The sequence below is a fragment of the Hibiscus syriacus genome, unplaced genomic scaffold, assembly GCF_006381635.1.
Source record: "Hibiscus syriacus cultivar Baekdansim isolate YM2019G1 unplaced genomic scaffold, ASM638163v2 tig00112758_pilon, whole genome shotgun sequence".
NCBI classification, from domain to species: domain Eukaryota; kingdom Viridiplantae; phylum Streptophyta; class Magnoliopsida; order Malvales; family Malvaceae; genus Hibiscus; species Hibiscus syriacus.
In genome coordinates this window covers 110,654-232,430 of record NW_024063396.1, presented here as the reverse complement: position 1 = coordinate 232,430, position 121,777 = coordinate 110,654, and the positions used below count along the sequence as shown (strand labels likewise).

General features: G+C 33.3%; 9 protein-coding genes and 5 pseudogenes across 13 annotated transcripts; 9 read left to right on the top strand and 5 right to left on the bottom strand.

The window, feature by feature from the left end:
• Nucleotides 1–1,477: 1,477 nt before the first annotated feature.
• On the top strand, nucleotides 1,478–3,820 carry LOC120183363 (annotated as a pseudogene).
• Nucleotides 2,969–8,627, bottom strand: LOC120183361 (uncharacterized membrane protein At1g16860-like). Of its 3 annotated transcripts, XM_039188078.1 has the most exons (6): nucleotides 8,479–8,627; nucleotides 5,887–6,845; nucleotides 5,374–5,529; nucleotides 5,003–5,214; nucleotides 4,611–4,826; nucleotides 2,969–3,810 (listed from the first exon to the last, which is right to left on the bottom strand). In XM_039188078.1, the coding sequence occupies exons 2-5, from the start codon at nucleotides 6,766–6,768 to the stop codon at nucleotides 4,634–4,636; spliced, it is 1,443 nt and encodes a 480-aa protein (XP_039044009.1). In that variant the 5' UTR covers nucleotides 6,769–6,845; nucleotides 8,479–8,627; the 3' UTR covers nucleotides 2,969–3,810; nucleotides 4,611–4,633. The 3 variants fall into 3 exon arrangements, with proteins under 3 accessions (XP_039044009.1, XP_039044007.1, XP_039044008.1); XM_039188076.1 differs by lacking the exon at nucleotides 2,969–3,810 and having other exon boundaries at nucleotides 4,165–4,826; XM_039188077.1 differs by lacking the exon at nucleotides 2,969–3,810 and having other exon boundaries at nucleotides 4,165–4,826; nucleotides 5,887–6,848; nucleotides 8,479–8,621.
• Nucleotides 8,628–10,530: 1,903 nt separating this feature from the next.
• Nucleotides 10,531–15,778, bottom strand: LOC120183364 (kelch repeat-containing protein At3g27220-like). Of its 2 annotated transcripts, none has more exons than XM_039188080.1 (8): nucleotides 15,461–15,778; nucleotides 15,186–15,368; nucleotides 13,985–14,214; nucleotides 13,033–13,203; nucleotides 12,177–12,282; nucleotides 11,368–11,574; nucleotides 10,695–10,869; nucleotides 10,531–10,599 (listed from the first exon to the last, which is right to left on the bottom strand). In XM_039188080.1, exons 1-7 carry the CDS (start codon nucleotides 15,701–15,703, stop codon nucleotides 10,699–10,701), a joined length of 1,311 nt encoding a protein of 436 aa, XP_039044011.1. In that variant the 5' UTR covers nucleotides 15,704–15,778; the 3' UTR covers nucleotides 10,531–10,599; nucleotides 10,695–10,698. The 2 variants fall into 2 exon arrangements, with proteins under 2 accessions (XP_039044011.1, XP_039044012.1); XM_039188081.1 differs by having other exon boundaries at nucleotides 15,186–15,353.
• A 6,328-nt stretch (nucleotides 15,779–22,106) lies between these two features.
• LOC120183315 (GPI mannosyltransferase 2-like) lies at nucleotides 22,107–26,339 on the top strand. The gene is made up of 8 exons (XM_039188039.1): nucleotides 22,107–22,481; nucleotides 22,559–22,664; nucleotides 22,796–22,888; nucleotides 22,980–23,175; nucleotides 24,545–24,723; nucleotides 24,957–25,204; nucleotides 25,349–25,518; nucleotides 26,053–26,339. The coding sequence occupies exons 1-8, from the start codon at nucleotides 22,142–22,144 to the stop codon at nucleotides 26,218–26,220; spliced, it is 1,500 nt and encodes a 499-aa protein (XP_039043970.1). The 5' UTR covers nucleotides 22,107–22,141; the 3' UTR covers nucleotides 26,221–26,339.
• Nucleotides 26,340–27,306: 967 nt separating this feature from the next.
• On the bottom strand, nucleotides 27,307–49,489 carry LOC120183314 (V-type proton ATPase catalytic subunit A-like). Of its 2 annotated transcripts, none has more exons than XM_039188038.1 (21): nucleotides 49,137–49,214; nucleotides 48,163–48,289; nucleotides 44,054–44,109; nucleotides 43,886–43,942; nucleotides 43,581–43,692; nucleotides 43,461–43,498; nucleotides 43,022–43,123; nucleotides 42,869–42,925; nucleotides 42,465–42,536; nucleotides 42,283–42,384; nucleotides 42,128–42,190; nucleotides 41,916–42,048; nucleotides 41,600–41,706; nucleotides 41,000–41,194; nucleotides 40,796–40,882; nucleotides 40,555–40,659; nucleotides 40,039–40,136; nucleotides 39,839–39,917; nucleotides 39,214–39,302; nucleotides 38,941–39,056; nucleotides 27,307–27,333 (listed from the first exon to the last, which is right to left on the bottom strand). In XM_039188038.1, the coding sequence occupies exons 1-20, from the start codon at nucleotides 49,212–49,214 to the stop codon at nucleotides 38,942–38,944; spliced, it is 1,872 nt and encodes a 623-aa protein (XP_039043969.1). In that variant the 3' UTR covers nucleotides 27,307–27,333; nucleotide 38,941. The 2 variants fall into 2 exon arrangements, with proteins under 2 accessions (XP_039043969.1, XP_039043968.1); XM_039188037.1 differs by lacking the exon at nucleotides 27,307–27,333 and adding an exon at nucleotides 49,378–49,489 and having other exon boundaries at nucleotides 38,942–39,056; nucleotides 49,137–49,253.
• LOC120183317 (glycine-rich RNA-binding protein 4, mitochondrial-like) lies at nucleotides 29,381–30,415 on the top strand. Its single transcript, XM_039188042.1, has 4 exons — nucleotides 29,381–29,553; nucleotides 29,623–29,691; nucleotides 30,096–30,202; nucleotides 30,271–30,415. Exons 1-4 carry the CDS (start codon nucleotides 29,412–29,414, stop codon nucleotides 30,358–30,360), a joined length of 408 nt encoding a protein of 135 aa, XP_039043973.1. The 5' UTR covers nucleotides 29,381–29,411; the 3' UTR covers nucleotides 30,361–30,415.
• On the top strand, nucleotides 31,790–37,699 carry LOC120183316 (7-dehydrocholesterol reductase-like). The gene is made up of 13 exons (XM_039188041.1): nucleotides 31,790–31,956; nucleotides 32,600–32,822; nucleotides 33,033–33,088; nucleotides 33,565–33,667; nucleotides 33,751–33,816; nucleotides 34,322–34,435; nucleotides 34,581–34,707; nucleotides 35,514–35,614; nucleotides 36,281–36,406; nucleotides 36,507–36,568; nucleotides 36,914–36,995; nucleotides 37,086–37,168; nucleotides 37,403–37,699. The coding sequence occupies exons 1-13, from the start codon at nucleotides 31,859–31,861 to the stop codon at nucleotides 37,467–37,469; spliced, it is 1,308 nt and encodes a 435-aa protein (XP_039043972.1). The 5' UTR covers nucleotides 31,790–31,858; the 3' UTR covers nucleotides 37,470–37,699.
• A 1,040-nt stretch (nucleotides 49,490–50,529) lies between the features above and the next one.
• LOC120183333 lies at nucleotides 50,530–56,517 on the top strand (annotated as a pseudogene).
• Nucleotides 56,518–62,535: 6,018 nt separating this feature from the next.
• Nucleotides 62,536–63,103, top strand: LOC120183332 (auxin-responsive protein SAUR72-like). Its single transcript, XM_039188056.1, has one exon. The coding sequence runs from the start codon at nucleotides 62,564–62,566 to the stop codon at nucleotides 63,101–63,103; it is 540 nt and encodes a 179-aa protein (XP_039043987.1). The 5' UTR covers nucleotides 62,536–62,563.
• Nucleotides 63,104–65,815: 2,712 nt separating this feature from the next.
• On the top strand, nucleotides 65,816–68,172 carry LOC120183331 (annotated as a pseudogene).
• Nucleotides 68,173–68,560: 388 nt separating this feature from the next.
• Nucleotides 68,561–69,770, top strand: LOC120183330 (annotated as a pseudogene).
• Nucleotides 69,771–71,132: 1,362 nt separating this feature from the next.
• Nucleotides 71,133–77,364, bottom strand: LOC120183365 (annotated as a pseudogene).
• A 17,646-nt stretch (nucleotides 77,365–95,010) lies between these two features.
• On the top strand, nucleotides 95,011–98,585 carry LOC120183356 (myb family transcription factor PHL6-like). Its single transcript, XM_039188069.1, is given in 8 exon segments — nucleotides 95,011–95,054; nucleotides 95,056–95,620; nucleotides 96,290–96,491; nucleotides 96,866–96,942; nucleotides 97,531–97,570; nucleotides 97,750–97,825; nucleotides 97,900–97,969; nucleotides 98,047–98,585. Coding segments are annotated over 8 exon segments (1,347 nt in total). The 5' UTR covers nucleotides 95,011–95,025; the 3' UTR covers nucleotides 98,335–98,585.
• Nucleotides 98,586–113,300: 14,715 nt separating this feature from the next.
• LOC120183357 (tyrosine-sulfated glycopeptide receptor 1-like) lies at nucleotides 113,301–116,818 on the bottom strand. The gene is given in 2 exon segments (XM_039188070.1): nucleotides 113,301–115,140; nucleotides 115,143–116,818. Coding segments are annotated over 2 exon segments (3,252 nt in total). The 5' UTR covers nucleotides 116,683–116,818; the 3' UTR covers nucleotides 113,301–113,428.
• Between the last annotated feature and the right edge of the window lie 4,959 nt (nucleotides 116,819–121,777).

The window sequence follows — 121,777 nt, the reverse complement described above, 5'->3', positions numbered from 1 at the left end:
TTGACAAATCTGTGAACACTCGAGAATCAATCGAATTTTGGGAAAAGATCCAAGTTAAACGATGGCATTTGAATTTTCACGTGTTCTCTATAATTTAATGGGTAAACTATATTTTTAGTACTTAAACCATTGCTTTTATCCTATTTTGATAACTAATTTTTTTAAAAAAATTATACATAATGTTTACTTTTTGTTTCGATTTGGTACCTCAAAAATTTAATGGTACTATTGTATGTTACACTTTTTATGGGCAAATTATTCATTCACCACTTAACTATCTTTACATTCCTCTTTTGGCCATTGAAGTTTAGTTTTTTAATTTAATTATTTAACTTTTAAATTACCCCTAATTTAATCACTTTAACTTTCATATTTTTTTATTTTACTTATGCACAAAAATTATTAATAAAATAATTAGAGTGATTAAAACATAAGCAATTTGAAAATTGAGTAGTTAAATTGGTAATATAATATAATATTTTTATTTTAATAAATAATTAATATAATTTATAATATTTTTATTTTAATAGAATATACTAATCTTTTTTATTTATAAAGTTATAAAAATAATATTTTAATAATAGTATTGACATAAATAATATTAAATAAATTATTTTAATATTGTAAAAATAATAATATTAAGTTATTATAATAAATAATATTATTTATTGTATTTGTTATTTATGATAACTAATTTCTAGAAAAAATTCCAACTAGTGGAAAATAGTTTACACAATATCTTCAAAACACCTTAAAATGTTTTCTAGAAAATGTTTTTCAGAATAAGTAATTTATTTTACGAAAAATATTTTTCGAAAAATATTTTTGGTGAAACAAAAAGACTTTGAGTTTTTGACGGGTACCAAAAAGAAACCTACATTAAATGTTAGGTATGACTTTTAAACAAAATGATGTTTAGGTACCAAGCGGAACAAAAGTAATAATTTAGGTATTAAACTTGTAGTTTACTATAATATAATTAATAATTGGGTAAACTATGCAAACAATCCCTTATATTTTCGGTTTGATTGACTTTGGTCACTAATTTAAAAATTAAGGGATGATCCCTAACGTTATCGATCTATTCGATCTTAATCTCTAACATTATTGATTCGTTCGATTTTAATCTTTCAGCTGTTAACTCTCGTTCGATTTTAGTCCCTCAGCCATGTTAGAGACTTAAACAAAAGGGACTTAAACAAAATGGGTTAATGAAAATTAATGGTCGGGGGACTAAAATCGAACAGATCGATAATATTATGGACCATTCCCTCTTAATTTTTAAATTGGTGACCAAAGTCGATCAAACCCAAAAAATAGGGGACTATCTGCAAAGTTTACCCTTAATAATTTGGCATCGCACTCGTGTACTAGTACATTGCAACAATACCAGACCCATCATAGAGCTTTCCACCTTCTGCTACCCTCTTTCTCTATCTCCATATCCATAAAAATCCAAGCAATATTTTCCAAAACAAACCCCCAAAATCCCTCTTTGTTTTTGTTCCATGGCGGAAACCAGCAGCAGCAGCAGTAGCTTCAAAAATGGATCCTCCATTGCTAGCTTAGCTCCAGACCATCTCTTCCCTATCTTGTTTTTACTTCCAGTAGATTCGATCCTGTCCTTCGCCATGACTTGCAAGAAATACAGGTACTTGGCCACTTCCGATAATCTATGGGAATCGGTTTGCGGGAGAGACTGGGGAAGTAGTGCTGTGGATGTTCTTAAATCGTCCTTTCGTGGCGGTGAACAACAGCTTCCATGGATTAGGCTTTACAAACAGGTGTCCAAGGTTGACTCCGTTTGCTGTTACAAACTCACCGAGCCAGATCCCGATTTGGTTTTGCCCACTCCTCGAGCTTCTCACTCTCTCAATTTTGTCTCTGGTTGCCTGGTTTTGTTCGGTGGCGGCTGTGAAGGAGGTCATTCATTCATTTGTACCTCAATTTTGTCTTTGGTTTTGTTTTGTGTTTGTTGCATGACTCTCTTTTGTGAAATCAGTGCCAGTAGCAGCACATGCTATTCAGATTTAGGATTAGTCTCGCTTAAATTTGGTACTTGCATATCCATATCTATGTTTGCATGGGTGTCAAACTCAACAACATTATAAATTACTTAATAAATCCCTGTAATGATGATACTCTATAATATAATATAATATAATATATATAATATAATATAATATAATATAATATAATATAATATAATATAATATAATATAATATAATATAATATAATATAATATAATATAATATAATATGTGTTTGGTCATTCGTGGAGATAATATATACTTATAAATATATAATACAAGTGTGTGTGCATTAATCTTTGACTTTTCTTGTTTTTTGGTGCATGTTTCCAGAGTTGGCTTTTCTCTAGCTGTCTAAGGAGGAGGCTAAATAATATAATATATATATTTGTATGTATAGTTCAAACTTTGATTTTACTTGTTTTTGTTTCATGTTTCCTGAGATGGCTTTTCTCTAGCTGTCTGTGAAGGAGGTTAAATATATATATATATATATATATATATTTTACATATTCGTGCATTCATATCATATTTGTGTAATTTTTTTGTGTTATGCCGCGTTTCTTATTATGTTTTGATAGTGTTGTTTTGTGTGATCAATATTATATAGATTTGAATGTTTGATACGTGTATGTTTAATTTAAAAAAAAAAAGTTATTTTATGTATTGGGACGATCATACTCATTTCTTTGTCCGAATACATATAAGACATAAATATAGGGGACGAATACATGTTCTACGTATCTTTGTCCCACACTTGAATTGAGTTGGAGTAACTTGCATATGGTAACTTTTTGAAGTTTTTATAATGGTAGGGCGCCATCTTGACGACACATGGGCAGCTTACATCGGCAACAGTTCTCAGAAGATGCTAAAATGGCAGAAGATTCAAACAGGTATCCCCAGTGGAAGATTCGGCCATACATGTGTTGTCATTGAAAATTATCTTGTTTTGTTTGGAGGAATCAACGACAGAGGCGACCGGCAGAGTGATACATGGTTGGGACAAGTTTCAATCCATGAAAACCTTGGCATCTCACTGTCATGGCGGCTGCTCGATGTCGGCTCCACGTCTCCGCCGCCTAGAGGAGCCCATGCTGCATGTTGTATAAGCTCCAGGAGGATGGTCGTCCACGGCGGAATTGGCTTGAATGGAGTCAGGTTAGATGATACATGGGTTATAGAATTGTCTGAAATTCAATGTTTCGGAACATGGCATCAGATCGTTAGCCATCCGTCGCCTCCAGCTCGTTCAGGACATTCATTGACATGCATTAGCGAAACACAGACAATTTTGTTCAGTGGGAGGGGATTGGGATACGAAGTTTTGAACGATATATGGGTGTTGCATGTGTCCGAAGGTTACTCTAAATGAGTTCAAGTCTTCTATGACTTGCAGAACGTACCAGCCGGAGTTTCACTCCCACGAGTCGGACATTCTGCTACATCAATAGTCGGGGGAAAGTTACTAATTCATGGAGGAGAGGATTCATTGAGGCATAGAAAATATGATTTCTGGGCGTTGGATATCAGCCGCATACATTAGAAAGAATGCATCCAACAGGATTGGGTTCGAAGAGATTGTTGGCAAACAAGTAGAGAAGACTTATTAAACCCAAGGTTATAAACCCGGATGCCGATCATTTCATCGAGCCTGCGTTGATGATTCAGGTCGGTATTTGTATGTGTTCGGCGGAATGGTCGACGGATTGCTTCAGCCTGCTGAACCAGCTGGGCTTAGTTTTGATGGTGAGCTATTTCTGGTGGAGTTGGTCATTCAGTTGTGAAAAAGAAAGAGAGTATACTGTTAACCGAAAAAGATAAGAGATTAGAGGCTTAGGTATGTACCATGTATGTACGTACAAATGAATGTACGCATTTATATCTAATAATTTTCAGGGTAAACTACTTTCTAGGTTGTTAAATTATGGTTATGATTTTATTTTGAACATCGAATCAAAAAAATCTATCAATTATATCACTAAATTTTTATATCAGAATACAGGCCACAATAATCTCTTATACAAACAAAATAAATACACAATTCTTGAGGCATTCTATTAATAAATAAATAAAATGAACTTCAACATTTTAATAAAATATAGAAATATGGGAAAAATAATTAAGGAGAATATTGAAGAAAATTCCAAGTATGTCATATGAATAAAACAATGCATATTGCATAACAAAGCTTCTATTTCTCTTTCCCTATTTTACATAAATTGCAATCCACTGGGCACACGTAAAACTCCCTAATAACATCAAACCAACAAAAGCCCCCGAGCCTGCCCTATTTTACTCGGATACATGGGATATGTTTTTAGTGTATTGGGAAGGTCCTTGAAAGGTCATATTCCGTATTCATGTCCGAATATGCGTCGGACAAAGACGTCAAATACGGGTACTAACAGAGAGGAAAAAAAAAGGGAACAGCATAGAAACCGAAGAGATATACAAAGAGTTAAAATGACAACAAGAAGACAATCACCTACCCCATCCTAAATCATCACACTATTGTCTCTTGTATGCGCCGTTGCCATTGAAATAAACAAAGAATAAATGTTTAACGATGTTACCTTGAAAAGTTCACGAGGCGCATACTACTAGACCGGAATAACATCGGTCTTTGATGTATCCTCACATCTCACTATAATGCCCTCGAGACCGGCCGGGAAAACGCACTTTGTACACTGGCATCCTGTTGTGATTGGCTCGGATGGGGGGACAATCATGAGCACGCTGTCGTTTCTTTGAACAACTCCCATTACACTAACTGTGCTTCCTTCTTTGATGTATCTACAAATACAAGAATACGTAAATTTTGAAGTCAAAAATACTTGATCGGAACTTTCCTGGAACCAGCTTACACCAACATGAAAACTGGAAAGATAATCCGGATGCTGGCCTTAGTTTGCCTGATTTGGTCAAATAAAGACTAGATCCAACAAACGACACTCGGAGAGAACATTTACCCTTCTTTAATCCGCATTACACGGTCATCACTTGAAAGGTTCCTTTCTCCAAGCCACCTAATGAAATCTGGAGGTAATGTTTCTTCGGCAGGGTTAACATCAACGACGATAGAGTCATCCACGTAAGGAGTCACCCTTGTTCCATAGCCCGTTTTTACCAAAGCTCTCAGACCCGACTGGAAATCGGAGATGTAGAAGTCAACCGCATGCCTCTATCAAAAAGATAGACACAAAACCTTTGAATGTGCATCATATCAAAATAGACTTCAACTGCTTCGACATGAGGGCAGGCCTTCTTTATTATAGATCTAAAGTCATTCAGTAAAAAAATGTATTTATCTAACTGATACATGAATACTCCAATAACTTACTTCTGACAATCGGAGCCCCCACGTAAACCGGCGATGTTTAGGATTGGCTGCTTTGGAATCCCATCCACGATACTCGTATAAACTAGTAGATGTATAGACACATCTAGGAACTTTCTGGAAGGATGATTCAAGAGGTACGTTTCCGCATGTTACAACCTTCAAGAAAAACAACCGAACATTTGAGGCACATAAATCTGGATTTTGATCGAACAGACTCCATCTCATGGTAATTAATTAGTTGAAATATTTGAACCAACAACATATAGCAGGACTAACATTAACATCATACTCCAAATAAAAATCAGCAAAATTAAAGTGCTAACACCGGAAAGCAGCCTGCAACCTTGGAATCAGTATCCTTAATATTCTCAGAAAGATATGAGCCCAAAAGTTGGAGACTTGAGATTTGGGGGCTAAAAATAAAAACTGAATGATTTAACACTTGAAGGAAACAGTATCGAAGCACCAGATGCTATGCAAGTTATGCTGCCACATTAAAACATTATCACATACCCCAGAGATCTTCACGAATTGCCCATTCTTTGCATTTCGGAGCTCGGCATCGGGATAATGAGCAATGAAACCCATAATCGCTCTTCTTCCCCAACATGAGTTCCAAGCAAATAATGCAGCAACAGTACCGAAAAGGATCACCACAACTATGAGGAGAATGGCATTGTGAACAGCTCCGAGAATAAAGCCACCAGCAATGAAGCCCATCACAAAAAGCAATACCAACGACCATAAGATTGGTTTCGGGAAGTTCCTCTTAAGATAAAATTCATCATCTTCGTGGTTAAGAATGTTCACAGCAGAGCCATGCACTTTCATTGATCCCATTGAATCCAAAGGACCAGATACTTTTCTAGGAGCCCCGGATGAATTTAGTGGACCTGATGAGATTGGCCCAGACGTGATGAGACCAGTTGCAGGAAGAACAGGGATAGGACCAGAATTTTGGCGTCCACTTGATGTTAGTCCACCAGATTGGGGGCCAGCTGTTCTCTTCACTGGATCCCCGTGTCTATTCAATGGTCCAGAATTCGACTTCTTTAACGAAGCTGAACCGGACATGCCTCCTGTAGGTCCAGGACCAGAGGTGGTATAGCCTGCCCGAGGCGCTGCAGTAGGCATGATGGGTCCAGAGTGTGAAGCAGCGCCTCCGAAAGATCCAGTCCTTGAAGGGGCACCACATATAGGTCCAGACTTCCGGGACTTAGAGCCATCCACATGTATATCGAACATTTTCCCCAACTCTCCCGACTTCTTAATATCACCACCAGTGTAAGGCATTGCTACTGAGCTCATGGTGGGAGTTCTTTCCTTAGGTTGCTCTGGCCTACCTGATACGTAGAGGCCATTGCTGAGCTGATGAGATGGGAATCTCGAACCCATCAAGCTTCCTGCGTACAATGCAGAAGGTATTTCGCGAGAAAGACTCCCAGTTGCCCGTTGATAAGTAAGTCAAAGTCCTCCTAACAAAAAGGGAAAAAAACACCTCAAATATCAGATGAATAGTTTAATTCTAATTATTACAGGGAGATATTACGATGTGATAGAGAACCAAGAAGATACGGACCTAACTGATCAGGTACTTACAGAAACACACATCTAGCAGCTGTAAAGGCACATATTTGGATTCCTCTTCTATATGATTAATACCATTCTAATGATATTCACATACATACACTAAAGCAATACCAAAAAACCAGTAACAGATAAATCAAATTTCAGTCAGATCTGTGAAATAGATGCATCATAAACTGATTACAACGATATTGAAATCATGAATCCTAATGAAGCAAATTCAGTGACAAGAAAAACAATGAAGAAGTACAATGAGATTGAGACCAACTTGATCATCCAGTGTACTGAAGTCGGCATATGAAAATCGAATTCCTCGGTAATAGTTTTGCAAACAAAAATCATATAATACAACCCAGAGTGTTCTGATTAAGAATGCAAGTTTGCAGTAACTGTAACCCATAGCACCCCATGCTAATAGTCACCCTTAATTTCCCCAAAACAATCCCTGGAAATGAACTAACGTACTTAAACCATATCTTCTGCTGCCTAAACTTTATCAACAACTAAGCTCAAGATAATTTTTTCAATGACTGGACTACATTGTTGTTCGCATATTCTCTTAAGAAATCTATTTAAACATACTAGCTTCTATAAACAAGACATCCCATATCTATGCTACCCGGACTCCAGCTTCAGCATCAGATATGGGTATGTGTCCGGCACTCGAATGGTCAAGTTTTCTTAGTTTTTCCATGTATTTGGAGAACTCTTAGAGGTCATATCTCATACCTATGTGTCAATCACGTACTTCAAGAAAGAAATGGAGAACCAAAGCATCGTAGTTCTGTATTACTATCTAGAATTCATCCACACAAGCATTTAGAACAGGAGTGAGGATCTAAAACCAAGGGAACAAAATCAGAAATTGAAGTCCATTTCCCTAAGATACCATTCACAAATTTATTCTCCTCTTGAATTGTTAGCTAAGTCAAACAGCTCACATATTGCACAAGAGATCGTGGAAAGTATCAAAAAGAGAAATTTCCAATTACTAGCCCAAATGGAAGAACTACATAAACCAAGATCACAAATTGAAACAAAAATCAATGTAAACCAAATAAATTGAGAACCCCAATTAGATATTTTCAAGCTTAGACAGTCCAGTTAAATATTAAAAATAGCTTCTTCTCACAAAAGAACCAAATTGAGGGTACAAATCAGACAGCAAAACAAGTAAATTCCCATTTTTTGGGTACTGAAACTAGATTAAAAACAAAAAATCTATAACAGCAAGTAGATATTTTCAAGCTTAAACAATCCAACTAGATGTAGGATAGAACACTCGTTAACTACATTTTTCCTTCAGCAAATTCAAATACAAGGAAGTGGGGAGAAGAACAGTACCCCAGAGGCAAAACAAAGAGAAAATGAAACCCTAATCGCAAAATGAGATCAAACCAGATCTTCGTTTTGAAAGGGAAGTCTAAGAAAATGGAAAAGATCGAAGATCTTGTTGGAAAATAACAAGTTTTAAAGACTGTGAGAAGGACAAATGGAAGATAGAAAGGAAAGAAATACCTGAAAATGAAGGATAGGAAAATATTATTGAAGTAGTTGAGGAAATCGAGAGATTTACAGACATCATACGAGGAAAACAAAGATCAAACATAAACAAATCAAGATAATATTACAAAAACCTGTCTCAGTCTGTTTTAGTTTGAGGCTTAGCTGCTCACTGTTTTTACTTTTATCTGTTAAAGTTCGATCCTTTTTTTTCCTTGTATTTTTTAAGCTAAAATTATAATCTCTCTATTTTGTTGGTTATATATCTAAATCGAATACATATATCTAAACGAACTTTTTATTTTGAAGAAAAAAAAAGCATTTTAAAAAGGAAAAATATTTTAAACTGAAATAAAAATAAAAATGTACCTAAATATTATATTATATATATATATCAATAATTTATACAAATAAAGTAAATCATTTCTATATTATAACGAAAATGAGATATTGTTTAATTTAAAATTATAATTCACTAAATATTTAATAAAATATTTTAGTAGTTTAATCGTAATCTAATTAAATAAGTGAAGTATATATATTAATAATAAAATCCTGATTGAATTGATATTCAAATTGATTAGTCATAAATTATTATAAATTTATATATTTTTTAAACATAATAAATAATTTTATAAATGTTTTTACCTTTTCATATTTCTATAAACATTTAAACAAAAAATATTAGAACTTGTTATTTATATTTGAAGACACCACTAAAAACTTATATACACAATTATTTTACATAAAACTTTTTTCTTTCAAAATATATATTTTTAAAACATCTGTTACAATTTTGAAAAATATTACTAAATGTCTATTATTGAAAATATTTTTATATTTAAATTATTTTTTAAAACTAACTATTTTTAATAAATAAATATATTTTAATTATTTTTAAATACAAAAATTGTATTATATTTATTTTACTAAGTAAATTATTAAATATAAAAATAAAAATTGTTCACGTCTATTTAAAAAACTGTATACTAATATATTTGTTGTATGGAGTGGTGGCATAAAAACGGGGTCAAATGTGAAAATGATGAGACCTACCCATTCCCTTAGCAATTTATTATCCAACTCCAACCACACGTTTCTTGATTTCATTTGTTACTTTTCTCCCCACTTTTTTCCTTCATTTTCCCAATAACTTGGAAATATGACATCAATTAATTTACCCCCATAATATCTCTCTCTCTCTCTCTCTCTCTCTCTCTCTCTCTCTCTATATATATATATATATATATATATATATATATATATATATATATATATATATAATTACAAGATATTATATATTCAGTGTTTTCTTAATCATTTGATAACACACACATAATGTAAATGCAATTTTTCGAATTCAAGACCTCTAAGAATAACAATACTTTCCTTTACCACTAAAGTTATTCGATGAGTTCAAATATAACACGTATTTAAACATGCTTAAATTTGTATCTTCATATATATTACAATCGCAAGATGTCAATCAAAGGAAAACCCAATTAGTTTTATTTAAATAGATCTCACAATATCAAATAAGATATGATCATATAGTATAAATATAATACCAAAATACATACTATAGGGTAAAATTTGTTCAAAATTTTCTTAATCAATTGAACGCGCACGCACCTTCCAGACAGTTATTCGAACACGACACCTCTATATTACCTCTATATTTGTTGGATTTGATATGGGCATACAATAAAATATCATTTAATGAAACGACCCTTGCTATATTATTTATCACCAATTTAATACTCTCTCGAATCACCTTATATGGGGGGGACTATTGAATATATCACGTGACATTAATTTCACGGTCATGGACCATAAGCCCTGTATATGCATAGTCTTCCTATCCATCTGCTTAAATTGCTAATGTCAAAAATCTATTAATCCAACATAAGTGTGTTTAAAGTAAGAAAGAATAATTTAATTTGCTTTATGTAATTAAAATTACAAGAGAATAACGTGCAAATCTAGATAGAAAACAAAGGAAACGTATCCTTCCATCGAGCAAGCAACAACGAAATCAAATCGGCTATGAACATGGACATCTATTGGTCTTTCCATGGCAATAACTATACCAGAAAGAGATGAAAATTGCCTAAAAAAACAGATTAATGAAACAATGATCCAACAAGAAAGATGAACAGATATTTGATTTCAATTCAGTATGAAACCGATCAGATGGGAAGTTGAATATCGTACCAGAAATTCATACGAGGCGTATTATGAGTTCAGTCTTAATCTGGTTCTCCACATTTCTCCGATAACTTTTCTAGGTGCTGGATCATCCGGACCTCTGTCTCGTTGCCCAGATGTAAAATACAACCACCCTTGCCAGAATCCAACGAGCGTGGTTTTCACTCGGTAAGGAAGTTTTCCAATCACGGACCACTCCTGCAAAAACAGAATCACAAACATCAGAGGGAATCAAAACACCTGTCAAAAATAACACCAAGTAATGATTTCTGCTAAATATGAAAACCTATATTTACTAGAATTCCACTGTAAGTGTCAGGTACGGTATGTGTCTGACATGAGTTTTGTCGGATTTTAAGTCTTTTCTATCTATTTGGAGGATCCTTGATGTCCATATACTCATATATGGGTGAAAAATGACTAGGTCAAAAAATTAGTATGCTCAACAATGAACAAGAAAAGCTGATAATGCGGCAGCTCCACTTGAGGCATGCCGGAGCATAAATTGGGGCGTTTCATGCATGATTACACAGAAATGTTCATTTGCACACGTATGCACATGCACATATATGCTTATACACTTTTGCGTGTGAATACAAAAACACAATACAAAATCTGCAAAGCTTGTGAGTACACATATACGTGCATAAATACAAAAATCTTATATTATAATGCCATAAAAAGATAAGAAAATACCAGTGTATCAAAATTAAACTGAAACACTTCTCCAACCAGAATCATCTTTTTTGTTATAGGATGTTTCTCAGTCGTGCCTCCGGCGATAACAATAGAATTGTTAACAATTGCCCAAGCAAATTCGATGTGTGAATCTGGTTTTGGCATGGGAGGCAATGTTTTCCACTTCATGTCGTCATCCAGCATGTATACATCACTATACACTACCTGAAGAAAGATTAGAAAACAAGTTAAATATATGGCTTGATTTATATTAATGGAAAAGATATTATACAAAACATATGAGCAAAAGATAGGTCGGACAACCAGTGGAGAACTCATTGCGCTTAGTAAATGAGAGATTAAATATTTAAATCATGCATCATGAAATCTCCAAGAAGACATGAAAACTTTTTTAAAAAGATAGAGATGAAATAATCAGGAATGGGTGTGCCCGAAATTCCAAGTAACATAGAATTTCATAATGCGTGAAGTTGTTGCATATTGTGCAGAGGACAAGAATTTTTGTATATAAAATTCTAAAAGACATATACCTGCTTAGTACAACTGAATAAATATCAAAACAGATACTTAAAATTGATCAATAGAACTGAACCAGGTTCGTTAACAGCATTAAGTTTACTAATTTAGTAAGGCTTCCAGTTACCCAGAAACCATTCAAATTCGGTTTATATAGATCTTAAGTCAATCTACCCACGATAAGATAATATGGAATGTTTTAAGAGAAAAAAGCCTATACAAATTGAAAAACTATTATACAAAAGCCACACGAAAAGAGCTATAAAGAAAAACACAAATAGCCCATTTACCTCCATCCTCCGAGAGCATTTGAAAATTGGTGATCCAGGTTTGGCCATAAAATCACCCTCTTGACCACCAATAATATAAAGACGATCTTTAAACACAACACAGGCCCTAAATTGATGACATTCAGATGATGAAGTTAATGTGAGAATATAGAAGGAATGCGCAGCTGAAATTAAGTTGCATTTTTCTTGACTATTCAAAACAAATAGATTCCCATAAGATATGACTAAAGCAATCTTTCTTGATTAAGGACAATACTTCCAGCTATTTAAATGTTTCAAACAGAATCTACAGTCTCTTCCTTTTCCAATATTGGGTAAGGGTTCCATTTTCATCCGATTAGTATAATTGCTTAAAGATATAAAGGAATAAACTAAGAGCAGCCTATGTTTCTCCGACTATTCATTTTTCTAGCAGTATAATGTCCAACAATTGTCTTCGAAACATATTCTTGGACATGGGTTAAAAAAGAAACATATCCATGTTAGACACATACATACACATTCAATGCTCAAACTAGAGTGTGAATAACATGCACGTCAGCAACTGAAGATTTAAACCAAAAATTCAAGCGCTAAAATGTGATAATATTGCATAATTGCTGTAATAGCACTGTCAAACCAACAATCGTCTCAATTAGCGCTATGTATCATTTGATTTAACCGCAAAAACTAAACATGCGGACACACATCCATTCAGGGGTTTTTTCCATACAAAAACATAAACAATAATCGACAAAAGATGCAATGAAGTCATAATCCAAATTTAATCAAACTGTAATCAAGAACAGCACAAAAAGCAAAATCTTTCAACGTATTGTCGAAGACAAGAAATATTAGAGAAAACAAGTAGACAAACCTATGAGGTCCTCCCCGTGGAATGGGTATTTCGCTCCTCCATTCCGTTTCTAATGCTTTCCCATCCTTTACAGCAAGACTCCAATGCTCTAATCCAGGTGTATGCCTGTTCTCCTTGCTTCCACCCATCACATGAAGTCTACCTCTCCAAAGCTGAGTGGCCGGTGCATACCTGAAAATACCCGAGGCCCGCCACTCAGTTTTGTCAAGTGTCTTTTCAGTTAAGCCAGAGAAACTAGTCAAATCCATAAATTATCCAGAACCAATATTTTTCCAGTTTACAGAAGAGCCCATAGATCTATTGTCTAGAATAAAAACTATGTTTCTAAAATAGATTTCTAAAAGAATTAGATTTAGTAGATGTGAAATGTTTGAATCGACAAGAAGAAGAAAATGCAAAAAGAAAATAGGGTTAAAAAGCCAACATGATCAAGATGAGGAAATTGAAAGGAAAAAAAAACTCAAAAGGGATTTGGGCATTTGTTTATAAAATCTCTCTACAGACTATAGAGGGAACCATTTTCGTTGTTCCCGTTCCAGAAATTAGGTCAGCCTGTCTAGGACTCATCTTGGTACATAAAGAAGCGGACATAAATTGGATCAAAGCTATAACTAGAACCTATGGCTGAATAATAATGAAGCTCAAACACGAACCCTGACAGTGCAATTAGTAAATTAAAATATGCTAGTTATTGTTCTAAAGAATTGATCTTGAAGAAACAGAAGGAAATGGCAGCACATTCTCTCTTTTTTCATTTGGTACTCAAAAATTCAAATAGACAAGTTCAGAACATGACAGAACCGAAAGCAAAGAGAAAAGGGAACTCATAAAACATTGGAAACAAGACCTAAATTAAACACAGAATGTAAACAATTACAGTTTATAGGGGGCAAAAACTTTTACTCTCCAAGAGTACTACCATACATCAGTAAGATTCAAGATATTCACATACCTAGGGACAGGCAAAGGGGGCATGTCACTCCATTTCTTTGTTTCAGTATCAAGAATAAATGTGTGAGCTGTAGGCCCTCTGCATTGAGGACCATATTGTCCAGTGACTATGTAAATGTATCTCCCATCAGTTACCATACCTAAATGTGAGTGAGCCATTTCTTTTGGCATATCAAATCTTCCTCCCCATGTATTATCCGTAAAATTGTAAATATCAACGTGTGAATGCACCTATAGTACAAATGTTGGAAGTAAAAATAGAAACAAGTTAGAATCATATCTCTATTTTAACATAAAAATATGCTTAAAAATCGCCCTATAATAACTTGAAAATGCAGCTTGGTTACTCAAAAGAAACACTACCGCAATAACATAGCAAATATTTAAAAATCAATATGAGAATGCACCTATGGTACAAACATTGGAAGTAAAATAGAAACAAGTTAGAACTGTAACTCTATTTCTACATAAAGATATGCTTAAAAATCACCCTATAAGGAACTTGAAAATACTGATAAGTTGCTCCAAGGAAATATCATTGCAATAGTATCGTGTGAAATCAAAGAATTTAGTAAACTTGTCACTGTTATGATACTTGGACTCTGAGTTTCAAATATGGGTACGTTCAATTTTTCTAAGTTTGACATATATTTGGAGGGTCTTTGAAGGATCATATTCTTAAACCCATTTCCAAATACATGTAGGGTATAGGTAATGAGAACGGATAATTCAAGCAAAATGAAGAGTTGCAGCAACAAAGATCACAATCTAATTTCAAAAACTCAATGAAAATACTAAATTCAAGAAACAAATAAAGTCTTGTTCTAATAGTTGCATTTGCTACTTGCGACCTCTTAAGAATGGCATCACCAACAAAGCTAAGCTCCAAATTCAGTAAATCATGAATTTCGCGCTCCAAAAATAATAATAATTTCAATGCTTATTACATTTGTATAAAAATGGACGAATTGCAAAGGGTAGTCGTATTGCAGTAAAGGTACATACACAAAGATGATTTAAGGGGAAAGGGGTGGCATTGCATATATTGCATATACTAAGGTTCAAACACAGACCTGCTATACACGGCCTCTTAAGAATGACTATAAACTTACTAAGCTAAGCACTGAATTCAGTAATAATATATATTGTTTTGCATTCCAAAATAATAACAATTTAAAAAGTTGTAGTCATATGTTACTAACATAATCGATGGTGCCATATCCAGCGAAGACATAAAGAAGATTCTTAATCTGAATAGCAGCTCCATCTAAACGAGGAACAGGCGCAGACGCCATCTTATCCCATTTGAGTTCAGGAGCCGGCAAATCAGCAAAAGTAGCCGATAAAACTCTTCCATCTTTACTCTTTTCTTTAACTTTCTTCTCCTACAAAAACCCCAGAAAGCAGTAAACGGAATCGATACACTATCCCATCTTTGATTCAAAGGAAGGGAAGCGAGAGAGGGAGATAGTTTTACCTTGGGTTTTGGGTTTGAAGAGGCATTAAAGGGCTCTTTGAGCTGGGCTGGAAATGTAACAGACAAATCTGATGACCGAGGGGACCAACTGGTGGAAATCGAAAGAGATGAAAGCTTGAAACGAGAAGATGAAGCCCATAATAAATCGGCAATGAGTCCGATCAACAAGAGACCGACGCCAATGCGGATCAATAGAGATCTTGTCGTTCCCGGTGCCTGCTGCTTCCCTGTTTGCCTTGCCATCGCATCTCTCTTCCTTGCTTTTACTTTGTTTCTTCTTTCGGTTCTACCAGTAGGCAAAGTCCCTAAAAATATAGAAACCCAGCCCCCTTCTCGCACCGACTGTCTTATGTTTCTATTGGCTCTTAACATTTACCCCAATTCAACCCGATCTTGACTTTGTTTGAAATTATATTTTCAAATAAAATATATAAATGATATCTTAACTATATGATATTATTTTATAGATAAATTATATATTTATTTATTGAATTTTTTATTTATTTTATTTATCATATTTTTAATTTTTTAATTTAGTCATTAAAATTTAAATATTAAACTTTTTTTTATCACTTACCGTTATTCAATAATGAAGTATTGACGTCACATAAGATTTATAATTAAAAAATAAAATAAAATTTTACATTTATTTAGGTCTTAGTATAGTCAAAATCTCTAACCTTAAAGCTTTACAAAAAGGGATGCTGCTGATGATTATGACGATGAACAGATTCTGCTGGGTAAAGGAGGTGGCGACACCGGGAAGCGATGGTACCACTGATCCAACATCCGTATCGAATAGAGAACAATAGATAGTCCAACAAAAGCTTGGGGAGAGTTCAACAACTTGAGAACAAAAGAGAACGAAATATGGCAGCAATTCGTCTGCATTCCCAATCTATTTCGAATTTTTATCAATTATATAATAACTGGATCTGTAACCCTGTTCACAAGCACAGGGAGCTTCGAGGACTAATGCCTGTTGGAAAAAAAAGGGGTCTCCACGGCAAGGGTCACCTGCACCACAAGAATCGGCCTTCTCGGAGGGCAACCTGGAAGAGGAACCACACCCTCTCCCTTCGTCGTTATCGCTGAGTTTAGTCGATTGCTTTTAGACAATATTAATGACTTTGTATTGTTGAATTCTAGACTAAATCTTCTTGAGTTTGAAATTTTTGCATGTTTTCAAAAAAAAAATTACTTTAAAACATAAATCTTACGGATAGAGCAATTTGGAAAACCCGATTTTCATGTAAACAAACAAAATGAATCGTTTTTCCGGTTGTGAAACTACCGTCGACCATCTAGCCATCGAGAGAGAAAGCCAATTAAACCCAACAAAGGTAAAGTGCAAAACATTTCTCTGTGTAAAACTGGAATTTTCATGACTTTTTATTTATTTGGGGTTAGATTTATGGGTGCGCGTAAACGATTGGGGAGGCATAGCTCGGTGGTCGGAGAATGGTGGAAATGAAGGAATGAGTCGGAGATGTCAGTGAAGGTGAGGATGAGGCGGGGTGAGAGTAAGGGTGAGGGTGGGGTGACATGGAAAATCATGATTTAAAAAATTATTTAGTTTTACCATTTCATAACGTCGTAACTTAATGGTTTGTGATAAAAAAAATTAAATTTTAAAGTTCAGTGATTAAATAAAAAAATTAAAACTATCATAAGTGAAATAAGAGAGTGAATGAAGTTCAATGAGTAAAAGTGTAATCTATCCTTATTTTATTAAATCTCTAATTATTAAAAATTATAAAATGATATTTGATTATAAGGTTTATTTTATTTAGTCTCTCTACTATTAAAAGTTATAGAATGATCATATGATTATTAATATGTTCTAATCTCATTTTTTAATTAAAAAATTGAATGTCGTTTGAGCTAGATATTAATATGTTAATTATGATATGATAATCGTTTGAGATTCTAGTATCTGATTTTATCATACACCATTCAATAAGTTAACGTTCAACTCAAATTGTCTTTAACTTTTTAACGAAAATATATGAATTTGAAAAATATTAATAATCGGATGATCATTTTATAATTTTTAATAATCAAGAGATTCAACAAAACAAGCCCTGTAATCAGATATCACTTTATAACTTTTAATAATTGACAGATTCAACAAGATAACATCTCATAATTTTATTGAAAATAAAATTTTATAATTATATCAAATTTGTACAGATCTTTGAGTATAAATTAAGCAGTCTCCATCTAATTGGCCTACCAAAAAATTATTGGAAATAAACAAAACGTGTATGAAGCTAAAATAGTGTGGTTCGCTAAAACATTTTTTTATTGAACATTTTTTTATTTAGTTAACACAACACTCTTAAATATTAAATTTATAAATAAATATTATTGTATTGTTTTAATAAATAAAATTGTCAAATTATTTTGTGAATCGCTGAAAATTGCAGTCAAAATCTATTTTTCTTATTACATAAGCTTGCATTAGCTGAACGACAGCTCCATTCATAAACATATATGAAATATTATATTTTTTTGTGTAAATATTTTATATTTTCCTTTAAATAAAAGGCTTCAAACATTTTTTTTAATGGAAAGGGAGCTCAACAAAGAGAGAGAGAACCTGATTATCGAAAGAAAATGCTCCACCGACAGCCAAAGGTGGGTCGTAATGAATCCGCAACTCAAAGGAATGCCTCCATGCCAACTTAGCCATGCAATCTGCAACGCGATTCCGCTCTCTCGGAGCAAACACAAATTGAACCTCCCAAACACGAAGTGTCACATTGACTTTTCATTAAAATAAAATACTTTAATTTACATAAAAGATATCATTTAATACAAAATCTATCAGAGTATTCGTAATTAACACTTATTACATGCCAACATTCTATACATAACCAAGTACATACTTTGCCAATTACTTCTGATCTGATCTTCTAGTAATGATATTGTCTTTGCCACTTCTATTCTTGTTCTTCTCGTTTCTTGGTACCTACGTGTAAATCACTTACACACTAAGTCATAGACTTAGTGAGGCATATAAAACATATAATATTTCATATAACATAAAGCATACATAAACATATATTATCATTATCATTAAGAAACACACATAACATCATATGGTTCATGTAACACATTTCAAACCACTTACCTTTGATAACCATTTATAAACTCATCGTATACATATCACATTCAGTATGTTTGTTTGATCTCTTTATTAGCCCATGTACACTATTGAGAACTTAAGGTATGTGAGTACATTGAGGTTGTGCACTAATGCTGTCACCACAGCTCGTATCAATTCCCTCATGGGGCACCGAACCTTAGTTCAGTATTCTTCCCGAAGGACCAGTCCATAGATCCAGAAGAACCTAGGTAAACAGTCCATATGTTCCGAAGAACATAGGTAAACCCTCGACCCTTGGCATGCCAACTATACCACTAGCTCTCTTATTACATAACATGGGCATTAACATTCATAACAGTTCAATTTACTTATTCATATCCTTTCTCTTATGAACATATATATTTTCTTTTCAGTCACGTACCAAATATACGTGTAATCATTGATCTTATAATCACATGTTCATTCTCTTCGGTCACATACCATATGTATGTGTAAACATATATCTAATATCATATAACACGCATCACAAATGCATGTATTCATATAAATCATTTCTTATAGCTTTATTCATATCACATATTCATATAAGCTCATATCTTATTTCACATATACTTTCCATATAACTTATATATCTCATAATCACACAAATCATAACATTGATCACCAATCAAATAACATTTTAGGAGTTACTTCTTACCATAGTAACTCCATCACTGGCTCATCGCAAGCCAAATGTTTATTCAATAATATAAGTACAAATTAAATTGCACTCACCTTAGCTTTGCTTTGATTCGATTCTAATCCTTCAGTTGATTCGGAACGGGATCACGTTCTATATCTACATAATCATACATAGATCTATATCAGTATCATAACTAATATACTCTAATGGTTCACTCTTTAGACCAAGAGAAAAGTCAATTTCATCTTTTAATGAAGGTATGCATCGATGCACTACTGATGCATCGGTGCATAAAATGTATTCGATGTTGTATTATTACTGGATGCATCGATGCACTACTTATGCATCGATGCACGAATTGCATTCGATGTTACATTATTAATGGGATGCATCGATGCACTACTTATGCATCGATGCACGAATTGCATTTGATGTATTTATTTTAAAAGAGTGCATCGATGCACTACCAATGCATCGATACACCTTCAAATAATTTATGGGTTTTAACCTTGATGCATCGATGCACTATGAATGTGCATCGATGCACTCTGTCCAGAATCCTCTTTTTGAACCCGAAAATTCATTCATTTTGGATTAAATCCTTCATGTTTAATCCTCTTTTTCATTCTTAACTATAGTACACATCCTTAAACCAATTTATACTCATTTATTTCATCTTAAACCTTCAAATCCTATCCTTCATATGTAATTCAAGAATTACATTAATAAATCAACATGTTTGAATTCCGCTTTTAACACTTCGTATATCTTAACTAGATTGATGACAAGTCAAATCCAACTTTCAATTATTGTTATGAACTCTATTCCAATGTTTTATTCAAGAACCTCTAATATTTAATCTTCTCTATCTCCTTTATCTTTTGATCTTAAGATAACTTAAGCTTTCCTTAAGCTTAGTTATCATCTAATGATCAAAACCCAATCTTAAACTTAACAAATAATTAACTAAGTAGAAGACTCACCTTTGAGCTTGGAGATACGGGAGGAGAGGAAGAAGAAGGAGAAGAAGTTCTGGAGAAATATCTCCCTACATGCTTATCTCTTAATAAAGAGATAAGATAATTATCTTTTAGATAAAAAAAACCATTTTGCCCTTTAATTCCTTTAATAATTACTAACAACTTTTAGGATTTATTTTCAGATAAATCATTAAACTAATTCATTCTTCTACTTTAATCACCAAATTCTGAAACTTTACAATTAAGTCACTAACCCATAGTTTGGGATGTTACAACTGCTTTGGAAGAAAAAGGTCTAAGGATCAATATTGAAAAGACATAGCATTTATGTTTAAACTTCAGTGGGAACCAAAACGACGAAGATGTAGAAGTATGCATAGAAGGACATGTTCTCCCATCAAATGATTGTTTCAAGTACCTAGGTATATGATAAATAAAGATGGGGGTGTAGATGATGACGTTACACACCGTATAAAGGCGGGATAGCTAAAGTAGAGGGCTGTTACTGGAGTTTTGTGTGACAAGAAGGTGCCTCTAAAACTTAAGGGAAAATTTTATAGAATGACAATAAGACCAGCACTGCTGTATGGATCAGAATGTTGGGCAATCAAGAAGGATCACGTAAGGAGGATGAAGGCCGCAGAAATGAGAATGCTTCGATGGGCATGTGGTAGGACTCTGTGGGACATGATATAAAACTCTGCTATTAGGATATCCTTGGTGGTGGTGCCTGTATCCGAAAAATTGAGGGAGGGAAGACTACGGTGGTTTGGGCATGTCTTTCGGCGACAACCGTCGGATGCGGTCAGGAGGGTAGAGTCTATTATTACAATCGACGGTGCCAGAAGGAGAGGGCGACCAAAGCGGAAGTGGGAAGACTGCTTGAGATCTGATTTGAATGATTTAGCCCTTACCGAAGACATGACCTCTGATAGGAAAGTATGGAGACTTAAGACCAGGGTAGCCGAGTAGTACGGGTCACATCCATAGGGTGTATCATCTCTGTCTTTTTTTAATGTCTTTGTAGTAATTTTCATGACTTATACTTTTTATATGTTTCTGTCATTTGAATTTATGAAGGCTTAGAACTAGGGTATCGGAGTAATGTTGCCGTAGTTTAGGTTTTAAACTCATTTGACTTTATTCCTTCTCGTAGCTTGCTATCGTTGACTTCTATGTATCATTCTCTTAATGTTTCCTCTTTTTAAATTTAGTCGGATCTTACGTTTCTGTCTATATGCAGAGATTTTTTACGCTTGGATTTATTTGCATGGATTACTTCCCATTACATATGCGCATATGAAAAATGCATATGAAGACAGTTCAACTATGTATTTATTTATTTATTTATTTATTTATTTATTTATTTATTTATACATGCATTGCATTTTATCTCCATTTTTAATTCTCTGACTGCCGGAGGTCTTCCACGGAAGCTGCTCTCAACTTGGCGTTGGGGACAGTCTACTACCCTACCTCCCCTTATCCCATTACATATGAGAATAGGATTTTGTTGTTATTGTTGTAATTGTATGGACTGATGTTTGTAAATTAGAAGGTGCTGGATTGGATGGTAATTTGGGTGTTGGATTGAATGCGCAATAGAATGAATTTTAAACATCATAAATACTCGTTAAATTATATGTTTAAGAGGAAATGAAATAAGGGACGACTGGATGTTGAAAAGTATAAAAATAATATTTTAATAAAATATTAACAAGTAATAAACTATAAAATTGGAGAATAAGTGGTAAATTGGTGAAAAAAGTTTAATGTTTAGAATTAAATATTTTTAAATTGAACTGAGTTAGGTGATTAATAGTTAAAAAAAAAAAGGAGCGAAGAATAACATTTTTCTTCGCCGCCGTTTACCGCACTTCACATATTTTTTCCCTTCGAGAGCCAAAATGGCAACAGAAATTTCAAAATCCCCATCGGATCCCCTCAATACATCCAAAGTGCTGAAAGCTGCAATTTTCTCAAGGCTTCTTCTTTTGGTCCTTTCTATCATATGGCGTTCCCTTCTCACCCCTTACGACACCTCCGCGCCCCTCAACCCGACCTGCCTACACAATCCTTCTTCCTTCCCTCCGCCTCTTCTCCCCTCCCTCGCTTCCGCCATCGAGAACGGCGTCGTTTGGGACAGCGTTTACTTCGTTCGGATCGCTCAGTGCGGATATGAATACGAGCAGTTCTACGCGTTTCTACCCTTATTGCCGGTCTGCATGTTTGCCTTTTCGCGCACAGGTTCGATTCGACTCAAGGATTAGGGTTCCAAATGTCTGCCCCTTTTTTAGTTTTTTTGTTCTCCTGCAAAATTGCAGTTTTTGCGCCGTTGGTTCCGCTGATTGGTTATAGGGCAGTGTTGGCGATGTCTGGTTATGTTGTTTGCAATGTTGCGTTTATTTTGGCGGCGATTTACTTTTATAAGTAAGCTTTCATTTCCAGCTACTTGAAACCCGAAATGTTCCGTTTCCCGTCACATTGTTGCTTTGAATTCTACACTTATATATATATATTAGAACTTATGATTGTTCTTCTCGTGCTTCGTGCTGTAACAGGCTTTCAGTTATTATTTTGAAGGACCCCAATGCAGCACTGCTGGCTTCCGTTTTGGTTTGCTTCAATCCAGCGTCCATATTCTATTCGTCCATGTAACGTTCTTCATTTCTTTCTTCTGTTGTTGATTTTTCAAAGGGTGAAGGTGATTGTGGATTATCTTTTTGTGTCTTCTTGTGATTGCAGATATTCTGAGAGCTTGTATGCCTTGTTGTCGGTTGGCGGATGCTACTATTTATTATCTGGTTCAAACAATACAGCTGTGCTTTGGCTTGCTCTTTCCAGTTTTGCAAGATCTAACGGAGTGCTCAATGCTGGTTATTTTGGATTTCAGACAATGCATCAGGCTTATGACGATTTTTCTCTGAAAAAGCGTGCTTTTGTAAGTTTAATGTTTTCTTAGATGCAATGCCCCATTTGCAGGCTGTTTTTATTTTCCCACAAGGCTTCTTCATTGAGGCAAAGCGTAAAGGGCTATAGTTGACTGTTTATTGATGATTATCTCCCATTGATGTTTGTTTAATGGGATTTGCATGTGAGCCCAAGTTTGGAAGAAAAGTGCATGCTGCAGAAGCATTGCACACAAAGTCCCTTTCTAGGTGAAGAAATTAATGAAAATGGGATTGACAGTTAAAGGAATCAAACTCAAAACCTTTGTCTGATACCATGTTAGTGAGATAGTTAAGTAATATATTATCTCAAAGGCTTTAGCTATTAGAATGGACCCAAATTTAATATTCAACTTGTATTTGTTTATTTTTTATGCTTCATCTCTTCCTTTCATGCATTTACCTTCTTCTTCTTCTTCTTTTAAATTGTAAAGTTGATCTTCTAACACAGCTGTCTCATTTCTTGGTAATTAGATGAATTTTCTTAATCTTAAATTCAATGTTCATATTGACTTTTATGCAGATTAAGAAATGAATTTTGCTTTAGTGTTAAGGTTTTACTTGAGAAAAGTACAAATCAGTATGGAAAATAAGATACAGAGAATCAACAGTTTTTTTTTATGTTTAAAGAAAGTAAACATTTTAGGGACATCCTCAAAAGGAAACATGAACATTTAATTTGGTATTAGAGGTTTAGTTCTTCAATTTTATTAATGCCTAGTTGCCAATTTTATATTTCACCATCCAGTCTTTAAAGAAATGAAATGGTAAAACAAGATCAACTTTTTTTACAATAAGTATCATTGGCTTCATGCTTCATTTGCGGTGCATGTTTTTTAATAATGTTTAGTAAGTGAGTTCAGTGAAACTGAGGATATTTTTGTGTTTCGAATATTTTTTTTGTTGGTCTTCATATATTTTCCCATTAAACATTTTCCCACAAGGGCATTTGCAGGTATCCGTTGTGCATGTCTAACATGCTTCTCTAATTGTCTTCAATGGGTGGGATAATTTTGCTTATGTCAAAGTTGTTATGTTAGTTAATTCGTCATTTGTTAATATTGAGAAAATGAATACCATTATTAGCTTTCTATATATGTTGTGTAATTTTGCATCAAATTTGTCATTGATTTTTGGGAAGGAAAATTGTATTATGCACTGCAGTTGGAGTTTTTAGATTCCATCAGGGCGGTTAGAGAGTTGTCATACACCCTTTTTAAGGTGTATTAAAAAAACTAAAGAACATACATATCATCTTTTATTTTATGTTGCAGATTTTAAAATTTTCACTTGAAGTGTATAGAGAATGAACTTTTTATGCAAATGAATGGTTTCATAAACAGCTTTCTGTTTCCGTGCTAGTCGGCATTGTGGGTCCTTATAAGGGGAGCACTGCGTTGTGCCTTCATTGTTGTTCCCTTTATTGCTTTTCAAGCATATGGCTACTACAATATGTGTCTATGGCGTTCTTCTGATGAAATGAGGCCTTGGTGTAAAGCAAGAATACCTTTCCTATACAATTACATTCAAAGTCATTATTGGTATGCTCTTTTGCAACTGGTCATGGTATAGCATTCATTTCATTTTCTTCATGCATGAGATGTTAATAATTTCTCAAGTTTTCTAGATGCTAGTTTAAGTAATCCTATTAACGGAAAATCGTTAATGTATCTTTGGAATCTACATTTTGGCTTTCAAAATTGAGACAGATTAGATTTAGTTGGGATTCATTTCTCTGATTCATGCTTTTATATTTTATTTTATTTTATCCTAGGGGAGTGGGATTCTTGAGATACTTCCAGTTTAAACAACTGCCAAACTTTCTTCTGGCATCTCCAATACTGTTTTTGGCAGTTTGCTCAATTATCTATTATGTGAAGTCAAGACCTGAAATAGTTCGATCATTGGGTTTTCAAGCTTCAGTTGAGGAGAGAAGTGCCATGGCCATAATTTTTTCTTTTCAGAAATCACTCGGATCAAACGACACCCAATTTTCAGAGGAACATTCTTCTAGGAAGCAGGGTATTACTTCCCCAAACAAAATGACTCGTGAATTGTGAATGCAGACACTTATTTCTCTGTAGGGTTGTTGGCTTGGTGGTTTTAGTACTATATTGTGTCCCTGTTTCTTTCTGTTTGTTAAAGTGATTATTATCATTGTGACAGAAAATCATAATCTTAAATTGAGGAAGAAAATTAGCCGAGGGGATCATACCAAGGGCAGAATAGTTCATGGATCATCAGAGAAGCTAGGATATACATCTGCTTTTATTCTTCCCTTTATCCTACATGTGGGCTTCATGGTAGCTACATCATTTTTTGTGATGCATGTTCAGGTTAGTTTCGTCTCTTTCTCTGTACATCCTTGAAATTTGTCAAGACCACGCTATATCAATATGGTTTAGAAAACTTGGTAACATTTGTAAACATTAGACCAACCTTTTTCTTTCTTTCCTTCTCCCTTCATCTCCCCTTCCGATTTAATTGAATTATTGTTCTGCCTTTTGATTTCTTTAGGGACTAAGATTGTTGTTGACACACTCGTATTATGTCCACTGGCCTGGTGGGTATTATGTCCACTGGCCTGGTGGGGCTTATGTCTGAAATTTCATAGTGAATCAACTTGAAACAAATCACCTATTATGTCATATCCATTTATGAACCATAATGTGTTCAAACTGGTCATGAGTTTACCATGTCTATGTTTTGGTTGTACCGTCTAAGGTGCTCCAATGAGACAGTTAATAGATCACACAATGTTCGGTCCTTATTAAATGGGTTCTCTTGCTTCCTGCATCATATTTTTAGCAATTGGTATTTAGTAAGTATGGTGTAACGTAGCTTTGTATTTAACATTTGGCAATTGACAGGTTGCAACACGGTTCTTGTCGGCCAGTCCTTCACTATATTGGTTTGCTTCATTAGTAATGACTTCGCCCAATATGAGTAAGAAATGGGGATATATGATTTGGACATACTGTGTTGCCTATATCCTTCTTGGTAGCTTACTCTTCTCAAATTTCTACCCTTTCACTTAATTATTGTAATCCAATCCTTGTGATGAGTTATCATTGCCTTATGTTCGGATCTGGTCGGAAGTTCGACTTTGGATGAACTTCGAATACGGGCATGGTTTAACTGAATGGGCAATGAAAAGTGTTTGATAGTTGGATGTTGGCTGAGTTGGATAGTTATGATCATTTGAGTTGTATTTGCATTTTCTTTGGGGCTCAAGTTCCTATCAACTCCATTGAGTTAAATTCTTGTAGTTTTATATATCTTTAATGAAATTGAACTTACTTATTTCAATCAAAAGTTTTGCAGCACATCTTTCTTAATATTGCAAGATAAAGGTTAAAATATTATACATTTTAATCCACGGTCCGGATTTAGATACTTTGCAGTTCAAAATGAGTTCGGATCAACTTATTGACGCTTTTTTAGTTGAAATGATTAAAAAGTTATTAATGGTTATAATTTTTAGGATGATTCTTCTACTCTTGATGAGTACCGATGTGCACTATTGATGATGTGTATCATTAATTTAATTTATAAAAATTTAAATTTTAAAGGATTCAATATATAATTATAAATTAGTTAAAATTTAAAAGAAATTATCTAAAATAAAAGGTAAACTATACCAATGATCATCTAAGTGTCCTTTTTCATTTTGACCATCATTTTTGAAATTTTGTTATTTAGATCACTCAATTATTTAAATGCATTCAATTAAGCCACTTGAATATTTGGTACAATTCCACATTTGGTCACTGTTACTTATATATTCTATCAATTTGGTCCTAATTTTAATAAATTAAAATGGACTTAACCCTCAAATCAAATGACATCTTCCGAAATTTGGTCGGTATCACATCATAAACTAAAAATGACCTCCACAATAATAACATCACTAAAAAAACCTCAATAAACCAAAATTATTATACATGTATTTAAAGTTTTTCGATAACAAAAATTTGCACTAGATTATTACTTCATTTATATCATTTTGATGTTTCATTTATTCGTTTAATTGATTTACACGTTTTAAACTTAATTTAGTATTTTAAAATTTACTTTAATTCAATTGAAATTACTGTAATGAATGTCCGAGATATACTCGTAAAGTTCCATGATTCCTACAAATATAACTAATTCAAGTTATAGTTCATATTAATTGTGTTTATAATATTTTGAATAAATTTATTGAAACAATTTTAGATTCTAAAATTAATATAAGTTACGTTTTCCAATTAGGCACACAAATGAAATCAAAGAAGTTTACACGCTGATGGTAAGTTACAGTGACATATGATATCATTTGATTTGAAGGTTAAGTTTATTTTAATTTATTAAAATTAGGACCGAATTGATAGAATATATAAGTAACAATGACCAAATATGTAATTAACAAATATTTTAAATGTCATATTAGCTTCTCCGTTAAATATTAACGACAAGTGGCTTAATTGAATGTATTTAAATAATTGAGTGACCTGATTGATAAAATTTCAAAAATGCTGTTCAAAATAAAAAGGAGCAATAGTTAGGTCTTGATATAGTTTACCCTTTATTTTAAATAATTTACCTTTAAAATTCTAACTAATTTATAATTATACGTTGATCACTTTAAAATTTTAAATTTTTATAAATTAAATTGATGGTGGTGCTTCTTAATTTTTATAATTAAATTAAACAAATATATTTCATTATTATTATTATTTAAATAATAATAAACAACGATACACATCATTCTTTACATTACTTACTATAATGTTTCTTATTTATTTCATTTAAAATGTGAAATCTTCGTAAATTAATTTATAGTTTTTTTTTATTTAATTTCCATCTGATAAAATTGATTTTAGCAACATCTAAGCAGTGTTTTGAAAATCGGACCGGACGGCCGATTCAATCGGGAATCGCTGTCTAGTCTGGTTCAAACTACACCGGTTGAACCGCTACTAGTAAACCGGTCGAAACCGCTGAATCGTTCAAATCGGACCGGCTGAAAACCGGAAAAAACCAGGAAAAACCGAATTTTTTTTTTTAAAAAAAAATTAAACCAAACGACGTCGTTTGTTAAACGAGCCAAGTCGAACTCGAGTATTGCTGAGCTCAACTCAAACTTTAAAAATAAGCTCAACTCGACTCAAACTCACGAACTAAAAATTATCAAGTTCAACTCGAACTCGAAATATAATATTGAAACTTGAACTCAAAAAGGCTTGAACTCAAAAAAAATTTAGAAGCTCGATTAAAGCCTAAAATTCGAGCTTGATTGAAGTGAAAGAATAGTTCACTCTATGCACACCAAAAGGCTCAATGATTTTGAATGCCAAATTACTTCTATTATTTATAGAAGTTAGTTGGGATGCTCTTCTATATTTCTTAGCCATGTAAGATTGTTTTGTTCTCATATTTTTACTCTTTAGACTTTTGGAATGTTCTTCTATGTTTCTTAGCCATGTGGGATTGTTTTAAAAAAAATTAAATTAAACAATATCATTTTGTTATGATTTTTTAGCCCCAAATTTATTTTTTAATTATAATTATATTTATTATTTAATATGTTTTACCTTAAATATTATGTTGTAGTTAATTTGAATCATTTTGTTTCAGTTGATTATATGGTTTTTAACTTATATATGTTACGACTTGCTTTGAATATGACTTGTGATATACAAAATTTTTTTATTAAATATTTTTGGTATTTTTATTTAATTTTTTAAATAATTATGACGTCGTCCGGTTCTTCTGACCGGTCGAACCGGTTCGATCGGTTGAACCAGTAAACCGATAGCATAACCGGTTCACTAATCGGTCCGGTTCTGAAAACCATGCATCTAAGTGATCTTAAGGGACTTGTTATTTCTTTATAGAGATTTTAGGTTCGAGCACCTAAAGGTGTATGAATGTTCATTGTCAATTAATTAAAAATTCCAGATTTAAACACTAATAGATATATAAATGTTTATCATCAACTACTTGAGAGTATGTTAACATGTACTATATTGTGTTCATCTTAGATTTATTAAAAAAAACTTCAATAATGTAAACTATTATTCATGATTAGTTTTTAAAATATATAATTATGTTTAATTTTAACTAATTTATATATATTAGTAAAAAAAAACTAATTTATGTATAGTATAAGTTCCGTTCTTAGAATCAATCTTTTTTGTATATTATTTCACGATTTTCTTTCCCTCCCCAAACACGAGCAGGAGAAATGAGGAGTCTCATCAGGTTCATTGCCAGAAGAAATTTAGCAACAACTAGTAACCCTGTTTCACCTTCATCCTTGCGATCCTATTGCTCACACTCACCGCCTTCATCTTCCACTCCTCCCAACACCAAACTCTTTGTTGCAGGTCCCGTATTTTCTCTCTTTCTCACTCTCTTTATGTTTCTCTTTCTGATTGGATGTTTGGTTTTTGAAGGATTATCTTGGTCGGTTGATGAGAAATCCTTGAAAGACGCCTTCTCTTCTTTTGGCCACGTTTCTGAAGGTTAGCCCAGTCTTTTAGGTGTTCGATAAATTGTCTCAACGATGACGATGCCGAGAGTCGATGTGTTTCGTTTATGCTGATGAAATGACTGAAATTCTCTTAGATCATTATCAAATACGTCTACTTTCATTTGCGTTGTTTGAATTCTAAGAATTATTTGATCGATAAGTGTCATCAATGTTGTGCGTTTGAGTTACCCCCGTCTTTGGACACTCTGTATTTACCAAACATTCTTGTTGATTCGCTTAATGCGTTGTTAGTGGTTATTACCATCCATTTTAAAAGATAACTTATTTTCTACTACACGCCATTTGAGGGGACAATAGTGCCATACGAAGCTTGCTTTGCAGAATGACTTGAACAAGTGATTGCTCTCTGATCCTTTTGATGTTTCTTTTTTCTAGTGAGGATAATGTATGATAAAGACAGTGGTAGGTCAAGAGGCTTTGGGTTTGTTCATTTTTCTAATGCAAATGAAGCCATGTCTGCGAAAGATGCAATGGATGGAAAGGTACGCAAAGTGTATAGTATTGCTTCCATGGGAGATGGATGACTTATTGGATATTTGTTTTGGTGCAGGCACTGTTAGGTCGACCATTAAGGATAAGTTTTGCTCTTGAAAAGGTTCGCGGTGCTCCTGTTGTAGTCCCTCGTCTGCCTAACACCTGAAATTTCCCCAACACCAATGCTTCAGCTCTGCTCTGCAATTTGCTTTCCTACGTTCTTACTTTAAAGTGATTAGGGTCTTTGATGAACTAAACTTGATAGCAACATATGGTAGAATTCAAAATGAAAACTAAATTAGGCAATCCAATAAGTTTATTCAGTGCCAATTGCATTATATTTCGTTTGATTCTTTCTTAAACGAAGAAGAAATGCAAGCTTTTGCCCTTTAATACATTAAATGAAGAAATCTAACATGGTACTGAAAGCATGCACAAACCACACATTGATTAAGGGATTGTTATTATTTTTCGAGGTCTTGAATTTGAGCACGACATAGACATATGCAGGGATGTATGAGTGTTTATTATCAAAATGGTTGAGATATTTTCGAACAATACTATATTGTATCCATGTTAGACCAATGAAAAATGTGATTTTTAAATATATTACATAAAATCTATTTTATGGTTTGATATTACTAAAATAATAAACAATTTTAGTTTTGAGAACAATAAAAATGGTTGTAATGTAGCTCTACTTGAATCACTTTTTCTTTATTTTCAATTTCGATATTAGATGATTTGATTTGTAAAAGAAACATTAAGTTTTGGTTTTGATTTGTAAGCAGTGATAAAAATAAATTAATTTGTAAAAAAAATAACTTATAATATATTATTGGATAAAGTACATCAAAGGTTGCTAAACTATACTCAAACGATTATTTTGACTACTGAACTTTCAAAAGATATAAAATGATCATTAAATATTCAAATGATTGCAAAATGGTCACCACAATGTTTCAAAATGGTTATTAAACTTTATCATACAGTCACAAAATGTAATCATGGTTTCGTTTGACCCAAAAAAAATACTATCACAAAATTGTTGATTAAATTTATCAAACTTTATTATTATTAGGGCAAAGTACACTAGAGGTCATTGATCTATGCTCAAATAATATTTTTGGTCATAAACTTTCAAAAGTTTTAAAATAATTAATAAATTTATTGAACTATTACAAAATGATCACTATGACTTATAATAAATGTAATGGTTTGATAAATTGAATGACCATCTTGTAACTCTTGAAACTTAATTGACCGAAATAGTCATTTAAGAATAGTTCAATGACCTCTAATGTACTTTACCCGTATTATTATAAAGTTCCGGTGACCATTTTATAATTGTTAAAAACGTTTAGTGACTATGTTATATCTTTTTAAAGTTTAGTTACCAAAATATTATTGTAGTATAATGAAGTGACCTATCATATAATTTATCCTGTCTTATTTTAGGCTATCCAACAGTGAAATCCAAAAGTCATTAAAAAAATATCTGTACATTCACATGGTAGGGGGAGTGGTTTATTAATCTATAAATCGTGGTCACACCTAAACTAAGTAAAGATATTCATTATCAGTATCGAAGACCAGCAAAGGCCGAAAACCAAAGAGAAGAAAGCGATCAATCTAAGAGATCAAAGAGAGACGCAAAAACAAAAATGGGAGCAGCAGAAGGAAAAACAGTTCATTCACCTGCACTCACGTATTTCTCGATGATATCGCTTCTCTCACTTTGTCCTCCTTTTGTTATCTTACTGTAAGCAAACTCAACACTTCATTTTACATTTTTGTATCATTAATGCAAAGTTTTAGATCTTAATTGTGCTTATGATTGTTGGTACTATGGTTGTCGTTCTTGTAAAATCGTTGAAAAGGTTTATGCTTGTATTGAAAAATTCGTGAAGTTAATAGATTTAATAGATTCTTATATATATTGGGGATATTTCCTTATCTATTAAAGTTTTGAATGATTTTTGTGGAATGGATTTTTTTATTTTTGGTCTGTTTGGTTATCGAGAAAATGAAGGAAAAAATGCTCAAAGCCTGAATATTTGTTTAGTTGCAAAATAAAATTGAATACTAATCAAGTAAAGTTTCAATTTTTATCTTCTTATGTTTCAGTTTGCTTCCTGATTTATGCAAGTGCAAATGATAGGCATGTAAAATCTACGTTATTATAGCTCTTTCTTTTTTGAAGTATCCATGTATGATGCATATCCAGATATAGATACGATGATATGTTTCTCCAAATCATGGAAGTAAGAAGTTGTAGATACCCATGTCTGAGTAATACTGTGTAAAATCCTTCTGTAGCTGCTTAACCGAGTTCTTGTTTTTATCAAACTGACAATAATTTGATTCTCGAGTTCATATTAAAATTGTGCCTTTCCTACACTCAGATGGTATACAATGGTACATGCTGATGGATCCATTGTTCAAACATGGAATTTTCTCAAGAAGCAGGGTTTGCAGGGTTTTCTAGAAATATGGCCAAGACCCAGTGCCATTGCTTGGAAAATAATTTTTGTTTACGGGACTTTTGAAGCAGCACTTCAATTGATTCTCCCTGGAAAGAGGGTCGAGGGCCCAATATCACCCACTGGGCACCGACCTGTTTACAAGGTTTGAGTCTATGTTACTCTTACTCTTTGTTTTTGTACAAATATCAGTGTCCGACACTAATACAGGTATATGAGTACGAGTCCCCTCCAATATTAGCACTAGTAGTATAGGTTTGATTTGCATAATGTTACTGTGTTTATAGCTTCTAATCATAATATATATAACTATTTTATTGTATAATTCATCAGTTTTGTTTTATCTATTTTGCAGGCTAATGGTATGGCAGCGTATTTTGTGACATTGGTTACCTATATTAGTCTTTGGTGGTAAGGACTTTACTTTTTAGCATATCAGATGCAATTGCAGAATTTCTTTTCTTTTATTGAAAAAATATATGACAGCTCCATACACTGGTCATTGAAGTGTGAGAGGAAAACTCTGAATGTAAATAAGGATCTTGTATCAGTTTGGAAATAATGTTTCCGGTTTTTGATTCAGTGTTCCGACTTCTTTTTCGATTTGGTAAGAGTGGTTTTGAACTGAGCTCTTTTAGCAGTGGGATTCATGCACCTACTCATTGAGCCAAATATTCAGATATCATGCTCCAACTTCTACTCTTACTTGGAAGTATGCCTATGATTGTCATTGTACTGAACTGTTTACACGTGCAGTGTTCTGGTCCTGAGTTCTTATTCATACCTCTGAGATGTAATAAATTATATTAGCTTCATTCCTTTGATCCTTTTCCTCCTTGACCTAACTTTCAAGCAACATTAATCCCTCTGCCGATTTTTGTTTCCAGGTTCGAGATTTTCAACCCCACTGTCGTTTATGATCATTTGGGAGAAATATATTCGGCGCTCATCTTTGGAAGTTTGATCTTTTGTGTTTTCTTGTACATTAAAGTGAGGAAATAAGTTTTCCTATTCTTTTTTTCACCAGTTAATGGTTTGATTATAACTCCCGAAACTATGCTTTATTTTTGTAGGGTCATGTGGCTCCTTCTTCTACTGATTCCGGGTCATCTGGGAACTTAATAATTGATTTCTACTGGGTATGAATCTGTTACATTAGCTGTTTTTACTTTTAAAGTTCCTTTCTGAGCTTGAAAGGTTTGGATCAAGTAGATTATGAAATACTACCACGGATAACACAGATTAATATTTTTAGTTGAAGTGTGTGTTGGCGTTGATTGAGGATTTCTATCTAAAATTCAAACCTTTGGTCCTATTTGTTTTAGAAGTCTGATTTTTACGATGAAAACGCATACATAGACATGCAAAAGATATGCCAGTATATATGTTTCACAGATATATAAGATTGCGAAAAGAAAAAAGTACTTTACAAAAACAAACATGAAAAGTAGAATCAACTATTAGTTTTGTCCTAAAATGAAGAAAGAGACCTAGGAAGTAATAAATGAGCTGCTGCAAATTCTTGAAAAAGTGTTCATAGGAGAATTATGCAGCGTAACTTTGAGAATGCATTCCTTTTGATGCATGTGGTGAGCCTAAAAGTGTTAATGTGGTGGTCATTTTTGAACGGTCTATTTGTTGCAGGGTATGGAGTTGTATCCACGAATTGGCAAAAGTTTCGACATCAAAGTCTTTACGAATTGCAGATTCGGGATGATGTCATGGGCTGTTCTCGCTGTCACTTATTGCATAAAGCAGGTAAGTCTCGCTGTTTAATTATTGCAGTGCGGGTTGCACTAACAAATTTTCTCTAAGATCGCATATTGCTAGGCCTCGTTAGCCTTAGATAATCATTTTGATGCTATCTTTGATATCATCCTTTTTTTCTTTTTCGGTGTATCAGTATGAAGCCAATGGTAAAGTTTCGGATTCGATGCTTGTGAATACAACATTGATGCTTGTGTATGTTACAAAGTTCTATTGGTGGGAAGCTGGTTATTGGAACACAATGGACATTGCACATGATCGAGGTTTACACTTGTTCTACTAACTCTTTGTAGAAGTGTCGTTTATTGTTCGTTTGTTGGTTATATTTCTAGAGAAAAGAAGCTATGATCTTCTATTTAAACCAAATATGGTCCTCTTTTACAATATTTACCCTAAGCTCTTCTGTTGGCAAAAAGATGTCACCTGGATGATGTGGATTTTGGAATGTGGAAAAAATTGGATTAATGGGACCTGAATTTTTTTCCAGTCCATCAATTTAGGCATGTCTGGAAAGCACAGTGGCATTAACGTCCATGGAAGATGGGAAAACATATAAAAGTTGAACACTTCCACTTTGGAAACAAATATATATCCAGTCCGAGTCTGAGTATAGAATATAAAAACATATATAAAAAGCTACCTGTGTATATGTACTGGTATTGTACTTGGTATTATATTAATAAAATTTTGAGGCACTCTTTTCCTCCTTCCAATGTCCGTTAAGCTACTTCTGTAGTTTGAAGGTTATGAAGGGGGTTTTTAACGAGGCCTCCTATTTTTATCAAAAAAGAAAAAGAAAAAGCTACCTGTGTATATACATATGAATCATTTATATGTGCCACATTAGCTGATTGTAGCCTATGGTGCTGATTTTCTACCCAATTAAGCATCATCTATATGCGTAATAGATATGACTGGTTTGATTTTTTTGGTTTCAGCTGAACCTGAAACTGAACTTTGAATTCTTAGCCATTGAAGTTTCTACTGTTCTTCAAATGTTTAGTGTTTTGAATACTGAAATATTTTTTCGATATCTATCACGTCTTAATTCATGTATGGGTTTCGGCAGCTGGATTCTATATCTGTTGGGGATGCTTGGTTTGGGTTCCATCCATATATACATCACCAGGGATGTACCTTGTCAACCATCCGGTGAACCTCGGAACACAGGTATGTTACTGTTTTGCTACAAAAATTAGGGAGAATATGTTAGCCATCTCTTTCCATTATCTGTATGTCAGCAGTGTTATGTGCTCTGTTTGAAGATCAATGATCCCTATGATTTTGGGTTGCAATTGTTTGAAGTAACGGAGAACTGAATAAAACTGAGAGAAGAAAAGATTCTTATTCACTCTATTATTCCAAGAACCAATGTTAACTCCTAGAAATTAGGGATTAGATTATACGAATAATTTACATTAGTGACAAGATTCTTTTACTAAATACATACGGAATTCCAACAAGAACATTATTTACTGTGTTACTATGACTGTTTCTTTTTCTATCCTGTGTCACAACGTGAATACAGGGTCATGATTCTCTGAAGACCCTCTATATGCATGCAAAGTTCGGAAAAAGATAATGAACATACCCTTATCCGCACAATAAAATAGATCTTTTTGTCTATTTAAAATTTTTATGAAAATTATCTACCAGATTTAGGTTTCAGTCTTAAGCTTCAAAACAGTTGAATGAAAAACAAACTCTTCTAAGACTCTTGTTCATTGGAAGTGAGACTTATGCTAATTTTAACATGCTTTTGAAGTTAAAAAGGTTACACTGTTGGCTATCGGTGTCTAAAAAATAGCTTCTAAAAGTTTTCTTTCTATTTTGCAGCTCGCACTTTATATTCTTGTCGCCGGCATTCTTTGCATATACATCAACTATGATTGTGATAAGCAAAGACAAGAATTTCGCAGAACAAATGGAAAATGCAAAATCTGGGGGAAAGCTCCATCAAAGGTGCTTGTCTCATGGCATTTTTCATCTCAGTTTTCTTGTTTATAAATCCGGATGTTGGTGTTCGAAATCGCTGTCTGAACTTGTCTGCTCTTTTCTACAGATTGAGGCCACCTACACAACATCTGGGGAAACCAAAACCAGCCTTCTTTTAACATCAGGATGGTGAGTTTTTCTGGTGTGAATTTGAAATTTTCTGTGCAAACCAGCATGTATACGACAGTCGGAGGTTGCATGGTTCATTTCAACGGATTGATATCATTCCTCATAAACCTCAATTTATCAATATGAGGTCTAAAATCTAGAAAGATAAATAGAATTTTATGAATTTTCAGTATCCTTCTGTCTTGAAGATATTTATAAGCCAAATCAACATGTACAAGCTTAACTGGAATTGAGTGGCTTTTCATAAGCAATGATGTTCTTCACATAGTTATCAGTACCGGACAATATACTTGAGCTGTGGCTTGGACCTTGTCGTAACAAATGCAATATTAATGGCTCTTGCAGGTGGGGTTTGGCTCGTCATTTCCATTATGTGCCGGAAATATTAGCTGCATTTTTTTGGACTGTTCCAGCTCTGTTCAACCATGTACGCTTAATCATAGTTGTTACTAGTATACTACTTGGTCCTACTCGTAACCATATCTGAAAATTTTATTGCTTTTGGTTTCTCCATCAGTTTCTGCCGTACTTCTATGTCGTGTTTCTTACCATTCTCTTATTCGATCGAGCCAAAAGGGATGATGACCGGTGCCGATCCAAGTAAGCAACTTTAACTTGTGTGTTTCACTTGGACTTATCTGTTCTGTGGTTTTATTACTTTTTCCTCTGTACCTCTACTTTTTCACTTGGTCTTCTTTATCTCGCATGAGTTCAATCTGGAAAGTGTTGTCTGTCAATTGGTTTTAGGTTGTGGATCCTAATATCAAGCACGGACCATTTTTAATGAGAGAACATTTACTTTTACTAAAGAGAACTCGTTTTTTTGTTTGTCAGGTATGGGAAGTACTGGAAACTATACTGCAACAAGGTTCCGTACAAGATCATCCCTGGAATTTACTGAGAGATGGATGTTTCGAATGAATTCACTCTCTAACGTGCTTGATCTTGAAAACTGTATTGTAACATCATCTCCTTTGCCTTTTGCTTTTCGGGAGGTTTATGAAATGTAGGACGCCTTGGTGCTCTATTGAATCCCTAGTTGGGTTTGGCTTTTGGACAATTGCGGAGTAAAAGTGTTAATGATTTGGTAATTGGAATAACGCTCTGCCTATGAACTCAGGCTCTTTGTCAGACTGATCCCAAAATTTAAAAATAAATTTGCTCGATAAATCCCAAAATTTTCCACCGGCAGGGAAATCGGTATCATCTTTGCCATCTCCCGGAGAATCAAATTGGAGGTCTTTGATTATAAAATCTTAAAATTCACATTCAAATTATTCATCGGGAAAAAAAATTAACTGGTTCATTCGACAAGGTGAGGGATGATTTGATTTCGGGTAATTCACAGGAGGAAAGAAACGGGAATGTCAGGCGGGGAGTTGAAGTTGAAGAGAAAACCCTAATCTTTCGTTCATTTTGGTTCTATGTAGATCTAATAGTTTTAGGTGGCACTCGATGCAGATGGGAAAGCACAAGTCTCCGTTGATCCAAGTGAAAGAGATGTCAACAAATCAAATGCGGCTGGCTACTCATTACGAAGACAGAGCAACTCGATGCCGCTCGCTTGTCTAATAAATCTCACCGCTATAGAGTTCAGGACTTCAATCAACATCGGGCCAATATGATTACCACATTCCTAAAGTTGGCCCTGCTTAACTCAGGTCGGATCGGAGCTTCTGTTTTACGTACTGAGCAAAGCTACTGATTTAGGTTTGTATTTTTTGACAAACCATTAATTTGTGTAATATGTGCTTTTTGATAATTTTCATATATTCATCTGGTGTTCAAGTTGGTTTGTATTTTCACATGTTCTCGTGTTGTTCATTTCCAGTTGTTGATATCATGGATTATGTATTTAATTAGTAGTTGACAGACAAATCAAGGAATATTTCATAAAAAACCCTCAAAAGCCTCATCGGATCTGGTCGATATTACGGTCTATTTTACCATCCATAAACTACTTTTGAAATCGGGCGATTCCCAGTAATATGCAGTTTGCCAACGAGTAGGATATAAAATGAAACGAAAATAACAAGGCAATGAACTCAATATATGGATTGTTGACGTTGAATGAATACGCAGGCAGCTTATTATGATGAAAATATTTTTCCCAACCAAATCCAAGGCGAAATACACACACATCTTATTGCAAACATACATGACAGAAAAACGGACTCCAGTTTCATGCTGCCAAAAAGCAAAGGCCATAAAAATAATAAAATAATGAATTTGCAGCTAATAGGGCTCTAGCATTCGTGCCAACAAAAGCTACAACGCCGGCAAGGCATGCATCTAGCGAGATACATGCTCCGAAAGATGGAGAGAAAGAAGAGAGAAACCTGGAGTAGGATAGGGGAAAAAGTCTAATCTTGTTCACCTAGTCTCATCCTCCAATGCGCGGAAACCAACTGTAAGATCCTCGTTAAGCTTTTTGAATTTTGCCACAAGAGCTTCTTCTCCTTCCGCTGGGTCTTCGAATTTTTGTGACCTGTGATGTAACAAAAATGGACAAGTTGAGCAACGTCATTATCCCTTCTTTTGAGCCAAAAACACGACATACTAGGAAAACAACTTTTTGCGTCTCATTTCGCTTTGATTCATCTTTGTATTCTTCGACAAATTCCAAGCAGAAAGCTCAAACTTACACTAATCGATAAAAGGGATCTCCCAGACGATGCTTGATAAGACTATATGTTATCTTCTGACCATCCATCCCGGCTGCTTTCTCCACTGCCTGCACATCACACCAAACTCAATCACAACCTTTGATTATCATATATATACATTTATAACACGGTGGTACTTTTCTTAGCATACACTTCGCATCTTTAGTGAAATAGATATTTTAGAATTTGGAATGCTAATTTCCATATGCAATTTCTCTTTCCCATAAAGAAGTTGCCATTTTCTTTCCCCTAGCATTTTCCAATATAGCTAAAACCGCGCTAATATGCCGAAGCAGTCCCATATGATTAAAAAATACAATTTAGTCCATGTACTGTGTAAAACCGAATAACTATTTCTAATCTTGGTACAAATAAATAGAATTAATTGACATCATAAAACGAAAACTGCCAAAATACTAACACTGACTTCTAAATCTGTTCAGTTCTACTTATTGTGCATCAGAAAAAAAAAGTTGACACTTCCCAACTCATTGTCAGATTATAGAAGTCCATGTCAGCACCGAAAAACAGCCACAATAGAAATATCGAAAAATATAATAGTACCGATAAGAAGTTTAAGTGGTGGAGAGCATGGTTGGATTACCTGGTTGGCCAAAGTATTGAAATGAACAATGTTGCGCATCATCCAAACAGACTTGTAAAATGGGCAGAACTTGTCATATCTGTCACAGGAAAAATCAAGAAACACGTGCATAGAAGGATTACAATATGAAAACGAAAACATTTATAATGATAGCTACTAAGATAATTTTCTGGTATCAAATGGTAGAGGATGAATCTTACGGAGTAAAAGCATTCTGAGCAAGATAATCTTCCCTTAAAAGTTTAGCAGTTTCTAGTGTGATCTTATCTGTTTCAGCTAGAGCATCCTTTCCTACAAGCTGTGACAATAAAAATACCAGTGAGTGCTAAAGTGAGATGAGACAAAAAGACGGTCCTAAAAAATTACACTAGCACACTACATGATAAAATGCGTCCAAAGACTCAGCTGCGGACTGATTTTTTACCAAGATCCTCAACCAAAGCCAGTGCTAGCGATGTTTTTATTATTAAGGAAACTAGTAATTTGGGTGGGAGACTAGCCAGAATTTTCCTGTACGGGCTGGGCCTATCAGGTCAAACAATGACCCCTGCCCTTAAGCAGGTCTAACATAACCAAGACCAACAGTAACATTACAACCTAAATATGGAAACGAAAGCAAAATGAAGGGACAAGAGGACGAAAGCAGCATTATGTTATGCATAGTGACAGACTCTATTCTAATTCATCAAGAAACATAGCATGACAAGGAAATATACCTGGACAATTTCATTCAGATCATCTTCCCTCTGAAGCACCTCTCGGGCCTTTGTCCTAATGCTAATAAAATCTGGGTCAAATTTCTCATAGAAAGATTCCAATGCCTGGGAACACAAGAAACAATCAATCCATATGGAAAAGTTGTACCACTTGGGGAAAGGCCAGATCAAGGAAAGAACAAAGAAACACTGTTTTTTTTGGGATAATTACAAACTAAGATGGATCAGATTATGAACATACCCCCGAGTACTTTGAGTATGAAATAAGCCAGTTGACAGAAGGGAAATGCTTCCTCTGAGCAAGTTTCTTGTCAAGACCCCAGAAAACCTAAAATCCAGACCAACAAGGAACAAGGAGATAGTTTTCTTTTCTTGCATGGATAAATATAACAATCATACACATCACTAACATAACCGGGGGAGTGTATAAAATCTTGATTCATACCTGCACAATACTGAGGGTTGCAGATGTCACAGGGTCAGAGAAATCTCCTCCAGGAGGAGAAACTGCACCAACAATTGTGACACTACCTGTACGTTCTGGCCCACCAAGGCATTTAACTTTACCGGCACGTTCATAAAAAGAGGCTAATCTTGCAGCCAGATAAGCAGGATATCCACTATCAGCAGGCATTTCAGCCTGCAAGAGAAATTAACATGGATGCCAAGATGAGCTTAATAGAAAGAAAGATGTGAAGACAAAAGGGTGAATATCGGAAGTATACCAGACAGAAAGAAGAAATAACAATTTCGTTAACGAACAAAACAAAACAAAACAAGCCACTTTTCCACCAAATCTTAATTTTGACAGTATTTATAAGCTGAAGGACCAGACAACTGGAAAAACGAAAAGAAATAGCAGTTCTACCCAAATCACTTAAACATTATTAATTTATTGTCCGTCATAAGGATTGTTATTGAACAGACTAAACTGAAGTATTCTCCATGCACTAGGTTAACATCCCTAAACTATATGAAGCATTAGGAAAAATTATAAGTAAAAGGGAAGACAGGTTTCATTATCAAAGTTTTGGCAGAGTTTTACCAGCCGTCCAGAAATTTCACGCAATGCTTCTGCCCAACGAGATGTGGAGTCTGCCATCATACTAACATTGTAGCCCATATCTCTGAAGTATTCAGCTATTGTGATCCCTGAATACCCATTAAAAGAAGTGTTATGGCAGCCCATGTCCTTTTCATAATACAGGAGGAAACAACGATAACAAGAATAGATCCCACAAATTGTCATGTAACTAAAGAATTTAGCCAAAAACAACAATTGGACACCCTTAGTCCCAAATGTTAAGCTTCAAGCAATAGTTCACTATCCAATTACTGTGATTTGCAGTTCAAAGTTGCACCCGTATAAATCGAGGCTTCACGAGCTGCCACAGGCATGTTAGAAGTATTTGCCACAAGCGTTGTGCGCTTCATGACCGATTCTTCACGACCATCAGGCAATGTCATTGTCAATTGAGGAAAATCCATAAGAACCTGAAATAAATAAAAACATGATCAGGGTACTAAAATCTAACAGATGGATAAAATTTCAAATTGAACGAGAAATACACACCTCAGCCATTTCATTTCCTCGCTCCCCACAACCAACATAAACAACAGCATCGGAATTTGAGTACTGCACATGGTCAGAAAAATAAACACAATGAATATCTACAACTGAATCACTGAAAGAAGTTAAAGTTCAATAGAAAAATGTAAAAAACTTACCTTAGAAAGAGCTTGACTAATCACAGTTTTACCACAGCCAAATGCACCAGGAATAGCACAAGTTCCACCAAGAACTGAGGGGAATAGAGCATCAAGAACACGCTGACCACAGAGTACAGACAAAGTCAATACCAAATTCCTTCAAAGGAAAAGTTGATTAAAACAACCGTAACAAGAGTTACCTGACCAGTAAGCAGAGGAGTATCTGCAGCAAGTTTCGAAGCAACAGGCCTAGGTGTACGTACAGGCCATGTCTGTAAACAGGTGTAACATAATCGAAATAAAATAATTGCAATTGTTAAAAAGAAAGAAAAAAAAGTTAATACAGATAGCGAAATATTGACCCAACACAAATGACCTGCCCACCATCAAATGTCAGTAAACAAATAAAAAGACAATGGTCCAAATCTAATTAACAAAAATTATCTTGAACAACACCAATTTCTAATACATGGGATGACCAGTGTCCATACATTACCTATCCCCACTCAATAGTTTGACTCAAAAAATAATCAATAAACTGAACAGAACATAGCCCACCTACTGTCACCTAAGCATGGAAAATGAAATGACTTGAAAACAAAACCTGGAGCATGGTTATTTGCTTTTTGACACCTTGAAACTCAAGTTCCAAAACAGTATCCTGCAATGAAGCAAAAAGGTCAGATACAGCAAAAAGGAAGTTTTGTATCACATTAAAGCATATAGATGCCATGATAAAAGAGTTAAACAGCCAAACCTTCAACGAATATTGACCAGGGGGAGCAATGTAAGTGATCTTTCCCATTGAATCAGGAGGCAAGGCAACATGATGTTGCATCAAAGTGTTTTCGAAGACAGCCTGTATTAAAGCTAAATTATTAATTTAAAGACCTTAGAAGATTTAAAAAGAAACAAAATTAAGTGATCCAAACACCATCCAATTGCGCTATAGGAACTCGTTTATACATTTTGCCGTAAGTAATGCAATGAATTGAAACATGTAGATTTTATTACTTCTTTTAATTATTCAGGGTTTTGGTTCCTAGTCCTCCAACAAATATTGTTTACATGCCGACTTTTGTAGAGAAAAATCAAAGCAAATTGCAATTATGGAATCTCCCTCCCTTCCAGTCATTTTCTGTTTCGGCTTGCTGTAACAAATATTATAAATGAGAGCACAGGGACATTAAACTTACAGCATACAGGTCTCCACCAGTTAGCAGGTCTCCCTCACCTGCGTAAGAATTGTATTGATCAGCAACATCAGAAGCCAAGTAGCCAACATCTAATTAAGTTACATTTTAATAGCTACATACCCATTTTTATGGGCTGAAACTCCCAGAGAGTATCTTTGTCAAGAGCCGGGACAGAAACTCCTCTAGGGATGTACACATCACCCGACCTTTTAGCAATAGTTTTCAAAGGCCTCTATGTTGATTTAAAATCGAAACAAAAATCGAAACAAAAAGGAAGATCAGATATCAAGTAGCACAGACTCATAATACTACTATTTAACAGCAGTACAGCACAGCAGGTAAAACACGTGATTTTCATAACAAATTTGACTAGAAAGAGCTATGGAAGTAGAGAAATTTAAACCACAGGAAAAATGGGGTTGAACCTGAATGCCATCAAAAATGTTTCCCAATATTCCGGGTCCCAACTCAACAGACAGTGGCTGTAATAATAACATATAATATAAGGTCAAAATCCTAATCAACTTATTGTCAGAAAACTGAAGTGTAACTAATACAGTTTTAAAGTTCAAAGAGAAGAAACAATAATACACCTTGTGTGTCCGCAGAACTGGATCATTAACCATCAGACCAGCTGTTTCCTCATAAACTGAAATGATAACACGATGAATGTAACACCCCCAACCCGTATCCGACCCGGATACGAGTCCGAAGTGTCACATTGACTTTTCAAACATTTATTCATATAAAATAGTGAGTAATTTAAAAACTTTGATAACATTTAACTTATTCAAAACGTTTACAAAATATATCAGAGTTCATACAATTTATATCTTTAGACTACATGCCAACTACACTCTATAACCAGTACATATATTTTCTGATCTGACATTTGGTAAGGAGAACTGACCTGTCTTGCTCCGCATTACTCTTTACTCTTCTTGAAACCTACGTGTGAAACAATCACACGCTAAGTCGAAGACTTAGTGAGGCATAACAACTTATAATGCACTTATAACATATATCAATACATGCATGTTCTGTTCTATCATGTTATACCAATTCCATGCTTTCTTCGTATCATATAAAATCATATCATTTCTATAACATTTATCATACCACTAACATATTTGTTCATATCTCTGGATTAGCCCATGTACATATGTGAGAACTATCGATATGTGAGTCTATAGAGGTTGTGCACTAATGCTGTCACCACAGCTCGTATAATTGCACCGAAGTGCCGCGTAGAATTGCACCGTAGTGCCATATAATAATGTCCATAAGGACCACATATTCCTTAAGAATCATATACATATACTAGGGATCAAGTATGTGTCTTTCAAGACTTCACACATGTTCCACAGAATATATATATATCCCGAAGGACCGCGTAGAATTGCACCGTAATGCCATATAATAATGTCCATAAGGACCACATATTATTCCTTAAGAATCATATACATATACTAGGGATCAAGTATGTGTCTTTCAAGACTTCACACATGTTCCACAGAATATATATATATCCCGAAGGACCGCGTAGAATTGCACCGTAATGCCATATAATAATGTCCATAAGGACCACATATTATTCCTTAAGAATCATATACATATACTAGGGATCAAGTATGTGTCTTTCAAGACTTCACACATGTTCCAAAGAATATACATATGTCCCGAAGGACCGCGTAGACCCTCGACTCTTGGCATGCCAACTATACCCCTAGCTCTCATAACACATAACATGGGCGTTATCATTTATTTCATTTCAAATATTCACATAAACTTGTAATTCACTTTCACATATCACGTATCACATAGCTTCTTTTCATATTATCACATAGTTCACTTACACGTAGATCATTTCCATATAATTCACATGTCACATATATCATGTTTTCATATAATTTCTATCATTTCTCACCCAATCACATTTATTCATGTAAACATACTTATCATATCTTGTTCACATAAGATCATATACTTCATATAACATATAGAAACACCTAGAACACTTTCACGTAGCTTATATCAATTTTCAGAGTCCTTTCATATTACCTGATGACATATATCATATAGATATATAATAACTGATATCATATTATCTACCTTATGCTCCATTTCTTTGTATTCCCTTTTTCATATCAGCATACATTTAAATATTCTTATATGTCCTATCAATATCCTATAAACTTACTCATATTCTCATATATCATATTTTAATATAATTTGTATAGTAATACTCTATAATTGTATCATATAATGATTTTACCCAAGTACTCCTTTATAAAGTTTATATTACATGTTCAATTAGTCTCATGCTATCTTATAAATAATTTCCATTTATTTTATATCATTTTCCTTTTCCACTCACATAAACCATCTATTTATTTAGTTCAATTTCTCATGACTTCCCCAATACTCTTTAATAAAACTTTGTAGCTCTTCACTATAATACATAAACCATAGTTTCCTTTAATTTATCAATCTTCCCTATATTACTTATGTATCCTTATTTATGCCCTCGAATTCATACTATTCTCTTGGAGTCTCCTAACATTTCTCGTATAATCACTTATACCATATCATATAACTTATACTTGATTATCTTATTCTCTCATGTTCATTTCATTTCTTATGACTCTATCATATAACTTATCTCATGTTCTTCCATTATTACATATTAAAGTCTTACATACATCATATAGCATATACAAAGCATATCATTATCTTTAGTCATGCATACATACAATCAATGTAATACAGATAATCACATATAATTATAACCACACATAATCATGTCCATGACTTCATGCATATTACTCTAGGAAATAGACTCATCGCAAGTCTTATTTTCATTAAACACTACATATCACTAGTATGCACTCACCTGACCTCACTAGTCCATTCCAATCTCTTATCTTCCCTTTTTATCGATCTTACTTGTCAATGATTCCGGAACTCGTTTAGGCTCGATATCTACATAGTAATTAATTGATACTTATCAGTATACTAATTAGTATATTATAAACTATCATTTCTTAGGCTAAAAGAAAAGCCATTTTCATCTTTTAATGGAGGCATGCATCGATGCACTCCTGATGCATCGATGCACTGAGGGCATTCGATGTTCATTTTATTAGAAATGCATCAATGCACTCCTTATGCATCGATGCACTGACGACATTCGATGTTTGTATTAAAATTAATGCATCGATGCACCTTCAACAAATTTATGGGATTTATCATTGATGCATCGGTGCATAATGAATGTGCATCGATGCACATTACCCAAAAATGTCATTTAAGCATGAAAATCTCTTCTTACCCTACTTGACACTTTATATTTCCCCTCTTTTAATATCCCTAACTTGCATACTCTTACTTAAACTAATTATCCATTAAATACTTCTAAAACTTATAAATCTAATTCTCCATGTAGAATTTAAGAATCTAACCCAAATTCCAACATGTTCTAATTTGAATTCTAACACCTCATACTTCTTAGTTAGCTTAGTGACAAGTCAAATTTCACTTCTAATTCTTATTAAGAACTTAGGCTAAAAGAAAAGCCATTTTCATCTTTTAATGGAGGCATGCATCGATGCACTCCTGATGCATCGATGCACTGAGGGCATTCGATGTTCATTTTATTAGAAATGCATCAATGCACTCCTTATGCATCGATGCACTGACGACATTCGATGTTTGTATTAAAATTAATGCATCGATGCACCTTCAACAAATTTATGGGATTTATCATTGATGCATCGGTGCATAATGAATGTGCATCGATGCACATTACCCAAAAATGTCATTTAAGCACGAAAATCTCTTCTTACCCTACTTGACACTTTATATTTCCCCTCTTTTAATATCCCTAACTTGCATACTCTTACTTAAACTAATTATTATCCATTAAATACTTCTAAAACTTATAAATCTAATTCTCCATGTAGAATTTAAGAATCTAACCCAAATTCCAACATGTTCTAATTTGAATTCTAACACCTCATACTTCTTAGTTAGCTTAGTGACAAGTCAAATTTCACTTCTAATTCTTATTAAGAACCCTATTCCAAAATTTCACTTTTCTACTTCCTTTATTTAATTCTTCATACACTCCTCATCTTGTGGTTTTAAGATAATCTAAGCTTTCCTTAAGCTTAGTTATCAACTAAAGATCAATAAGAAACCTTAAATTCATCAAGAATTTGATCACAAGAAAACTCACCTTTGCTTGGCTTCACACGTGAAGAAGAAGAAGAAAGAAATAAGAGAACTCTGGAAACCTCTAAACTTTCTTCCTTCCTTCCACGTGTATCTATATATACCATATATATTATTATTATATTTTTCTTTTCCTTGCAAATGACCATATTATCCTTTCATTCCTCATTCTTTTCAATTTGATCTTACACCTCATTTCTCATATAAGTCTTTAAACCACTCAATTATTTTAATTTAAAATTACCAAATTTTGAAACCTTACGATTTAGTCACTAACCCGGTATTGAGGATGTTACAATGAAAGTTTCTTATCAATTTTGGAACTCATTTCCGCTAGGGATCCACACTTAGCCACAGGTAATTCTTCTTCTCTTTACAAACTTTCTTTCCAAGAAAGCAAAGAGCATTAGGCAAAAGGAAACCTTTAACTGAAAAGCGTAATGCAGTAATGAATGTATTAAGAAGACACCTTGGATTGTAGCAGAGTCTCCTTCTAACCGAATGATTTCACCTATCAGATTATCATGTCCAACACGGACTAATTCATACATTGCAGCACCGTCCATCCCATCAGCAACAACGACTGGTCCAGACACCTGTGTGCCAGTTTAAGTGAAGAAACCAGAAAAAAAGAAGTAAGAATAAAATGCATTAATCCTAGTTAATTCTGAAGGGTGTAGCCAATCAGAAGAAGAAAAAAAGCATTTCAAGTTGGGACACGAACTTCAAAAGAAAGTCAAAATATGAATATCTAGCACTTCCTTCAAATACAAAATTATTAGTATATCCACATGACAAATAGAAAGGGAAAAGAAAGTAGCCTTCTCATTACTTCTCATTATCTATCCTCATGGAATCCGTAATTAACAAGTTCTTTAATCAAACCCATAATGACAAATTGTGACAAGAAAGTTAATCCTGAACCAGGCTTAGCATCTGAATAAAATACATATTTTTCAGCTGACATTGAGCTATGAAAGCAATTCAATGGAAATAAATTATAAGATAAACTACAACAATAATCAATAAACAAGAATGCATAAAATTAAACCTGTGAATACTCTTGTAAATTGACATCCAGGTCAATCCAAAAGTCGCTGATCATGCATTTTAAAAAAAAACGAGACAAAACCCTCAGAGATCATATCAAACAATTCAAATCACTAAACTTATAATAACCAAAGACAACGCAGATCAAGAATAAAAAATAAAAATAAAATAAACACTTAACCAGCTCACCCCAAGCTCTAGTTCAAAACCATATAATGAAATCATAAAACACAGAAAAACGTCTCAAATCAACCGAGTCAAAACAATTACAGTAAGAAAATGCAGATCAACCAATGAAAATCACCAAGCATATCAAGATAATCTCAATCCAACGTTAGAAAATCAAATTGAGGTTCGAGAAGGTACAAAATGATATAAAGAAAGAGGGCTCACCTTACGAACATAACCGAATTCGCTCTCCTTCTCAGAATCCTCGAATGTTGTCAATCTGGCTCCGTAAACTGCCGGCATTTCCCCCTCTTCTTTCTTAAATGAAATTAAACAACACTAAAAGGAAAATCCAATCAATTTTTTTATAAAATGAAAGAATAGCTTTTCTTTTAAAGATCTGATCTATCGAAAACGATTCCACTTATGTGAAGAAAATATAAATAAATTTATCGGTCAAACCCTAGTGTTTGAATCGAGAGAACAATTCAGTGAAGCAAAGGAGCCACTCTGAGAGAAGAAAGGCTAGAAATAGAGACGGGAACAGAACGGGATAATGAGATTTATTTATTGGAATAATTTCATCAATAGTCCGTAAAACTTATAAAATTATCAATATGAAGTTGATATCTTAAAAATAGGTGTAAGTATAAAAAAAAATCCTAAAAAATAATTGAAAAATCGATTGAGCCCCTGCTCAAAAAGTTGGATTAATTGGGTACTTGTTGATCCAAACACTTTTTTCGTTAAAGGGTAAAATATAAGACACCGTAACCCACGATCCAAACACTCTTTTTTGTTAAAGAGTAAAATACATAAATAATCCCCTTATTATAGGGAATTACTTTATTGAATCCTTCAATTATTAAAAATTACAAAATAATTCCTCTTGAGTAATTAATAAAAAAATATTTTTTTTAGAAAAATATTTTTGAAATGTATGATTTATCCGAGATGTCTTTATCGTTAGTCAATACAAAGTTGTCATTCAAATAATTAATTCTTTTTATATTATATTATTATTTAATTTTTTATAGTGTTATTTATGTAAATTACAACTTTTTAAATAATTGAAATGTACTTCTGCATTGGAGAAATATGGTGTTGGTTCTCGTGGATTCTATGGTACAATTGGTAAGCATCAGTGATGACCAGCTTTGAATGATGTAGTTTTGGAAATCTCTTTCTAAATCTTCTATTAGAACAATATTCAGATTGTGACAACTTTCTGTTGATCAGATGTCCACCTTGATTGTGAGGCCAGAATAGCAAAGTTTTTGGGAACACATGATTCCATCCTTTATTCTTACGGGCTTTCGACCATGTTCAGTGCAATCCCATGTTTTTGTAAAAAGGGCGACATAATTGTTGTGTAAGTGAAAAATGTCAGTTCTTTAATTGGATGCATATATGGTTATTAGCCTGAATTTTACATGCTCATCCGTGGAATGAATAGCTTGTGAATTTGTTAGTTTTTACTTTCGTTCTTCTCTCTCTCTCTCTCTCTCTCTCTCTCTCTCTCTCTCTCTCTCTCTCTCTCTCTCTCTCTCTCTCTCTCTCTCTCTCTCTCTCTCTCTCTCTCTCTCTCTCTCTCTCTCTATGTTGCCTCTACCTTTCTAGAAGCACCATTGTTTATTTCAAGCACAATGACATGGAATCTCTAAAAAAAACTTTAGAGAAAATTACTTCAGAGAATCAGCGGCTAAAAAATTACGGCGCTACATTGTGGTTGAAGTTGTATATCAGGTACGTTATGTCAAGTTTACTCTTAAACTTCAACAATTTGTATCCTTAGTGTGCTCATGTTGAACATAAATAGTCGTGTATGTAGGATTTGTCTAATAACTAGAATTGTTGCCTTGAATTATTGCTCACGGGTCATTGGTATGAATAAGTCTATGATAGTGCATAGCCTTCTAAAATGGTCTTTCTATGGTTTCGGCAGTGGACTATTTATAAAATTTGTCCGACAGGAACATGTATAGTGCAAGTTATAAAGTTGACGTGCATGTGTTGTGGCATTGCATTTAAATGCAGTGGTCTTTGTACGTTCCCATCTTTTGTTAGCGTCTCATAATTGGAACAAAATAGGATGTCTGAGTGCTATAGTAAATTAGTATTCATGCGAAGAAAATATGTTTTTTCTTAACAAAATTGGTTAGAAATACATCCTAGCAAAAAATGCAAATGTCACTCTTTGGGATCTTAGGGAATCATTCTTAACAAAAAAAAATATTTATTGTTTCCTGTTTGTTGTACTTTCATGATATACATTCGTAAAAAAATGGTACATACTAGGAGACATGGAAACAAATTTTGCGAGACTCCTTTTGAGTTAAAAACTGCATCGCAATGGGTCAATGTGTGTTAAAACTGAAAATTAGGGAGAATTATACTTCATTCCTCATACTTTCAATTACAACAAATAAGTCCTTTATATAAACAATTTCTTGTAACTAACTCAATAACTGATATCTAACAAACATAACAAACTAATAGAATGTATAACTATATTTAAAATCAGTTAACACTTTCTACACTCCCCCTCAAGTTGGTGGTTGTAAAGAGGTCTTTAAACCCCAACTTGAAAACTAGATAATCATGTTGATGCACACCCAAAACTTTAGTCATCAAATTTGCTTGCTGCTCCCCTGTCTGGATGTGTTCTGTTTGTATCAAGCCTTCTTGAATCTTCTCTCTGACAAAGTGACAGTCTATCTCAATATGTTTAGTTCTCTCATGGAAAACTGGATTTGCTGCTATTTGCAAGGCTGCTTTACTGTCACACATTAGCTTAGCTGGTGCTATATTTTTTAAGCCCAATTCTGCCAACAAACCTTTCAGCCATACTATTTCTGATGCCGTCCCTGCCATACTCCTATATTCTGCTTCTGCAGAGGAGCGTGCAACAGTGTTTTGCTTCTTGGACTTCCAAGAAATTAGAGACATTCCAAGCTTGATGCAGAAACCAATTATCGACCTTCTAGTCATAGGGTAAGCAGCCCAGTCAGAGTCACAATATGCAATCAACTTGCATTCACTCGTAGCACTTAATAAAATCCCCTGTCCTGGACTTTTCTTGATATACTTTACAACTCTGAAAGCAGCTTCAAGATGTGATTGTTTTGGTTTGTGCATAAACTGACTAAGAAAATGAACAACATAGACAATATCTAGCCTTGTGTGAAAAACAGATTTGTCTTGCAACAATTATTCATTGCTACAAACTGCTTCATCATACTCAGCTGTAGTAAACTTCTTATTCTGCTCAAGAGGTGTCAAAGCTGGTTTAGCTCCCCCTGCTCCAGTTTCTTCAATTAACTCTAGAGCATACTTTCTTTGATTTAGCACAATTCCTTCCTTTGATCTCAGAACCTATAATCCTAGAAAGTATTTCAACTCTCCAAGGTCTTTCATTTTGAAATTCTTATTCAAAATGTGCTTCAGTTCTGCTATCAGTTTCTCATTACTCCCAGTGATTAAAAGATCATCAACATATACTAACAAAACAACTATGTCATTCCCCTTGTTGCTTAGTGAACATCGAATAATCATATTTGCTCTGCATGTAACCAGCTGTAACTAATGCTTCTGATAGTTAATGGAAATGAAAAAGGAAAGATAGTCTCATGAAAGACTACATCACAATTGACCAAAAAAGATTTTGCATGAAGATAAAAAAGAAGATAACCCTTTTGAGTTGATGAATAACCCATAAAAACAGAAGGTAAGACCTTTAGAGATAATTTATCTTTATAGTTAACTTTGCTTGCATAGCAAAGACAACCAAATACTTTCATATGAGAAAGATTATGTGATTTCTTATAGAAAGCTTCAAATAGACTTTTTCAATTTAGAACAGCAATAGGGAGCCTGTTAATGATATAACAGGCTGTTAAGACACACTCACCCCAAAATTTAATAGGAACATGAGAATGGAGTCTAAGAGCACATGCTACCTCTAAAAGATGTTTGTGTTTTCATTCAGCAACCCTATTTTGTTGGGGTGTGTGAACACAAGAGCTTTGGTGAACAATACCAAGGGATGAAAATAGTTCAGAATAATTATCACTAAAAGAATTCACCACCATTATCACTACGAACATACTTAACCAAAGCAGAATGATGAGTTCGAACAAGAGTAAAGAATTGCTTAAGAAAAAGGATTGCATCACTCTTAAGTCTCAACAAGTATACCCAAGACAACCTAGTGTGATCATTTACAATAGTCAAAAAAGACCTATAACCACTGTGTGTTGAAATCCTATAGGGACCCCACAAGTCAATATGAATTAGATCAAAGGGTTTAGGTGATCTAGATGAACTAATAGGAAAGGGTAACCTAGATTATTTTGCAAGAGGGCAGACAAAACATTGCTTAACAGAATTCTCATTTAAAGGAACATAACATAAAAAGGAGTTTTATGCATTTTAACAGTAGTAGCATGCCCTAAACGTTCATACCAAAGCATTGTATTATTATCAGATGAAACAGACATACAACCAGAACCAACTTTGCATTTAGATGATGACAAATCAGAAGTAACAGTTGTAGATGACAAACCAGAAACAAGGTCTTGAGAGTTGAACAAATAGAGACCACGAGCTTCCCTACCAATCCCCCTCATCTTCCCAGTGAAGAGATCCTGCAAAATGTAGACATGAGGATAAAAAACAATACTGCAATTGAGGTCTTTAGTGAGTTTTACACTGACAACAAGTTATGATTAAAATGAGGAACATACAGGACATTTATAAGAACATCAATTGAGTTAAAATGAAAACTACCAGTATGGGTGATTGGAACAGTTTTACCAATGGGTAGATGGACATAACTAGGCTCACATGAAGTTAGAGATTGCAAACAATGACTTTCAGACACCATATGGTCAGTAGCCCCTGTATCAAGTATCCAACGAAAAGAATTAGAAGAAGCAATACGTGCCAGATTAACTGCTGCATCAACAAAATGAGTTTTATTCAAGAGCTCAAGAATTTGATGATATTGAGTTGTTGTGAAAACTGGAGCAGGAACAGGATTAGCCGTGTGTGATTCACCAGAACGGGACTCATGATCGAAATCAGCCAGTGAGGGACTAGAGACAAGAGCTGCCTGAGAATTCCTTTTTTTGGTGAATTTGAAGTCTGGAGGAAACCTGATTAGACGATAACAATTTTCTCATTTTTGGCTTTTTAGTTTGCAGTAATCACAAACGCCAGTGAACCGCTTTCGATCAGAATTTCCAGACGCATTAGAGTACATGACAGCAGCATCCAAAACACCAGATAACTGAGCTCTTTGTGCTTCTTCTTGCACAATCATTGAGTAGGCTTGATTTACGGTAGGTAGAGGTTGCATAAGTAAAACTTGACTACGAACAACTGAGTAAGTTTCATTAAGTCCCATAAGAAATTGCAACAGTCTGTTGTGCAATATGTTTAGAATTTTGCTGAGATGCCTCGCAAATACAAGATGAAAGAGGAACTAGGGCATTAAATTCATCCCACGGTAATTTCAATTTCAATTTGGTAAAGTAAGTGGAAATTGTTGAATCACCTTGATGTAGAGTAGCTATTTCATGATGGAGAAAATAAATTATGGATCCATCGACCTTGTCGAACCGCTCTTTCAAATCATTCCATACATGAGCGGCGCTTGAAGCGAAGACGATTCCAGCCGAGAGATCACTGCTCACGGTGTTGAGAATCCAAGACAAAACAAACGCATTGCAGCGCTCCCATTGAGAGTGCAAAATTTCATCATAATCTCCTTTGCAATAAGTACCATCAACAAGACCTAACTTGTTCTTAGCCAGCAACGCGATTCACATAGACCGACTCCAGATGTTGTAATTTTCGATGCCAACCAGACGATGTGAAACCAGAACGCCGCCCGACGTATCAGATGGGTGCAGAAATATAGGGTGCTTGAAGTCGAGCACGGCGGTAGCATCAACGGTGTTAGAGGTATTCATCTTGTCGAAGAGAATCGCACAAAGCAATACCTAATTGAGAAGAGAGGGTTAAGGATTGAAGGAAGACACGGGAAGAGTGAGGACGGCCCAAGAATAGCCTGGGCTAAACTGATACCATGTTAAAACTGAAAATTAGGGAGAATTATACTTCATTCCTCATACTTTTAATTACAACAAATAAGTCCTTTATATAAACAATTTCATGTAACTAACTCAATAACTGATATCTAACAAACATAACAAACTAACATAATGTATAACTATATTTAAAATCAGTTAACACTTTCTACAATGTGAAGGATACCTTGTTTTGGATTGTTGAGGTCGTTAGATGATTATTGTCCCTAATTCCAGTCTCACTTGAAACTTTTTGGTTAAATATGTAGAATTCGGGCCAAATAGCTCCTTTGGACAAGATCATCAAGTTGAAAGAGAAGTATCGCTTCCGTGTCTTATTGGATGAGACTAACTCATTTGGTGTACATGGCCGCACCGGAAGGGGTCTCACTGAATACTGCGGGGTTCCTGTGTGTTTATAAGGTTTTTTAGGTTACTTTATTAGAGTTGCTTTAGTTTTTTTTGGTGATTAACAGTTGAACATACTGCAGACAGAGAAGATAGACATTGTTACTGCTTCCATGGGACATGCATTGGCAACAGAAGAAGGATTCTGCACAGGAAGTGCTCGAGTAATTGATCATCAAGTATGTAGACTGTGACCTTTTTGTATTGTTGAATAGTGGAAGATCTAGTTAGTTTGACTCTTCATAACCATTACTTATAATAGATAGACTCAGAGTAATGAATACCGTACTAGTGGCTGGTACGAATCAATACCAAAACAAGTTGTGGTAGTGTTTCATTTTTACCTTGAAAATAGTGTATACTGGCTGGAGTGGTACCAACCGGACTGGATAGACTCTTAATACACTTAAAATGTTAATGTTAATTCTATGATCTGTGGCAGCGGTTGAGCAGTTCTGGCTATGTCTTTTCTGCATCATTACCTCCATGTTTGGCTAGTGCTGCAATTACTGCTATTGATGTCCTAGAGGAAAATCCTGATCTGACATTAAAGCTGAAGGAAAACATTGCCATTTTATGGAAAGGTTGGTTTTGAGCTTATTATTATTTTTAAATAAGGTCAAAAGGATATCCTTTGTTTTTGTGATGATGTTTATTTTCTCTAGCTTCAACTTATCAGTGGCATTGGTGTATTTTATAGCGCAAACCCGTTTACGGTGTCTCTGGTAGAAAATAAAATAATGCAGACAAACATCGTACAACGAAGCACACCATGTCTTTGTTCAGTAGTTGATGATATGCTTTGATGATTGTTCTCTAATTGATCAAACCATTTCCGGTTCTAAACATGGGATGGAAATCATTATATTTCTCATTAACCTTTTTTAAGTAGTCGATAATAGTTGCAAACAAAGTTTTGGTGATTTTTTATGTAATTGATTGACCATTTCCTGTTCCTGAACTTGTTGTGGAAACCAGTACTCTAAGATATCCAGGGGATTTCAATAGCAAGTAATCCAGAATCACCCATTGTCTTCCTTGTACTTGAAAAATCAACAGGTTCAGTGAAGAGTGACCTCCAGCTCCTGGAAGACATTGCTGATTAAGCATTTGTTTCCGATCTAGATATTTATATAAAAATTAGAAAAATATGTGGCCAACATGCGGAGCCCAGGTAACATAGAAAACTGAGACGTGGTTGACATGGATGCCTGATTTTAAAACATTTATAAATTACAGGCCTTGAAACAAGAGTCCATATTTGTAGTGGCTTCCAAAAGATCAACCCTTGATAAATGCCCCCTGCCTGTGGGAATTAGACTGTTTGTTTCAGCTGCTCATTCGGAGTCTGACCTGCTCAAGGCTGTGAATCATTCAAGCGAGTCGCAGCGGCTATGCTTAGGTGAGCAATACACATACATACATACACACACACATACACACACACATACACACATACATACATATATTTGTATGTGGATTCGTATTATATCTACTGTTGGTAGAGTTTTCAAACATAACAGACGGAGTTAAAAATTTGACATGTTCTTGTATGCCAATATTTTTCTTGTGTCATATTTAAAATTATCAAGTTAAGAGGTGTCATGGTGATCAAAATTCCTATATGTACGTCATATTATTGTGTTTTCACCAGCCACGGACATAGGATTCATTCAAGAATTTTGTAATTTATAAATAGTTATGAATAAATAAATAATGGAAAGGAATTGGACCGTATTACTATATTGTAATATGGAATAACATAATATGATAGGGTTAATTACATGATTGATTACTTATGTTTGTGTTTTGTCCACTTTTCTCATTTCAAAAACATAACATTAGTCACTTTTATTTTTATTTAATTAAAATGTGGTCACTACGGGTTAACTTCCATTAATAGTTAACAAATTAGGTGGTGATATGGCAGTTAAATATGGTATAGTTACACATTTGGTCCATGTTATTTACATATTCTCTCAATTTAATCATATTTTTAATAAATTAAAATAAATTTAATTTTTCAATTGAATGATGATATGTGTCACCCTCTAGTTGAAAGAAAATAGAGCAAAAGTAAATTGGGGTTAAATGGATTCAAGCTTGAGTCTCTTGGGAAACCAAACATGTATCCAACTATCAAACCAAGACTAATTTTGGTCTAAAATTGATAACATGACATATATTTTGTATTTTAGTGTATAAATACTTAACTAGTAAATTAAATTCATAATATTTTATATATTAACTTGTTAAATATATTTTATTATTAACTTAATTTGGAGATTTTTTATTTTTTATTTTATTTAAAAATATATATATTATTCTTATCTAAATTTTTAAAAATATATTTTATTCTTATTTTAACTTCAAAATATTTTAACATGAAATATACACTTTTAAATTAAAATAAAAATAAAATATTTTTAAATCAAGTTAATAATAAAATATATTTAATAAGTTAATATAAAAATAATTTTTAAAGTTAATATATAAAAAATATTATGAATTTAAGTTACGTTTTTATATAGTAAGATATAAAATATATACATCATGTTGTTTATTTTAGACCAAGTATTGTTTTTGGTTCAATAGTTGGATATATGTTTGGTTTTCAATTGACATAGGTTTGAATTGTTTTGACTGTAATTTGATTTGCTTTATTTTCTTTCAACCAGATGATGACACATGTCACCCTTCGAATGGTGGAAAATAAATTAAAATAAAGTTAGTCTTTCAACCGAATGGTGACACATGACATCATTCAATTAGAGGAATAAATTTATTTTAATTCATTAAAAGTATGATCAAATTAAGATAATATATAAATAATAGGAACTAAATGTGTGATTATACTAACATATTTAACTATCATGTCACCTAATATGTTAACTGTTAACGACGATTAATCTATGATGACAACACCTTAATTAAATAAAAGCGAAAATGATTATATGTTATGTTTTTTTTTTTGAAATCAACCAAAAAAATGAATAAAACACAAACAATAAGTAATCAATCATGTAATTAACTAGATATACTATTACCGAGAATTTTATGCTCCAAAGAAGGTGTCATGCCAAGAATCAATACGTATGGCGATTGAGATTTGCATCTGCCACAGTTGCTTCCATCCTCCTCCCCATACCTATCATAAAGATGATAAGGATTTGCATTTGATTTGGTTTAGGATGATTGTATTCACTTCACTGACATTTGCCTCCTCATTCATTAAATATGATACACTTATGAATTATTTCATATATGATTTCTTAAGGTAATTATTATTTCACATACGTTATGCCACTTGTCTTGTATATCTTGAATATATGAATACTACTTACGGGTTAGTTCAAGTGATAAGTAGTTTGATATTATTAAACAATGTCTCAGAGTCTTTGTGTACGCAGAAAATCTCCGTTAATAGACTCATTCATCAAAATCAGGTGTGCAACTCGATCGGCCAAATTAATCAATGTGAAATCTTAGAACTGGAAGTCAATAAAAAAATATGAACATTAAAAAATAAAAATAAAATCGAATATTATAATTAGCAATCATTTGGTTGGCCAACTAATCACGTCCAGTATCACATGTCTCAATCGTTCACGCTGGATACTGATATGGATCCCAATACTTGTTATAATATTTACATTCAGTTATTATTATTATTCATAATAAATTTGTATTTTTTTATATTTGTATATTATTATTTAAGTCCTATATCATTACTAAATCCGTTTACTTTTGATGAGTGATGAATTCAAGAACTCTAATATGTACACACTGTACATTTTATTTATTTAAATCAAATATGCAATAAGTATGAACCAACTTATTTCAGTGGTTAAAAGAATCATTGTTGTTCTTAAAGGTCATAAATTCGAGCACCAACGACTGTAATAAGGTGATTGAGCATTCATTGTTAAATGTTTGAGAGTATTTATAACATATACTACTTTATAATCACCTTAGCTAAATAAAAAAATCAGATATGCGTAAATAATGTTATTCAATTCAAATTTTTATCAAGACATTTATTAATATTTAACATGAATAGTAAACATATTTGAATTTTAAAATACTTATATAGATTTATACCGAAATATTATTAAAAATATATCAGTAATATTTTTCTCAGTGATCAAAATCTTATTACCAGCGTGGCATTACAACAATTTTGTCAGTAATATTTATGAAATCTAAACTGATAAATTATTTTATAATATCTTTAATTTAGTCAAATTATTGCTTTGTCAAACGAAAATTACGTGTATATATATATATATATATGTATATATCAAAGTTCACATGGATGATCATGTGACCAGTGACGGAGCTATGTAGGTCTTGGAGGCCACTCCTCACCCCCAAATTTTTTTTTACCATTAATAAAATAAGAATACTTATCAATTTAGACCTTTAAATCTTTGTTTATTTTAGTTTTACCCCTCATTTTCTATTGTTAATTATATTTTCCCCTAAACTAAAATCCTGATTCTGTCTCTGCATATGACCTTCCCGAACTAACCCAAAAAATAATTAAAAAATCACATGGGCTATACATCTTTTCGGCTACATTAGTGTCTATGTAATGCAACCGTCAATACACGGATCTCTTCTAGAAATTAACAGAGTGCAATAATTTCATAGTAATTTTAAATTGTAGATGTATGATGTGTGTACTTATTAGTGTTAAATACAATCATTAGTTGTTAAAATATAAATAATATAAAAGAATATATACAAGTGTAAAATTTAAAAAAAAAATTAAATTTACATTAATACAATTTTTTTGTTGTCATCCAGTTCCAAGACTTTGTCATGATTAATCTGGACCGACCCAGGTCGCACACCTGACTTTGATGGGTGAGTCTCCCAACGAAATTTTTTTACATACACAATATACTAATTTCACGATTAAACAAAAAGGATACTGTCATTATTGATCTCATTGGTTCATGATTAACTTAAAAAATGAAATGATCAAATTTTCTTTAATTAGAAAAAAGTACTTTGATATTGTACATAGTACATGTATAAAAAATTATTAATAATTGTTGTCAAGTTGCTTAATTAGTTAATGATGGAAGCCAAATGGAGTGGGATTCTCACATGGAATTTCTTGAGTTTGCCAGCCTCCCTTGCATCTCCCAATACATTAATTTTAAATCAGCTAATATCAGATTCCAATTCTAATAAATAAACACTCTTTTGCATGTGAATCTGGTACGGGATTAATCACTCAATCCAGCATTTCCTAACTTTGTGATTTAGGTTAGTAGAATTTAAATTACTATTTAGGGTCAAGTATACAAATAGTCCACTGACTATAAGATATTGTTTTATTGAGTCATTTTATTGTTAAATATTACAAAATGGTCCCTCAACTATCGGGAGTTGCTTTGTTGAGTCCCTCGACTATTAAATGTTGCAAATGGTCACTCGTCTATTCATTATGTTCCAAACTCATACTTTTTCGTTGAAAAATTAACAGTCATTTGAGTTGGACGTTAATATGTTGACTGATATATGATAGTAATTTGATATTATGAGATCATGTTTTATCATATTTCAATCAGTAGGTTAACATACAACTCAGACTGTCGTTAAAATTTTAATGAAAAATGACGAGTTTGAAACATAATGAATAGTCGAATGACCATTTTGTAGTTTTTAATAGTCGAGGGACTCAACAAAGCGACTCCTTATAGTTGAGGGACCATTTTGTAACATTTAATACTCAAGGGACTCAATAAAGCATTATCCTATAGTCGGGAGACCATTCGTGTACTCTACCCTATTATTTAATAGTTAAAGTTTTATTTTAATATTAACATTATACTAAATATTTTTTTAAGCTTTTAAACCGATCATAATGATTTTTTTAGCTGACCCTATTCCTATATGTAATGAGGTAAGGGGGAGGTAGGGTAGTAGGCTGCCCCCAACGCCAGGTTGAGAGCAACTTCCGTGGAAGACCTCCGTTATGAATTGCCCTCAGTGAGACTCGATCTCACGACCACAAGATTAAAAGCATTGCGCTTTACTAACTGAGTTAGATGGGCAATTCTATCATAATGATAAAATAACTAAATAAAAAAATATTTCATATCATGATTTGAATAAATGTAATTATAAAATACTCTTCAAGTTACATTAATTACATATATTAGTATTTTTATATGTGATTACTATAAATAATAGAGTAGCTAATTTGAAAGAATGTTCCAAAGCTATTCATTAACAAAACCTTTAATTTGATTAAAATAGTATGTTTTAACATAAAAAAAATTAAAGCTAAAGGCTTAAATTCATAAAATATTGAACCGTCCAAAAGTAAGAGAAAACTTAAGAGATGGGTTGAATTGGAGAAAGCATTTTGTTAAGTCTAACATGAAATGATTAGGGTAAAATACACAAATGATTCCTGTTTTGTTGAGTCCCTTAACTATTAAAAGTTACAAAGTAGTCCGTCGAATATAGAGTGTCGCTTTGTTAAGTCATTCCGGTAATTAAAAGTTACAAAATGGTCACTCGATTATTAATATGTTTCAAACTCATCATTTTCCGTTAAAAAACTATTTTCAGTCAAAGTTGGACGTTGATAAAATCGATATTACTGGCACCATCGTTACTTTTAAGCATTGGTTTGACGACATAATATTTCAAGTACTAGCTCGAAAATATATTGTATACAGAGTCTCGATCCACAAAATACAACTCAAACAATTATATGATTAGATTTTATGATATCTCAATGAGCAATTTAACGTTCAACTCAAAAACCATCATTTTAAGAAAAATGACGAGTTTGGAACATATTGATAGTCGAGTGATTATTTTGTAATTTTTAATAACCGAAAGACTCAACAAAACGACGCCTTATAGTTAGGAGATCATTTTGTAACTTTCCGTAATCAGGGGACTCAATTAAACATCACTCTATAATCGAGGATCATTTATATATTTTACTCAATATTTTTTATTCAAATAGTTTCCTACTTATATTTCATTATTTAAAAATGGTTGCTAAGCACCTTCCAATTCTATGGAGCGTTGGAGCTTGTTTATATTATATAAACAACCGAAGGCTTTCATCAAAAGTAGGTTGAACCGTTTTACTTTGGCAGCAAGTTCAAAGTGCGTTTAATGGATTCAAGTAGAAGAAAGTCCAACAAGATCAGAGAGGTGGTCAGGCTTCAACAGATCCTCAAGAAGTGGAAAAAGATAGCAAATGCATCCAACGACAACAACTCCGCCGCCAGCAGCGGCGGAAGTGGAAGTCGAACCATAAAGTTCCTGAAGAGGACGCTGTCGTTCACAGAGGTTTCGTCTTCGTCTTCGTCGTCGTCGTCGACGCCAAAGGGGTTCGTGGCGGTGATGGTGGGGGAAGAGAGGAAGCGGTTCGTGATACCGACGGAGTATCTGGGACACGAGGCGTTTAGGGTATTGCTAAGGAAAGCAGAAGAAGAGTTCGGGTTTCAACAGGAAGGGGTTTTGATCATCCCCTGTGAGGTTCCGGTGTTCGAGAAGATCCTGAGAATGGTGGAAATAAAAAAGGATGGCATGTTCTTGCATGACTTTGGGTTCACCACCCTTGATGCTTCTTCTTCTTCTTCTTCTTGCTGTGCTTCACCGGACGCCGCCGAGTTACCGACGCCGCCTCATTATCCCCAAATGTGTAGATGACCGGGATCATACTTCCAAATCCCAGTGCCTTCAACAACCAACAAAATTTTTAAGTGCTTTTTCTTTCTCTTTTTTGCAGAAAAAATATTATTAAAAATAAAAAATAACTTTTGAAATGCTATTGTCGTCTTATCTTATTTCATCTTATTATAATAGTTATTTTTTTTATCAAAATAGATAAAGTGTTATTTATATAAATTCTCTAAAGGTATATGTCGATTTTTTTGTCAAATTGGATATTATTGTTTATAAAAATAAATACTTTATAACATATATTTTAATTAAATAATTAATTATTTGATTTATTGAATTTTTTTATTTTATATTATTTTAATATTTAAATGTCAATATATATATATTGAAATAGTGCTTTAATATTAGTTATATTTTCATTAATATTATGCTTGTGGTATCTATGATACTATTTTTAAACACATTACCTATATTTAGCTCATATTATAAATTTAATTCAAAATATTTTATTCATATAATGTAAATAAGTAAATTTGATTCAATTTTTTTGATAGATTAGTTTTATTAAAAATAGAAATTATTCAGAATTATAATGAAGATTTACGAGTATAACCGTAAACGTAAACTAAAATATAATTAGGAAAATTTTCTATAACCATTAACACAAAAACTAACCACCTAGATCACACAAGGACCATAAAAAGAAAATGTTAAAAAATCTAACCAATGCTTGAATAAAATAAAGATACATATAAATATGTCTGTATCGGTAAACGAACCACAAAAGGGGATGAAACTACTAAAAGACCACTGACAAATCACAAATCAGAGTCAAACAACGTGAGAAAACTATCAACGAGCGCAAAACGTGTATCCAAATCAATTTGAGGTCCAAAGCAAGGAAGATCAACATGATAACAAATAAGTGATATCTTGATCAGTCATGACGATGTCAAATCCAATCTTGTGAAAAAATAAGAAACGGAAAAAATAAGGGCAAAAAACCGTAAGCTACCAAAAGGTAGAGAAAAACATGCCACAAAGACAGAGATAAATATGTCATAAAGGCAGAGAACATGTTACAAAGACATAATTATTCTTATTAAAAAACTATAAAAAAAAAATCGGCGGCGACAACTAACATCAAAATAGGTACCGCCGTCGGTTAAACAAAATTAAAGAAGAAAAAGATGGTTTGATCAATAAAATTGACACAAGTTGTAAAGAAGAAGAAGAAAAGGGAGAGAGATGAGGAGGAAGAAAGTGATTAGGTTTGTTACAATCCTTTAATTTTATTATTTTTGAAATTTGTAAATTTGATTCATTTTTTTATAGAAAGCCACTAGTTTTATTAAAAATAGAAAATATTCAGAATGACAATGAAGATTTACGAGCATAACCGTAAATGTAAACGAAATTATAATTAGGACATTTTTCTATAACCATTAACACAAAAACTAGTCACTAGATCATAAAAGGAAAATGTTAAAAACCTAACCAATGCTCGAATAAAATAAAGATACGAAAAAAATATGATTGTATCGGTAAACGAACCACAAAAGGGAATAAAACTATTAAAAGACCACCGACAAATCACAAATCAGAGTCAAGCGACGTGATAAAACATCTACTAGCGCAAAACGCATATCCAAACCAATCTGAGGGTCTAAAGCAGGGAAGATCAACACGACAACTAATAAACGTCATCTTAATCAGTCGTGGCGATGTCAAATCCAACCTGTGAAAAAAATATAAACGAAGAAAAAAATCGTAAGCTACCAAAAAGGCAGAAAAAAATTGTCACAAAGGCAAAGATAAACGTATATAATACAAAAAACATGTCACAAAGACATAATTATTTTTATTAAAAAACTAAAAAAGAAAAAGAAAAAAGATAACTGGCAAGCGACAACCAACATCAAAACCGATGCCGCTGTCGGTTAAACAAAATTAAAGAAGAAAAAGTTGGATTGATCAATAAAATTGTCACAATTTGTAAAGAAGAAAAAAAGAGAGAGGAGGAGGAAGAAAGTGGCTAGAGTTTTTTTTTTTAAATGGGAAGAAATTTTGATTCAATTTTAAATTTTATTTATTATACAAGAGTTCATTTTGCAAAGCTATGATAATGAATCTTCCCATAAGTTAATCAAATTTATTGGATAATAAATACATTAAAATTCGAAAAATTAAAATTATCTTGCTTTTCAATTCATCATAAGAGAAAAAAAACATTATTATGACACTTGTAAAAGATCTATCATCGAATCGAAAGAGGAATTTACAAGTATATAACAGTCAATTTGTTTAGAAACTTTACAAAGACGAGTATCATTATGTAGTTAAAACCAACACTTTGTTGGTTAAAATATTGAAAAGTTATGCAAAAGGCTGGAAGACATGAGTTGGTGTTTGAATAAGGCCTGCCATGAAGACCCTAGTCCCAGACCTAAATCCACATGATTCTTTGTGTGAAAAGAGCAATTTGTAAGTTTAACTCACCTGGAATTAACATGAATGACTCAGTAAAATAATAGTCGCTCACTCACTCACTACATTGTTGTTCAGTTTTGGGGTTTGCTATAACTAAAATTCAGTTCCTTGTGTAATAAGAAATATGATTAACTAAAATGTGAAAAAAAAATAGCATGCAAGAGCATTTGATTCTTTAGACTGCAGATTTATGTTGCAAGTGGTAAAAGTGGTGGGGTTCACCGAGCAACATTGTTCTCATTGTGCTGAATGCCTGTGGTGGCAAAGGTATTAAGCAAGGAGATCCATTGTGTTTCACAGTCTTTATGAATGTGTTTTAGATATGAGAGGAGAACATAAAATCACCCAAAATGCATCAGCTCACACATTTGGGCTTTACTGGTGGTCTTCCAAATCATTGATTTTGGGGTTGCTAAAATGTCTTAAAGAAGTTGATTGCAAAGCATTGGTGGAAAATATAATTGGCTAAGAACTTGGCTTGAAAAGTCGATGCTTACTTGTGGAAGTGGAGTTGCGTTTGTCATCCAAAACCAGAGGGGTTGGTTGGGTGTTAAAAAGTTTGGAATAAGCCTTTGAATGCTTCCACCAGTCCATGCAACGGGGACAAGGCAAACTCGATCGACGTCATCTGCTCCAGGGGTAAGATAGTTTGCAGTTAGAGAACATGGGCTTACAAGGTGATGTGAATGTTGAAATCCTTGAAGCATTGCCCACGTTACGCACTCTAAGCCTTATGAACAATGATTTTGAAGGTGCGATGTTTAACGTGAGGAAATTGGGTGCACTGAAGGCTTTGTATCTGTCGAATAATCGATTTACCGGGGAGATACCTGATGATGCGTTCGAAGGGATGAGATGGTTGAAGAAAGTGGTGTTGGCTAATAATGGTTTCGCCGGTAAAATACCATCATCGCTAACCATGCTGCCCAGGCTTTTGATGCTGAGACTGGAAAGGGAATCAATTTGGTGGCCGGATACCTGATTTTAAGCGGAGCCCAAAGGTGGCTAGCTTCGCAAACAATCGATTGGAAGGTCCCATCCCCGCAAGCTTAAGCCATTTGGGTGCAACCATGTTCTCAGGTACTACCAACCATTCATTTACGTTTACTCATCAATATCTCTGCTGCCATAAGCATTCCAAACTCTGGCATGCCATGTTCATAACCAACCATGAAAACTAAGTAGAATGGGATTTGAATTTCACGGCAATACTTGCCACATTTAATATGATGCAGGCAACAATAATTTATGTGGGAAACCATTACAAGAATTCAGGTGGAGCGGTCCAATGGAGAGTCACATTTCCACTTCCACCCGGGTCCAGGAAGACAAGGCACCAACACATGCTCTCACGCTAGCGCTAATTCTGACATGTATGGTACTACTACTGCTCATCGTCCCAGCACTTGTATTAATATATCTGTCTCGAAGGACCCAAAATCCTCAAACATCACAGGGGACAAATGCTGTCGAGTCAAAGAAAAAAAAGGCGGTGAGGAGTCTTGAGCACGGGAAACTCACTTTCTTGAAAGATAGTCCCAAAGGTTTGGTATGCAAGATTTGTTAAGAGCCTCGGCCGAGGTTCTTGGGAGCGGGAATTTTGCAGCTTCGTACAAGGTGGTGATGTACGATGGACCCATGGCGGTGAAGAGGCATAAGCAAATGAAAAATGAGGGGAAGCAAGTTTTTTATGAGCACATGAGGAGATTAGGGAGGTTGAATCATCAAAACTTGTTGCCCCTTGCCGTATATCACTACATGAAAGATGAAAAATTATTGGCTTCTAACTACATGCAAAATGGCAGCTTGGCTACTCACCTTCATGGTAATTTTTTTCAATGCCTCTTAAAAATAACACTTCCAACTCATCATACTCATACAAATTTATTCTGGTATAAAGAGAGTAAAACTTACTTTGAATATAGTAAAGGGACCAGAACCATAATTTGACCAAAAAGTTTTCAGCTGCTAACTCTGCTTCGTTTTGTCCAGGCAACGATAAACCTAGTCTTGATTGGGAAAGTCAATTGAAGATCATAAAAGGCGTGGCGAGGGGGTTGAGTTACCTATACAAAGAGCTCCCGACCCTAATGCTACCCCATGGCAATTTGAAATCATCCAACGTGCTTCTCGACGACGCCTTTAACCCATTGTTATGTGATTACGGATTAGCACCGATGGTCAACCAAGAGCAAGTCCATTTGGTTATGGCTGCTTACAAATCACCCGAGTTTGCTCTTAAAGGTCGCATCAGCAAGAAAACCGATGTGTGGTGCTTTGGGATATTGATACTGGAGCTCGTGACGGGTAAGTTCCCAGAGAACTACCTAAACCCTAATTACGATGCTCAAACGAGTCTAGTCACTTGGGTCGCTGACATGGTTATGGAGAAGAAGATGGACCAAGTGTTTGATAAAGGGATGAAGCTGGGAACCAGGGACAAAAGGATTGGAACGATGAACCTTTTGAAGATCGGATTGAGTTGTTGTGAAGAGTATCTGAGGGTTAGACCCCAGTTAAAGCAGGTGATGCAAGAGATTGAACAACTGGATGATCAGAATCACTTTCCTTCATCCGTATGTGAAATGGATTTGGAAATGTCATAATTGTCTCCATAAATCATGATTTAATGGTACAAGCAAATTTTCAAATTTACTTTAAAATCTCGACAATTTATTTCAGATTTGTTTTGACTTATCGATTTGAGATTAAAATTACACGTGTGATGATTATTTTTGTTAATGTTGACCTAAAAAATAGTCAAACATTCCTAAATTCAAGAAGACACAATAAAGTGGTATACAAGAAAAAGTTTCTTTTGATGTAAAATAATTTTTTAATAAAATTAACTCTTAATTAATTTAGGAGATTATGTATTAGATTCATTAAGAAAATGTTAAGGAGTTTAAATTCTAATTTTTTTACATTGATAGGATTTTAAAATACTGAATTTGAATTACTCGATTAAAAAAATAAATATATTATACTTAACCTAGTCTAGAACTCGGAATTTGTGAATCTTTCAAATTTGTACACAAAAGTTTACTTTACTGAAATATTTAAGTTAGGCAATGGAGCTGAATCGATACAAGTACAAAGAAGAAGAAAGACCGGAAGAGGCAAGACAAGCTGAGGAAGCAGCAATGTCGGCGGTAGAAGCAGAGAGGGCAAAGTGCATGGCCGCCGTTGAAGCAGCCAAAGCGGCAGAGAGACTTGCGGTATCACAAAAATCACCCAGTTTAGAAGGGGAGACTCTAAGAGAAGCAACGGATATGAAGAAAATGCTTGAGGCTTTATCCAATATCGAAGATATACAATAGACGAAATTGAACAAGAGACCCAGAACTTTGCTCCATCTCGAAAGATCGGAGAAGGGGGTTATGGACCTGGTTACAAGTGTTATCTTGATCATACGCAGGTTGCAGTCCAGATGCTGGTCAAGGGAGATTACAGTTTCTGCAAGAGGTAAGCAGCAACTAATATGTTGTTTATATGCTACAACGTTTGTCACCATGCATACAATCTGAAACATTTTTCAGCAACATGTTGATGTTTGATTTGTTGCGCAAGCTCGAAGTAATGAGCTGTATAGGCCATCCGAACATGGTGCTTCTTCTAGGTGCCTGTCCTGAGTATGGCATTCTAGTCTACGAATACATGAGCAATGGAAGCTCAGAAGATTGCATTTTTCGGAAAGGGAATAATACTCCGGCACTGTCTTGGGAAATCTGATTCCGAATAGCCACAGTTATTGCCACAGGCCTGCTTTTTCTCCATCAGACAAAGCCGGAGTCGATGGTGCATCGCGACCTATAGCCCACCAACATATTGCTAGATCACAACTACGTTAGCAAGATTGGCGATGTGGGATTAGCAAGGCTTGTGCCTGCTGTTGCTGAGAACAAGAGACAAGTACACATAACTTCAGAAGTGGGTACGTTCTGCTACATAGATCCGGAATATCAGCAAACGGGTGTGGTGGGGTTGAAATCGGACATATGTTCATTAGGGATATTGCTTCTTCAACTTACAACGGCCAAGCAATCAATGGGACTGGCACATTTTTAACAGATTGCAGTCAGCTCATGGTGGATTGGCAGGAAGAAGAAACGTTGGCATTGGCAAAGATGCTCTTCGATGTGCCCAACTTAGGCGTAAAGACAGATAGGATCTTGGGAAACAAATCTTATCATTGCTTTCTTAAACTCACCCGTATGGCTGACCAGAGGAGAAAATTTTCTTCTTTGCAGGCACTCCAGCACACTTCCCATATCCATCTATTTTCTCCCTTTCCCCCCACCCGCCAAATATTCTGTTTTGTTCTATTCCACTCACGTATTCATATGATCCATCTCTTCTCTTTCTCTTCTTACACAGTGAATGCGGTTGCAAATTCTGGCAGCCCAAGTAGCCAAGATTAAAGAAGAAGATGATAGGGTTAAAATGCAGTCGGAACATAAAAAAAATACTAGCTATTTCCCCCCTTTTTTTTAAGTGTTACTGTTTTTTAATTAATCATTGATATTCGATTTATTGACTTACTAATTCATATCAGATTTTATAAAGATTCATTATGAGAGCTACCATCCTAACGTAATTATTTTATTTAAAAACACTAAAGTTTAAACTATTAACTTTATTTAAAGAATCTAATGTCTCTATCTACTAAATTAACTCTGACTACTAAACTAACTTGTCGTCGAAACAAAGCTGGTTTCTGCCTGCGTAAGTTTTAGGGTTTTTTTTAATTATTTTATGAAAAATCGATTTAAATATGTTGGTAATTGTGCATATAACACCGATGTAATTTGACTGCATAATTTTGTTAATTTCTCTGTTCTTATGTTTCAATAAAAATATTATTTTGATGCCTGCACGATCCATATAAGGACACGACTTCAAAATTCTTCCTACATTTATTTAAAAAAAAGGTTATAATATACTATTATAATAAAATTATTTAAATGAATAATTCAAAATTCATCAATTACTTATTTTAATGAAATTTGCAATCGCAAAGTCATTTCAATGAAGAGAAAAGAGTATCCAGTTTTGATAAGAGATGACAACAGATTAAGCGAATTTGGACTTCTAAGCAATTATACGGTCCTAAATCCTTGATTTTAGGTTGATTTTCTTATGTACCAAAACTGGTAAGTTTCGGGTTTTCAGACCAATAAAAAGGTATATGAATGGGATGCATTATTTACTTCTCCATGCACGAATTGTACATTGCAAAAGACTCATAATAAACCAACAAATTTAAAACTTGGATTCATGGAAAAAGAACAGTTGTATGATGATGAAAAACACCGCAACAAAGAATTGTTGGCAACTGAAATTCCAATAGTCCTTTACTTCTGTAGTTCGAACTCTTTTAATTTTCTTCAAGTATCCGTATCTGATGACCTTACCAGGAGCACAAAACATGAGTTACTAGAATACTAACCTTTAAGCGTTTTTCCCCCTCGTATATTTGAAGAATCTTTAAAGAGTCGTATCCTTCGTACACATCGGGAACAGATCAAATGAAGAATATCAAGAGGGAAACGGAAAGAAAGGCAAAGACTCTACAACACCAATTGAAGTATTCTTTTATTAGACCTGACTGCCTGCAAGGATGGGGAACTTTACAAAAGGAAGATATCAGCCATTATGCAAAGCAATTGCTAGAACCCAAAGAAAAGACGAAAGGGAAAGAAACTAGTGACTACGGTTAAAGAAACGAAGAAAGAGAAAACTTATGATTACGGGCAAATATTACACATGAAGCAAACCAGCCCCATAAAACTTGACAGACCTTGTTCCAACTACGAATGCACTCCAAATGAATTTCACCAAATGAGAGATGTAGCATCTCACAAAATAAAAATGATAAACAAAAGGCGAAAAAGGAAGTTTGTGTCACATACAGTTAAGCAAGGCTGCCTGGAATGCTTATTCCTTACTTGCTTGGGCAGAAGGCAGAAGGGACGGCTGCCGTGACAGCATCTTCAAGTTTAACACTTGCAACTTTCAAACCATCAGAAGCAGAACTTGTTCTCTCAATAGCAGAGCCATCTTTATTACCATCATCCAAGCAGACAACTTGAGCAAAGCTCTTTGACATCTGTTTTATAAAGTCGTCGGATAATGCAACGGTATTTCTATGCTCAGTTTCTCCAACAACCCCAGCAGACACAAGGCTAGCTTGTTGTCTGGTCTTACGCTCCTGCATGGCTTTCTGCCTCTCCTCATAGAAGTCGAAATCATCCAGGATTGATGTATCAGTTTCATAACTTTTAAAGATGTTCAACATCTCAATTCCTTGCTCCAATTTCACCTGCAAAATTATTGTTCAACACAAAAACAAAATAAATATTACTATAAATAAGAACTATCCAATTAGTAAAACCATTTAAATCCTCAAAACTAAGAAGGCTAAAAACAAAAAGCACCTCAACCTTACCAATTTTTATAGTTATTCCCCTGAATTTTTATTAAAATCAAGCCTTTAACCTTTAATTTGTACCTTTGGGGGGGAAATCCAACTAGCTTTGACTATAAGGTAAGTCAACCATGCATTGGGACTAGGGGCTTTATTAAGGTACAATAAAATATAAGCATAGGGGTTTACCAAGAAAAAGTGAGAAGGTTCAAGGTTAATTTGGTTTTTTAGGGTTAGCCCTAAATAGAGTTACCCATGAATATTTAGCTGTCTTAACTAAAAGCAGTTCACCAATTTGAAAACCAGAACACTTTGAAATGAATGGTCATTTTTAATATATGATCATCTAAATATGTACCTCTTGAGTATCTCTACTGTTGGTTACAGGCTTATTATCATTATTTTCCAGTATAATGTGACGGAACTGACTGTTGGGAACATCTTTGATAAAATGCCATTTAACAGGGAACTGCCCACTCCATTTATCTCGCTGCCAGTAATCCACACTCTTATCAAAATCAACAGGTCCAACCATTTCAGCGACACCACAGAACTGAGCACTAGCATTCACCTGCAAAAGTTGTGACATACAAAATCCATGGAGATGAATGGGGTGAAAAGGAACATACCATTCCTAAGAACAAAAAGAAATAAAGCATATGAACAAATGCAACCACAAAATAAATGGGTTAAATGGCTGGATTCAAAGAAAATGACACCTTAAAACTATAGACCTGACACTACATGTATACATGTCATGTTCCTGTGTTTCACCATGTCATTAACATGTTTTAGTTATTTTATATTTATACAAATTTTGATACACTTGCTTAGATCTTGAGATATTCATGTACTCATTCTATGTTCGTGTTCTCTTACATGTCGCATTTTTGTTATTTATTCCCATGTCGTGTTTGTGCCGTGCAATCGTGTCTTGTCCAATACTGCTAGGTCTACTTAGAGCTTGATATGTTAAATAGCATATATTAAACTGGCATAAATCAAGTAAATAGAAAATTTGTCTAAAACTTATTTACCGAAAAGAAGAGAAACACCGGGCAAGGGTCCTGGTTCTCCTTGGCCTCACGATAAGCAGCATCCAATTTTTTGTTCCCATTAAGAGTGCTAGCCCAGACACCATATTTGATACTCTTGTGAACATTGTCTTCACTATATGACTTGATTATAAAGAACTTGGCATTCTTGTAATCAGCTGAGAAATCTGGCCTGTTGTATGAATCATCATGGATCTTGGATGGAGGTTTGTTGTTTTTATTATCATCAATGGAAGAACTATGTTCAGTTGTAATTTGATTCTTAGGTTTTGAGGCCCTAGGTCCTCGGTTTTGCTCGCTAAGGATATCAAGAGCACCATTACAACCACATAGAGGAACACCACTGCCCCTTCCACGCCGTCTGTCACTATCAAGTGATAGCCAGCCCCTGTTGCTAGCACCCGGACTAGGAAATGACCCACTTCCAAAACGAGGGTCGTGGTTGAGATCACTTTGCAAGTAGCCTCTGTTATAGGAGTTTACACCGGATCCCAATTGATAAAATAACCTTTGTTGCTGATATGCCTGACCAAGAAAAAAATCAAAATTAAGACAGTATACTAATTTAAAATGTATCAAATTCAGATACTAGCTTCACCAAATATATTGATATTACAATGAATGTAGTACCACTGCACAGACCTTATTCCTATATAAATTTAACAGCTAATGAAAGATATTAAATGGGAATAGATAACCATGAATATCTATTATGGAAACTAAGATGGCGTTTGGTTCGCTGGAATGTTTATGAGGGAATTGGAATCTGTGAAGGAATTGGAATCTGAAACTTATTTAGTTGGCAGGAAATTGAACTGGAATCCAATTTAATATTCTGTTTGGTTTGCATACATGTAAGATGAATTTGATTTCAGTAATGTAAAATGACAGAATTACTCTTCTTATTTTTTTGCTTAATTTTAATTTTTTTTATAACTTACATGTAGCAATATATTATTAAAATTTAAAAAATATTAAATTTTCATTTTATTGATTATTCATTTCAATAAATTATAAAAATCATACTAATAAACATCATAAGTTAAAATCATCCCAATTAGGGATTGCCATGGGTCGGGTTTTTGGTCCACCCGACCCGACCCCAGAACAAGGGAACCTCCCCCCGAGACCCAACCCGACCCGACCAAAATAAAGTTTCACCCAACCCGAATATATGAATTAGAAACTCGACCCGACCCGACCAGAAATAATAAAAATATTATTTTTATTCAATAAAAACATTGACTTAATTGAAAAAAAATTATATATAGAGGGGTATAATTGTAATTATTCCTAAATATATAAGATAAAATTATATATTTTTTCGGGTCGGGTCGGATATTTTTCACCCTAAACCCAAACCATAACCGAATATCACACTTAAAAAAACCCGACCCGAATATTAAACTTAAAAAAACCCGACCCAAACCCGAAATTTTAAAAAAAAATCCGACCCGAATACCAAAAGATTGATGAGAGTAGTATGGTCAAATTTCACATTCACTCCTCCAAAGGATTTCAATTCCATTATGTTATGGATAGAATTTACTTTCCCTCCCTTGATGGAATTGGATTCCAATTCCCCCTTTGAAAACTTGAACCAAACATGGAAAAATGGTAGAATTGGATTCCAATTCCCCCTAATTCCAAGGGATTCCAACGAACCAAACGCCACCTAAGAATGTTAAAAGAAATATAAATTTGGAAACCTTCCAAACTCAAAACATGAAGCTTAGTTATAAAAGAAAGATAAATGATATATAATAAAATCTCCAAAATTCAAAATACCAGTGGAACATTCTGCCCAATTGGTCCAAATGACTGGGGAGATACTGCCTGTGATATGGGAGCCAAAGATCTCTGTCGGTCAGAAGGCTTGGACCAATCTGACCAAAGTCCTTCAGACCTCAATCCATCAAAACCTTGATGTGAATCACTAAATCCTAGTGTACCAGGATTTCCGGGGAAACCGCCTCTACCAAAAGATCCCAATGGAGTGCTATAACCGGACCTTGGTCCAAAAAGCATGTTATCACCTTGTTGGTCAACACTAACTAAGGTGGTTAGCTCCGGTTGTGAAATTGTAGTAGGTGAACTCATATAAGGCATACTTGGAGGAACTAACTGCTGATAATATGGTGGCCCTGAGAATGGAAATTGCTGTGCAGAGTACAACTGTGCATCACACCGACAGAAGGCAAAGGGGTAGTAACTGGGGAATATGGTCCATATGGCATTTGCGGATTGTAGCCATATCCAGAGTGGAAGACAAGTGATGGATTGTCATTGTAGATGCCCTAATTAATATAAAAATGTCACAACAAAAGATATAAAGCTTAATCATTGAAAGAAAGTTTACATTAATGGAAGGAGAGGTTCTCACCATAGATCCAAGTTCTAGTCCATCATCATTTACATAAGGTGGATATTCAGCCCATTCACCAGCAGTATTGTTGTAGCCTGCTGTTCAATTAGGAAGAAGTCCCTCAGGTTAATTTCTACTTCAAATATCTAGTAATGATAAACTGAGAGAGAAACAAAATGTATTAGAAAATCAAAAGGTTTCTGCTACTCCTTGCACAAATAAATTACTCTTTTCCACATTTTTTCAAAATACAGAAAGTACTAAAAAAGTAACATGCACTATCACCTATACTATTACTAATATAAACAGGATATGTACAACATAGAATAAAGAAACGGATTGAGCATCTTAAAATGTTTACATTTACAACTATGACTAGTTTCAGCTCTCAAATTAACAACCTATATCTTTCTAACATAAATCCAAAAGAGGAAGACAAACTGAAATATGGGTTTCCTATTTCAAGTAGTAAACCCAATTAAGAACAAAACCAGAAAAAAAAAAGTTTGGTTTATGGTAGCTGAGGAATTCTTTTTTTCACATATATCATACAGTATATACTATTTCATATAAATTCCTTGCCCAAACTAGGTTTACATGGATCAGTGAATGATATATCAAGGAGCTACCACAATAATAGCTACTATGCATTGAAAGATAAAAAGAGTACTCTTTTTACCAATCTCCAATGCACAAGGAAATTAGATTTTCAACTGGAAGCAGTACATAGAAGACTCAGCCAGACTGGCCCAGCTTTAAAATATTTAAAATAGACCCCAGAAGACAGAAGATTAACCTCTGTAATAGAAAGACTGTGCCTGAGGGGCATATATTGTTGGTGTGTAGACGTTATGATCTCCAACTGAACTGAAAGATCCAGATTGACCAGTGCTATCCCTCGGATGACCTACTGGGGCAGTATCATGGGAGGAATTATGAGAAACCGTCGCCTCATTTTTTGTTGAAAGCGGCTGTGTAAGAGAATGATAAATTAAGGTCATTAGTAAGAATGTTCTTCTTCAAATGATCAAACAGAAATAAATAGGTTAAAGAAGCAATGCCATTAATTCAGAATTACCTGCTCCTCCATGTTTTCAGGATCAGCATGTAGCTCTTCTGCATCCACGATCAGTATGCTCAGTGACAAATTAGTCTTAGAAACACAGGCACTATAATTATTGACCAACCAAAGCTAAATTCGAGGATAGGTAGTCTTGAAGCTAAGCATGTGCCATCAAAATCCTCAAATCATCTAGCATCTACATCATGTTCAAGCTCGAAAGAAACTGATAGCATACAAGGAAATAAGTGAAAGGGATTTCCGGAATCAGCCTAAGATTTTCTGCAATTTGTTTGATGTTAAATATAGTTCAAGGAAGTTCACGTTGACACCAATGTCAACGTAGTTTTTTTTTTTCTCAATTTCGATTCACCTTCTTTTTCTAACTCGTAATCAATTGTTTAATTCCAAGTTTTTAAAGGGAAGAAAAATTGAATACAACAAAAGCAGAGCATAATTTATCAATAATTCCTTCCAACTAACAAGACCCAGATCCTAGATCTTAATAAAAAGATCAAATTCCATATAGATCAAATCAAACCAAACACAGCAAATCAAACAAAGATCCACAAAGTTGAAACACAGTAAATAAGTAAAAGAAATTGACCCATTAAATTCCAAATGACTTGGTACAAAAAAAAAACCCAATGAAATCAAAAGAGCCGGAGAAAAAAAAGGGAAAAGGAAGCCAGAAATAACAAACGATCAACAAGAAAGAGAAAGAGATAAAATACCAGGGGTACGATTTGACGTTGCCGCCATGAATCTCTGTAAAACAAACAAAAAGTAAAAAAGAAGATTGCCTTGAGAATCTAAACCTAACCTACGGATGCAGGCAGAATCTTTCTATTTCTATTTCTTTCTATTTCTATGTCATATCTTCGCATATTAGCATCACCCATACTCCATTGAATTACTTACTATTAATTAACTAATTTATTAATATCATATATTTCATCCCAAATCGAAGTGGATTTCATTCTAAATTATAAATACTAACCGTAAAAATATAATTTATTAAATATTTTATTAAAAATAGAAAATTGTTCAATTTCATTGTATTATTTCGAAAGATAAAATACATAATTCATCACTTTCATTTAAATTTTATACATCAATTCTTATTAAATTTAAAAATATAATATTCAATCACTTTTAACTATATTTAATTAAGACATGATTATTATCATGAAATCAGTCTGATTGCTTAATTGTGTATGAAAAATAATTAGTAATTTTAAGCAACAGAACTCATCTGCGTTATTTGCCACATTAAATGTACGTAAAACAAACCGTATAAACCCAAAATCTTGGATCGCAATGAATGAAGGATGTTTTCCATGAATTCAGCCTCTTCCAGCATTGTCATATGCCTGAGCCTGCAACCAACATCAGCTAGCTTTATGATGTTTAATTGATCCCACCCTCTTCTAAAATTGCAGTCTTGCCTTAAAAAATACTGCCTTATCAATCAATGTTTTAAAAAATATTATTTAATAAAATTCTCTACAAAAAGATGGAGATAGTGGTTCGTGAAGGGTTGGTGCGATCAACAAGCCGTTTCAGGTTTATGTTGCGTGAAGGGTGATTCACGTGAATATAGCAGATGTGGTGGGGTGTGTGGAAAATAAGTAGAAAGTAGGAAGCTTTTGATGTTTTAGTGACCAGTTTGTAATTGTTGAAACTGTAGTGAAAAAAATTACTTAAACATTAATGCTTATTTGTGTAATTTACATTTTTTAATTTTATGTATTTATTGTGTCACATTAATATTAAATGTTAATCGTAGTTAATCATTATTGATCACATTTTAATTAAATAAAAACTAAAATGATCAAATGTTATATTTTTTAATTTAGTTAGAAAAAATATACAAAACTCAAACAAAATCGATTAATCTTATAGTTTATTTTATTTTAAAAAACCATATATAAATTTTGCTGTGTAATTGACGAAAAACTGAGCTTTGAAAATAATAAATATAAAATTAATTTTTTTATTCTTCGAAGTACAATAAATATTTGTTGTTTGTAGGTGAATGGTGCACCGAGATGATTAACAGAGTCATGTAGGTTAAGGCTCTGTTGACACTTTCTTTTCTCTTTTTTTAGTTCTAAATATTTTTTTAATGATTATGATGTTATATATCCCACTCTTGATTATAATGTAGGTTAATGTATTTAGAGAATTGTATTATTTTATCTTATGGAATGAGTAATATTCCCTTTTATGTTTATTTTTATTATGTTATTTTATCTTTACGATGATCATATATTTATCTTTAATTTTATAATAATTATAGTTATATGATCCATTTTTAGGACCTTAGAAGATAAATTTAATTTTTAATCAATATAATAAATTATATGTTAATATAATGATTAAAATATAATGATATTAATAATTTGGGGATTGAATTGAACCTTTCGAGATAATGTTTAATTTTTACAACACCATCTTTTCATGGCTTAAATAGAAACCTCCCCTTGTTTTTTACAATGGCCAAAATAGAATCACTTTAGTTTTTTTTCAAGACAAAACCATAATCTCCCCTTTTACAAGGTGAGCGTTACAAAATTGAGCTCACAAAGAATGAATGAAAAATATATACAATAAAACTCAGTACTATACACAAGAGAAAATAAAAAATAAAGATTGAAGACTATTTTCGCATGATTTGTTAGCTTAAATATGTGTAATTATCCTATTGAAGTGTTCTTGAGGTCCTTGTACGATGAAAAATTAATTTGTAGTCGTTTATAGTCGTTGGAGATGAATTATAGCCTTTTCGAGATCTTTTCTCACGCATTAAAACCATTTGGGAAGTAAAGTTTAAAACTTTATGTTGAGTTAATCGATCGATGGAATCGGCCAAGAGGGGGTGAATTGGCAATTAAATTTCGGTGAAAGCTTTTTTTGCAGAAAATTGAAAAGATTTGCACAACGATTAACCAAAGTCTACGTCCACTACCTTAGTTATCACACTAAGGATTTTCCAACAAATTCACTAATTTGTTCTTTCTTTTGAGGCCAAAGAGATAACCTTACAACTCCCTCAAGAATATACCACAATTCTTTAGAACACTCTTTCTCAAAGAGAATATTACAAATTTGCAAACTTAATGAAAAACCTCACAAGGCAAATGTGTTTGCACAATTCTAGAACAAAGAAAAGAACACTCAAGAATAAATACAATTGAGTACAAGTAGTGTTCTTGAAAGCAAAATGAATATTGAATGAAAAATAGGCTTGAAATGCTCAAACTTGAGGTTTGATGCTTTCTCTTTGATTCTCTCTTAATTCTTGATTCTTGTTGTTTCTTGTTTTTGATCAATGGCTTCTAAGCTTGTTTAAATACTCCTTCAATTGATTCTGAACGTTGGGGATGATTAGTGGAGTCAATAGAGTTGTTTAAGTGTGAAAACAATTAATAAAACAATTGGGAGCGTCTGGTGCATCGATGCATAAGGCGAGTGCATCGCTACACTATGTGTAAAATTCAAATATTTCGACCGTTGGACCCTTAGTGCATCGGTGCACTAAGAGTGCATCGATGCATAAAGTGCATTCGATGTTTCAAACAAGCCCGAGTGCATCAAATGCATTTGATGTTTTCATAAAAACCTGAGTGCATCGATGCATGGTATGTGCATCGATGCATATAATGCATTCGATATTCATTTTATTTAATGGTGCATCGATGCATGGATTGGTGCATCGGTACACTCTTTTGAAAAATTGATTTTAGGCTCGTTTTTTGTTCGAAATACTTTGTGAAAATTGTTTCAAAAATATTTTAAGATTAAAACAAATTTTACACTTTAGTGAGGATTGAAATTGATCTTTGAAACACTTGGAGTAATATTTTGATATTCGATTAATTAAATCGAATATACTTAGAAAATCATTTATAAAATCTTAAAAATCATTTATACTTAATTTGTTATATCGAAACATCAAAATGTTTTCAACAATCTCCCCCTTTTTGATATAACAAAACATTTGAGTAATTTTAAGATTTTCTTTGAAAATAATTTTTGTAAACAATTTTGAAAATTTATTTACTCCCCCTTACTATATTCTCCCCCTTTTTGTTAAATCAAAAAGACTCTAAAAACATTTTTAAACAAGATTTTAAAATAAAATAAGCCAATTGTTCTTTATAAAATTAAAATTAAAATTAAATTAAGCTTAAGCTTAAGCTGCTAAGATCAGAAACAAAAGAGAGATTAGCCATTAGTTTTCATAATCAATATTCATAAACATGTAATGGATAATTGGTCATATATGTCTAATGATGCAAAAATAAGTATTGATATCCAAAAGAAAATTCAAACCAAACATATATATATTAAGATCTAATATCCAAAGCAACCAAAGTATAAATCCAAACAAATTCAAACATCCAACAATCAAAGTAAAACAATCCCAAAAGCATTCAAAATGTTTTAACAATTAAAGTTCTAAGTAGATCCAAAACAAAAACAAAGCAAGGTCTACTCGTCCATAGAAGGATCGGGAGGGGAGGAAATCGTGCTTGCATCTCAAGAGTAAGAGCATCCATACGTGCAAGCATCTCCTTTGAAACTCCATTTGTTGAGCTTCCAAAATGTCTAAGCGATGATTCACCACTTCGTTGTTTGCAGTTAAATGGGATTCGATGGAAGCAAATCGTAGATCAAATGTCTCCAAAAACGAACGAAAATATGGAGGCACTTGATCCTCTTGTTGTGCCGACGCATTGTCGGGATCGTCAATATCTTGAAATAGCCCTTGAAGCTCGGGATCATCGTCTGCAGCCGTTGTAGGATGAGGTTGAGTACTAGAGGAGCTAGACGCAGGAGGTGCTCGTGAAGAACTCGCTCCCAAAGTTTGCTTAGAGGGTTGATAAACCCATTGACCAGTTTCCTCATCCTGTTTCCAATCAACTTTCTTCAAGAAGGTGAGATTATTTGGTTTTGAAGAGGAATGGGATTGTCAAGAGAGACGTTAAGACCGAGCTTGATAAAAAGATTACTAAGTAGACACCATAAACTAAAGTTTCGACATGTTTAGAAGGGACAACATTTATGGTATATACTAGTTCACTGAAAATGATATGTGGCAAATTTATCTTTCTATTATGATGGATACAATACATCCACCATAAATCCCTGACACGAAGAGTGCAGTACCTACCTCCGGATGGTCTAAACCACCAAGAGATCATTAAATGTAGAAAACGATTGTGATGTGTACGTAAGGTACTAACACTTGCATTAGGAATATAGGGATATGCCACAGTTTCTTTTTCATTGTATAGACTATTGTCATCTAGACCAAATTGCCTAGCGATAAACTCGAGTCAATATGAATATATTGTCCTAAAAGGTAGGATCTAATTCCTATCGTCCCATATTGAGTCTCGTTTTGAATACATACCACATTAGAGTAGAAAATGCGGACTAATTGATGATAGACAATTGGTTTAAGGTGAAATAATTTATCAAACTTTCAGGACTTGAGAGTCGGTAGGTATTGAAAGTTGATATCTACCATGGCTTGAACAGAGGAAATACGTTCTTCCTGGATTTTGTAAGATTGGAAGGAGTTCATATACCTATGGTAGAGTTCATCCCTATGACGCTCAGGCATATTAAAACAGGAACTTATAATGTTTTGGTCATTCGGGTTTGGATTTTGAGGTTGAGGAGGAATAGGATTAGGGGGTCGGTTAGAACGACTCGAAGAGGACCTAGGGCGTTTTGGGTTTGACATGATTTAGGAAACATAATTAGAAATGTAACCTGCAATTTTGAAACACATGTATGCAAAATAATCAATCCCAAAACTTAATTGAGTGCGCAATAATTCAAGATTCTCTAAACGAATCCTAATGATTTTGAAAACTATTTGAAAATAATATTAGAAATATCATAATACATATAGTTTTCATTAAAACAATACAATTAAATCAAAAACAATAATTTTTGAAAATATCATTTTCTATTATTATTTCGAAAATTCAAAGACAATGTTGAAAAATTGGTTGTTTTTGACAAAATTGATTGTAAAATATAGTTTAGAATCATAATATAATCAATGCCCGATATAATGTTCATCCTAGAACTAATCAAAACTAGTTCTAAGTTCAAAAATCAATAAAACAGAGGTTTTGAAATATTACCTTGAAAATTTCGGATTGAGAGGAATGTGATGTTGTTTTGCACAATTTGATGATAAAAGCAGGATTGGGAGATGAAGAACGATTGAAATCTATCAAAATTACGTTGATTTAAAGCGAAAGTAGAGATTAGAGAGAAAGAGGGACGAACGACGCAATGGAGTGTTTTGAAGAGTTTTGAAGAAAATAAAGAAAAATCAGGGTTTTTATCCAAAAACCCGACGGATGCATCGATGCACCTTCATGGTGTATCGATGCACTGTTCAGTGAATCGATGCATTAAGCATAAAAATGTCAAAATCCGTTTTAAACATTCAAAATGCTAAATTAATAAGCTTAGTGGTATTTGGAACTCATATATTGAAAATTAATCATGTTCAATCAATCAATTTAATTCTTAAACTACATTTGAACATAAAATTAATTTTCACTAAGATCATAAACTCCCTAACTAATAGCAAAGAATGCAATAAAAAATTATTATTATTATAAGCATTTTTCATTTAATTTTAAAAATGCTAAAATTAATTTAAAATTAAGTGAAGAAAGGTCAGTTAAACCTAATTATCTTCTAAGTGTCCAAAATCTTTCTTTGTCTAAAGGTTTTGCAAAGATGTCCGCTAATTGGTGCAAAATATCAACAAATTCTATAGCTACATCTTCCTTAGTGACATGGTCTCTAATGAAGTGATGTCTAGTTTCAATATTCTTAGTTCTAGAGTGTTGGATGGGATTTTTAGTGAGACAAATAACACTAGTATTGTCACACTTGATAGAAATGGTACCTACTTCAATTCCATAATCAAAAAGTTGTTGTTTCATCCATAAAACTTGCGCACAACAACTACTAGTTGAAATGTATTCCGCTTCGGTGGTAGATAATGCAACACAATTTTGTTTCTTTGAAAACCAAGAAATCAACATATTTCCAAGGAATTGGCAAGTACCAGAGGTGCTTTTCCTATCTAATTTGCATCCTCCATAATCCGCATCAGAGAAGGTATGCAAGCTAAAACTAGAGTCTCTAGGATACCAAAGTCCTAAACTAGGAGTGTCCTTAAGGTATCTAATGATCCTCTTAACGGCTAGTAAAAGTGATTCTTTAGGACATGATTGAAATATAGCACATAAGTAAACACTAAACATAATGTTTGGTCTACTTGCGGTTAAATAAAGCAAAGAGCCAATCATTGACCTATATAATTTAACATCCACGCATTTACCTCCTTCATCTATGTCAAGCTTTGTTGATGAGCTCATTGGAGTGTCATGAGGTTTCCCATTTTCCAGTCCATACTTCTTGAGCATATCTTTGACGTACTTAGCTTGATTGATGAAGATGCCATCTTTTCTTTGCTTGATTTGGAGTCCCAAGAAAAATGAGAGCTCCCCCATCATGTTCATCTCAAATTCACTTTGCATTAGCTTAGAAAATTCTTGGCAAAGAACATCATTTGTAGAACCAAATATTATATCATCAACATAAATTTAAACTAGTAATAAATCTTTACCTTTATGTTTTAAAAACAATGTAGTGTCAACATTCCCTTTTGAAAAACCTTTTTCAATTAAAAAAATTTGCAATCTTTCATACCAAGCTCTAGGAGCTTGTTTTAAACCATAAAGTGTTTTTGTCAATTTAAGAACATGATATGGAAATTTTGAATCTTCAAAACTAGAAGGTTGTTCCACATACACTTCTTCTTTTATAAAACCATTTAAAAATGCACTTTTAACATCCATTTGGTATAATTTAAATTCATTAAAACATGCAAATGCTAATAACATTCTAATTGCTTCCATCCTAGCTACGGGAGTGTATGTTTCATCATAGTCTATGCATTCTTCTTGAGTATACCCTTGAGCAACAAGTCCAGCCTTGTTTCTCACTATATTACCACTTTCATCAAGCTTATTCCTAAATACCCATCTAGTACCTACAGTAGATTTATTACTAGACATTTCAACTAATGTCCATACTTTACTTCTCTCAAATTGATTTAACTCTTCTTACATAGCCATAATCCAATGTTCATCTTTTAATGCTTCTTTAATGTTCTTAGGCTCTATTCATGAAATAAATGCAACATAATTACAAATATTTCTAAAAGAAGATCGAGTAATTACCCTTTTGGATGGATCACCTATAATTTCACCATCCTTATATAGTTGTACTCTCTTGGATAAGATACTTCCCTTTCTTCAATGATTGGATTCTCCAACATCATGTCTAACATCATTTGCTTGCATAATACCTACATCATCATCAACACAAGAATCCTTCATTGGAAGGGGATTATCATCGAAAACAACATGTATAGACTCTTCTACAACTAAAGTTCTTTTATTAAATACTCGATAAGCTTTAGAATTTAAGGAATAAACCAGAAAAATTCCTTCATCACTTTTAGCATCAAATTTTCCAAGGTTTTCTTTACCGTTGTTTAAAACAAAACATTTACATCCAAATAGATGAAAATAACTAATGTTAGGCTTTTTATTTTTGAAAATTTCATATGGAGTTTTCTTTAAAATTGGTTTAATCATTACTCGATTTACAATATAACAAGCGATATTTGTGGCTTTCGCCCAAAAATATTTTGGCAAATTATTTTCACAAAGCATGGTTCTAGCCATTTCCTCTAAAGTTTGATTTTTCCTCTCAACAACTCCATTTTGTTGAGGGGTTCTAGGTGTTGAAAAATTATGGCTAATACCATTAGAATTACAAAATTCAGTAAATCCAAGATTTTCAAATTCAGTTCCATGATCACTCCTAACACTAGTTATAGAGTAACCTTTTTCGTTTTGGATTACTTTTGAAAACGTGATGAATTTTTCTAATGCTTCATCTTTAATACTTAAGAATAGAACCCAAGTATATCTAGAATAGTCATCTACCAATACAAAAGCATATTGTTTTCCACCCAAGCTAGTAGTTCTAGATGGCCCAAAAAGATCTAAATGGATCAATTGTAATACTCTACTAGTGGATACATCATTAATGGATTTAAAAGAAATTAGCTTTTGTTTTCCTTTAGCACAAGCATCACAGATTTTATCATTATCAAATTTTAGTTTAGGCAACCCTCGAACTAAATCTCCTTGAATTAACCGTTGCAAAACACTCATACTAGCATGTCATAGTCTATTATGTCATAACCAACTATCATGTTCATCTTTAGCAACTAGGCATAAATTAGTCATATCTATGGAATCTAAATGCACCATGTAAATGTTTCCTATTCTATGACCAACAAGCATAATCCGATTAGATGCAATGTCAATGACCTTACAACCATTAATATCAAATATGACATTGAATCCTTTATCGCACAATTGACTAATACTCAATAGATTATGCTTTAATCCATTCACATATAAAACATTCTTAATTTGTATGGAAGAGGTATTACCTATAGTGCCTATACATTTAATGTGACCTTTTGAGTTATCACCAAAAGTCACATCTCCTCCATTTTTGGCGTTGAGCTCTATGAACCGGCTTTTGTCACCGGTCATGTGTCTTGAGCATCCACTATCAAGGTACCATGAGTTTGAATTTGTTTCCCGTGCCTTGTAGTAATGCTCCTTTTCCTACAAACATAGATTAATTTTTTATTTTTGGTACCCAAATTCTTTTGGGTCCATATTCATTAGTTTCCAAAATCCTAGTCCCCTTAGGTATCCATTTGTGTAGGATAACCTTATCTTTAGTAGTAATGAGTTCTTTACCCATATACTTATAACGATTTTTCCATTAGAAGTTCTTTGGGGACCTCTATGATTGTAGTTTCTAAAACTTTTTCTAACAAAGTTGGTTTTTGAATTTTCTCCTTTTTCAAAACGTTTTGATCCAACTTTATCAAAAGAAGCTTTAAGATCATCAATTTTCTTTTGATGACCATCATTGACTCTTGAAAGTAAATTTTGCAAATCAGAAATTTTCTTTTCAAACTCTTCTAGTTTGATTTGTAAATCTTTGATTTTACTTTCAAGATCATTGTTGGTCTTGGATATGAGATTATTTTCATTTTTCAATTTTGAAATATCATTTTGTATTTTAAAAACAATTTCTCATAATCCAAAGCTAACCCATTATATTCCTCTAATAACTCATCATAAGATAAATCATCTAAATCAAATGAGTTAGAGGTTACCTTAGAATCTTCCCCAATACCAACAAGCACAAGTTTGCTACTTCTTGTTCCTCTTCATCGGAACCTTCTTCATCGCTCCATGTAGCCACGTGAGCCTTGTGCTTATTCTTTGATTGACCCTTTCTCTTCAATTGTGGGCAATCATATTTGACATGCCCCAGTTTTTTACATTCATAGCAAATGATCGGGTCTTTTTCTTTTGATTCATTATTGAAGCCTTCATTTCGTTTGAATTTTCTTCCTCGGTTTGGCCTCATCATTTTTCTGAACCGTTTTGGCAAACAATGTCATCTCCTCGTCATCGTCATCTTCATCCGAATCACTATCATCTTTTGTTGATTTGAGAGCAATTCACACGTTCTTGTTCTTCTTCTTCTTTGGTGTCTCGTCAATCTTATCGAGGTTCACCTCATCTTCAAACATCATTTCATGAGTGAGAGAGAACCAATTAGCTCTTCAAGAGTTAAGGACTTTAGGTTCTTAGCCTCGATGATTGTCATATTCTTTGATTGCCACAATTTTGGAAGTGAATAAACTAACTTCCTCACAAGCTTTTCGTTTGGAATGATCTCTCCATATGATTTGAGACCATTGACAATCGTTGAGAATCTATCCGTCATAGCTTTGATATCTTCATTTGGTTTCATCCTGAAATTTTCATAGCTATGTGTTAGAAGACTAATTTTAGATCATTTTACCTCGTCCGTGCCTTCATGAGTGACTTGTAGTTTATCCCATATTTCTTTGGAGATTGTACAAGATAAAACTCTTCCGTATTCATCTGGTCCAAGAGCACAAAATATGATATGAATGGCTTTGGAGTTGAGCTGGAACATTATTGTCTCTCATTCACTACACAATCTTGGATGAGTGAGAGGCTTGATATATCCGTCTTCTACAACATTCCATGCTCTCATGTCACTTACGTGAATGAAATACATCATACTATTCTTCCAATAGGCATAGTTAGCTCCATTGAAGAAAGGAGACTTGTTGACGGGCATCGAATCGAGATCGGAGTCGAAGTTTGAAGTGGAGGCCATTGATGACTTGATTATCGATGTAACTCTTCCCGAATCGACTCAAGAGACGAGTAAACCTTAAAATGAATGAGACTTTGATACCAATTATCGATTTAATCAATCGATGGAATCAACCAAGAGGGGGTTGAATTGGCAATTAAAATTTCGGTGGAAGCTTTTTGCCGAAAATTGAAAAGTTTTGCATAGCGATTTAGAGTGGTTCGACTTTCTTAACCAAAGTATACGTCCACTACCTTAGCTATCCACACTAAGGATTTTCCAACAAATTCACTAATTTTTTCTTTCTTTTGAGGCCAAAGAGATAACCTTAAGACTCCCTCAAGAATATACCCCAATTCTTGAGAACACTCTTTCTCAAAGAGAAGATTACAAATTTGCAAACTTAATAAAAAACCTCACAAGACAAATATGTTTGCACAATTCTAGAACAAAGAAAATAACACTCAAGGATAAATACAATTGAGTACAAGTAGTGTTCTTGAAAGCAAAATGAATATTGAATGAAAAATAGGCTTGAAATGCTCAAACTTGAGGTTCGATGCTTTCTCATTGATTCTCTCTTAATTCTTGATTCTTGTTGTTTCTTGTTTTTTTATCAATGACTTCTAAGCTTGTTTAAATACTCCTTCAATTGATTCTGAACATTGGGGATGATTAGTAGAGTCAATAGAGCCATTTAAGTGTGAAAACAATTAATAAAACAGTTGGGAGCGTCTGGTGCATCGATTCATAAGGCTAGTGCATCGGTACACTATGTGTAAAATTCAAATATTTTGACTGTTGGACCCTTAGTGCATCGATGCATAAAGTGCATTCGATGTTTCAATCAAGCCCGAGTGCATCGATGCATGGCTTGAGCATCGATGCATCAAATGCATTCGATGTTTTCATAAAAACCTGAGTGCATCGATGCATGGTATGTGCATCGATGCATATAATGCATTCGATGTTCAATTTATTCAATGGTGCATCGATGCATGGATTGGTGCATCGGTACACTCTTTTGAAAAATTGATTTTAGGCTCGTTTTTTGTTCGAAATACTTTGTGAAAATTGTTTTAAAAATATTTGAAGATTAAAACACAATTTTACACTTTAGTAAGAATTGAAATTGATCTTTGAAACACTTGGAGTAATATTTTGATATTCGAGTAATTAAATCGAATATACTTAGAAAATCATTTGTAAAATCTTAAAATTCATTTATACTTAATTTGTTATATCGAAACATCAAAATGTTTTCAACACTTTACTCACTATTAATGAGCAATACATGTGTATGGACAACGTTGATAATAATCAAATATCGTTTTTCATATTTTAAAAACCTAAACACATATTTAATCACTTTAATAAAACAATTTAAAATATATATTTTTGAGTTTTAAAAGTTTTCTAAATATTTTAATAAAATGAATTTTAAAAATAAATATATAAATCAAATCATTAGTTAAATCATGTCAAAATTATTTTTGTTCAAACTCAAGTTTTGTGACTTTGAATTATTTTTTCAAATATTTGATTAAGTCCAGAAACACTTATACATTTATATCAAAATATTAAATTCAAACTTTAACACAAACATTTTATCTTATTATAAATACTTTTAGGCGACAATATTAAACACTAAAATTTTAAACCCAATTTTTTAAAATCACTTTCCAACAATATTTAAAAAAAATCAAAAACATTGTCAATTTTAACTCACTCTTAAAATTTAAACATTAGGTGTGTTTAAAATTACATAATAAATTTGATAAAAATCAAACGACTTTAGTAATTAAGAGGTTATTTTTATTTTTTTAAATTCAAACACAGTATCTACAAAAATAAATAAATATTTATTATTAAATAATTAAAAATCTTTTAAACATATATAATTTTATATTCACTCGTATTAATAAAAAAAACAACTAATGAATTTAAAGAGTCAGGAAACAAGTTGGGCTAAGCATTGACAAATAATAAAGGATACAAAATTGGAGGTAGGTCCAACACGGAGTCAGGTATTGACGGCCATCCCTTGTTACGACCCCATCGAAAATAGCTTTTCAATGAAATATACATTGCACATTTACAATTTGGCTTCCCCACCAAACACAACGCCATTTTCATGATTATTATTAGGGTAAATTACATATTTAGTATTTAAATTATTAGTTTTAATATATTTTCGTATTTAATTTTAATTTTTTTTAAATCATATATAATATAATTTTTGTTTTATTTTAGTACCCGTCAAAGCGGATACACTAAGCCCTCATAGGGGCTAAATCCATCCTCATTATTTAGGAAAATAGTTAAATTTAGTTTAATGTGTTAAGTAGAAAAAAAAAAAAAAAGAATTTGCATACCCAATTATTTTTAAAAAAGAAAATTAAAATTTTGAATCTCCATTTTTTAAATATCTGGATCTGCCACTGGTACCCGCTATTAAAAACTTAATGTGTTTAGTATTTAAACTATCAGTTTTAGTCTATTTTAATACCTAAACTTTTAAATTTTTTCAAAACTTAATATTCCACCATTCCATTAAATTTGTTCTTTATTAGTTTTTTTAAAAATTAAAATTTTTGAAATATTTTTATCAATAATAAATCAAATTTTAAAAAAATTGACAAAAAATGAATAAAGTATATATTTAATAAGACAGGGAAAATAAATAGTTTTAGTTATTTTCCGTATGAAATTGAAACTCATAATGTTTGACTTAGTATGAGTCTTACTATCGTATTGCTTGATTTTGGCAAAAAAGATAACGACCTCTAATTTTTTATATAAAAGAATAAAAGAGAATACAATCCTATAGAACAAAGCAATGCACACTATATAAATGAAGTGCGTATATTTGATATATAGATTACTAATTTACGTGAAATTTATCTTATAAAATATATTTATTTTCATTTTAAATTTAGTCTTAAAACTTAATATATTAAATTCTAAACCTTAAATCTAATATTAAAATAGATATTTTTTATACAATTTATATATTAGATAATATTTTATAAACAAATCTCAATTGTTTGCGTGCAATTGTATTTATAAAAAATAAAATAAAAGGGAGATGTGTTCAACATTTAAATAGAATTAATTCACTTTTAAAAATATATATTTAATTTAAAACTAAAATTTTCGATTAGAATTATCATACGAAATTCCTATAAAACGCCATCACATCGAAAATCAAATCTAACATTTTTATTAGTAAATATATATATATATATATATATATATATATATGTATGTATAATAAATATAAATCATTTTTTATAAAAAAAATATTATTTATTCAATTAGATTAAAATATTTGTTTAATATCACATGGCATCAATCATTATTGGTAACAGAATTATAATGTTTGTAAAATATTGTTTATAAATTTTAAAATTACGGTTATTTAATTTAAATTTTATTTTTATGATGTAAACATCATAATAAATTAAAAATAATAAATTAAAATTACTACTTATATTATATTACTTTAAAAAAGAAAATTTTTAAAAGTATTTATGTAAAAACTTTGAAAACATAAAAGCTATAAAATAATGGTTTAATACAAAAATAAGTGCCTAAATTTTACCTTAAAAAATGATTTGGTGTCTAGCGTTTTCTCAATTATAATTTTAGGTCTTACTGTCATATTTTTTTTAATTTTTTAATAATAAAAATATTATTTTTAATGAAAAAAAAAATTAAAAAAAATTAGTTTTTTATAAAGAACCCAAACTTTTAATGAAACAATAAAAAATCTAAAAAAATTAAAATCTCTCATTTCAATCTCGTTACCAACCGTCGACGGTAATCTCCGGCCACCATCATCATTGTCGAACGATCACCAACCGTCGTCGTCCACCCATCGATCAAACATCGCCCTTACCATCACCCAAAACCCCTAATCTCTAAAATCCCTAATATCCAAATCCATAAACCTTTAAAATTTTAGTCTCCACGATTATGGGTTTTGAGCCGAATTACACGATGGTTCAAATGGTGGTAACGGCGTGACATATGAACATTGAGATATTCGGAATCGACGAAAAAAACGACGTTGGCTTAAAATTCGACAAACCTTTGAACGATTCTCTACGGCAAAAGGTGACAACTTACGGTGAAATGCCAACGAGGGTTTGATCAGGAGTCGATGTTGGTGCTAACGAAGGTGACGGTGACAATGATGGTGACTGTCATGGATGGCCGGGGAAAGTAGGAAGGGAAAAGGGGGGAAATCGAGGGGAGCAGTGAGCATGCGGGCTATTTTTTAATAAAAAATATTTTTATTTTTTAAAATAAATTCTCAAAATGAACAATACTCGACATATGTCATCTAACAACCAAATTTAACGGCCGTTACGTTATAGGCACCTAAAATTGCTCCTATGAAAACATTAGGTACTTAATTTTAGCAAAAAAAAATTAGGCACTAAAATATTTTTTAAGATAAAATTTAGAAACTTATTTTTATATTAAACCTAAAATAAAAGTATTTTACTATTAAAATTTAATAAAGAGACAAAACAAAATGATTAGGGAAATTAAAAATCAAGCAATGGAGAATTTAATTTTAAAAAAAATATTCGACCGAGTTGTAGTGATCTCATCTCACGCCAACCTTAAAACTTAAAATCTGAGATTCAGAATAAAGAATAAAGAAAAGGGAAAATTGATGTCAGCATCAACACCTGTATAATTTAATACATGATTACCATCATACCAAACATTGCACCTCATCGGTACGTGCATTTCAACTTCCAAAAAAAGGCGCGTAAAAAGATCATGCTGATGTATTATCAATCATTCATTTTCCTATTTTTCTTTACAAAAAAAAAAAAACTAGTAATGCTGATTGAGCGCAGCCAAATCATTTACAAGAAGAAGAAGAAAAGGATTTGCCTCTTTCACCTCATTACGTCTTTGCCGTTGGCATTCACGTCATCATTTCATACGAAAGCTATAAACTAGGTGGCGTTTAAGCATTTTGATTACTTATGTTCTTATCTCGATGTTTTCTAAGATCTGTTTTGTCATAAACTGAACCAGAATTCATTTTGTCTACAAGGATTCAACTTCAACAAGTACAATCTCTATGGGTTTTTTTTCAATCTTTTAATTGTATTTTTTCTTATACATGTATGCATATGTTTGTGTCGCTGCTGATGTTTATTTTAGTTGTCTTGGTCTGGAATCTGGCTAAAAATGGATGTGCATAATCTAGGGGGACTTAATAACAAATATGGGTTTTGATTTAACCCTTCTTTTTTCGAAGCTTTTAATTTTGTTGGGTTTTCCTTTGTTCTGTGAGATATTTTTTTGTCATTGGATTGTCTATCTTATCTTTCGAAGCTAATAGCCTAATATCTGTCTTTTCTGTTAAACTTTTAAGATTTTGGTTTGTTACTATTACATTGGGAATTCTTCTTGTTTTCTCTAATTCTTCATTTTTTTTTCTTTCTGAAGTATTCATTTTCGATGCAATCTGGACATGGAAATCTCTTAAGAATTGAACATACTTGTGGCAGGCACGTATTCCTTTCCAACAATCTTATCCGAGTCCAAGTAACTTAGGTTTAGAGAGATGTATTTAGGTGGACAGTCAATTATGCATCTGAATTTGCTTTTGCAATTATAGTAATACTAACAAACTACTTTCTGTTTGCTGAATTTGCTTTTGCAATTATAGTAATACTAACAAACTACTTTCTGTTTGTATGTGGATAGTCGAATTGGATTTAAGCATACAAACATCTATCTTGGCAAGGTTCTTTGAAGATTGACTATGAATTCTCCTGGCACAGGGAAAAACTAGAAATTTCTGACCATACTTGTGTTGAATATATACTCATTCCGTAACTCGTAACTTAGTTCGAGTTACATAGGTGAAATTCACTTGGTATCTCTTTTTTCTTAGATTAATTATGGTGAGTTAGATTGATATAGATCGCAAATGCTGAGGTTTTGGAAAAGCTATCATTCCTCTGTCAATTTATGAACTGAAAACTTTGGTCTATTGGTCCTTTGGAGACATGAGATTCCTATTATCCCATGTCCGATGCACTTCCGAACTGTTCTCTTCTGATTCTGTTTTATCTTCTTAAATATTTTATACCATAAATTTATCTACTGAAAAACCTTTTGCAGTTCGGAGTTGCTTATATGCATGATTGATGTTTGTCTCTTGTGCTCAGCACCTGTTGTATTTCCACTACTTATTAATTAAGAAGTACTTTTAAATGTATATGTCTGGTTCATGTAACTGGAGATTGCATCGCTTAATAGTGTTACCTTAATGCTGGACAGTCAAACACTGTTTATCTGTACCGAAACATGCAACTTGGTTCCTAGTTCAGAAATCATGGTATCTGTCTAGTATTTGTATAATTTTGATTGTTGAAAAGGGGACATTTGTTTCATGGTATCCAATACAACATATTCACAGATTGCCGCTACATGGTGGCTGAGAGTGATAAAACCAATATCATGATGATGATTGTAAAGAGAAGGTTCATTTTTGTATTGTAAGTACTTGAACCCCCTAACAGGGGTTCCCAATTCTGCTGCTGTGGTTATGAAATGGATTAAACTTTGAGACTTATGATTATAGAAGTCAATATCTCATGTGGGAAGGAATTATATGTGAAGAGTTCAATCCCTCTGTAACAATGAAAGTGAAAATCCGCCTTAATCACAAAGGCACCAAAATATCAATCCATGTTCATGTATCATTCATGTATTTTATAGCTTCTCAGCTTTTGCTGCAACTTTCTTTGTTCTTGGTTATGACGAGTCTATAGCAATCAACCAAGACATAATGCTTATAGTGATCATGGTGTGAGCCCTTGTATGCATTTTATAGCTTGATGCATTTGGTTAATTCACATTTTAGTTCTGGAATATCCTTGTTTTCTTGGTTTCTTTAATGCTGTTAAGCTGATTGGTTAATTCTGTTGTGTTTTCTAGGTGTTTCTGGGAAAAGATTGTTTTCTGTATTATTTTTTTTGGTTGAATGCAGATCATTAGAACTGTATCTTATTTGAAGTTCTAAATATTTTGAAGAATGTAACCTTTGGTGACAAGTTTGCAATCTTGAACAATTTCCGGGTGTTGATCACCTTACTTCCATCCAACATCTTTAATTCTTATTGTTGACTCGTGCAATATTCTGGTATTTGTCAGTTTGATAGCAGGATGAAGGTTGGGATATCTTCCAAGGCAATGATTCCCCGTCTTTCTCTCAGTGACAGAAAGTGAACCTAGCAAGGGAATTGTAGAGTCATATCCCAAAGCTACATCCCCGGTTCTTAATTTTCCGAGTATCGAATCCAAAAGTCAATCTTCGATGGTTGGTGAATCTTCATCCCAAATTCCATTTCCGTCAAATTCTCCAAGGTCTGAGGCTAAGATTGCACCTTCAACTCCTTCTGTGTTCTGTACCAGTTTGTATGTGTCATCTTCGTCGGCATCCGAAACACAGCGACAGCTTGGTAATTTGCCATTTCTTCCACATCCTACCACACGTCACCAGTTCATTTCCTCCGATTCGTCAAAATCTCCGTCAGTTTTTAGTGAGGATTTGAACAATTTATATAACAAGGCTCAATCTGAAGTTATCACGAAGGACATCCGTAATTTACCTGCAGATGCTTCTTCTGATGGTTGCTTTTATGGTATGCATTGGGAAGGTGACGATTTTTCCATCACAAGTGAACAATTAGAGTTACAGTTTTTGTCTGATGAACTTGACATTGCTATCACTGACCATGGAGAAAATCCCAGACTTGATGTAAGTATGTTCTTCATATCTATTTGTTGATAACTATGGTACTCACTACTCAGGAATCGAGTATTGGATACAAGTACGCGTTCGGTACGAGTATAATTATATTATCTATGTTTTTCCAGTGAGACTTCCCATATCTACGTGTCTGACATGAGCACTTCAAGAAAAATAATGGTTCAGAATAATGTAGGTTGATAATACCTATGTTGATAAAGCTCTTCATTTTTCTCGAAGTAATTATGTCGGGATTTTAAAAGAAGTCTCCAAATACATGAAAAAACTGGAGGAAAAATGAACATACTTGTATTCTACTCGTACCCGTTCTTAATACTTGCGCTTAAGCTCAAATAACACATGAAAATACTTTTATTTATGAATCATATATGATTCTTCATTTTAATGGTATTTGAAGTAAAGCCTGAAACATAAAACATAGAAGAACAAAATGAAAAAGTTGAGGCAAATTCACATTTTTTACCAATGTTTCTCTGACTTTTCAAATTTTATTTTTGAAGTATTTGAGTTGGACATACATATCCAACAGATATTAGGATATTTGTATGTACATGGGATTTTTTGGAAAACTTGAAAATATTGTGTCTTAGCACTTGCATCCTAGTTCAAGTGACATAGCTTTTCTGCACATCCTTTCCTGATTGCTTGACAATTTAGGAAATATATGGAACATCTCAACCTCCCTCATCAAAGCCAAGTCTAGGGTTGAAATGTGACCAAAACCCTAATTCCATTGCACCATCCAATGATGCTCCTGCAATTTCTGGAGCTGCGGCTGTTCACAAGCCAAGAATGAGATGGACCCCGGAACTGCATGAGCATTTTGTTCAGGCTGTCAGCAAGCTTGATGGCCCTGAAAGTAAGTAGATCTTGTTCCATACTCCTCTTTTTTTTTTCTTCAGATGTTCTTCAACACATTTTCAGACACTGATATGGTTCGGTAAGGAGAAAGACAGAGAAAACTGAAACCGACTTCAACCTTAGCGTTCGTTTAGTTTCATTCAGATTTTCTTTGAGTACTAGTCAAATAACTTCGGTTGGTTTTCGGTTCAAATAATATAGATTCCAAAAATAAACATGTCTTAGTTCTTCATAATTAAGTTTTAGTTTATATTTTATATAATATTTTGTGATGAAATTCAGTGAATAGAATCATTCAACATATATTGTCATGAATAAATTCATTGTCAAAGAAGAGAGCAAGGAAAAACTCATGTTAATGCATGATGGCAGAGCCAACTCCAAAAGGTGTATTAAAGCTTATGAATGTTGAAGGTTTGACTATCTACCATGTGAAGAGCCACTTACAGGTACTTGAGTAATTCTATATTGACTGAAGCTTATCTTGCTTGCTCCGACTTTTCATTTTTTTGCAATATTTGCATGTGAAGCTTGTGTTCAATAAATATGTCTATAAGCATCAATATGACCTTCTTAGGATTAAGGATCTAAATCACACGCTTGTTCTTGGGTTCAGCTTGGAAAAGAAAATTTGAATCAAGTCCGGTCATTGTTGAGTCGAGCTATAAAAGCTTGAGTTATTGAGCAAGCTGAAGTCGAGCTAGTTGCGTAACTCACGAGTTTAATCAAGCTCATGCTTTTCTACTAGGTTGGGCTTTAAATAAAACATGATTGGGCTCAAGGATGAACTTTTAATTTCAATTGAAGCTTGAGCTCGAACTTCTAACATTGCGTCTTGGCTTGATTGTACCCCATCTAAGGACCCTTAAAATATGTAAAAATAACTTGGGGAATTTTGAACATATCTATGCCGGATACATACCATATCCCGAGCTCACACTGAATCGGAATGGCTAAGCTATGTTTTCAGTTAGATCTTTTTTTGCTTGTAGTGGTATTGATCTACATCTTTATTAACAATCTTTTTACGTTTACAGAAATATCGACTTGCCAAATATATGCCAGAGAAAAAGGAAGGTACCGGATTCGTTATTTTTCGTTTACTTTTTAATTCTTATTATATAAACATATATTATTTCTAAATTAGTGAAAAAAACAGGAAATGATTTAAAAAATGGTAGAATAAATTTTGGATTTCTTTTTAGTGTCATTAGTAATGCACATGTTTGACAAAAGCTTTTACATGAACTTTTCAGAGAAGAAGACTTCATTCAGCTCTGAAGAAAAGAAAGCAGCTTCAAGTGGCAATGAAAGTGATGGAAAGAAAAAAGGGTAACTGCATTATTTGGTGTAGAGTTTTCTTTTTTTCTTTTCGCATTTAATGATTTTTAACCATTGGTGTGTAGGGGAATGCAAATTAAAGAAGCTTTGCGCATGCAGATGGAAGTACAGAAACAATTGCATGAACAGCTGGAGGTATTATTTAGTTAATCATCTTTCATGCAATTGTTTGAACGAAATTGATGTTGTGCCATGCATTTCTGTCATTTCAGCTACAAAGGTCGCTTCAGTTGCGCATAGAGGAGCATGCAAGGTATTTGCAGAAGATCTTGGATGAACAACAGAAAGCTGGCAATGCCTTGATTCCTTCACTAAGCTTGTCTGATTCCGACCAAAATTCCCAACTGCAACCTTCTTCTGTTGCCACACAACCCGAGCCTTTCGAGTCCAAAACCAAGTCGTCGACATCATCAAAGCATGATGCTGATGAGTGTGACCCTAAATCAAGTCCAAAAAGACCTCGAATCAAAGAAGCCGAGGTAGAAAATCCTGTGCAATAATAGCTTCTAAACTCGCCTTGATCTAGTGTAAAAATAGATAGCCACTGAATTCAGATTTGCTACCTTTGCGTCTATGAAATCCGACAAAATTGCTTTGGGTCTGGGTCAGACTAGCTACTTATTACTATTATCATTTTGCTGATGGGCAGCTGAGCATCAGTTTCTATGTTTTCGGTAGAACCAGGAAAATTAGGTTCATATCGTGTTCAACGCATTCGTATATATAAATCGAATTAAAGACTTTGTCCCAATTCCTTTCAACCCTTGTCAACAAAAACTAAACCACAAACAATTATATATAACGTTACCACTAGCATGGCATGTATCTTTGACGACACCCTACTTCATCTCACGTTGTACGGATACGCTAGGCTAATTTGGGCAGCGCCTTCGAATTCAAGCTAGTTTAGTTTAGGGTAAATTACGTGTTTAGTACATGAACTATCAGTTTTTATCCATTTTAATATCTAAACTCACTTTTTTCAAAATCATACCTAACTTTTAGTTTTTATTTAATTTTAGTACCTCGCCATTAAAAACTTAACGGACAGGCTTGTCGACTGTCGTGTCTACAGTCATCGCCGATTGCATCCGTCGGTCGAGGAAGCCCAAACTTTCCATCCTACACCTTTTTGACCCATTGAACGTGATTCCGGCCTCATTTTCACTAAAAAATGCCTCAATCTCCCCAAATCGATGATGAACTTTTGGACTTCTTCACCCTCCGATCTCCATCGTCAACCATTTGATTGGTCTGAAACTAGACTTGTTGATCGACTCGTAATTCTCTCATGGTCTATAGTTCGAAATGGTTGTTCGTCCATTGGAGCTATGCCCCGTCAACCTGTCCATTAAGTTTTTAACGACTATGTATTAAAATGAAATAGAAACTAAACGTTAAGTGTGGTTTTAAAAAAATAAAAAATTTAAGTATTAAAATATATCAAAATTGATAATTTAAATACTAAATGTGTAGTTTACCCTTTAGTTTAACTTGAAAATACATAATAATCATTAAAATTTTTGACAACTAGTAGGGGTGTGCAAAGTGATCCGGTCCGATCGATCCGATCTGGTGATCCGATCTGAAAATTTAGATATTCGATTCGTTTTTTTATTTTCGGATGATTCAGATTGAATATTCGAGAATTTTTTTGGATAATCAGATTGGATACATATCAAATAAGTTTCAATTTCTGATTATACGAAAATTTGAAAATATATGAGCTTTTAGATTTTAGATACCCTTTAGCCCAATAAACGAGTAACACATTAAAACTCTAACCCAATAAAAATTAGGATATTTAATTATTTATTGTATGTAAGTAATTAAATATATATATATATATATATATATATATATATATAAATATAAATATAGTAGAAGTATCAAATAAGTTATATTAAATCATAAAATTTAAATTTTAGGTATCCGAAATTTTGTTGCTCTATTCAAATCGTTGCTCGTTAAGCTCGCTAAAATTTTGCTCGACTTGTGCTCGTTAAGAAAAATTTATTGCTCGACTCGTTGCTCATTAAGCTCACTAAAATTTTCATCTTATTTTCTTAACTATATGTAAAATCTACTAATACTATATAGAGCTTAATATAATGATAAATTAATAAATTTAACGGAAACAATATCAAAAGAATGTGTGAAGTAATTTCAAAGTCTAAACTCTAAAATAACAATCCATAAATACATTAAAATAATAAATAAGATTCTATTTTTGAGTGTAGTAAAATATTAATTAATAATTTAGTATTCTTTTGTTGTTTATTAAAAATTAATGGATTAACAATATATATATATATATATATATATATATATATATATATAATTAGTAATTTTTTTAATGAAATAATTTTTTAAAGATAACTATTAAAAATTATATTAAAAAATAAATAAGTTACTCGTGAACTTATCAAGTTGAGCTGGACTTTGCTCGACTCAACTCGTTAAAATCTCAGGTCGAGTCAATCCGAGTTGAGTTTTTACCAAGCTATGATCGAGTCGAGTTCGAGCTGCTCACGAGTTGTTCAACTCATTAAGTACCCCTACTTGTTTCTGTTAATGTAGTTCAAACATCAATTATCTACTTAATAATTAATAAATTAAAAACTTATCAAGTGGTCTCAGATATAAAAGGAATGTTATTTTCTTCCGAGTTTGAACAGTTGCTCTGCATGATGTATATGCTATCAATTGATTAAAAAAATATTGAACAAATACTACATTATAGTTTTGTTACAATACTTGTTGGACACCGTCAATTTATATAGTTCGAACAATTATATCATGTATTGCAAAATATTATATGATGTATGCATATCATATCCAACGTCTTATTTTAAGTTCATTATGATAAGTGAAAATTAAATTTAAATAAATTAACGATAAAAGACACTATATATATATATATATTCTCTTACACAATGTAAAACTCTTTTAATTTTACATAGATTTAGGATAATTGGATGAGTAAAAATAGACAATTGAAATTATTAATAGTAAATGAGAAGATATTCACTTAAAAAATGTGTTAATCTCAATCATCTATTTCCATCATCCATCAATCATAAATCTGTGTAAAACTAAAAGAGTTTTACATTGTGTAAGTGAATCCTAATATACGAGTATTCATTTGTGTTAAAAATATTATACATAGTTATATTTTTCTCTTCACATGAAAAAAACCTAGTTTTCTCTTATTGGTGTGCCGCTTATCTCTCTTTTTCATCTTTGTTGATCGGTGACGGTACCAATTTTAATGTCGGTTGCCGATCATCGATATTCTTTATTATCTTTTTCTTTTCTATATCTTATCTTTATTTTCTTTTTTCTTTTTTTTTCAATAAGTCTGCATGTCTTGCACATTTTCATCAAACTTTATGACACGTTTTCCTACGTTTTTTGTCATGTTTTTGGTCGTTTTTTCATTTATCTTTTTTATGAGGGTTGATTTGACATCCTCGCGACTGATCAAGATGAAACTTATCTGATATCTTGTTTATATTCCTTGCTTTGGACCCTCAGATTGGATTTGGATACCTAATTTGCATTTGTGGATAACTTTTCATATCGCTCGAGTTTGACTTGCGATTTGTCAGTGGTCTTTTAATGGTTAATCTTTTTTGTGGTTCGTTTACCGATGCGATCAATATGTTTGTATCTATCTTTGTTCAAGTTTCGTAGCTAGATTTAATCTTTCCTTGTATTTCCCGTTAGATCATATTGATTTAATTGAAAAAATTGAATGATTAACTGCGATGGAACTGCTCTGGGCGCTTGATAGCAGGTCTAATGGGGACTTAGATCTTCGTCTTCTTTGCTGCTGATTGCTGGGTTTTCTTCTTGATTTTGGTCGTAACTGATCTATTTTCTCAATTCTTTCTCGAATTTTATGGAATCCTTGTCTTCCGAGCTCGATTAGAGAAAACTTTTTGAGGAACGAATGAGCAATCCCTAGAGTATTTTCCGCCTGAAGTGCTGGAGGGAATTTCTACTGTAAAGCCTCCTATTACTGTAATTGAAGAGGGAATTGTTGAATGAGATTGTGTTGTGGTTGGGCAATTCATTGGAGACGCATGTCTGTCTGGGTTCAATTATACAATGTTCCCTTAGAGCTTTTTTCTCTAGTAGGTCTTAGCTATATAGCTAGTGTTGTGGGCAATCCATTTTATATGGATTATGTTACTGCTTCAAAGGAGAGGCTCAAATTCGCCAAAGTTTGTGTTGAGGTTAAAGCTGGGGCAGTGATCCCTGAGGTGATCCATGTATTCTTAAGGGATGACTCTATTACAAAAATTAGGGTATATGCTACTTGGTTTCCTAAGATTTGTTTGCAGTGTAATACTTTTGGCCATTTAGCAAGTAGCTGTGCTGAAGTGCTAAAAGCCCCTTGAAAACTAAGAAACTCTTTTTAGAGGAAGAATGTGAATTCAATCGCTTTGGTAATGCTGGTAAAGAGGGGTTGGTTGGCCACTCTAGCTTGCCTTTGGCTTCCTCTTCTTCTGTTACACAGAAGGCTCAATCAAGTAGTGAGATGCAGAGGGCTACCAGCTTGCAATTAGGTTCTATTGAGGAGGTATTTGTTCTTGCTCTTCAGGAGCCTACTACTACCACTCTGCAGGTGGAAAAGATAATGGCAGATAGTACTGGGAAAGATGATCAGGTTGGTGCTGGTGAACTGCTTCTTGACCTTGTTTGTAACATCCCAACCCGTATCCGACCCAAATATGAGTCTGAGGTGTCACATTGACTTTTAAAAACGATATTCGTACAAAATATCAAAACATTTGAACTTATTTTAAGAAAATACGATAGTCTATTGTTCAATTGTGTTTGGTATAAAATTTTGAGGTAAAAACGTATTTGTGAACAGTAAAATACGGTATGAACAGTGAACAGTATCGTATAAACATTAATTAACAGTACTGTGAACAGTAACATGCTACAGTACCCCCCAAATGTTAAAATTTCTAGTTTGTAATAGGGGAACCGATTCCCCTGCTACAGGGAATCGATACCCTACTACAGTACTTCCGTAAAATTACATATAAATTTATAAAAATCATAGTTTTCATTCGTATAAAATTTCCATTTACATATACGCCTTTAAAACATTACAAAATTCAATCATATGATTTTACAAAACCGATTAAAACATATCGGACTCAAATCTTTTATATTAGTACATGCCAACTAAATTCTTTCTAACAAAATACATGTAATTCGATTTACATTTCTGATCTGATCTTAGATAAGGAGAACTGAGTTGTCATGTTTCTTTTTACTTGTCTTTTCGCTTTCCAAACCTACGTGTGAAATAATCACACGCTAAGTCGATGACTTAGTAAGGCATATAAACATATAATAAAAATCATAAAACATTTCACATAACAGAATACATACATGTACATATGGCAACATTATCATGATCTCTATCATATTCATACACTATTATCATTCATATTTCTTATCTCTTGTTCATACAACCTCTTATGCTCTTATCATATATATTATGTCTCATTCTTATAACAGATACAATGACTCATAACACACATATATCATTTCATACAATTCATATCATATAGAAATATATCATCATATAATTCTTGTAACATTTCATATCATCAAAAGCATATATCATATATATTATATTTAATCTTTTTATTAGCTCATGTACACCGTTGAGAACTGAAGGTATGTGAGTACATTGAGGTTGTGCACTAATGCTGTTACCACGGCTCGTATAAGTCCCACTGAGTGGCATATGAAATTTGTCTCGAAGGACCTATGTATTTGTCCCGAAGGACCACTGTATATATCCCGAAGGACTGCGTAGACCCTTGAATCTTGGCATGCCAACTATACCTATAGCTCTCGTAATATATAACATGGGCATTATTCTTATGTTTCATATGTTCATGTACTCATGTCATTTCTCTTGTAATCACATATAACATGTGCATATAATCACGTAGTTTACTTTCATGTCACTTTTCATATGAATTCATATTCATATGTCACATAGCTCGTATCACTTTGCATGAATTCATATAAACATATATATCATTTGATTCATGTCTTATTCTTATATCATCATATATATTTCATCTATGTTTTATCACCTAACCTCATATCATATAATATGTTTTATTCTCTTATGTTCACATGACATATAATGCATACAAATTATATTCACATATGCCTTTACTCATGAATTCATATATCATACAAATCATGTCATCTCTTGTTCTCATATGCTTCACATGCATCACATATATCACATAGCATATATCAGTTATATAATCAAGTATACATACATTTCATGTCATTCACCTCCTTATAATCAATACTCCATACATTATAACTAATGGAAATAGACTTATCACAAGTCCAATTCCTTATAATCCTATAAACTAAAATGCACTCATAAGAATCATATCAATCATATAACATTTTAAGAGTCACTTCTTACCATAGTAACTCCGTCACTGGCTCATCGCAAGCCAATTTTTCGATAGCATAAATACAATTAAATTGCACTCACCTTAGCCTTGTTTTGATTCAATCTAATCCTTTGATTATTCTAGAACTTGTTTAGGCTCAATATCTACATAAATATAACATTTCAAAACAACTATCAGAAGTCTAAACTTTAAACTTGATATTAATAACTTAAACCAGTTTAATGAACCAAATTCCATTTTTTTCATTTAGGGGGTAATCGATACCCCCCAGGGGGGAATCTGTACCCCCTGCGTAATCTGGAAATTTTGTTCAAGCCCAAAAATCATTGTTCATTACACGAAAATCACTATTTTTGATTCAATTCATCATATTTCATCCCTTTTATATTCTTAACTCAAATATACATACTTAAACTAATTTATATCCATTTATTTCATCTTAAACCTCAAAATTCTATTCTCCATATAAAAATCAATAATCATACCAAATTTTCCATGTTATCCAAACTTAATTCTAACATTTCTAACTTCTTATTCACATAGATGACAAGTTATTCAAGATTTCATTCAAGAACTCAAATCTTTAATCTCTCCTATACCTTTCATCTTGTTGTTTTAGAACAAATTAAGCTTTTCTTAAGCTTAATTATCATCTAATGATCAAAACCCAACTTTTAATTCAACAAATAATCAACACAATAGAAAACTCACCTTTGCTTAGCTTCCACGGGGAGGAGGAAGAAGAAATGAAGAAGAATATGAAATGTTTTCATCTTCTACGTTTTTATCTCTTATTAAAGGGATAAAAATATCTTTAATGTCAAATGACCATTTTGCCCTTTAATTCTTTGGATAATTACTAAAAACTTTCAGGAAATATCCCCAAATAAATCATTGAACTATTCAACTATTTCCACTTTAATCACCAAATTCTGAAATTTTAAAATTTAATCACTAACCCATAGTTTGGGATGTTACAAATCTCCTCGCCTTTTAAGAAAATTCATCCTCGAATTTTCACTGTACCTCTTGATAAGAACATATCTTATAATGTTCTCATGTTACTTCCTTTACTTAATCTTTCTTGTCATTATTAAAAACTTGCTTTTCAATCTTTTAGCTTTCCAACTTCCTTTTCCCTTTATACATCCATCTACTATCACTTATCATATTATCAGTAACTAATAATCTCAATTTATTTCTATCTTTTCTCTCTTCTATTCTGCATTTTCCTTTGACCTTTCTAAAATTTCATATAATATAACTCATCACGTAAACAGTAACATCCAATCCTTACTACTCAATATTATGAATAGATTGATTTCCTTCATCATTCTTTAATTACTTTACACCTTAAACCAAATCTTTACTCAATCCTTAATTCTTGTATGTATTACAATACACAAAATCTTTTCATATAATCTCATGTACTGCTACAGTACTTCCGTAAAAATATGTATGAATGTATAAAAATCATAGTTTTCATTCGTATAAAATTTCCATTTACATATACGCCTTTAAAACATTACAAAATTCAATCATATGATTTTACAAAACCGATTAAAACATATCGGATTCAAATCTTTTATATTAGTACATGTCAACTAAATTCTTTCTAACAAATTACATGTAATTCGATTTACATTTCTGATCTGGTCTTAGATAAGGAGAACTGACATGTCTTGTTCCTCTTTACTTCTCTTTTTCCAAACCTACGTGTGAAAAAATCACACGCTAATTCGATGACTTAGTGAGGCATATAAACATATAATAAAAATCATAAAACATTTCACATAACATAATACATACATGTACATATGGAAACATTATCATGATCTCTATCATATTCATACACTATTATCATTCATATTTCTTATCTCTTGTTCATATAACCTCTTATGCTCTTATCATATATTATGTCTCATTTTATAACAGATACAATGACTCATAACACACATATATCATATAGAAACATATATCATCATATAATTCTTGTAACATTTCATATCATCAAAAGCATATACATCATATATATATTATATTTAATCTCTTTATTAGCCCATATACACCGTTGAGAACTGAAAGTATGTGAGTACATTGAGGTTGTGCACTAATGCTGTCACCACAGCTCGTATAAGTCCCACCGAGTGGCATATGAAATTTGTCCCGAATGACCTATGTATTTGTCCCGAAGGATCGCATATACCCTCGAATCTTGGCTTGCCAACTATACCTATAGCTCTCATAATATATAACATGGACATTATCCTTATGTTTCATATGTTCATGTACTCATGTCATTTCTCTTGTAATCACATATCACATGTGCATATAATCACGTAGTTTACTTTCATGTCATTTTCATATGAATTCATATTCATATGTCACACAGCTCGTATCACTTTGCATGGATTCACATAAACATACATATCATTTGATTCATGTCTTATTCTTATATCATCATATATATTTCATCTATGTTTTATCACCTAACCTCATATCATATAATATGCTTTATTCTCTTATGTTCACATGACATATAATGCATACAAATTATACTCACATATGCCTTTACTCATGAATTCATATATCATACAAATCATGTCAGCTCTTGTTCTTATATGTTTCACATGCATCACATATATCACATAGCATATACCAGTTCATATAATCAAGTATACATACATTTCATCTCATTCACCTCCTTATAATCAATAATCCATACATTATAACTAATGGAAATAGACTTATCACAAGTCCAATTCCTTATAATCCTATAAACTAAAATGCACTCATAAGAATCATATCAATCATATAACATTTTAGGAGTCACTTCTTACTATAGTAACTCCGTCACTGGCTTATCGCAAGCCAATGTTTTTCGATAGCATAAGTACAATTAAATTACACTCACCTTAGCCTTGCTTTGATTCAATCCTAATCCTTTGATTATTCCAGAACTTGTTTAGGCTCAATCCTAATCCTTTGATACAATTAAATTGTACTCACCTTACCCTCTGCGTAATCTGGAAATTTTGTTCAAGCCCAAAAATCACTGTTCATTACACGAAAATTCACTATTTTTGCTTCAATTCTTCATATTTCATCCCCTTTTATATTCTTAACTCAAATATACATACTTAAACTAATTTATATCCATTTATTTCATCTTAAACCTCAAAATTCTATTCTCCATATAAAAATCAATAATCATACCAAATTTTCCATGTTATCCAAACTTAATTCTAACATTTCTAACTTCTTATTCGCATAGATGACAAGTCAAATTCAACTTAAAATTCAATTTATCAATTCTATTTCAAGATTTCATTCAAGAACTCAAAATCTTTAATCTCTCATATACCTTTCATCTTGTTGTTTTAGAACAAATTAAGCTTTCCTTAAGCTTAATTATAATCTAATGATCAAAACCCAACTTTTAATTCAACAAATAATCAACACAATAGAAAACTCACCTTTACTTAGCTTTCACGGGGAGGAGGAATAAGAAATGAAGAATAAGATGAAATGTTTTCATCTTCCACGTTTTTATCTCTTCTTAAAGGGATAAAAATATCTTTAATGTCAAATGACCATTTTGCCCTTTAATTCTTTGGATAATTACTAAAAACTTTCAGGAAATATCCCCAAAAAATCATTTAACTATTCAACTATTTCTATTTTAATCACCAAATTCTGAAATTTTATAATTTAATCACTAACCCATAGTTTGGGATGTTACACTATTATTCAAGGTAGTAAGCTTGAGTTAATGGAGAGTGTTGTTTATCACACTCAATCTCCTGGGAATACTGATATTACTAACCTTATTGAGAAAGTATCTGGTAGTGGTGATCTGATTGATGCTGCTGGAGATAAAATCATTCCTAAAACTATAAAATGTGGTGGAGATTTCCCTTATCTACAAGATTCCTTGAATCAAAAAAGGAAGGCTAGAGGTAAAAAGAAAGACAATGTTGGTTCATCAAGTAAATTGGAAACTCTTGCTGGAGGTGGTGTTCTTGATGGGCCAATGAAGACTAGGACAGCAACCTTGGGAGTTGCTATGCTCCTTAATGAAATCAAGACAAAAAAGAAAGAGTAATTGGATAGGGCTAAGGGTTTAGAGGTAAGTTGTGGTGTTGGAAGTGGAGACCCTCCTATATCTAACAAATGATCATTAGTTTTTGGAATGTTAAGGGGATCAATAATAGCCTTAAACTAAGAAGAGTAATAAGGAGATTGGAGGCTTTATGTGTTGATGTAATCTATTTTATGGAAACTAGAGTTCGAAGTGCTAATTTCTCAAAGGTTTTTGAAGTTTTGAGTGTTGATTGGAATTTTGTTGCTAATTATGACTTTTCTGATGGAGGCAGACTTTGGGTGTTGTGGAGAAAAACGCTGGCATTTTGTTTTTTAAAAGGTTGTGATCAGGCCCTTACTATAGTTGGAGATGTAGTTGGTCATAGCATGGTTATTACTGTTGTGTATGGCAGTAATAATGGACTGGCTAGGAGGGGTCTTTGGGAGCATTTGAAGAATCTAGAAGTTGACATTGGTTCTCTCCTATGGATTATTGGGGGTGATTTCAATGTTGTTGCCAATGCACAAGAAAGTTCAGATTTTGATATTTTGGGATTGCATAGCAGTTCTGACTTGGAGGATTTTAAATAATGCTTGGTGGATTTGGAGTTGCAAGATCACCCTTTCTTTGGCCCCCTATTTACCTGGTCAAATAAGCAAGAAAACTCTTATTTGGCTCAAAAACTGGATAGAATTCTTATAATTCTCAGTGGTTGTTGGAGTTCTTCTGACTCATTTGTGGAGTTTCAAGCTCAGGGAGTCTCTGATCATTGTCCTGGCATAGTTTGATCTCAAAGAAGTGCTCAAGTCCATAGGCCTAAGCCTTTTAAATTTTTTAATTGTTGGACTGCAAATGATAATTTTTTAGGGTGGTAAGGGATTCTTGGCAAGAACAGTGTACTGGAAATGCTATGCAAATTCTGTTCTGTAAGATGAAAAGGCTAAAGTCTTTGTTAAGGGAGTTCAACAAGAACTATTTCTCTGACATCTCTAGTAGAGTGATTGGTAAGAGAGCTGAACTGAAATCTATCCAGATTCATAACTTGTCTAAGTTGATCATAGAAGAGTGGCTGAAGAGAAGATGATTCAGGCAGAATTAATTAAATTGGAAGCTGTAGAATATGAGTTTTATAGACAAAAAGAAAAAGATCATTGGCTACAAGAAGGTGACTTGAGCACTAAATTTTTTTCATCAGAGAGTAGAGTCAAATAAGAAAAGGAATACTATCAGAATTATTAAAGATGAGAATGGGAAGTTTCATGAATCTTTTGATGGCATGGCTACTGAACTGGTTGATTTTTTCAGGAGCCTCATTGGCACTCCTGACCTTCTGGTGAAATGTTGTTCTGTGGAATGGTTGAAATCCCTGTTGAATTACTCCTTGTCTGATGGAGCTGATGTATTCCTTGTTGGTGAGATCACATATAAGGAGATTAAGGAAGCACTTTTCAGGCAGAGGAACGATAAAAGCCCAGGACCAGATGAATTCACTTCATGGTTTTTCAAGGTAGCATGGGAGATTGTTTGCAAAGATTTTCTGGATGTTATAAGGTATTTCTTTCAAACATCTTCACTCCTGCCTGCTTTTAATGCCACCACAATATTGGTGCCTAAGTCCTTGAATGCTTGTATGGCTAAGGACTTTAGGCCTATTTCTTGCTGCTCGGTAATTTATAAAACAATTACTAGGATTTTGGTCACTAGGCTGGCAGTCTATTTTCCTGGTATGATTTCTCATAACCAATCAACATTTGTAAAAGGTCAAAAATACTGCTGAAAATACCTTGCTTGCTCAGGAGATTGTTAGGGGATACTCTAGAAAAAACCTTTATCCTAGATGTTCTTTGAAAATAGATCTCCAAAAAGCTTTTGATTCAATTTGCTGGGATTTCTTATTGAATGTTCTTGAAGCTTTGGGTCTGTCTGTCATTTTTGTGGATGGATTAAAGTATGTGTGACTACTCCTAGGTATTATATTTCATTAAATGGTAGTTTAGAAGGGTATTTCATGGGAGCAAGAGGAGTAAGGCAAGGGGATCCATTGTCTCCATACCTCTTTGTTATTGTGATTAATGTGCTTGCAATTCTATTGAATGTTGCTGCAAAGAATGGTGTCTTTAAGTTTCATCCAAAATGCAAGAAAAACACTGCCTTACTCACCTTTGCTTTGTTGATGATATACTCTTGTTCTACCATAGGTCTCTAGATTCTGTTATGGTTGTTAGCATTCTTGACAGGTTCTATGAACTCTCTGGTTTAAGTTTAAATGCTATGAAATCTGAGTTTTTTGCTTGTGGGGTGTCTGTGAATATTCTAGAGCAGATTCGATTAGCTACTGGTTTCAAAATTAGCCAGCTATATGTTAGATACCTAGGAGTGCCTTTGGTTACTCGAAAACTCACAAGTAAGGATTGCTCAGCTTTACTTGTTAAAATTAAGAGCAGGATTGATAAATGGTCTAGCAGACATCTAAGCTTTGGGGGGAGACTTCAGCTTGTTAAATCTGTTTTGTTCAGCATCTTTGGCTATTGGAGTAGACAACTTGTCTTGCCCAAAGGTGTTATTAAAGATATTGAAAAGCTTTGCATGAGGTTTTTTTGGAAGGGAAATGATATTCCAGCAAAAGGGGCCAGAGTGAGCTAGAGTCAGATTTGTAGTTTAAAATCTGAGGGGTGGTCTGGGCATGAGGAAGTTAACATATTGGAGCAAGGATTGTTGCCTTATGCTTGTCAGGAAAATCCTTGCTGATGATGGTTACTTGTGGATTACATGGATAAAAGGTTATTGTTTTAAAACTATGGATTATTGGAATGTTGGTTGCAAACCCCATTTCAACTGAATTCTCAGAAAACTGATAAAGCTAAGGGAGGAAGCTAGAAGACTGTTCTAGCCTGCTACTAATTTGACACAGATCAAAGGTGGTTGGATTTGGAATAGTGTTCGCGATAGGAGGGACAAGGTTGATTGGTATAGGCTTATTTGGTTCACAGTTCATATTCCTAAATTTTCTATTATAGCTTGGATGGTGATCCTCGATAGGCTGCCAAAAAAGGACAGATTAGCCAGATTTGGCATGGTGACTGATAATGTATGTGGGTTATGCGATGCTGGCTAGGAATCTCAAAATCATCTTTTCCTGGAATGTTCTTTTGCGAAAGAGGTTTGGGGTGCTATTTTGAGAGCTTGTGGACTCGAACTCCAGATACTGCACTGCTGGAATGATGTTTTGTGCTGGCTGACATCGAATTTAAAAGGTAAATCCCTTCTAGTTCAAATTCTCAAGCTAGCTTGGACTAGTTTTGTTTACTTTCTATGGGAGGAGCGGAATCATAGGCATTTTAGAGGTGTGATTCGTCCGACCGAGGAAATTGTTGATAGAGTTAGAGAGGCAGTTAAAATCAAAATGTATAGGTGTCATATGAACAGATTGGATAATGTAAATAGGAGGTTGTGTCTTGGTTGAAATTTGATTTAGCTGATTGTAATGTACCTTGTTGCAGCTTGCTGTTTTCCTTTTGGATAAATAAAAACTTTACTTATCCAAAAAAAAAGTTAATTAACTTTTATAATTCTTGCGTCATAATTAAAGAAAAATATCTTATTAAAAAGCCTAATATTTATAGGATTGTTAGGTTAACTTGTCCGACCCATGCACGTCAAAAAGGGTGAGAATACTATCTACGTTAGGTTCACAGAATGTAAGATTATATTTGAGGATAAGATTATCGAAATATAACATTACTATGAGAATGTTGTATTATCATATTTGGTTTGCTTAAAGAAATATAAGATTACATTGTTTGATTGGAGGAATATAAGATTATTTGAATGCATATTTTACCAAATTATCCTTGTCATATATATTTTTTAATAAGTTAAATGTTAATATTAAATTATAAATATTTGAATGAAAACTCATAAAAATATTCTAATTATTACACTATTTAAGTTTAAAGAAAAAAAATTAACATATAATTAGCATATCAAACTTATAATTTTAAATAATTTTTATAAGTATCATATTTATTTATATAAAATATAATATAATATGAAAACTAATATTGTGATTTCGAGTGGACAAATATATTGTTTTTTAATATATAAGATCTATTTTTAATAAATCAAAGTTAAATATTATTTTAATAATAATATTTTTACCTCATAAAATTATAAAATAATTAATATACTAAATATTGAAAATATAAAATAATTTTAACTACTGAAATTTATTAATATTTTATTAAATTAAATTCTTTGTATATTATTATTATTAAGTTTATAATTTTGAGTAAACCATAGAGAATTATAATTGATAAGGATCCATATGAAAACAAATCGTTATTTCAGAGGTATTTATGTCCTAAGTTGTGGGAATTGTTCATTATCTAAGAATTTGGAGGTAATGACATTCCCACCATTTTAACATAAAAATGTTACTATTAATAATAAGTTATTATATGATAATGATTTTTTTCTGTGAATCAAACACGAGGATACAATTCCAGAAAATATCATTCCCCTTGTTAATGATATTTTTCGAAAACCAAACACACCCTAAAAGAAAAAGAAATCTAAGGGATACAAATAAGTCTTCAGGCGTGAGAATGTACCAACAATAATTCAAGAAGCTCAACGCAAGAACTCGAGAAGTATAATCCAAGTGAACAAAGTAAAATAACAATTAAAATTGTGTAAATTTCATTTTGTATGGACATGCATTATCAGTCACAGATGTAGAAATGGGAGTGAATCACACTTGAGCCGATTTGAGACTTGTAAACGCTGCAGCTTGGAAACTTTCTTTCTTTTAACAAATAGATTACTCATTCACCTATCTGACAAAAGGTTACAATTGCAATCAAGCAACTACAGTCTCTTCTTGATTCTGATTTCTTCTTCTTGTACAGCTGAAGTAGTATGATTGGACAAATTTATTCACATGGTTAAAAATAAAAAGGTGAAAGTATGTATACAAACATTTTGTGCATGTATATGTATATGTATATGTTTCCAAGAAGCGATGGAGGACACTTCTCACGAATCCTTATTTTGGTTTCTTGCGATTGTTCCAACACTCTCGAGCCAGTCAACAACTTCCTGGATAGTTGGCCTCTTGAAAGGATTGTAGTTGATGCACAGGCAGGCCACATCAAGCACTTGCAGCATTTCTTCATCCGAAGCTTTTCCTTTTAGGAGTGGATCGAAGACTTCATTTTGCTTGCCCTCACTCCTCAATCTCTGCACCCAGGAAACCAATTCTCTTGATGTTTTCGGCCTAGACATATCCACGGGCCTTTTACCAGTGAGCAGCTCAAGCATGACAACCCCGAAACTGTACACATCCCCTCTCAAGGTGGCTACCCATGCTTGCCCATATTCTGGAGGAATATAACCCAAAGTACCAACAAGCTCGGTTGTAACATGAGTGTGATAAGGAAGAATGAGTCGCGACAATCCAAAATCTGCAACATGTGCCTCAAACTTGTCATTAAGAAGAATATTGCTCGACTTGATGTCTCGGTGAACAATGTGTGGCTCACATATCTGATGCATGTAAGCCAGTCCAATACTTGCTCCCCTAGCAATCTGTAGTCGAGTTTGCCAATCTAACCGGGATGGACCATCTTCTTTCTCATGTAACCAGTAGTCTAAGCTTCCATTCTCCATATAGGAATATATTAATAGCCGAACTCCTTCGTGTACACAGTAACCTTGCAGGGACACCAGGTTTTGATGTTGAGCTGTGGATAGAGCTTCTACCTCAGCTTTGAACTCCCTCTCCATCAGGCCAACATCTCCTGAGAGCTTCTTAACTGCCAATTTGGTCCCATCTGCTAATATTGCTTTGTAAACCAAACCAAAACCCCCGCAGCCAATGATGTTTTCTTGATTAAAATTGTCAGTTGCTTTCAAGAGTTCAAATATGGTGAGATCCTTGACTTCATTGGTCTTGTTCGGGAACAGCATAACAAGGCTAGCATCCTTGTCGGTCTGTGGATGAACTCCAGAATATGAGTTGCAGGAAAGTGAATCTAGTTCAATCTTTTCGGCGTTCCCTCCTGGAATAATCCTTCTCTTGGACAATATCCACAATGATAGAACAGTAACAACCAAACCAGTACCAGCACAGATTCCAAGTACAAGCCCAATGATAAGTTTAGTGTTTAAGCGTTTTGGTACAGTGGGAGAATGGACACTGCCCGGTGCATTGGGGCAAATGCGCTGCACAATTGAACCACACAGACCTGGGTTCCCTTCAAAACTAGAGTTGGTAAAAGTATCAAACTGACCTCCAAACGGTATCGGTCCTTGAAGATTGTTGTATGCCACACTGAATGAAGACAAAAAGTGAAGGCCTCTTAAGGATTCAGGAATTTGGCCAGAGAGCCGGTTCCCAGATAAATCCAACTTTTCCAAGTTTGTGAGATTTGATATTTGCTCTGGAATGCTGCCAGAAAAGTCATTCTGGCTGAGATCTAACACATGAAGAAATTGCAATTGACCAATCTCCCCAGGGATGTTTCCAGTGAGGTTGTTGTTTCTCAGGTAAATAGCAGGTGGAAGGTTGGAGAGCTGGTTATACAGCTGCTGGCTGGTGGCATTATTGGGCATAACAAACACCGGGAGTTCCAGGTAACTTCTATCTACTTGATCATTAGACTCTTGTGTTGCCAATGCATACAGGCCTGCGAGTTCCTTGGGGAACTCTCCTGATATTAAGTTTGAAGACAAATCTATGTAAAAAGGTTTGGCAGGCCACCCAACCAACTGGGAATTAAACCACTGATTCTATTTTGGGACAGGTCTAGCACCTCTAGATTCTTCAGCTTAGCTAGCCAGTTGGGGACTTGACCAGTGAAGTTGCATCCTCCTAGTCCCAAAATCTGAAGATTTTGAAAACTTTCCTCTCCTATTATATTTTCATCATTGGGTATTGCTTCATTCACAAAGTTATTAGTAAGGATGAGAGTAGTAAGGTTTTGGAATCCCATCAAAATCCTTATTGCCCCAGTAAAATTGGTTAACTTATTAGTAGAAATCGAGAGGAATGATAAGGATTGCAATGCAAGTATGGCTGGTGATATCTGCCCCTCTAGCTGGTTACTAGCCAGTCTTACCGCAGTTAATGACTTGCAAGAATAAAGACTTAAAGGCAAGGTACCTTTAAAGTTATTGTTGCCAAGATCAAAAGTGTTGAGGCGTTGCAGGGTGGAGAAATTGAAGGTGGAGAGATCTCCTTCCAGATGGTTAACCCGCAAATTCAAAGTGATGAGGTTGGTGCAGTTCATTAGAGATGGTGGGAGATAACCAGTGAAGTTGTTGATGTGAAGCAGCAGTTGTTCCAACTTGGAAAGCTGGCCTATGACTTTAGGGATGGGGCCTTCAAATTCATTGGAAAACATCTCAAGGACGGTGAGCTGGGAGAGTTGGACGATGGCATCTCGGATTCTCCCGGAGAGGTGATTAAACGGTAAGGACAGTTGCTCAAGTGAGGCGATTCTGTAAATATCAAGAGGAAGTGTCCCGGACAGATTGTTAAAACCCGCACGAAAGATCTGCAGCTTGGAACACTTGTCCAGTCCAGTGGGAATTTCTCCATTGAATTTGTTGTAGGACAAATCCAAGATGGTGAGGGAAGTATTGATGCAGATCCAGGATGGAAGCTGGCCTGTTAAAGTGTTGTTGCTCACATTGAAAACACTCATATTCAGGGCTGCTGCCCGAACAAGAGAATCGGATCGAATGGTCCCTGAGAAGCGGTTGCTTGATAAGTTGAGTGTCCGGATATCATCTGAAATGAAATCCAGAGGCAGTTCACCATAGAGGCTGTTGTAGCTGAGATCAACAACTTCGAGGTGATTGAGGGAAGATAAAAATCCAGGGGGCAGAAATCCAGTCAACCGATTATAGGAAAGGTTAAGATGGGTTAAAAGTGTGAGGTTTACCAGAGACGTTGACAGATGACCTGTGAGGCCTCGAGAGGGCAGCGATAGCTGAGTGACTCGACCCATATCTGGATCATCACAAACCACTCCTTCCCAAAGGCAACAATCTATAGAAGCTGACCAATTCAAGGGGGATGAAGATGGCACTGTTATGTTGGAACGAAACCCCAAGAGAAAAACCCTGTCGTTTTGATCACAAGCAGCCTGGCAAGGAGAGGCAAAGAAGAAAACCTGTGAAATCAATAGAAGAAGAAGAAGAAGATTCAAGAGCAAGTGAAGCATGGAAAAAGTCGTGGGTCTTGAAGACGAAGCACCAAAAGAGGCCTCTTTGTCATCAATCATCGTAGGAAACAAGTAAGAAGAAGAAGACAACGTGAAGAAGAGAAAAGGATGGACAAGTACATCATTATCTGGTCTTGGTTAAGCTTGTACAAGATTGCAGTAAACATCCCATTGACCTCAGCAATCGAGAGAGAGAGAGAGAGTACATTTCGTGACATTCATAATTAAATATTATATATTGCTCTAATGGTCAGTTTAAAAAAAAAAAAAAAGAGGAGAAAGACAAAGACAAAGACAAAAGAAGGCAAAGGGCCTTTGTTGGGGTGCTATTATTGTTTATGATGAAAAAGAAGAATTCCCATTGAAGCGTTTACTTTTGGGACGGCTGCCACTGGATTGTGCCATTGTGGTGGTGGAGGTGGTGGTGGACTTTTTCCAAGATGATGATTGATTGATGACTATAGGCTCAAAGTGTGTGGGTAAAGTTTTTATCTCCTCATATTTATATATTATATTTTTATGTCTTATAATTGTAAATATAAATTGGTGCGAGTTGCAGATACTCAAAACCACCTGTCTAAAACGTAAACAGGTTCACTTCTTTGCCTTTTTACCTTTCAAGTATATAAAGTTTAGGGTAAAATACATGTTTAGTACTTGAACTATTAAGTTTGTTCTATTTTAATATCTAAATTTTATTTTTCCCCAAAATCACATATAACCAATGGCGGATCCAGAAATATTTTTTAGGGTGAATATATATATACTAATAACAAAAATTTTCGGTATGGGGAGAGTACAAATAAAATTTCAGGTGAGCACCTTTAGTAAAATAGACAACTAACATAAAGAAATTCGGATTTCATAGTGGGTATGTGCCCACCCTGGACAGTACATACATCCGCCACTATACATAACGTTTAGTTTAGGTTTCATTTTGGTACTGAGTTGAAAGTTTATCGAATTTTTTACGGATAAATTATATTATTGATCACTCAACTATCTTCTCTCTTATTGTAACTAAAGTTTAAAAAATTTCAATTTAATTACTCAACTTTGAAATTAATCATGTTTTAATCACTCTAATTTATTTTATTAATGCTTTTTGTGACATTACATTTTTTTATTAATATATAATTAAAATGAAAAATTAAATTTAAAAGTTAGAGTGATTAAATTAGGAGTCGTTTGAAAGCTAAATAATCAAATTAAAAAAATTAAACTTTAATGATCAAAATAAGAGTGAAAAGATAGTTAAATGATCAATAATATAATTTACTCATAAAAAGTGTCACGTACTATAGCCCGGTTAAGTTTTTAAGCACGATATACCAAAACAAAATAAAAAATAAATATTTGGAATGATTTAAAAAAATAAACGTTTTGGTATCAAAATGGGAATAATAATAATAATTTAGATACTAAACATGTAATTTATCCTAAAATTTATGGGATTTCTGTTTCCGAAATTTAGTGCCTTCTATGCTGCTTCATTTCTATGCATTGTAGACATATATTAGAGGCGTCCATCATTTTTAGTACTCTTTTTGTAGAAATGTCATGCTTGAGTTGGTTCCATGATCAAAATAGCATCAAAAGTAAAAATATTTTTTTTTATAAATTTATAATTAAACTTAAACACAATTTTTATTAAATTTATGGAAAACATAATTTGACTTATAAAATTTAAATTTAATAGATTAAATAAATAATCTATTTTTTTAATAAGTCTACAACTTTTTTGAGACTTTCAAAAATAGTATTGGGCTTGCTGTGTCATGATAACTAAGTTCCTCACACTTTTAAATTTAGGTTAAAATTATTATCTTTCAGGAAGCATCTTTCTTTCTATTATAGTTTATTCAAACGGCATCACAATAATAATATATTTAAAAATTAAAAAGAAAAAAAAGGCAACAATAGTCAGAACCCTTTGTTTTCGTATTATTATTATTATCATTTTTTTTATAGATAGTTGTTAATTTTATTAAAAATATAAAATATTCAGAATTATAATGAAGATTTACGAGTATAACCGTAAACGTAAACTGAATTATAATTGGGATATATTTTATAATCATTAACACAAAAATTAACCACCTAGATCACACAAAGATCATAAAAAGAAAATGTAAAAAAATCTAACCAATGCTCGAATAAAATAAAGATGTTGCATCAGTAAACGAACGACAGAAGAAGATGCAACTATTGGAATATCACCGACAAATCGTAAATCATAGTCAAACGACGTGAGAAAACTATCCACAAGCACAAAAAGCGTATCCAAATCAATATGAGGACCCAAAGCAGAGAATATCAACAGGATAACAAATAAGTGTCATCTTGATCAGTCGTGCGATGTCAAATCCAACCCCGTGAAAAAATATAAATGAAAAAAAGGCAAAAGACCGTAGGCTACCAAAAGGCAGAGAAAAGCGTGCTACAAAGACAAATATAAACGTGCCATAAAGATAAAGAATATGTCACAAAGACATAATTATTCTTATTTAAAAAATTAAAAAATATATATATAACCGACGAACGACAACCAATATCAAAATCGGTGTTGTTGCCGGTTAAACAAAATTAAATAGAAAAAAGTTAAAGATAAATAAATTTCACACAAATTTGTAAAATAAGGGGGAAAAAGGAGAGAGAGGAGGAGGTTATCATTTTTTTTATTATAATCGATCAATCCTATTATATATATATATTATCTGGGATATAAATAAAAATTATATATTTTAATTGAATCAATATAAGTAAAGATGTCACATAATCGAATCAAGTAATTAGGTTAACTTTTAATATCTTGTTCTTTTTAACGAAATTATCTATTTTTTAAAACTTTATAACTAATTTAATATATAAAATTAAATTCAAATCTGAACAACATAAATATATGTACACGCATGATAACCATGAACACAACAACAACAAAAAATAATAGCACATATAAGTCACTAGTTTTATTATAATACAAGGTGGCAGACAGGGTATCTAGGTGTGATGCATCGGTGGATTTTCTTTTAGAGCAACAATGTTTTATTTGTTTGTTTAATACTAGTGGGCTGGACTACCAATTAAATGGGAGGATTTTTGCTTCTTCTTAATTGCAATCTTTGAAACAATTGAATTGCTTCAACCCTTGCCCATTATGATGAATTACCCACGATGCTTAGGTTGATGAAAATTAGATTAATCAATATAATTTATTTTCTTGTCAACAGTTTATTTTTTTTATTTTTTTTTCAAAAATAATTTACCGTATGACTTTTCGTAAGTTATTTTCTGAACTTTTCACTTCAAAATATAAATACTCAAAATAATACTATTTTATACTGATATAATATTTTAACAATGGTTTAATAAAAATATCGGTTGTTAAAATACTTAAACTATATTTATTAATAATTTTAGTAATATAGTATTATATTTTTTAATATTACAATAATATACTCTATTATATTATAATTATATATGGTATTGTATTCCCAGTTACCGAATAGTAGAAAATAATTTACGCAAACATCATAAAATGAATTTTAGAAACGGTTTTTAAGATACGTACTACGGAAAATATTTCTCGAAAAATATGTTCGGCGAAAAAGTAAATTTAATTTTAATCGTAAAAATTGTTAAATTAATTAAATAGACTTTTGGTATTAATTAGGCCATTACTTATTGGTAGAAAAGATCTATTTATGTTTGTTTGAAGGGGGGAAAAAAGAACAGATGAAAATGATAATATAGATGGAATGAGTTGCATATTTACCTTGGTTCTAGTATAGATATAGAAACATAAAAAAAAAGTATCAGATTACATGGATGCATGAAAGGAAACAAGAAGTTGTTGGAAACGACTATCTGCACCGATGATGACCACTTGTGCAATGCTTTTGGGGTTTGTCTTCTTTATTTGCTCACAAAAGGGGGGGATGGGGGAAGTAAGCAGTAATGAATAAGGTCACTTTTTATAATATCACACAGCTCAAAGTGTTGTACTATGGCAGCCTCTTTAATAGCATTACGGAAGGCCTTGACAACCGGGAACTCCGGACCAACAACAAAAGTTTGGTTTTCCATGGAGCAACTAATACAAATCACGACTTCACCATTCCATGCAATGATTACTTCCCTCTGTCTTGCTCGAGATTGCAAGCGAGTTGTTTCACTCGGGTAAAAAAGATGCACAAACCATTTAGGAAGCTGAAAGCTTCACATGAACACGGTAAAAAATGAAACAAATATCAATTTCAAAACATATAGGGGAGAAAGAGAGTGTGCAAGAGAAATATTACGAACTCTTACCTCAAAGGTTTTCAGTATATGCTGCAAGAGTTGCCAGTAAAAAATGAAGTCGGTTATAATTACATCAGACTCATCAAAAAAGAAATATGGACAAAGGCATACAATAACGGATATCAGTATGGTCATATGATTACCAACTTAATTGAGGCTATTAATTCAAGTTTAAAGGAGGCGTGTCATTTACCTATAACTGCGTTGGTTAAAATGATATATTTTTGTTTAAGTTTTTTGAAAAACTCGAGGAACAAACTCTTATTTGAATGCAAAATGATCATATTTATCACCCAAGATTGATAGCATATCCATAAAAGAAAGTTGCATCCTCAAATGGGACGTTGGTATTAGAATTTTTTTTCATACCCATGAATAATTTCGTATGTTGGAGATGTCATTATCTCTTGAAGGGATTGAATCTAACTCTTTCAAAATGAATCTACAAGAAAGGTGGTTTGATTGTGCTTATTTCAAACTCTAATGTATCTATGCTTTCATGTTATAGCAGTTTGCTCACATTCTCATATGGAGTACAAATGCTATGTTTGTTTCGTATATTAGTTTTCGCAAGTTGATCCCGTATATCAGTCAAAGTATAAGAATTTGAGTTTCCCAATACGTAATGAAAAATATCCGAATGAGATTCAAACTTGACCTACAATTAAATTAGATATGATTTTATTAAGGGAACCGAGTCGTCCAAAATCCACTCAAATTCATTATGATATGAATATTCGAGAGAATACTAGAGAACCTAAAAGATATGTGCATTGTATAACCCAGACCACAATAGGCAAAAATGTGACCTTATTTTATATCCTCTCTCAACCGTAGACAATAATTATGTTAT

Bases quoted from the DNA above. Each gene is read 5' to 3' on its own strand.
- LOC120183361 (XM_039188078.1), bottom strand. From the start codon at position 6,768: ATGGGTTCGAGATTCCCATCTCATCAGCTCAGCAATGGCCTCTACGTA. The intron at 5,530-5,886 runs GTATGTGATAAT...TTTTTCTTGAAG, and splicing joins AATTCGTGAAGATCTCTGGG to GTTGTAACATGCGGAAACGT. The intron at 4,827-5,002 runs GTAAATGTTCTC...TTGTATTTGTAG, and splicing joins GTAATGCGGATTAAAGAAGG to ATACATCAAAGAAGGAAGCA.
- LOC120183364 (XM_039188080.1), bottom strand. From the start codon at position 15,703: ATGGCAAGGCAAACAGGGAAGCAGCAGGCACCGGGAACGACAAGATCT. The intron at 14,215-15,185 runs GTTAGTAACATA...TTTGTACTATAG, and splicing joins GATATGGCACCATCGATTAT to GTGCATTCACACGTTGATAT. The intron at 13,204-13,984 runs GTATGTGAATAT...GGGTATTTTCAG, and splicing joins CCCCCTTTGCCTGTCCCTAG to GTATGCACCGGCCACTCAGC.
- LOC120183315 (XM_039188039.1), top strand. From the start codon at position 22,142: ATGGCAACAGAAATTTCAAAATCCCCATCGGATCCCCTCAATACATCC. The intron at 22,889-22,979 runs GTAACGTTCTTC...TTGTGATTGCAG, and splicing joins TCCATATTCTATTCGTCCAT to ATATTCTGAGAGCTTGTATG. The intron at 25,519-26,052 runs GTTAGTTTCGTC...GGCAATTGACAG, and splicing joins TTTTTGTGATGCATGTTCAG to GTTGCAACACGGTTCTTGTC.
- LOC120183317 (XM_039188042.1), top strand. From the start codon at position 29,412: ATGAGGAGTCTCATCAGGTTCATTGCCAGAAGAAATTTAGCAACAACT. The intron at 29,554-29,622 runs GTCCCGTATTTT...TGGTTTTTGAAG, and splicing joins CACCAAACTCTTTGTTGCAG to GATTATCTTGGTCGGTTGAT. The intron at 30,203-30,270 runs GTACGCAAAGTG...GTTTTGGTGCAG, and splicing joins AAGATGCAATGGATGGAAAG to GCACTGTTAGGTCGACCATT.
- LOC120183316 (XM_039188041.1), top strand. From the start codon at position 31,859: ATGGGAGCAGCAGAAGGAAAAACAGTTCATTCACCTGCACTCACGTAT. The intron at 34,708-35,513 runs GTTTACACTTGT...GGGTTTCGGCAG, and splicing joins GGACATTGCACATGATCGAG to CTGGATTCTATATCTGTTGG. The intron at 36,407-36,506 runs GTGCTTGTCTCA...TCTTTTCTACAG, and splicing joins GGGGGAAAGCTCCATCAAAG to ATTGAGGCCACCTACACAAC.
- LOC120183314 (XM_039188037.1), bottom strand. From the start codon at position 49,214: ATGCCGGCAGTTTACGGAGCCAGATTGACAACATTCGAGGATTCTGAG. The intron at 41,195-41,599 runs GTAAAACTCTGC...TTTCTCTTGCAG, and splicing joins GTGAAATTTCTGGACGGCTG to GCTGAAATGCCTGCTGATAG. The intron at 40,883-40,999 runs GTATGAATCAAG...TCTGGATTTTAG, and splicing joins CAACCCTCAGTATTGTGCAG to GTTTTCTGGGGTCTTGACAA.
- LOC120183332 (XM_039188056.1), top strand. From the start codon at position 62,564: ATGGATTCAAGTAGAAGAAAGTCCAACAAGATCAGAGAGGTGGTCAGG.